Genomic DNA, 107,627 nt, shown 5'->3' on the forward strand with positions numbered 1-107,627 from the left:
CCAAGAACATTCTCTGTAATAAATACTATCATAAATACATAGACTCGTGGACTAAGGCTCATTAACGCCCCAACCACGTAAAAATCTCTCTCTTAATTCCTTAAAGCTTTCTTAATTATTATTATTATATTAGTTGCCGAAAACCTCGGTCAACACATGTGGCAAACAAATTAATGATATGATTGTTAAGCCAGTTGCCGCGTTAGTGCCATGTTAATACTACGTGTGTAATTAATTTGAAAAAAATAATTTATGTTTTTTAAATTTAGTTTTATGTAATTTTATTAAACATTGATTGATTTTTAATTTAATGATTCTTTTAAAAATGCATTATTTTTATCTTTTTAATGTTAAATTATACACGTGGTGTTGATGTAACAATTAGCTAAACAGCTATGTCATGAACAATTTATTTATCATGTTTAACAAAACTTGACAGATTAACCAATATACAATACTGTGAATAATTTAAGGACTATTTATAACGGCTGAAAAGTTCAAAGGCAGAATAATGCATATATCATAGTTTGAGTGACAAAAATCCTAATTAAATAGCCATTATATATAATGTGTAATAAACAAATTAAGGCTAATCAAGATAAGGGTAGATTAAAAGATATAGGGTAAGTCTTTCGGTTAACCCATTGTCTCTTTTGGTATTTAAAAGAGTCTTTTAGTTTTTTTTTTATGATCGTGTATGTTATAACTATTTAGGATCATTTGTAAATTTTTAAAAAATTATAAGTAGTTTACAATGTCGAAAACTCGTAAGTATTATACGTGTAGTAAGTAACTTTATAAATTTTATATTCGGCACTGTAAATTATATATTCAGAATTTTTTAAAAATTTATAAATATTTTAAATAACTAATGTGATAATAAAAGGGAAATTTGATTTTCTATACTTAGAAAATCAAAACATTTGATTTCTAAACCAATAATTTAAACCCTAAAAAAACTATACCTTTTTTTTCAAAACCCCAAAAATACCCCCTCACAATATTCTCTCTCTCTGCATCATCTCTCTCTCCCTCTATCTCACCCCAACCGCCCACCCTCACCCACCCACGTCAACCCCAACGCCGATCACCACCCTCACCCCCGTCGACCACGACCCCAACCCCTCCGACCCCAACCCCAACCCGAAAGAGCAACCCCAGTCCGACCCCAACCCGTCCGACCCTCTGAAACTTTTTTTTTCCTGCGATTTGAGAGAGGGAAGAAGACAGAGGTCCGATGGGTCCGACCAATCGGACCCATCGGACCCCAAGGTCCGACCGTCTTTTAATTTTTTTTTTCTGCGATTTGAGAGAGAGAGGAAGAAATAGGTCCGATGGTCGGACCTTCCATCGGACCCCAAGGTCCGACCGTCTGTGAAATTTTTTTTTTCTTTTCCTGCGATTTGAGAGAGAGAGGGGAAGAGAGAGGTCCGATGGTCGGACCCCATGGTCCGACCATCGGACCTGGGGTGTGGGATTCTTGGGACCGGCCGAGATAGAGAGAGAGAGAGATGTTTGGGGGTATTTTTGGGGTTTTGAAAAAAAAGGTATAGTTTTTTTAGGGTTTAAATTATTGGTTTAGAAATCAAATTTTTTGATTTTCTAAGTATAGAAAATCAAATTTCCCTAATAAAAAAAAAAAGTAAATTGATTTTTTTAAATGCAAATATAAATATTTTTTTTTTACTTAAAAAGAACTTTTAAAGCGGTCTACCTACATAAATTTCCAAAGATATACATGTATATATACAATTAATTAATTACACCCTCACACTTAATTAATTTATGTTTATATATATATATTAGGTTATTGTTATGTATACTTAGTTATATTTTTAATTTTAATTTTTGTTAGGTGTATTTTTAAAATTTTATAAATTAACATAATTTAAAAAGAATAAATATAAAGTTGAAAAATATTAAAATTAAATATACTCCTCATATTAAATAACCACATTTTAGATATAAAAATATATATATTTTTTTGAAATAAAAACGTTTATATCATAGATTCAAATAGGATTAGACCTCATGGTCGTTACAAAATATATTGTCAGGTAAATAGGAAATCGGGATAGACCCAAACACATGATGAGCAAACGCCCATCTAGCCACATTATGAGCGGCGAAATTACAAGTTCTACGAACATAAGAAAAATTACAACTAATAAAAGAGGGAGAAGACTTAGTACAAAATGAGACATAGTTTTCAAGGCTCCAACGAGACTCCATCCCATTGAGAGCATTGATAACCACCCTCGAGTCACTCTCCACAATTACAAACTTGGATCCGATTTCTACAGCTACAGAAATAGCTAAACAGCAGGCATCCGCTTCTCCACAAAGAACCTCCGAGAAATCTTCTCAAGCCGTCTGAACTCTAACAACTCTTCCTAAGTGATTCCTTGCAACAACAGCAATACACATACTATTGAATCCCACCTTGACATCACAATTCAGCTTAATCCAATCCGGAGGAGGAGGGGACCAAGCTTCCTTTAGATCTGGAGTGGGACTAGGAAGCAAAGTATCATGACAATCTGCATAAGAAGTACAAATATTATCAATACATTTTTTTATGTCAGGATAACAGTTATTATGGACCTTTTCATTGCGCACCCTCGAGATAGTGTCCACAACAATCGAGGCATATAAGAAAACATCATCAGCTCGGATTCCTCTGTTGTGAAGATCCCAAATGAACTTTACCCAATCCCAAACACGGATGCCACTGTCACTCACAGGGAAAATTCCCCAGGGAGAGCAGCGCCAAAGATGAAAAGCCACATCGCAGGAGAGGAAAAGATGTTCAAAGGATTCCTCCCCCACGCCACATAAGGGGCAACTAGTGTCCTCAATATGGAATCTCTTGCCAATCACCGCTCTAACAGGAAGAGCACTGGAAAGGATACACCACCACAGAACCTTGTGTCGCTCCAAAATTTTACTATTCCATAACTTATTCCAGAGTTTCGGAGCAACCTCACAGTGAGGAGCTCTTTCCATTGCTTGAACCAGAAAAGCCGATCTAGACGAGAAGCAACCCTTGCTTTCTAACGTCCAAATCCATCTATCGGAACCAATCCCGGAAGGATGGCCACCTTTTAGAATGTCCGAGACCGTTTCTCGATCAAAGGTATCTCGGAGTTTTTGGATGTCCCATTGCCCGTTACTTAACATAAGGTCAGCCACACAGTTAAAGTTGGCAGAGGCATCCTCCCTCGGTTTCGGACAGAAGCCTTTACGATGTGGAATCCAGGGATCCTCCCAAATCTTAGTATTCGTACCATTGGCTACCAACTTGCAAGCCCCTTTTTTCAAGATGGAATTTGCTTTGACGACACTTTTCCAAAACCAAGAATCAGAATCTTTGAACCTGCAACTAAGAAAGTCCTTCCCTTTGAGATATTTGGCTATGAGAACTCTACAGCACAGAGATTGGCTTCCATTGAGGATATTCCAACCCCATTTAGCCAGAAAGGCCTGATTCATCTCTTTTGTTTTCCGGAAACCAAGACCACCCAGAGATTTAGGAAGACAAAGTTTATCCCAAGCCTTTAGATGAATCCCATGATTTCCTTTCTCAAACCCCCACCAAAAATCTCTGACCAAGCCATCAATCTTATTTACCATACGGGTAGAGAGTTTCGTGGTTTGCATAGCATACATAGGCATAGCCAAGCCTACTGACTTAATGAGAGTGGCTCGACCCGCTTTAGATAAGGTTTTTGCTTTCCATCCCTGAAGTTTTGTCGTGAGGTTATCAAGAATGAAGTTAAAATCAGCATCTTTCTACGTAGATCTAAAGAGGGGCAGCCCCAGATATTTAATGCATCCTTCAGGGTAATCAATTCCCAACGCCTCCTTGATTTCACCCCGTAAGCTTAGCGGGGTGTTTTTACTAAAGAAAATAGACGTTTTGAGCTTATTCACCTGTTGGCCAGACCACGAACAAAAATTCTCTAAACATCTCCAGAACCCATTCACCTTTAATAAATTAGCTCGACCAACCAGAATTAGGTCGTCCGCAAAGAAAATATGAGAGAGAACCGGACCGCCCCTACTGAGTTTAATTCCCTGAATAACCCCCTGGTCAAGGGCATCATGAAATAATCTTGAAAGCACTTCTGCAGCCCAAATAAATAGATAAGGGGAGAGGGGGTCGCCTTGCCGAAGCCCACAAGAAGGGTTAATTCTCCCAACCTGCCCCCCATTGAGACAGATGTTTAGGGTGGTAGTTGAGATACACTGCAAGATCCAAAGGCGAAATTTCTGTGGGGTTCCAGAGCATTCCAAAACATGATCAATAAACCTCTAGCTTAACTTATCATAAGCTTTAACCAGGTCAATTTTTATCGCGAAAAAACCCTCCTTGCCTCTCTTTCTATTGAACGAGTGGATAATTTCTTGAACAATAACATTATTATCATGGATATTCCTACCAGGGACAAAGGCCGCTTGAGTTGGACAAATGAGGGAAGGAAGTAAAGGCTTTATCCTGTTCGCAATGATCTTGGAGATTACTTTGTACACCACATTACACAGAGAGATGGGTCTAAAATGGTTGGTTCGAGTTGGGTTTTGGACCTTAGGGATAAGAACAACATTCGTGGCATTAATGCCTCTATGCATATTCCCTGAAATAAAGAAATCAGAGACCGCATCACAGAAATCAGCTCCAACAGACTCCCAGTAGTGTTTATAAAATAGCACAGACATTCCATCAGGGCCCGGGGCCTTATGGTTAGGCATTGCAAATAGAGCTCTTTTAATTTCCTCAGAACTAGGGCACCTAACAAGGGCGTCCGAATCTTCCTGAGAGATTTTCTGTTTAAACAAGTGAGCAAAGTTGAAATCCACACCAAGATCAGATCCAGCGAAGATACCCTTGAAATATTCAGTGAATTCATGGCCAATTGCCCCTCGTCCAGAAATCCAGACATTATCTTTATTCAGGATACTCTCTATAGCATTTCTTTTACCTTTAATCGCCGCCGAGAGAAAGAAGAACTTAGAGCACTTATCCCCGTCTTTGAGCCAAGACACTCTGGCTCTTTGTTTCCAGTAGATCGCTTTTCTTTCTCGAAATTCGTTCAAAGCACGACGAATGTCACATTCTTGGTTCCAGTCCCGTGAACCAGCTGGGAGGCTCTGAATACAATTGAGCTTCTGCTCAAGCTCTTTTATGACCACATCCAACTTTCTGAACTGGGAGCGATTTCAGTTAATTAGAGCCACCCTGGTAGCACCAACCTTTTTGAAAATACGAGCAGGGGCCCAAACATGATTAACCGATTTCCAGGCATGGTCTACTACGAGCTTACTTCGAACATCACGGGTCCAAACTTCTTCAAATTTGCATACATGCATAAATATAATGTATTAGATGGAGATTTATTAGTAAATTAATTATATATGTAGGTAAGTAATAAACTCATTTTTCATTCTTTAGTTAATAATTTATATGTTCTTGTCCAAAAACCAAAAGAAGTAACTGATGAAACCTCTTTCATCCTTTGAGCTATGAAAGCTTTTTATCTGATTAGGTAATAATAAGCTTACTCTATCACATTACATTACAACTTTTTTGATCAATTGTCTTTATTGAAAACATCAGCATATAATCATCAATTAACATCCAACAAAGAAACCCTAATTAATGATATCAAAAAATCTCTACATTTATTTATACAAATATTTGTTATGGGAGTTTTGTTTGATTTGATCCAAAACAAGTTAAATAATAATAATGGTGATGAGATAAGGGCTTTGATCATATTATGAACATATCTCTCTCACTCTTAGAATTTATTATCTTATTGCTAAAACCATTGGGCTGGGAAAATGTTGAATTTATTAAATATCATAACTTTAGATTTTTTTTATAGGTAGCGTTTTACGATTGGTTATCGATATTTTTTAAAAACTATTTTCTTAAGTTATATGATACTTGATACTTAATTGCACCAATAATAATATGATACCGAAAAAAGTGCTAGCTAATAACTTTTAACATTTCTTATTAGGTGTTGTGTATTAGAAAGCAATAAATGAATAAATGAAACTAAACTAACTAGTTACAAACCAAAGGAGTAATGAATTTTATTTGTTTTATTTTTTAATTTATTTAAGGCAACTACTTTTTAATCTTTCTTTTATGCTCTTTTTACCATATCTATCCTTGGCTTACAAATTGCTTTTCTGAAAGTGCTCTTATTATCGTTGCTTCAACATGTTATTGCTATTGTTATGTATATACATACATATAATAAATACAATCATAACAACCTCAATTCCTTTGGTTTTATTTAGCTATGTATGTACTAATTAAGCTTCTTCAAATCATTGACATAACATAATAATGTATTATTCCTTTTATGTATGCATATATGTTCCAATCAATATATTGCTAATATAACTCAAATATCAATATCTGATTTGAATCATTCTTGTAATTTTTATATGCAAACTACTCATCCTCACTACAAAAGATTCAAAACAAAAATAAAGTCTTTGTAAAAGATGATCATAAATAATTGGGTTATTAGAAATTAATTAGAGAGAAGACCAATGACCATACACACACATATATATAGATATAGATATATATATTTGTGTATCTCTAACTAGAGTTAATATATATAAGTAGAGGTGAAGTTGTAAAATTGGACAGTAAAAAAAATAAAATAAAAAAAGACAGAATGAAGGTGATCACATGGGGGTAAAACAATTTTGAATCTGATATATATAAATATATGTATATAATTATGGCATTATGTATATATTAAACTATAATTCAAGCCTATTATGATGTGGTTTTTTGATTATATCAAGAACTGTATTTTTTTATAAAGCTATTCAAGAATATATATTATATATATATATCTTAGTGAAATTAATTATATTGTTTAATAATCTTAATAATCCAATCTGATCATCACTAAACAAAGATAACATGCAATTTCATTAATCATTTTGATTTAACAGTAACATTGAAAACCCTAAAATCCCTAAAATGGAAACCTAAAATCCGAAGAAGAGAGCGATGAAGATCAGAGCAGAGAGAAATGAGGGTGGTGAGATGGTCGAAGCAGCAGAGGCAAGAGGAGCAAGAGCAGCACTACTATGGCGCCGTTTGGCTGCTTCTTCTGCAACGCGGGGCACGGTCACCAGGTTCAGGTAAAGAGCCATCATTAACATTACCACAAGATAAACCAAAATTGACTTTGGTGGATACTGTGAGTCCTCTGATGACTCCTCATCCATTGGAATAACTTTGGAGTCTGATGATGATGACTTCGCCATTGGAGAATATGCTTAAGCTTTCTTTCTTTCTTTCTTTCGTTTCTTTAGGGTTTTCAGAGATTATTTTTTTCTTTTGGAGAAAAAGTAAAGCCACTCTCTATTATATATATAGGAGAGAGAGTATAAGCTTATCCTACTATTGTTGTAGTGAAGGTCACGTTTGTAATTGGATTTATTTCTCATATTTGTCTGTGTAATTATACTCTAATTTGTTTTTCATACAATAAATGTCAATATATATATATATGATTTTGAATCATTCTTGTAATTTTTTATATGCAAATTAACATGCAAATAAGTTAATTACAATTGTTATTTTATATTCGTGATATGATGGATGAATAGTACTAGCTGAGTAAATATATGTATATATACTAGGTATGAATTACGTGCCGAGGCACGTAAATATTAGTTTTAGGTGAAGTTTAAGTTTTTTTTTTTATTTTTTCTTATTTAGATTGTGTATGAAGGTATGATCATACGAATGATTTGTTTTATTAAAGTAATATTTGTGCTATTATAATTGGTTATTCAAATAAATTTGGGTATATATATGTCATAACTATATAATACTTATTATTTACTTATAGAAAATTTGGAGGAACAAGTCATAAGTTTTGCAGATTTTAAAGCAAACATTATGTAATAAAAATTAAAGTGAATGTGCGATCTTAAAATAGAAGGAAAAAAGTATTAAAAAAAGTCTTAATATATGGAATATTATTAGAAAAACTAAAACGAGTATAGTGAAACTTCTGACTAATCTTCCATTAGTTCAGCTGCTTGAATGGTGAACTGGTTGTACTTTGAACTCTTTGTTCGTGTTACATCTACATACAACTGAATTCTCTATTTTTTGGCTGATAATCGCTCCGTAGTTTTTTGGACAAACAACTTATGTTTATGTAAAAATAATTAGTAATAAGTTTTAATATATTTCTATTTATGAAAATGTATAAATTTTACATATTTATTTTTTAAAAAATAAAAAATTAACTTTTAAATAAAAAAAAAATTAACAAAATTAATATAGATATACCATAATGTTTAAATAATTTGCTTCAAAAATAAAAAAAAAAATTAATAATTTTGAAATGAGAACATTTACTAACATAGTCTTATGATTTAGGGTTATTTACTATATTTTTTTAAAATGAGGACATAAACTAACATAGTCCTATAATTCGGGGCATATTTTATCGTATGATATCACAATCAAGCAAATCAATTATTCTGTAATAAATAAGTGGCCAATACATCTCCCTACACAATTCATAGCACAGTTCTGTGATGAATTTATGTATAATTTTGAGCACAGCTCTTAATCACGGTTATAAATGCCCAAGTAATTCAAATTATTCAATTATCAATATTCTGGGTTCTGGCAAACTACAACCAATCGACGAACAGATCAAGGGATCTTTGCCTTTTGGAATTTCGACCCATTACTTTCCATTGTACCTAGAAAACATAAACAATTCACAAGTAAACAAAACCTTATGTTTCTACCTAATTCCCGTGCAAATCTAACTTTTTGTAAGAGAACTAATTTTGAGAAGATGAGATTTGAATCACTATAACCCCATTAAGAGTTTCGAATTGGTATTATATAAATAGAGATTATTAAAGAAAACCCAAATCCATGATTATTGTACAAATAAGCTTTGGATTCCCAAATAGAAAAAGAAGCCAATGCTCTATCAAAGGTTATACAGGTAAAAAATTATGTACAGTAAGGAAAAAGCAATTGAAACAAATAAAGAAAATTGAAGAAAAGTCATATTGACTATTAACAGCAGAAAATGTATCAACGTATATCTCCTTTACTTCCTACCAGAGTCAAAGATCAGATGCCATCACGACATCTAATATGACTTTAGAAATTGAATTGTAATATAACTGTTTATTGGGAGCATATTCCCAGAAAAAAAGAAGAAAATATGTCGTTCTCCTTTAGTTAATTGGGAGCATCTTAGAGTTTTCACTACATGTAAAGTAGAGAGGGAATCAGACTTGAGAGATGCTCTACTGTGGATTTCTCCTTCTTTAAAGAGACTATCTATAATGGAAAAGGTATAACATTTTAAACCATGGTTTTGTGTAGTGATACTGTCTTTTATTAGTTTTCTTTGCTAATGTATACATTTGGACTGATGAATTGGCATGTCTACTTTGAGTTTAGTGTTTGAGATGTTGTACTTCTTAGCTGTATAATATTATATTTTAATGAGTATATATTATAAAAATCAATGGTTACTCAGTGGTATTCTTTACTTAAAAAAATTGTAATATAACTGTTTATTATTACTACTATTATTATTATTTCAATTTACACAAATTAACTTTTTTTTTTGAAAAAAAAAAAAAGAAACAATCAATATAAAATTAATCAGGAGACGGAAAATAAAAACATTGAACAAGACCCATATGAGATTCCTACTAATCAAAGAAGAAAGATGGTCACCTATGAGAAAGATTGAACTTTCCCATTTTGTAAGGCGTCATAAGAAGATTTATTTGAATTGGAGCAGAAGATTAATCTTACACCGCATCTACATAGTTTTGAAACACTAACTGCATCCTTCTTGACAGGGCGACCCTCGTGCATCCATGTTGATCCACCTGTCTGTTATTAAAGAGTGAAAGAAGTAAAATCATCAGAAAGCCAAATGGGAGAGAGTAATACCATTTGATGGATGAGGATAACAGTCTATATCATCCTTAACTGGCATAAAAATTCCATCCTAGATAGATAATGGATTGCCTGCACAACAAAAATCAAAAGGTGTCTCTTAACTTATTAATGAATTTAGCCAACCAAATCTTTGGCGAGACATTGAAAAAAGAAAAATAAAATTGAGCCATGACAAAAGTTTTTACTAATTGCTTTAGGCATAGGTTACTATAATTGGATTTTGTTTCCCTTTTAAGATTTGTCTATACACCTCTGTTGGTAAAAATCCTTGGCCTCAATCAAATCAAATATGACTCAAAATGTTTTTCGGGAGATGCAACTGAAGTAGAGACAGAAATTTTTCAAGCAAAAATAATATGATCCAAAATACCTTCCTCAAATCTTTTTGTCAATGCTGCAGCTTGCTTCCTGACTTCCTCTACATCAAATGAAATCAACATAGGAATTGCTGGTTTCTTGCTGCTAAACTCCTCAAGAACCGAGATTACATGCATGTAACCTAAAAGCATGTGATATTGGAATTCAGTAGCAATATAAATAATGATACATTCTTTTAGCGAAGTAACACCAACTCACTGTAGATGGTGTTCTAATCCTTGAGCGATAAGCATGAGCATAGTCACGTATCTTCCAATAGCGGAAAGTTTGATTTGTATCCCCATTCCAATATTTAGCAGGACCATACTGTGGAAGGCATTCCAAGGTTAACGAAACTCTCTCTTCAGGTTTCCCATCTTCATAAAAAATGACAACACCCGGTTCTGATTCTAAAGTCATCATCATAATTGTGTCATATTTATGGATAATAATTTGTTAGTTTCTCAACCACAGGAATAAGCATCCATTTACACATTCTATATTTGATCTTTACCAAACACTTTCACTATTTGAAATTATGTCACACAATTTTTTTAAATAGAACACATTCAAATGACAAACCAACATTCGACACATGCAACATGAACATAAGTAATGATGAGACATACATTTAACTCGAAAGTGACACATGATACATTTAAGTAAAAAGGTAGTGTCATGTCAGCACGATACAAGCATAACTCACTTTAAACATTTTAAATAGCGATTAAAAAGCACACTTAAGCATTTATTAAATGGATTTACATGTGTCATGGTGAGTCACATGTTTATGTTTGGATTCTTGACATAATAATAATCATCCCAAACAAGCTACTGCAGTAACTAACATTGCAGATGCAGGAGGTGCCATATCAAAACCGCTAATCATTTTGCTGCAAGAATTAAATGTTAAGGAACCAAAACCATAACCATATATTTGAATTGTGTATTAAATAAAAATAACAATACAAACTATATCACCTATTCAAATTGTTCATATTCTGACTATCAAGTGTGTATAAAACACTCCATAAACAAGACAATTCAGACAAGGACATTCAACAATCAACAACTAATGTAAGTATGTAATATTTATATATATATATTATTAAAGGCATTCCAAAGCTACACAGTATCCCATTAGTCCAATCACCAAGCAGAATTTAAATTCTTATCGGGCACAAGCCTAGAGCATTAAGCCACACATTATAAATAATATAAAAGAGATGCAAGAAAAAGAATTTGCTATAAAGTCTTCCCTCGATAAAATTCTAGGTACTGATATCTTCTCCATTCCAAGCCCAAATAAACCATTGGGAGCTGCCTGTATGTTTGTATGTCTCTTAAAGAAAAACTTGAAATTGAAATTGATTCAATAAATAATCATATGCAGTTGGTCTCTCCAGCTGTTGGAATTGTAGGTTGAACCAGGTTCAGAAAAAGTGCAATACAAGTAATAATCACTTAACATCAAATAAAAAAAATAATATTCACTTACATTACCACTGCACAAGAAATATGAATGGTGGACTTCTTCAGTGTGTCACTCAAGCCAAAGGTTCTCTGCACATCAAAACCATCCAAGATCTTTGTTTTATAACAGCTGCCTAAAATAAAAAATAGATAAGAGAATAAATAAAAAAAAAAGTAATATTTGGCAATATTAAAAACATTGACAGATGGAATCATAGAAGTCTTAAAAATGAGAGGGAGATTTACTACTTGTCTGGTTCAGTTGAAATTGGAAATTGGAAATTCAATGAATAGGTGCATAATATCACAGGTTAACACGGTGAACTGGGTTGGGTCTGAAATCCATATTTTGGGCGTGGAGATACTAACCGATTCTCATGTCGAATATACCAATGAAGAAATCTGGAGTCAGATCTACGACCCTTGGGGCTAGTAGTGGCGGCGTCCGACTGAACTCCCAATTTTCGATTGGAAAGTAGCGATTAAGAACCCAAAACGTTCTTTATGCCTTCAATCGTCGACTCCAACCGAGGGATTAAAATCGAATGACCTCCGATTGGGATTGGGAAAGTGAAATGGAGGAGTCGGTGATTTGGAAGAGTCGTTCAGTATAGCGATTTAAAATGGAGGAGTTTTCTTATAACCTTTTTTCCGATTGACCTCCGATTGGGATTGGGCCTCTGACCAAGCTCTCACCATAAAGTCGACTCCAACCGAGGAAAAAAAGGGAAAAATTCTTATGACCTCCGAACTCACCTTAGAGTCGTAGATTGGGATTGGGAGAGTGAAGTCGATTGGTTTGAAATGGAAGGATCGATTGGTTTTTTAAATTTGTTAATAGCTTAACGGCGTTAGAAAACATCCGTTTAAAAAATAAAAAAAATAGTCTTTGTCGTTAAAAAAAAAAAATAGAATCGTTAAACCAAGAATTGCCGTTAGATAGGCACTTTTAATATATAAAGATACTAAATACATCTTTACGTGTCAAATGACGTATATTAATTTTATTTTAGTTTTTAGTTTTTTTAATATCATAATTTTAAAATTAATAATATTCAATGTAGTGATAATCATTAAAATTTGAAAACAGATTTAAATAAAAACAAAATTTACTATTATACTTTGTAATAGTTTTTTAAAAAAAATTATTATCCGTCCTAAATTAATTAATGAAAATGCTCGTATGCTTAAACTATCAAAACATTCAAATTTAATTTAAAATAATATTTAAAATTTAACTAATTCTAAATATCAAAACAAAAACAAAATATATTCAAAAAAAAATTCTAAATATCAAAATATAAAAATAATTTTTAATAAAAAAATAAACAATAGGAACAAATTTATTATTAATTGCAACACTTTAGGTGGATTAATTATATTTAAATTTAACTAACGATGCTGACATTTAATAATTTTTTATTTATTTTTATTTTTTAAAAAAAAAAACACTTTAGGTGGATTTTGGTGTAAAAATTTGCTTGCTGGGTTATGTACCGTTGAGGTTATTTTTATTAAACGATCTGTTAATATAGTGGCCCATAGCTTTGCTAGATCAGTTATTTTGTATCCTGTACCTTCAATATGGAGTCTGTTCCTAGTGATTTGTTACCTTGTTTGGTAACTGAATTTGTTAGTTAATAAAGTTAATACTTTCTAGTAAAAAAAAAAAATTCTATTATATAGCCATATTTTATATAGAATAGATATTTGTATATCTCTAACTAGTATTAATATATGGTACCTAGGTATAGGTGAAGTTGTAAAATTGGACAGTAAAATTTGAAGTGACAAAAAAAAAAGCAGAGGTAAAGATGATCACATATATAAATGTGTACTAAGAGCCTTATATAGCTCATAATCCAAATAATGTGTAGCTAGCTAGTTATTCGTATATATATAGCCCATTTAATAAAAAAAAAATTATATAGTATTATACATAATGCAAGTGTATTATACAATCACTACTAAAATATATTTATAAATTACTTAGATTATTTAGAATTTCCTCTAGAAACTATTTTGTTAATTTTTTTTTTCAATGATGTGACTTTTTAATTAAATGACTATAAAATTTAAAGACACAAATTACAAATCATAATTTAAAGAGTAAATATTCTAAATAACTAATTAATTAATATACAATAATATAGACTTTCATGATAGGATAACTAATTAACCAGAGTAGTAGAGATGAAGAGGTTTTCAAACTCTATTTAATTTGTGTTTCTTTTTTATGACACTACTTATATCACTCCAACCACACCACAAATAACTCTTTCTATATTATCACTAACACCAACTGCGATCACCTTAACTCCTCCCACCAATCTTATTACTGCTACAACGATAGAGAATGAACTAACAACAACAATAATAGAGGGTAAACTCGTAAAATATATATTTTCTATAATCACTTTATTATTTTTATTTTTATTTTTTAAAAAGTACATTTTATTAACTCTTATATTAATTTATTGTGATAGGTTATTAATGAGTTACTAAAACTAGAAGATGTTGAATTTACTAAAATGAAGGAGTGTGAAACTCAATTCGCGAAAATCTTCAAAATCGTCATGATTATTGAAGAATTTCTATTTACTCTTCTTAATTTTAAACCATTCTCAATAGAATGTAGATATGGTCTTGTTAATGTCATTATTCAATACATTATATTATAGTAATATCTATATTTGAGTGTTTTAGTGTTGTTAGAGAAATTGGAATACTCTTCGTATTAAAATTAAGCAATTATTTTGTGATCTTACTGTTGTAATCATTATTGTTGAAGTTATGCTCATCCAATGTGCGTAAGATGCGTAATATTAAGAAAAAATATTTTAAATTTGTTTATAGAAGAATTTTTTTTTTACCTTCATTATTTTTGGAGGAATTATTGTAGCAATAATTTAATGGAAAATTGAGAATTTTATTCAATATATATGAAAAAGTATAAATTTATTATATAGTATTACAATAATATAAACTCTTATATATATTTAACGTATATATTTTTTAACTTTTGAAGAGGAGAAATTCATTCGCTTGGGGTAATTTTGATACAAGTTTTTTTGTTTATTTTGTGTGTTTTTTAATGGGATGTACTTACCCTTGGCTTGGCTTGTTTTGTAAGAACTTATTAATTTTTTTAATTATTATTTTAATTTATTTAATTAAGAACTTATTAATTGTTTTTCTTACAAAATCATTAATAAATTCTTTATTAAATAAACTAAAATAATAATTAAGAAAAATAATTAATAAAGAGTAATTTGCGGCATAAATACCTAAGTTTTATGCCGAGTAGCAGATAAATACCTAAGTCGTATTTTTGGCGGTAAAAATACCTTCCGTCACTAGTGTGGAACTTCCGTAGGTACCTGGCCGTTATGTGTCAGGTTAATGTCCACGTGTTATTCTTTGATTAGTCCACGTCATTTAATTTATATATTTTATTTAAAAAATTAATTTAAATATTTAAAAAGTATTTTAAAATTAAAAATATCATTAAAAAAAAGTAAAAATTATATTACAATTAAACATAATTTATTTTTTAAAAAAAAAACTAAATGACATACTTAAAATAAAATTAAATACATTTAATATATTCATTCATGTTCATCCATTGCTCCCGAACCCAGATAATTTTTAATTCCAATTCAAATTCATCCATTGTTCTTCCCCAATTTTTTTTTTTACTCAGATACCATTTAAACCTATAGCAACATCAAATGTTGTCGAAAACCTCATCACTCACCAACATCTATCTAGCAAAATCAAATTGACAACAAAAATCGGACCACCAAGAAAACCCAGAAAAACTTGAATAATAATAAAAAAAAACCCAGAAAAAATAATACAAACATTCCTAAAAAATCCTTAATGATGAACAAAGAAACCTGTAATACATCCAGTAAAAAAAATCAAACCATAATGGTCACGTCGATGACCAGATCTCCGCCAAGCCAAGTATTCTGTCGAACTCACCCATATCTCCCTCACACTTCGCATAGAGTAAAACAGAGAGAAGGATACCGCAGGGAGAGAGAAAAGAGCGTGGGAGATACAGATCTAATAGTTTTCAAGATGGTGAAGTCCGTTGGAGCCATAGACGGCCGGAGTTGCTCCGTCCGACTCTGAGCAGGGAGAACCATAGTCGAACTTTCACGCGTGTATTGAGGCTGCAAAATGGAACTGCCCCCAACTCGAACACTCTCCTCAGTTTTAGAGGCTAACATCTTTTTCCTCTACAAAAGTTCCTGTTAAAAAAAAAAACACTCCTTTCAAGGGACTGTAAAATCAAAGCCAAACTCTCATCAAAACCACAACTTTTTAGATTAAAAACATCACATTCTTTCAAAACAGAATAAGAAGAAGGAGAAGAAGAAGACCTGAAGCAAAATGGGGAAAATAAATTAGGGTTTTTGATAGAGAAATGGGATAGAGATGTAGGGGAATGACCTTTCAATTTTCTCTATGCAAAGAAGACGATGAACCCCATGATCAAGGGAGAACGTACCCCCTTTACCCAAACAAATATAATATCATTAAACAACTCTTCACATAGAAGAAGAAGGGCAGGAAGAAGAAGAGGACTATGAAAGGGAATGATTCAATTTTTTTTGTGTTTATTTGTTAGTTTTAGGTTTTGGGTTTTAATTAATGATTTATTTATTTTAATTTAATTAAAATATATATATATTAAATATTTATTACTTTATTTTGATTTTAAACTATTTTTATTTTATTTTTAATTTTTAAATTGATTTACAAATAAAACTTAAAAATTAAATGATCTGGACTAATCACATAGTGACACGTGGACACTAACATGGCACATAACGGCCAGGTACCTACGGAAGTTCCACACTAGTGACGGAAGGTATTTTTACCGCCAAAAATACGACTTAAGTATTTATCTGCTACTCGGCATAAAACTTAGGTATTTATGCCGCAAATTACTCATTAATAAATTCTTACAAAACAATAAACCAAACAGATAAGTAACTCCCAACCAAAAGAACACACAAAAAAAAAAAAAAAAAAAAACAGAATAAAAAAACAAACTTGTATCAAAGTCAACCAAGTAAATGAGTCACTTTCTCCTATGCAAAAAAGGAAAAAAATTATGTTAGATATGTACATAAGAGTTTATATTATTCAAATAACATAATAATAAATTTGTACATTCTCACAAACATAAAATAAAATCCTCAAACTTTGGTAAGTGAATAATTCCTCCAAAAATGAAGAATATAATAAGACAATAAATTCTTCCATAAACAAATTTAAAATATCTTTTGGTAGTAACATTATGCATCTTATACACTTAAGTGAGCATAAGTTCATACATAATGATTATAATAGTTGAGTCACAAAATAATTGCTCAATTTTAGTATAAAGAGTATTCCAAACAATACTCTCATACCAAATTTTTCTAACAATATTAAAAACACTCAATATAAATATTACTAATATATATAATGCATTGAATTATAACATTAACAAGTTCATATCTACATTTCATTGAAAATAGTTTAAAATTAAAAAAGTAAATAGAAACCACTCAACAATGATGACTATATTGAAGATTTTCACGAATATTAATTGAGTTTCACACTCAATCATTTTAGTAAGTTCAACATCTTTTAGTTCTAGCAACTCATTAATCTATTACAATAAATTGATATAAGAGTTAGAAAAATATATTTTTTAAAAAAATAAAAATAAAAAAATAAAGTAATTATAGAAAAAAATATATTTTACAGGTTACCGTCCATTGTTGCTGTTGTTGTTAGTTTAACGTCCATTGTTGTAGCAGTAATAAGATTGGTAGGAGGAGTAAGAGTGATAACAGTTAGTATTAATGATCATATAAAAAGATGAGTTGTTTGTAGTGTAGTTAAAGGGATAAGTGGTGTAATAAGTACCACACTACACCAAAAATCAGGTTTAGTGACATTTTTATGATATTTTAATGACATTTGTTAAAAAATGTAACTATAATGAGAATAAATGACATTTTAATTAATGACATTTTTTTTAAAGTGTAACTATTGATATATTTTAGTGACATTTTGTAAAAAGTGTCATTAATTGTCAATATTTAAATTTAGTGTAACATTTTAAAAAATGTAACAAGAATAAATTAATAGTGGCATTTATAAAAATGACACCAAATATTAGATTTAGTGACATTTTGAAGTGCCATCTAATTAAGTACTTTTAGTGACATTTCAAAAGTGTTACTAGTAAAAAAAATTAGTGGAATTTTTAATTTTAATTTATTTTTTGAAATTATATTATTATACTAATTTATAAAGAAAAAAGTTTAAATTTAATTAATTTTGTAGACGTAGATGAAAAATAACTTAATAAATATAAATATTGTATCATAATAAAAGTTTTTAAATAAATAAAATTGATCTCCATAACACGGATGTATCAACAGTTATATCTGGCATATCTTTCCTAACCAAACTAATATCTTCACTGTCAACATCGAGAGATGTACCGCAAACTTCAGTTTGCGAATAAGACTCCACATTCTCGTTATGTGATTGCACGCTCATATTATAATAATCTCTAGGATTTATTTTTAAAGCAACATGCCATCCTTCGTGTTTGAGATCTTCCACATACATTACTTGTTCTGCTTGAGAAGCTAGTATAAATGGCTCATCTTCACGCATCAATTTTGTAAGGTTGACTCTTGTGCAATCTTTCTCTTTTTTAATACCACTACTCGAAATCCAATCACACTTAAATAACACAACACGATTCCCTGAACAATAATCTAGTTCGATAATATCTGTTAATATCCCAAAAAATGTAACATCTCCAAAAATAGGATTCGGATCCCTACTACTTGAAAAACTTTGAGTCTTGGCAGTCACAATAACTCCACTATTTTGAGTTTTTAATTTCTCTTCGATTTTTTTATATGAAACCGAAAACCATTTATTAAATATCTTTTAAATCGATTGAAAATATTGTTTGGTCCTTTAGCCAGATAATATAGATTTTCAGAAAGTCGATTATCTTGATTATCATATAATTCTTCTGCCTAATTTGACAAAAAAAAAAAATTGTAATAAATAAATTACTACACTCAATATGTTTGTGAACTCCTTAAGTTAATACAAAAAATTAAGAATTGAAAATAACCTTACCTTTTGTGCAAACCAGGAAGGAAATATCTCACTATGAATCCGATCTAAGGTCATTACTCTTTGACGAGGATTTTGTTGTGCAATGATATTGCGATGATCCCTACAAAATTAATAAGCATTAGACATGCTTACTTAATGCTTCAATATTTTTTATTATTAGAGATATAATAAATAATACTTACTCAATAAATGAGTCTACGACATTACAATTAAATAATACATATCGATGTGCCTTAGTTTTGGTATCCTCGTCTAAAGTCTCAGAAACTATTTTTTCCAAATTTCGACCCGTCGTTTGGAAAATAGGCAGCCCTTCTCTATCTGGATTTGGATTACTATAATTTCTAGGCTTACAGATTTGTTGACAAATAATAATGGTAAAAAGAATGGTAGAAGTCCAACACAAATGCGTGACATTTGGGGTAATCATAATGGTACAAAGATGCAAATCACATGTAATGAATTTGGACAACCACATGATAAAAACGCAAGTAAGCTTACAAATTTTATTGGGACATTAGTACGAGATGGAAAAAATGCTCCAATTAACTACAAAAGTTGGCATAAGGTACCTGACAAAGATAGAATGTGGAAAATCATACAGGTAAAAAATTATTGTTTTTTCAAATGATTTTTTTAGCATTTTAGATCAGTAGTTAAATTAATTTTGAAATTTCTATTTAGTATATTTAAGATTGCTAATGCATGCTTTAAAATTTCTAGGAAAAATTTAATATTCCTCCTCTGGCAGAAAATTGGACTATGCGGTCTTGTGGTAAGGAACTTAAAAATTGGAAAGCTTATCTTAAGAGAACTTATTATTCGGAAACTTTATCTTTTGAGGAGCAAAAAAAATATAAGGACAAAAGAGTATATGCTGGGCAATGGGAGGAATTAATAAAATATTGGGCAACATACGATGCCAAGGTATTTTTTCTTTTAATATTTAATTGAGTATATTATTTTTTTTTTCATATTTCACTAATTTAATATTTATTAAATGCAATTTTATATTTTGTTTTAGAAAATAAGTGCTACAAACAAAGCTAGTCGTGGTCAAAAGAAATACAGCCATACAACTGGCACAAAAAGTTTTGCACAAATTAGAGAGCAGCGCAGGTAAACTACAAAATTATTTGAGCATATAGATTGAACATTGCTTCGTAAGTATGCATACTTTGATTAATATTTAATTACAACTAAATATTCATTTGTAGAAAGAGAATGGTGGAAGTACACCAACACGTGCTGCTATATTTAACGTCTGCTATACAAAAAAAGATAAGAGTGTAACTGATACAACGAAAGAAGTAATGGTATGATCGAATATTTTTTAATTTATGCCTAGCTTGTTGTTTTATTACTTCTTAATTTATATTAATGATAGGTACAATTACAAGAGAAACAAGAGTTGAATGAAGATGTATCAAAGGAAAAGGGTATGAATGACACTTTCTCTGAAGTAATGGGTAAAGAAAAATACGGATCAGTCCGTATGTACGGTTTTGGTGTTTGCCCATCTGACGTATGGGAAAACAAATCCACCAAGAAAGGAAACCAAAAGAAGTATATACAAACTCTAGAAGCTGAATTGAAAGAATTAAGATCTCAAGTTCAAGCCAACAAGCAAAATTACAATGCAAATGACACATCTATTATACCTGACATGGTTAGAGCTTTAATCTCTCTCTTTTTTTTTTTAATAAAATCTCTTTAGTTTTTATTATTATTCCATATTTTTCAATACTTAAAACTGAACAGATTATGTGCAGGCTCTTAATTACAATGACAATGCCACTTCTTCACAACTGGTTACGTTTTAATTTTTCAAATGATTCAAAAAAATTATTAACCAATAAATTATGTTACTCATATGTTGTTATATATGTAGGCCAAAAAGCCTTGTATGTCACATAACAAGAAATCTCGACGTCAGTTGTGGTTTTCATCTTCAGCATATGATATTCCAATTGTTGAGGTAAATATTATTATTATAATATAGTTTAGTTATTACTTAAATATTAATTTTTTTTATTAATGAATTTATTAATTTTTGTGTATTTTTATGTCATAATTTATTGTGTAGGTTGGTGAAATGGTTAATCTTAAGAGTATTACTGCTGATCCTGAAACAATTGCTATTGGTCTAGTTGTTAGTAAAGATTCATCAAAAGAAGTTGGAGGAAAAGAGCTCAGAGATCATTATTCTGAAGTTGTTGTTCAAGTTTGTATCAACCCCGACGAGAAATTAATTAGACCATATGGACAATGCAAGACAATTGGTGAAGTTGTTGGAGCATCTATTGCATGGCCAACAACATTTCTGGTAACAATTAAATACATATTTAAAGTTTTCATTATATATGTATATGGATGATTATTTATTTGTTATTTATTGTGCTAAAAATTATGCAGGTTTCACGAAAATCTGATAAATAACTTCATGATTCAATGATGTGACTTTACTAACATAGAAAAATAGACTCAATTGTAAATATTTTTTTATTTTTATTAATGTTGTATAGATAGTTTGTATACAATTTTTATTATTATTGTTCATGTTTGTTGTAAGAATACAAAATTATTATGTATTATATTTTTATATTGTTGAAATATTTATGTAACAAACTTATTTTAGTTTAAGAATGTTAATATAAAATTATATTTATTACCCTTTTATTTTATGTTTAGAGTTTTTTTATATATTATTGACTTTTATGTTTAGAGTTTTTTTTTTAATACATATATAAATTAAATAAAGAATAAAAAGATGAGTAAAAATTAGAAAATTACGATGATTTATATATATAAAAAAATTCTATTATTTTAATTAAAAATAAATAATACATTATTATATATAATTTTTAGTGCCTTTTAGAAAAATGTCACTAGTATAATTTTTTACATTTTCAAAATGTCACTATATTATTTTTTAAACATTAAATATATAAATAATAAATATTATGGTGACATTTGAAATTGCCACAATTCATATTTAGGTGACATTTTCAAATGTGACTAGAAAACTAATTAGTGACATTTGAATTTTTAGTCACATTAGCATAGCTTACATTTTATAAAGATGCCACTAAAATATAAAATGTCACTAAATATTAGTAATAGTGACATTTTAAAAATGCCACTAATTAGAGTTTTTGGTGTAGTGCCACTTTATGCTCCATTGTTGTTGTTGTGGTTTTCATTAGAAGAGTGTTTAAGAGTTTGTATAGTGAGATATATATGGTTACGATGAAGAAGAAGCAAAGAAAAATATTCATATATGTTAGAGAAGAGATTGTGGAAATCTATATGATGCGTGTGTGTATATATATATATATAATATAGTGAGTCAATTCAATACAGATCAGTAGTAAAACAATAGTAAGAGACAAAACTAAGCCAATTAATGCATTGAAGAGTCATTATATGAAAATGGTATGCAATTAGGGTTAAGAAGAAAGATAACAATGACTTACCCTAAATTAGAAATTTGCTCTTTTCTATCTTCATGCAGAGTAAGATTATTAGACAAAAAAGAAAACTAGGTAAAGAACAATAAAAACTTACTTGAAATAATAAAAATGGGTTGTAAAATGAGCATTAATGTCATACAAAACCCTAATTAATTAGATAAGAAATTCAAATAGCCTTTCTCCATCTTCAATTAGGCCGTAGACCATTAATGTCATCATACCTGTCATTTTCATTTCTTTCAAATTTTAAATAAAATAATAAGAAAAGCTATATTTTATTTGAGTCATATTTAATCAATTAATTTAAAATTACCCACACAAAGTTTTAGTATAAAAAAAATAAAAAGAGTTAATTTAAAATAACAAGTTAGGACTTATTAGAACAGAAAACACAATAATTATTTATTGTGTATAGTTCTTCTCTTCTAACCAAACATTTGGTTCTATACGTACATATCTATACCACTTAATTTAAAATTGAATAATTATTAATTAAGACCAAAAATCAAATCAATTGATACACAATAAATAAAGATAAATAATAAATGAATAGTCTAGTTTGATCAAGACTAAAAATTTGGTACTTATTAGTTTGGTGGTTTTGATGAAGAAAACAGAGTTAATTTGTCTTTGTCTACAAAAATAGATAAGAGCAATATCAGTAACTTTGTCCTAAAAGAGTTAAGTGATGAACCTCTTTCTTCATTTCAGAGAAAAACAGTTTTTTTTTTTTGAGTCTTTATTACTTTCTCAGGATCACTTTATTACTGTCTTTATTTTTTTCCTGTTGCATTCAAGTCACTCATAATAATAATAATAATAATAATAATAATAATTATAATAATAATAATTTCATAAACATAAACATGATCACGATCAGATTATTTATATAAGGTTACTTCTTGCATCACCCTTTTGTGTTAGTGGAGAGTGATTTAGAGGTTGTTATCAATAACCTAAAAAGGGATGACTTTATTTGGGGGATTGAGAACTATATGCGTCAATGCAAGCTCATCTCTACTTTTATGACTAATTGTAATTTTTCTAGTATAGCTAGAAACTGTAACTACGCGGCTCATAATGTGGCCAAATGGGCGTTTGCCAACAATGTTACGGGCATGGTAGAGATATCTACTATACCCTGTTAATATCTTTTGTAATGACCATGAGATCTAACTTCATTTTTATTTATAAACGCATTTTTTTTAAAAAAAAAAAAAACTTCTTCTTCATCTTTCTTGTCCTTGTATTTAAATAGTCTTCCTTATTATTACTTAATTTTTCCTTTTTTGTGGGTTCTTCTCTTATTTATTGTGTGTGCGCAAATAAATATTGGGTCTCATATATAATTTAATATGATAAATTTTAAGTAATATCGCTAACTAATTGCAAGGCGCTACCTTTAATTCACTACAAAAATTGTTATTTTTAGTGATAATTTTTTAATCACAACATAATTTTTTTATGATTAAATGTGATTTTTAGTCACAACAAAATGTTACTTGTGATTAAAATATAGTATTTAGTTATAAGTTATCACTAATTTAGTTTTAGTCTAACAAGTATTGTGACTAAAAATACATTTAGTCACAACAAATTATAATTTTTGTGACTAATACTTTTAGCCACAGACCTTTTAATCACAACATAAGAATAATAATTTATAATTAGTCACAATTTTTTCACTTTTAGTAACAAGTTTTGTTGTGACTAAAAGTAAAAAATTTTGTAGTAATTGGTACCCAATAGCAATGCTGATACTGATTAGTATCAATTGTTATTAGTATCATATTGCTATATAATTAAGTATTGAGTCTCGTAATAAGTTAATAAGTTAAGGGTACTTATTAATTAAGACACGAGACAAACACAATTGTTTGTTATTAATTAAGGCCTCAGCCAGAAGCCATGCATTCATAAATGAACTAGGTCTTACACAAAATAAAATTGTGTTAAAAAATATAATAAAATTATAAACGATATAAGGTACGGTTCACTGTGAAAATTAAAGTGAAAAAAAGATAGGTGTGGTAATAAATTAATTAATGATATGGTAGTACTTTTAATACATATTGCTTAACCTGAATAAACCGCCCAAATCAAACTGAATAAAGCGACAAAAAATACAACCCGAATAACTTTACGAAAAATTCAAACTGGCCAATGAATAAATATTCAACCCGCCCAAATAACCTGACTAAACCAAGGTACCGTTTGGTAACACTTTTGTTTTCTAATTTTTTAATCACAAAATGAAAGTAAAATTTTTGTTTTTAAAAATTTTTCTTTTGAAAAACAAAAATGCGTTCTGTAACCACTTTTGTTTTTCAATTTTAAAAACAGAAAACAAAAGTGTGTTCTGTAAAGTTCATTTTCATTTTCATTTTTTTTATTTTATTTACGTCTAGGTTCGGGGTCGGATTTGGGTTCAAGTCAGAGGTCGGGTTCAGCGCCAGGACCGTGGGGGGATTTGGGTCCGGGTCATGATCGAAGTCCAAGATATTGATTAAGAAAAAAAAAACTGTTTAAAAAAATATTGAAATTGATTTTTTTTGTTTTTAAAATTTTGATTCTCAATTAAAAAATTGAAAAGTAAAAACAGTTTTATAGAACATGTTTTTGAAAAATATTTTTACTTTTTCAATTTTAAAAACAGAAAACTGATTAAAAAAGTGTTACCAAACGGCACCCAAATAAACCGATTTACATACTTTTTACTAAAATTATTTATAACATAATATATAAATTACGTTCAATATTTGAACTATTTTACATTTAAATTTTGTATTTTATAGTGTTTAATTTGAAATTTAGAATTTATAGTTGATATTTTTTATTGTATTTGAATATTGAAATTAAAATTTAAAATTTACATATGAGTATGATTTTTTTTATTTTATTTTTGAATTTATTCAATTTATATTTATTTTTTAACATTAGTTTTTTTTTTTTAAATTAAATACTTCATTCATAGAAACATTTTTTAACATTAGTTTAAACTATAACTATTTTAATCTTAAAAGGCATATACTATACATTTATTTTTTCAAATCAATTATTTGAACACCAAAAACTAACAACAATGAAAAAAATAAAAAATAAAGATCGGTTTAAAGAGGTTAACCCGATCAAACCGACGAAAATCATTGGACGGGTTACAATTAGATATTTGCAACCCGGCATTTATATTGGGTTGGTAAAAATACTTTATAACCCGACCAAATCGACCGATGTACACCCCTATTGGACTGTCGCGTCCCCGCTTTAAGTCTCCATTAGGTCCTTACACCCACGGAATGATAGCTCTTATACACGAGTACGTCACTCTGGCTTCTTCCTGGAATGACTACTGATCCTACAAACCAACACGAGTGATTCTAGTGTGCTTTGTCCTTACGCAGGCTTCTTAGGAAAACTTTTCAGGAAGTCACCCATTTTGAAATTATCCTAGATCAAGGACACATAACTATGGATTTCTTTCATTGAAGGCTTCACGGTTTTGCGTGAGGGGTGTGTGGATTCGGCTATGGCCGAATTGGTAGGAGTTAAGGAGGTTTTGAGTTGGATAAAGAGGAAACAATGGGGATCGGTTGTGCTTGAAACCGATTCCTTGGTTGTTGTTCAGGCAATCCAAAGTATGGTGAACATTCCTTCTCCTTTTGGTCTTCAAGTGGCGGCTTGTCGTTCTCTTATGGCCGATTTGTCGTTAGTCACAATTAATTTTGTTAAACGTTCTGTAAACAAAGCTGCACATTGTCTTGCTCGTAGCTCTTGTTTGTATTCAGATCGTATTTTTAGCGAGGATAATGTTCCTGCTGATTTTTTTTCTATTGTAATGGTTGAATCTTCTTATTAATAAAGTTACCATTTTTCCTAAAAAAAAAAAAAAAAAAAAAACTATGAATTTCTTTCATGATGGGCTACCAAAAAAGAAGATGCATCTTGTTGATATAGATAGTACTAATCAATTTATTTAAGCTCTCTTCAACTGTGTAGTCCCATACCTACACAGCCTCGGAATCATCATACTTGACCTTCTCCAGGCGAGTGGGATTGTACAACTTACCCAGTATTTTTCCTTACGGATAACGGGACTACTGACTATCACATGGACTCGAGTCTGAACCCCAAATACGAACCTTGATCGTATCTCAAACCATGGATCTAGTCCCGAACCCGGCTTCGAACTCGAACCCGAACCCAGGACCTCGGGCTCATACCCAACCCTAGACTAGCAGCCAACTTAAAAATTAAAGATAAAAATGAAATTTAAAAAACACACTTTTTTTTTATGTTTTAAATTAAAATTGTTACCAAATCTCATCTTATTTTTTAAAATAACAATCTTTTTGAATTGAGAATTTTATTATGATATTATTTGCATTGACACAAAACAAAACATTATTAATAGTTACATAGTTACATTACAACTTTTTTGATCAATTGTTTTTACATATTAACTACACCTACATTAAATGCTTCATCAATGAACTAACGACCAAATATAATAATTAATTAGTCATCCAAAAAGAAATTCAAGTAAATTATATTGGTTTCAGAAATCTCTATACATTTGATAATTTGTGTTTGGACAGTTGTGTCTGTTTGTTTGTTTGTTACAAAACAAGTTTAATTGATGAAGCTCTTTCTTGGTCTCAGAGGAAGAACAGAGCTTATTTTGAGGTTTGATATAATCAGTAACATAATATCTCTATCTTTTGTTGACAATGACATCATTATCTTTGAATTCATTAATGCATCATCAATTAACACTCTTTGAATTTATTGTCTTATTGCTTGTAATTAACTGAGTTAATTAGTTTGTTTTCTGAAACCATTGGACTGGGATTATAACTTTAGATTTTGTGAGAGTAAATTAAATTGGACATTGTGATTGTATGGTGGTATAATGTATGATTTGTATAATTCTATCACCAAGTAAACCAAATTTAGTTTATTGGTAATTGATAGGGCCATTAATTTAAGACATATCTCTAATAACCAATTATTCTTTTGTTTTATAAATGTGTTTTTTAAATTACATTTTTAAGCTAAATTTCTGTTGAGAAATATAAAGTTCATCTTAGTAATGAAAGGAGTAGTCTATACATCTTATGTATAATATTTAGTTTCCACATATTATCAGTGTGAGACTCTCTCAAGATGGTAGTTATTTTTTGCTCTCTAATCTAAAACAGCTTGATCACAAGTGACTCTTTTGGCTCACTATCCCTGAATCACGAGCAACTCTTTTTAGCTCGTCTTTTTGGACTAATTTTTAGATTTAGATCAAATATTCGTTAAAGTTTAATTTGGCTTTTGATACCATGTTGAGAAATATATGGTTCAGATCTCAAAATCTATTGGTAATGAAAGAAATAATTAATTTATACATTTTATGTATGGTATTTAATTTTTACATATTATTAATACGGGACTTTTTAACATACACACTCCAATATTCTTCAATTGAGCTAGCCCCAAGGAGTTCTAATAACCAATGAATCAAACTAATTAGTTACAAACAAAGGAGTAGTGTGACTATTTGTTCTGATATTATTGCATTGAAAATGTCCTTTTTATTTGTGGTGTTTGTCTTGTGTGAAAGGGTACTGTTTTTTCATGTCTTTTTTATTTAAGGGAAGTACTTTTTAATCTTTCTTTTCTGCTCTTTGATCAGATCCTTTACTTGGTTTACCAATTACTTTTTTTTTGAAAGTGTTCTTTATTGTTGCTTGAAGAATATGTTATGTAATTTATAGTAAAAAATGTGTTAAGTTGTTTTATTTAGCTATGTTGGTATATATATGTACACCTAACCTTACCAACTGGCAGATTATTCCCTTTGACCAAATCCTTAATCCATAATTAGACTTAACAAACACAACACTATGAAAAAATATACTACTAATATATTATTTCATGAAGAAAATTCGTAAGAATTAGTTATATAAATATATATAATTTTAGGCTAATTAGTAATTTTTCTCTCCGAACTTTGACATGTACTAAATCGTGTTTCTTAAACTTTTTTGGCTGTTAAAAATTCTCCCTAAACTATTAAAATTGTTAGATTTAAGGACTTTTGTCTAATTTTAGTAAAAAAATTCTAACATCGATGAAAGTTTAGAGGGCATGATTTAGTACATATCAAAGTTTGAGCGGCATGATTTGGTAGATATCAAAGTCTGGGGAGCATGATTTAGTACATAAACAATCACTAAAACAGTAAAATTGAATGAAATTAGACAAAAGTCTTTAAATCTAACAATCTCAATAGCTCAAACGAATTGTTAACGGCCCAAAAAATTCAAAGAACATGATTTGGTATATGTCAAAGTGGGAAAATAGTTAATTAACCATAATTTTATAACTTTATGCTCATGCAACCATGGTACTCCAAAACCCTAATTGATTAATAAAACCCTAACTAGAATAGGAGTAGACAATAAACAAATCAGGGTAAAGAGCATCAAGAAGTTAGCTTAAATAAAAAAAGAAAAAGCTGTAATTTCATTATCAAATTAATGCCCCAAAAGCAAAATTCAGAGAGAGAAAAAAGGTGAAAAAGTACTTAACCTTAAATAGAGAAAAGAAGACAAAACCAATTAATGAATAAGCAAATGGATGTGAAACCAAGAAACTGGATCTGTAGTACTGTGGAGTTGTATATATATACATAAACGCACATATAATTTTCCACATCTCTTCTCTAACATACATCAATATTCTTCTTCTGCTTCATCACCATATCTTCAAAGCTCTCAAACACTCTCATCTAATGATAACTATAACAGAAACAACAGCTACAATAATGGATGGTGAACAGGTAGTTTTCTTTTCTTTTTTTTTTTTATATGATTACTCTGTTATTTTTAATATTTTGAAAAATGTATTATTCTAACTCTTGTATTTTTATTTTATTGTGATAGATCAATAAGTTAATGAAACTAGAAGAGAATGAAGTTGATAGAACAAAGGAGTGTGAAATTCAATTCGCAAAAATCTTCAATCTTCAAGATGGTCAAAATTTGTTTGACGTGATGTTGTGGCGCATTGTATGTAGATTCGGTCTTATGAACGTCATCATACAATGCACCACAACAACACGTCAAACAAATCTTGATCATTCTATATCATCATCATCAATACCAATTGTTTATTGATGGTAAAGAGGTAATATACATATATATAATAAGTGGTATTGGATAAAAATTTGTTGTGTATTTTCTTAATAAGACTATCAATTAGTTATTATCTTTATTATAAATTTTTGTGATTTTTGAAAATAGTAGTTTTGACGTAACTTTTTCATATAAATTAATAAATACATATATATTTATATAATTATATCATTTTATTATTTTTATATTTATGTTTTTTCTAACTTTCATGTTACTAATTTATTATGATAGATCAAAGACTCAATGAAACTAGAGGATGATGAAGTTAAAAGATTGAAGAAGTCTGAATCTCAATGTGCTGAAATGTTTAAAATCGTGATGATAGTTGAAGGGTTTCTATTTACCCTTATGAATTTCAAGTCGTTTACAATAGAGTGTAGATACGAGCTTGTAAACGTAATAATACAATACACCATAATCTGTTTATCTTTAGTGAATATCATTGGTATTCTTGGAGAAATTCGGTCGGCAAGTATTGTATGATATTCTCTCCATACTGATATTGCGAAAAAATTCAATAGTAAGAACTACTATCATTATGGATGAAACTATATGCTCCAACACATCTTAAGAATGTGCATAGTGGTAAGAAATATTATAGATATATTTATGGAAGGATTTATTGTGTTGTTGTGCTTTGGAGAAGTTATTGTAGCACTGAGTTACAAAAATGTGAGGGTTTTTATATCATGTGTGTCACTTTAATTCTGTTTTAGAATTTAGGGTTTAGGGTTTTATATTTTTTTTTTTTTTTCTGAGAGTGGCATTGGCCTAGTTTGTATTGTAAGAACTTATTAATGATTTTTCTTAATTATCTACATTGAGAATGATTGATTAATCTTGTGTTGTTTGATTTTGTTTATAAGATTATTTACTTCCTCATATTTAAGAGTACTTTGTACATTTTTCTTATATATGACAAGCTCAACTCAGGTGAAGATTAATAATATGATTTTTAGAAAGGAAAAGAAAAAGGCAAAGTTCTCATTCATTTGTTTTTTTGTTTGTAAAAATTGTACTTAAGAAACTAAAATTTGTAGATGAAATAAGAATAATAATCACTATTTTGAATTTAGCTTGTTTCATTTGCAAATTCAAAGTGTTGAAGCATATTAATTAAGTAATAAATAATAATAATTTTTTATCGGTTAAATCCAAAGAAAAGAGAGTTATTTTCTTTTACAAGATCAAGGCTTTCAAACTGGTCACATATTAATATAGCCTAGCCTATAGGTGTCAAAAAAGAAAAATCTAATGTATCTATATGCTATGTATTATATGAGTTTTTGATTTTCTTTTTTTTAAAAAAAAAAAACTGAAAATTATTTCACAAAACCTCACCATGGTTTATTTCTTTGTTGTTGAGTCACTAATAATAATAATAATGATAATAGAATCTCAAATCTTTTGGGAACAAATGTGACAAATAGTCTTTTATTGTGTTTATGATAAGAATAGTGTACCTGAAACACAAGATAAAATAATAATCATTTTAACAATAATAAACTATATATTAAGAGTTGAAATATTAATTTTAACAAACTGAAAACATATCATAGTAATATAGTTAATGAATTAATGTACCTCAATTATTATATGAAGCCTTTCTTACAAGTTTTCTTCATGAAGTTCCTTAATCTCTCCCAATAACTAACATCACTCTTACACTGATTATGCCTGATAATAAGTTACATAAAATTATTCAATAATAATAATTTTATTGCATAAGCTTCTACACTTTCTTAGATACCTAAAAGGATATAAGAATTATGATAAAACTAGGAAACAAAAGCCGCGCGTTGCGCGGTCTTAAAAAAATCATAAGCTATAATTATTATTGAAAAAAGTTTATTTTTTAAATGTGAATTTTTACAAAGTTATATCATAGAAAAAACTGAAGTTTCTAAAAAATAATAAAAATGCATTGAAAAAATATGATTTATCTTATCATTCTTTTTTTTTTTTTTGAATGGATATCTTATCATTCTTAGTCTTACATATATGAATTTTTTTAATTATTAACAATTAATTTATTAAAATATCTTTTGAGAAAAGCTTTTAAGGTGTATTTTTTCTTAAAAATCGACGATCACTATATTTTAAAAAAAAATTAATAGTCACTAATAACACACATATTTTTTCACTGATAAATTAATAAAAAATATATAAAACATTATTTAAACTTTCAATAATAAGTTACAATTATTAATATTAATTATTACTTATTTTTTTTTAATAATAGACATACAACAACTTAATTAATTAATTAGCTTATTCATAATTTGTAATAAATATTAAAATTACTACAAAAATAGAGAGATTAGCAAAAGAAGAATATACTGCCACCTCTTTAATTAGTTTTTTTTGTTGTGGGAAAATTATTATCATATTATTGTTGCATTTATTTTTAAATAAATATTATAAGTTGAATGATCATGTAACTTTACTTTTTACTTAATTAAATTATTATTATTATTATTTTAAGACAAATCAATTATTTAATTATATTATTTATGTGAAATTAAAAATTGAAATTATCAAAAATTATGAAAAATAAGATATTTAAAAAATAAAGTATCATCTCACCTCTCTATATTATCATTGTTTTTTTTTTTTCACTTTTGAGAGTATTTTTTGTTTTTAACAATCCTATTAGAGATGAATTATTATTGTTCAATTAATTTTTTTAATGCTAAAAATGAGTATCATGATCACATAATCATTATTAAAATAATGTCAAGACATTTATTTTATTACAAATATAGAACCATTAGCATTTATTAACACAAAATATATTTTAAATAAATAAATTAAAAATAATATTTTCCATCATGTACTTGTTGTAGTTGCCTCTATTTTTAGGTATGATCATTATTATTTTGCATCATCTACACTATTGAGAGTGGTATAACATTCTCTATGCATTAATAAATCATCTCAATATTTAATGAGAAAAAATGTATTGTAAGACTAAAAAATTATACAAATAGTAGGAAAGAGAAAAAATGAGAAAATATCTAATATTACACTATATATATATGTAATATCTATACATGTGTATAAAAAATGGAGTAAAAAATGATAAAAAAAAAACACAAATATATTGTTAAAATATTTACATAGAGAAGTGAAAGGTATGAATACTTGACATTATAAAATGATGATGAAAATAATAAAAAAAAATTGAATAAATATAAAAAAAAAATAGAGAAAATAAATAATTAGAAAGAAACCTCATATAAAATGCTATTTTTTTAGCATATATGATCATCCATGGCAATTTGTTCCAATCTTTTTAATCTTCTTCTTAAAATTCTTTTCCCTTCCCATCTTCATATATGTGTCAAAGTGTTTGTATTTTTATATCTTCAACTCATCTATATATATTATATGGAATATGAGGAGGTATAACCAAAGGTCTCTTAAAATAAATTTTGTAATTATAACATGAATTTATTGAATAGTTTTTTTTCTTTTGAAGAATGCCAAAAGCTTTATTTATCATAAAATCAATGCAAATATTAATGTAAATATGAATTAACATATAATTAATTAAAATAATTAGAAAATGAATAAAAATTTGAGAAAAAAAATGAGAGAATAGAAAAATTAGCTCTTTGAAAAGTTAAAGGATTACATTATCTATCCTAACATTAGAATTGTATAATTATATATATAAATATATAGATAGATATATAAATATAGCTATATGTATATACTTTTTTGCAATATAAATATGTATGCATATATTTTAAATTGTTAAAGATTAATCAATTATATAGGTTTACGAAATTACTATACATATATCATATTTTTTGGGTGTAATAAAATATCTATATATATATAGATGAGAATACTAATAGTTTAAAAGAATACTAATAGATTATAAAAAATTAAGAATGGGGAGGTTACATTATTTTTTTTCTTATTATTCAATAGAAAAAATTAGAAAACATAAGAAAATAGAGAAAATAGAGAAATGGAAGGAAAAGATGCCACATGAATGCTCTTATGCTTTCCTTTATTTATATATATAGATTGTATAACACCAAAAACTAAAATAAGATTTACATTTAGGGAGTAAAAATATATTGTATAATAATAATTTTATGTTTATTTTTTTTCACAAGGTATTAATTATAAATTTCTCCATTAAATATCAACTGAATTATTATTAAATTAGCTTTGAGGTTATACTATCACATATACATAAATATATATATCATAATCAGTCAATCAATATTTAACAATGATATTTAATTTAATTTTACAAATAAAAGTAAAGAATTTTACTACTAAAAAAAATAAAGTGATTAATATATAAAAATTAAAACATATCAATTACTCAAATAATAATATAATGATAATGAATTGGTTTACCTCATTTTTGTGATCTTGTTGTTGACATTGCTCTTCCTATTATTGGAGAAAAACACCATTAAAAAAAAGTTAATGAATAAGAAGAGAAATATAATTAAATTATAATATTAAAATATATAGTATAGTAGTTAATTATTACCATTTGATGTTATTATTAAAATTGAGAAAGAGCTTTCCACCATTATGAGATTGAATTACTAAATGGGATCCACGTGGAATAAATCCAGAAAACAAATAAGTTTTACCAAAGTGAAAAGTGAGATATTTATATTTGTGATGAGAAGAAATATATTTGGAAGCATTAGGACTTATTTCTTCAATAATTTTAAATCTCCTAGTGATATTATCTATCAACACTGAAATCTGAATATAATACTCAGATTTATTCTCAATTAACACTTGTATATCTTCCTTCTTTCCCATCTTCATTAATATTTATCTACACATTACAAACAACAGTTACGACAATTATTTAATAATAACATAAAATTTTTATAACTAAATATGGCTTTTGGTCACAACAAAAAACTACTTGTGACTAAAACATAGTATTTAGATACAAATTGTCACTAATTTATTTTTAGTCACAACAAGTAATATGATTAAAATTACATTTAGTCACAACAAATTGTAATTTTTGTGGCCAATACATTTAGCCACGGACCTTTTAGTCACAACATAAGAATAGTAATTAATAATTAGTCACAACTTTTTTACTTTTAGTTACAAGTTTTGTTGTGACTAAATAAAAGTAAAAAAATTTTGTAGTAACACACAAAAATAAATTAAATTAATTCAATATTCTAATAATTAAAATTAATAATTAAGTAACCAAAGCTACCTAATAAAACATACCTTTGTTAATTATAAAAAATTAGTATTGATTGATTATAATGAAGTAGTATTTATAATATACATTTTTAAGATTCCTATTCCGATTATGATTTTATAAATGATTTTGTATTTGAAATAATAACCGTAACTAATTATTTTGAAATTTAAAATATTAAAATTATATCCTTTTAGATAAAGAAATATCTAAAAAGTGTGAATATCTTTTTTTTTAATAAATAAATAAAAAAAAGATATATTAATTTGCTATTAGTGAAAAAGAATGTGATTATAAATATCTTAAAATATCATATTATAATAATAATAATAATAATAATAATAATAATAATAATAATAGGAATAGGAATCTTAAAAGTATATATTAGTTATTAATTTGGGCCGTGGATGGTTTAAACGCGAAAGAGTGTGATAAATATCATTTTGTTCAAGAAAATAAAAAATTATAAATATTATATATATATATATATATATATATATATATCATCATCATTATATTACCAAGTTCTCTTTGTGATCATCGCATCATCAACAACAACAAAAAAAGGTACGTATGATTATACAATTTAATTAACAATTTTATATACATATTTGTATTAATTATTATGTTATTAGGGTAATTTGAATTTTTAACCACCTCAAATTTTAATTTATGAGCATAATTGGTTACATGTTAAAAGTTTAGAGGTATAATTTAGTTTATAAACATTCGCCACATTAAAAAAATTGAATGAAATTTCAGTAGGAGTTTTTAACAACCTAAGTATAGGAATATTATTTAATATATGTCAAAATTTAAGGACAAAAATTTTAATTAATCTATTATTTTAAAATATTGCATTTACTCAATCTATTTGCTAATTTATCATATGCAGAGAAAAATTATCATAAGAAGAAGAATGAAAGAAGAGGGAAGAATGATACGAATTTCTAATTATTTGCAAAATAAGAAAGAATATATTATTGTGTTCCTTACTATTGTGAAAGGTAGCCACCATAATATTGAAGATCTGTACAAGAATGTTAATAATTTGAAGTATGAAAAGTTTGAAAATATTCAAAAGCTTGGAACTATATATCCAGGTCAATCTATAGATGTACCATATAGTAAACTTATTATGAATCGTTTTCCAAATTATATGACGGTCATACAATTTCATGTGAGAACTGTACCAATCTCTACTCAGTGTAAAAAATCTTTTAATTTTCCCAATTCTTTTTCTAAAATTTACTTAACTAGTACACGATCATCATCATCATCGAAATCTAACAATTCCAAATACAATTACTATAGTCATTCTTTAATAGAAGATGAATTTAAAGGTTGTAAAGAAATCACAATCTTCGGTCATGATGGAGTTATTGTTGCTCATTCTACTTTAGGATCTTTGTATCTCCAAAAACCACCGTAAGTTTTTATGTTTATTAATTTTTAAATGAAACTTTATTCTCAATACTATTTATTAATATTGTTTTTTTTTTTGTTAATTTGTTTCGTGTTGTTAAGCTTAAAATTAATACATTATTTGAAGAAGAAAGTACAAGAATTATCACCTGATTACAGAACCATAAATAATTTTCTAAAGAAGTTGCAACACGAAGATTCATTCAGGTAAATTTTATTATCTATTATTTTAGCTTTTAATTTATATATTTATTTATTTATATATGAATATAACTATATATTTTATGATTTACTTTTTCAGGAGCAAAACTAAACTGGAGTAGATTTGAGCATATGAGAAAATTTCAAGTTCTATTACCTAAATTTTATTTTTAGTGTATATTTCTAGGGTATCAATAGTTAAACTTTTATTATTGGTTTATCATTTATTTTCTATTGAATTATTAATTTTTTTTTTTCTATAATATGAGAATACTCTTTTAGTATTTGTTATTCTTCAACTTGAACACTTTAAAAATCAAGTTTATTTATTTTGCATGTGTTATGTTATTTCAAAACATATTTATTCTAATTTCATTACGAATGAGATTATTTTTTGTCTTTCTTATCATTCTAAAAGTCATATTATGAGTCCGAAATAGACGTGCTAGACCTGTGCCAAAAAGAAAATTTCTCCTTTTAAAATTACACAATTTTCTTTTACTAATTTTGAAAAATACAATAATTTTTTCTAAATAGAAGTCGGAAAATATGTTTTTTTTTTGCTATAACTCACTAAATTTTAGAACCGACCCTGCCCTGCCCTGATTATAATCTATGCTTGAGTTGAGTTTGTCACAAGAAAAATCTACAAAGTAATCCAAAATGTGAGGAACTAACATTCATGCAAGCTCTTAACACAATAAGTTCCTAAGAAAAACCAACCCAAAAGAAGTAAAGAAAATAAAGAAAGTCCAATCAAGAATGGCCAACCAACCATGACAACACCAAATATTATAACCACCATGAAAGGGAAGAATGACCTTAAGATTGATAACCCATCAACCCATTTCCCCTTTAAGAATATCAGTCCCGCCACGTTTATCATGTTCCAATTCATCGATCCCTCGTAACAAAGTCGATTCAAACAGTTGGCTACAAAAGAGTGGCAATTGCAAGTGAAAAGATTGTAACTTTTGTGCTCAAAGTATCGCATACTTGACTCTAGGGCGTCATCCCAAGTTATCGAGCTTCCGAATTCTGTGTGTTTGTAACCGTGCATGCATGTGTGCCTCGAGATGTTCGGGGGAAAGCAACACTGTATTATTGACATTTCAGATATCAGAAAAACAGTTTTTAGAAATAGTAAACATGATTTTAGATGCTCTTAAAGAAAATAGCTTAACTAGATAATAATTTTTGGTGTCATTTTTTCCCCCTAAGAACTTAAATGGCTTAAATAGAAGTATGTTATGTATGACAGGTTGTATTACTCGAAATATCGAAAAAGCATCATAAACCCGATGCGATAATTTTGTTATCATCACAGGGTGGACCTTCTTCCAGTATGTGTTAAATTCTGTTATGTGAAACATGCAAATTGTCAGAAGGCCTTGTTCACAAACTAATAAAATCAACCCAAATCTGTTATATCTGAAACATGCAAATAGAATCATACAATCATATTGGCAAGCACTAGGGAACTCATTAAAGCCCACAAAATAATGAAACAAACTTATAAATTTCATGTTTTGATTTGGTTTGGTGTACTGATCCAAGATCATTAGTCAAATTCATCGAGTACTTCGAATTTCGAAACCAAACCAAGCCAACCAAAATATTATCTACTTTATATGTCACATACAGAAATAGTTTTAAGCAATGATTATAAGCCTTCATTCTAACTTAATTCGGATTGAGTTCGAGTTTCTGTTTGTAAAATTTTAAAACTAAGAAAACACCAACACACTCCTACTTGCTACTTTTAGAAACAGATTATGCCTTCATAAACCATTTAATACCAAAAAAGCTAAATTTAAACGACACAATGTTCGTGAGTGCAAAACAAAGCCATTTCATAAGACGAATGTACCTGTTCTCGGTCAAGTTGAAGATATCTGGCTGCAGAACCAAATGCAAAATTATCAACATTCACAAAATTGGAACCTGAAAAGTCTAAAACAGTTCCATCTTCTCTGCAAATGCCAGTGTGTCCAATGAAAGGGGCCAACCAAGAGACAACCGGGAGAGGAGTCCACACCAAGCAACAAGGAAACTTCGCCTTCTTCGAATCAATCGGACTTAGGGGCCAAAACTCGTGCTGAATTGTTCGTGTAGATCCCATATGTTCAATATCATAAGCTGTTTTTAACTCCATTGTAGAAACTCTTCCACTCAAAATTCTCAAACTTTCTGTTCCAAACAAAATAAGACAAACAAAAGCTTCAAACTTTCTTCTTTCTTTGTTGCTTACAATATCGAGTTTGATCTTACATAAGTCAACCTAGAAATTTGTTTCACTTTTAACTTAAACTTCAAATTCTTGTTTCCAATTGTGAAAAATTTCAACACATCTAACTAACTAGTAACCTTTATTATAAGTATATACAACAAAATAAGATGTACGTGATAAGAACCGAGTAATCCAAGCTCAATAAAACCAATAAAACCAGCAATAGTAACAGTAGAATAATAGCCAAACAATGGAAAATTATATTGAATATCTGAGAAAAGCCAATTACAAACCGATGGGAGCGCTTAGATCCCTTCGACGAAAATATAGTTTTAGTCAATTCATTGCATACCCTCCTATTCTCTTACTCACCTATACATACAGTAATTTCTCGCTCGAAACTACCCTCGCAACAAAGACTCATTTACCCATTTTATTTACTATATACAGTAATCCTAGAGCCTAACACTAAGTTACCAACTCACCACTAATACAACAAAAGCTTCAAACTTCCTTTCTTTCTTGGCCATGGTTTTACATAAGTCAACCTAGAAAATTTGTTCACTTTAACCTAAAATCCAAATTTTTGTTTCCAATTGTGAAAAACTTAAAGACATATTACTAAATAATAACTTTCATAAGAACTCTTCTCCATACATACAGTGCCAATTTTGATCACATTACATAAACTTCATTGCCATAATATCATTTTATAGAGAAATAAACAATCTTTAAAATACAATTGACAGAGAAATTAAAGAACAAGTTTGAATAATTTCACATTCAACAACCAATAATTATAAATTTTCCCAAAACCCAACAAAACCCAGATGCTCAATTTGATCACTTTACATAAACTTCATTGCCACAATATCATTTTAAACACAAAGAAACAATCTTCAAAATACAATTGACAGAGAAATTAAAGAACAAGTTGGAATAATTTCACATTCAACAACCAATAATCATAAATTTCCCCAAAACTCAGATGCTCAATTTCAATATAAACAACTCATATCACATTACAAACAAAATCAACAAGATCTAAAACAAACCCATTTTGAATAGAGTAATGATGAAAAATCGCTACTAACCTTGTTAAAGCACTGACCTTTAAACACTTAACAACTCAGCAGCGAGTGCAGAAAGGGCTGTTCAAGCAAGAAAATTGGGGTTAAAAAAAAAAAATTGAAAGAGAAAATGAGATTATTATTAATAGAGCAGTTGTGGTTGTTGGTGTGCACCGCCATTGAAAGCAAAATGAGGTTTTTTTTCCTTTGGTGGCTGTTTTTGGGTACCAAAAATGGGAAGATGCATGAACTTTCCCAAATCTCACTCTCACACTCAACTAAACTAATAAATAATTAAGCGGTAAAACTTTTTTATATTTTAATTTTTATACACTTAAATTTTTTTAACAAAATCACTTTAAATTTATTTTTTCTACAAATTTGACGTGTCATTAATTGGATGATCACTGTATATACATAAAAATAAAATCAATTGATATTTAACAATAATATTCAATTATTATCTTAAATTTACAAAAAAAAAAAATATATAAGAGTATTTTGCCCAAAAAAAAGAATTAAGAGGATTAAGTATAAAAATTCAAAACATAAAATAATTTTGGCGCAAATAATCCAATAATAAATAATAAATTAAGATAGGATCTTTCTCTTTAAAAAATAATAAATCTAGTGGCTATAAATTCTAATTGAATATTTTAATATGGACTAAATTTTGAGTTATCTTATATTATATTTAATAGTAATGGATGATTTTTTTCCCACCAATTATATTTGAAAAATTCAACAATATATATTTAAAAGAAATTTATTGATGCACCCTCTATTTGTTTTGCCATCTAAGAAAATTTTTTGATTTAATTATTTTTATAGTCGTCTAAGTTGTAGTTATTTAAAACATTCTCCACTCTTTTAAAAAGTTCAAAAAAATTTAATATGTTGAAAATAAAATTCAAATATTTTATTTCACACACGTATAAAATAAAAGAACCTAATTCTTTATTAGCTTTCCAACCGCACCCTAAAAGCTTACACCACAATTTTTTGTTCTTCTTTCTTTCAAATTAATTTGGCATGACACTAATAAAAGAGTCATTTGACAATGAGATCAAAAACCACCATTATGATCACAAAACAATCATAGACCATCATAATTGCATAAAGTAAATCAAGTGAAGTTATTTCACAAAATTTAATATTTCACATTATTAATTTAGCAAATTTCACTTTATGCCAAGTTGTGTCAAGTTGGAATATGAAACATAATTTGCCAATGAAATAATTAAAATATATTATGAAATATAAATATGAGTGGCATTATTTATTTAGCCACCATTAAGATAAAGGAATACTTTTATTATATTGAGCATTACTAATGTTTGATTTGGCCAAAAGAAAACAAGATTGAAAATCACTTTGAATAACATTAACTCCCATATGTGACATGATGAGATGAGAGTTAGCTTTCTTGGCTTCATTATTGCCTTAATTACAAGACTTATTATTATGCTCCATACTTGGGAGCTTTCCACAGCTTGAAGGCTACCTCATGCACAAACCTATCCGCCGGTATTACCAGATTTCCGCCGTTCTGCAAACAAAATTGACCATACTTGTTAATCTTGACAACCAAGAAACTATAGCAATCCTCCCCCAAATTCGTAGGAGCAAACACAATTACATGTCTAGCCATTTGAGCTTTACTTACTAACTATTCTTAAGTTCAGCTAACAGCCCTTTATAATCGTATTGAATTGAGTAATATTTTGGGTTGTGTAGTGATAATCTCATGAGTCATGACATACCTCTTTGAAATCTTTAAAGGAAAATGTCTTTGCCATATCTTTGCGAGTCACAGCATATTGCCATTGAGCCATAAGCATAGGAGAATGGTGTCTGTTCAACAAAAAATATTAGCTCAAGATAATTTCTGTTGTGAGAAAATAACAGAAAACTATTAAGCATTTAACTCACCTAACATTCTTTCGTTGATTTTCGCCTTTCATGGTGTAACTTTGACGAGGAAATAGCACTGAAAGATCAGATTTTTCCTCGTCTTTCTTAACCGAAATTGAGAGATTTGAAGAATCATCAACATCTGAAACACTACCATAGCTCAACACAACGGAAAAATGGAGCCGGGAACCAATTTCGGATCCAAGTTGAGCTACATTCATTATGCCTCCGACCAAGGAATTGATGAACTCCAAATCATAGGAAGCTGCCTTGTCCTTGTTGTCACCAGCACCGATATGCAAGAAAACTAAATCGAATTCGCTCATATCAACCGTCTTTCCTTCTTGAAATCCAAGCAATTCGAGCAGTTTAGAGTGATTGTTGTTTTTGTTACTAAAGTCCTTCAATTGCAACACTGTGAAACCGAGTTTGGAACCGAAAGATTCCAAACTAGAATTGCTAGTGATTAAGGCAGCTTTCATTCCCATGAACCTAAAGTTTAATGATGATAAATATCAAGTACTGAATATTGAATGGAACAAAGCTGAAATGATTGAAAACCAAAGAGATTAAAAACCTTTCTGATATGGTTGGAATCAAGGGCTGGCTAATATCTTCATTCTGAAAAATCAAGTATCTTAACTATTAAAAAGAAGATTAAAAAAACTATGACACATGTAGAATTTCGCCCCGAATTACTTCTTTGTAAGAAAATTCCCATTGAACTAGGGAAATAATTGATGTGACCACAAACCACGATTATAATTATAGTATGAATGTTTATTTAGCTAATTTAAGCTAGCTAGAACTAAGTATATGGCCTTAAATATTTAAGCATAACTCTAAAATTACGGATATACAATCCTAAATTTTATCGTTAAAGTACTATCTATGCATAAACTCTCAAATTACAATAGATTAGTCCTGAATCACTCTTACATCGAAAACTTGTTCGCAAAAATGAAAAAAAGCAACTAAAAAAACATATTTACAATCATTCCATAGTTCAAGGTAATTTTTTTACAAAAAGAAAAATAAATAATGATAATTCAAGAGCAAAATCCTTTAAGTGTCATTGGGAAAGATGCTATATATTCAATAATAAAACTAGAATAATAATCAAAAGAGTTATAATTAAATGATTATTGATCTCACCAAATTGAGATGAGCTTCATATGATGCATCAACCAATATTCCAAATTCCCTAACTATTCTGTCATCCTGGTTTTCTGCAAATCTAAATCCAAGTAAAAATCCCAGAAAGTATAAACAATATCAGCAAAAACAAACACATACCCATTTGCACTAACTTCACTATTTCTTCATTCAAAGGATAAAAATCAAAACTTTCATACTTAATTTATGAGCCCTAATTAAATAGACCCATTTGTCATAAAACTCAAAAAAGGGTATTATTAATGAAAGTTGATAACTTTAGCCATGGAAGAAGTATATAAACATATATATGGGTATATACAAATATTGATTGTGAATATCTTAAGAATTGAGAAATTAGAAAGAGAGATAAGAACCTGAAGAAGGAGCATTAGGGAGGCTTAAGAAGCCACATGAAGCTATGGAGGCAAGAGAATGGAGATGGGTATGTGATGAGTGGATGAGAGGAGCGAAGCCATCTCCGTAGAGTACAAGAGCTCGGCTTGGTTTGTCCGCCATTGTTGTTCTGTTTCTTCTTCTTTTTTTTTCTCTGTTTACACAAATCAAAACTGTGGGTAGTGAGTGAGATTGAGAGTGACAATAAAATATTGGTTTGTAAAAAGTATTTAATTTCTTTATTTTTTTAATGATATTTTTTTTAAGACATTGTTTCTTTATTTTTAGAGGAATCTAATTTGGTGAGAAAAAAATGTTTTTGTTTAAATATAATTATAATGGATTTATTTTTTATACATATAAAAAACAAAAATATTCATTAACAAATAGAATAAAATTTATTACATAAATATATAGCTCAATGGTAAAATTATCTAAAATAAGCTTTTCAAGTTGTTTATAATAAAATGAAAGAAAATCCTAACATGGAGTTCACTCTGGCTGCTTTTCAGCTTGGTCAAGGCTCTAATACTATTTTGTTACGTCTCTGCTTAAACTTTTATTGGGTCTTCGCTCACAAATTTATGGCTTTTATATACAAGTATGTTATTCTGACTGCCCTATAAATCAACAACATGAGTATTTACATAGTGCTTTGTAATTATGAAATGAAAAACTATTACATCATATTTTTAATAATTTTTTTTGTTTCTTTGTAAGGTCACAATTTTATGGCACACTAGCTTTTGAGAGCTCGCAATAATTGTTTCATAAGTTAATAAGATTAAAAATATTTCATGAGTTTCTATGCCTTATTTCTCCAAAATTCCATTTTTTGGTATAAAAACTTATCTTCTCTTTATGTGGTACTTTCAAAATTAAAATGGAATTAATTATTTAACAAAAATGAAATAGAAGTATTTTTGTTTATTTTTAATGAGAATCAAATGTGAAAATGACATCTTCTTTAAACAATTGCCTACATTTGTCACTATGGTCAAAGCCTTCCCTAAATAATGCCAATTAATTATTACTCAAAACATATATTTAAATTCAATAATTGTGTTTAAGGATAATTATTATATAAACTAATCAACCATATTATTAAATTCAAAAAAGCAATGACAAGACAAAACCAAAACCTTAAGCAAAAGACTGAAATAACTAATCATAGGATTATAAGATAATGACACTTACATTAAAAAAAATGACTAATCTTTTCTTAAATTTACTAAAGATTGTCTTTAGAATCATAATAGAACAATCACCATACCTAATAGTAAAATTTACAAATATCAAACAAAATTACCTTAGGTAAATTAGCAAGTTCTTTTTCACAAAATCAAGAGAAAAAGAAAGAAAAATTACATGTTGTACAATCTAAGAATATGACATGAATTCATATACAAAATTTGATTAAATAGACCTGATAAGGCAACACAATGCAGCCTCAGTTACAGGGAAGAATGGCAAGGTTTCTCCGATTTAAACTAGTGGTTTCAACCGAGCGAAATCCCGGTAAAAAAAAATGATCAGTCTTCAACCTCAGTGTTGAAGATGAAGCTTGGAAATGCTGTGGTGATGTCCCTGCATAATAAGAAAATCGAGTTTCGGTAAGGCTTGTAGAGAAACATGGGGGTAGCTAGCTAATTAGCTGTGGCTGCATTTGCATATACTTACTTCAAGTAAGGAAGAGTCATGTTCTTCAAAAGGGCGGGATTTCGAACAGCGAATGCTTTCCATTCTTCTTTGTTGATTTTACCATCCTTATCTGCATCAGCATCAGCAAATGTCTGCAATAACATGTTGAGAAAAACTTGTTACTAACTAACTAACTAATGAGTTGTTAAGAAGATGAGAACAAGTGAATGTGATTGAATTGAGACACTTTGCCTTATCAATAATGGCTTCAAGAAGATCATCTGATAATTTCATATCACATTCCATCATTATTGCAACTACCATTTGCTTAACCTGGAAGAGGAATCAAAGAGAGGCCATTCTTATAAAAGAAATGTTAAAAGGCACCAGTAAAGTGTCGCATTGATATAATTTGATGCAATAATTTTTGAGAATATCGCTAACCAATCTTATAATTAGTTAAAAAGACGAACACATACATTTACTAACTATTATTGCATAAGAATATGCTTACTTCTTCTCTCTCAATGAATCCAGTTTGTCTCAGATCGTATAGCCGGAATGCAACTGCCAAGAGAACAAAAGTACCCGAAAATCGGGTTAGTGTGTGTAAATCTGTTTTGCATTTCATTTTAAGGTTAGAAATTCTTCTTTTTTAACACACTTACAATCAATTTTTTCATCTATAGGTGCACAGGGATGAAAGACACTGAGTGCATGTACAAATTCTTCAAAGTCAATAACACCATTTCTCTTTTCATCAAAAAGATCAAAAACCTATATACCAACACAAAAGAAAAACAGTTCAAAACTTAGGTATGAATTAAGCTAGTTTGATTTTCTTGACTTAATGTTCAAAATATCAACAAATTCTTTTACCCGGTCTAGGAAAAGATTTTCACCATATGGGGTTTGGAACAGTGCCAATTGAAGCTCTTCCTACAAAGATAACAAAGGCTTGTAAAACTCATAACCAATCTCACTCATCATAAGACTTTCAACTCAAAATCAATGATATACTATTCAAGTATGTAAACAGTAATAAACAAGAAGAAACATTTGAATAATTCTACAGTACACCTCCTGAAAAAGTCATTCAAATACACTTATCGTTTCGACATTCAGAAGAGCTTTTAGTCTAATTGTTTGAACCTCATTTTCAACACTGTAAATTAAAAATTCTCCAAGATGACAAAACAGATTTACAGAATAGTTCTTTTCGGAGCTAACTATAGATTTTTTTTCCTCAAATTATCAAAGAAAGTTTAGCAAAAATGAGATTGAAAATGAAAATAGTGTAATTTGGTATACCTTGTGAATAGAACCATCATCAATGATTGAACTACTCAGCTTCTTAAAGAGTTCATACAAAGCCTCAACTTCATTCACAGAAACTGCAATAAAAACCCCCAAATCAATTATGACCCAAAATTAGGGATTTTACAGAACTGAAAAATGCAAAATCAAATCAAACAAACATACATCTGGTCTCATCAGCAAGACGAGTTAGATCTTCAAAATGGTAAATAAATTTCTTATTGGGAATAGACCTGCGACAATCGAAGCAATCGACTATGGCTAATATGAAAACCTCAACAATGGCAACGAATGGTAAAAAAGCCGCACAGATCCGTTCTCCCGCTGTTAAAGAGCTCGATCTCTGTTTTTTTTTCATTCATTCATACAAAATAATCAAAACCCAGAAATTAAATTGGGAAAAAGAAGAAGAAGAAGAATGAGTACCGTGAAATCCATGGTGGAGTTTGGAGAGAAGACAAGAAGACATGAGAAGGTGATAAAGGCGTCAACTTTAGTTTCATTCAAATGGGTTTTTCTTCTTTTTGTAGTGATTTAATGGATAAGGATGAAGATGATGATGATGAAGTGAGAAGTTTCGTTTCTGGGTTGGATTTGATTGAGAGAGAAAGAAGAGAGAGAGAGAGAAGGAATGAAGAAGAAGGAGAAGAAGAAGAAGAAGAAGAAAGAGACCATTCATTCAAAGATTGAAGCTTTTTTGTTTTGTTGGTTAGTTAGTTACTTCTAATAACGACTTTAACTATTCTTTTTACTACAATTTTAAGCTAATACTATTTTGTATTAACTATTAATCACTATTTATTAGGCTAAACTAAACACATAAAATATGTTTTTTTTTCTTTTTTTTCTTTTATGTTTTTTAATTATTAGCTTATAAAATGGAAGGAGTTTTTTGTTGTTGTAATTTTTTTTTTGTGTGTGTGGATTAATTAAAATACACTAATTACTCACTTAAAAATTAAACTGGTTTTATTTATAAAGAGTAATTTAAAAAGGTATTATGTATTTTAATTGTTCCAATTCAATTCAGAAAGGGGAGGACTTAAAAGGTTTTAGCTTATGTTTACTAACAACTAATAAGAATCAATAATAAGGTAGTTATTTTTTATATTTGTTTACTACTTTGTTAAATATGGAATAAAAGAAATACTTTCACTATCATTTTTTTTAAGAATATCATTAAGGTAATGAATTTTATTTTATTTTTTAATATTAAATATACAATAACAACTTTATTTTTTAAAATATATTTTACAAAATAACTATTATATATTATAGTTTAACTATAAATGATAATTTAGTCAATTTAATTATTGTAATTATGTTTCTTGATAAAGCAAACAAGATAAATTATTTAATTTCTAAACAATTTTAATAAATTAACATATTACAAATATTGATTATAATTATTCTTCATTGATTCTGTTGTATTTTTCTATTAATTTATTATGATTCTGAATATTATAGTAAACGTGTCATCATAATTTTATTTTGGTATAAGAATAAATTAGATATAGTGGTTATGTTCTCAACAATAGAGATTTTATAGATATAATAATTAGGGGTGTTTATTGGATTACATCTAATATTTTTAGGTCTATTCAGATCTGATCTAATTATATATTGGATGTTTGATTTTACCATCCGATCTGATCCAATTAATTTCAGTCATCCAATCGATCCAACATCCATTGGATGTTAGATTGGATCGATTCTATCCGTTAGATGTATTATATATATATTTATTGATTTAATTTGGGTTTATTCAATATTTCAGACTTAGTATTTTTTTTGAATCGAATTGGATCTATCCAAACTAAGAAAAAAAGAGTACAATTTTAATATTAATTTTTATATATAAATATATTTATCGTGTACAATATAAAATCTAATTACTCATCCAAATTAAATGAAAATACTAATTAGTTCGATTGGATGTTGGATGTATTGGATTTTTAGACACCCCATCCAACATTCGATTCGATCAAATTGGATATTCAAAAATAACATCCAATCCGATCCGATTACAATTGGATATCTAATGTTTGGCGGTCGGTTATAATTGGATCAGTCGATTGTCATTGGATTAGATGATTTACGCACACCCCAATATAATTATTACATTATAATTGATATTTTTATATTTTTGTTATTTACTTAATTTGATATTGATCTACATTTTTTATAGATATGCTGTGGGGCAGAATCACATCTCAGAGATTTCTTTTTTGATACTAAAGTTTTACTGTATAGCTTTTCGTAAACAACTCTTTTTTATGTGAATTGCAACATTAATGCAACATTAATGTTGCGACCCATAGTCTGGTTTAGCATGTCCTTAGGATAAATAGTAAGTTTTTTTGAATGCAGGAATTCTTTTTATTTTTGTCTTTTGATATTGTTTTCTTTAATTTATAACAATTACCCTTAAAAAAAATAGCAAGAAAACGAGTGACCTATATTCTTAGTTAGCTATTTATAATACTAGGTGATATTTTCATGGTGGATAGTAATAAATTTAGAATATTGTTATTGGACACAAGTAGTGTCTCGTATTTTTTAAAGATTATGTCCTACGATTAGTTAGTATAGTGATATTCTCTTAAAGCTATCACATTAAATTATATAAAATTTAATACTTGATTGCATTAATAATAACATAATATTTAGAAAAGTTATTTCTCATAAATTTATGGTTTAAAGTTCTTAAAAAAATAAAACAATAAAAAAAATAATTGAGTGGTGTGTCAAAACAAAAATGAACATATATCTTATTTGACACATCAAATAATGACTTTTTTTATGTAATTTTTTTACTTTAATAAAATTAACTAAACTAACTCCAATCTATACTCAGCCAGCAATATTAATTTAATTTTATCATATATGACTAAATCTTAAATTGTGATGATTTCATACACTAATTAAGTTTGTTTATAGGACTCAATCTTATCTCCTTTATTAATATTTTATTTATTTTGAATAACACCATAATCCATATTCTATGTTCTTTGTCATGAGATTTATTAATAATATTTTTTTTCTTTTTGCTAAGAAAGAGACTTATTAATAATTAGTAGATGAATAAAACATTACTCCTCCATATTTATTTTATCACATATAATAAATCAATAACAATTGAGAAAACCTAGTATAAACCTAATTTTATTCATAAGATGTGAGTTGACACATCATAAAACATCAAATTGAACTATTATTAATTTTTAATTATATAGAAAAAGTAATAATCATCATCATAACACATCATGATCCTTAAACAATTAATTAATTTTGGGTGCAATTAATTTCTTTAAATAATCAATAGGCATATCATAAACAATAATGCATATAAACAAATACAACTCTTGCTAATTAATGTGTTGGTATGGCATAAAAGGTTACTTCATTGGTCAATAACTAATTAGGTCATGTTGTAAAGGTATAAACTTTATTATTAAATATTATTTACATAGGATAACATATATTATTGTAAGTTTGTTGGTTTAATACATACTTTGCAATGCATGAATAATATAATATATAATTAATTAAATTAATCCTTTTGTCTAATAAGTTTGATTATATATATTAATTTGGTTGTTTTCCTTTAACAAAGTTTCTGAACAATTATTATTGGTTGAATAAGTGTGTGGCAAAGAGTCATTATAAGACTATGTTTGGTATGTGTGAGTCCAAATAAGAATGATTAAGAATTAAGATTGTAGGTTTCATAGAAACTATGAATAATTAAGATAATATTTAATACGTGTTATATTTTTTAAAACTATAATATTTGATTTTTTTTAATATATAGAATGATATAATATTTGATTTCTATATATCTTTTTTCCAAAGTGTGAAAAATTTATTTTTTTTAGCTTTTTTTTTTTATATATATATATATAAATGCACACCAAATATAAAATTTATTTAATTACCAAAAATCATACTATAAATTTTTATATTTTTTTTTAACATTTTGTGAGGTTGGATTGTTATAAATTTCTATACTTTTTAATATTTTTTTATCCACCTTAAAATCTTGCATACTAATCATAGTGTAAGCATTTGTTTCTTAGTATTTCATTTGATTAAACAAAATAAAATTTTATGGTGCACCTTCTAAAATATAATCGTGTGTATTCATGTACTATTTTTGTATTTTTGATATCAACATAGTTTTAATTATAATATATTTTGATATGTCAATATATATTATAGTTATATAAGAACAACTGAAATTAAAATTTTGAGAAATTCAAAACAATTTTACATGTCAAAAATAAAGTTCAAGCAGTCTATACATTCATAAATTTTTACTTTTATATGCATGCGAAATAATTTATTTGAATTACTTTCCCACATTGTAAATATTATTCTGAATTTTAAAAAAATCATAGGATGTTTTAAATAACTACAATATATTTATATAGAGTACTTCTACAATGTATCCCACTAAAATGGATGCACCAGTGCAACCCTTAACTGTTTCGGCATCTAGAAGATTTTTTTAGTCTAACTTTTTTTTTTATTATAGTTGTGTATGCTATAATTATTTATGACATATGTAAAATTTTGAGAAATTTAAAATTTACAATATAGAATTCAATGTTCAAGCTATTTATTTTACATGCGTATAAAATAAAAAAGTTACGTATGCAATAGATTCTTTGAACACTATTTTTGGCGTGTTAATTTTTTTGGATTTCTCAAAATTTTACAGGATGTCTTAAATAACTACAACGTATATATAGTCATAAAAAAATCGAACTAAATTTTTTTCTAGATACCGAAATAAATGAAGGTGCATCGACGCACCCCTTTTCAAGAGGTGCATTTTAAAATTTCCTTATACTGTTTTATAAAAAAAAATTGAAATTATAACTATTTAAGTATCAAAAATACGATGGGATACATCAATATATCCATTTTTAGAGGGTGAACTATAAAAACATCCTTAAACACAAATATAAATTAAGTTAGCTATTTATGTTTGTGTTAATTTGTTGTACTTTTTTTTTAATTACAACACATTAGTAATTGGACTAAGAGTTATATAATCACAAATTTGTTTTTACTTGTTAATGACATCTCTTTCTCATTTTGACTATTATATTAATATTAATTATCACATGTGGATAATGTTGATCATAAGGTTAGACAATAATTAAACATTATGGATGGAAGAAATTCTTCCAATTCTTTTATGATTTGATTTCAATTATTAGTCTCAATAGTGATTGTGATGATCACTAAATGATAAAGATTAAACTAGGTTTTGTTGGTTTTAATCAATGAAAAAGGTCAATTCATCATAATTAATTCATATGAATACTTCCACTATTAATTGTACCAATTACACTATCCCTTGAATTTAAGGTCTCACCATATAGAATAGTCCACTATTATATTTAATTATTGTACTTTTGTTTTTCTTGTAATTATAACCTTATTCTATTCATTTAATTATTATGAGTACTTATGTTTCATATGTATACGAAAATTGTTGCCCAATGAAAATTTGTTAACCAATTGTAAAATGTTAGGTACATAATGATATAATGATAGTATAAGACACTACTTATCTTATAGTAGTGTTCTATAAAAAAAAAAAAGAAGCTTGATAAGGTACACATGAAATGAGTTGGCTAATTAGTGTAGAACTGAAAATTTTCTTTTAATTTTAGAATGCACTTATATTTTAAAATTATTATCAAATACATATATCATAATGTAATTGTATGGAAAATGAATATTTAATTAGTGGATCCTAATCAGACCCAAGAATATATATAAATATATATATATATATATACTAGTGTAGCTTTACGTGCTCCGCACGTAAATAGCATATAAGATGTAATATTGACATTATAATAATTTACTTCATAATAATTTAAGGTTGCAAAATTTTTTAATGTTGCAACATGATTCATTTCAAGTTGTAATGGAACTCAAAAGATTGTTAAAGTGTTCCTAAGTTGTGGCCTATTTATTTACATATTCATTCCATCCAGTAGTGATGGAGCTTTCAAAAGTGGAAGCCTATGATATAGTGTTCCAACAAGTGGCCTATTTACATATGTATTCCATCATGGAACTTTCAAAATAATTTTCAAAAGAGTAACAAAAGAGCAATTCTATCACACCCAAACTTTTTACTGCATCTGATCTTCATTAGAAGCCTTGTGGTTGTTTCCGTCTTCGTTAGTAGTTTCATGTTTCTTCTCCTCATCGTCAGCTGTAACTTTGTGTTTCTTTTCAGGAAGAATCACAAGTGGAGTTGGATTAGGATGGGAAGTTGAAGCATTAGAGATTAATTTTTCATTTGAGAGTGGAGTTGTATTAAGAAACGAAGTGATGTTGAATTTCCATCCTTCAGTGGAGTCCTGTTTGACTGCCTTAATGTAAGCTAGTATCTCTTTGTTGTCATGTAGTTCGGGAAGTTCGTTAGGAATGCTATCACTTGCCTATAAAATAACAATTTAATTTATTAGTAAGAGAATGTTTAAAAGAATAAGCTGATTATTTTATCTCAAGTAAAAAGATATTTGTGGATTGAGTGAGAAAACCTTAATTTTGGTATTCATCAGGGTTGTTGCATTACATGAGAACAATGTTTCTGCAATTTCCCCAAATACAGTTGCTGTAATCCAAGCTGATGAATCAGTAAGTTCAACATCTATTCTGCATCTGCAAGACATGAGTGTTAGTAAAAATATAATTTGAAAAGGAAAAAAAACTTGAGAAAATGCCTAAGTCATCTAATTACCTAGGGACTGCTTTGAGATCATTGTTTTTGCAATATAGACAGTGAAAAGTTTCCCCATATTCAGATCTAGTAATTCTGTTACAAAGGGGACATGCCATATACCAAAATGGTTGGCCATAATTTGTGACTTTAGCAATTGCTTTGACCTAGAAAGTTGTTTGCTGAAATGGGAGATTACATTGTAATGTTATCTAATTGAGAAAATAATAAAAGAACAAAATAAAAATGATAAAAAAGGAGAAGTTAAAAGGAGTTTACCATGTTTAACATGTCATTTATCTTGCTTATATCAGTAATTTGATTAGAAGAAGGAGGTGAAAGATTTGTTGCAGGAAGAAGATATGCTTTTTGAGTGATCCTCTCATTGAGGATGCAGTTGTTTCGAGTTATCCTAATTTTTGAAACATTAAAAAACATACATTAGTAAGGTAATAGTGATTATATGAAAGCATTAGGAAGCATATGATAGATTTATATCTTACCAGGCACGAAGATCTTTAGCAACTTCCAACTGAGGTTCAATTAAAAAGCAGCTTGAGTTTTTTGTGGATATTGACATGCCTACAAGATTAAATTTGTTTTAGAATAATTTGGTATGAATTTTTTTTTAAAAAAAGTAATAATTATTTGATTACCATTGTAGCAAACCACTTTGAGTCGTGTTCCAATCATAATTGGTTTCTTATGAATGATGTTTGAGATTGCAGCACATTCGTTGTCAACAAAATTATTCTACATTGTAAGTGTAGCTATGTTAAACCTACAAAGTAAATAATAAAATTTAATAAAGTAATATATTAATATTATATAATAAAAAGAAATCTGAAATAACTTACTCATTATCCACAAGAACAAGTTCTTGGATTGTAGCTTCTCCATGACGATTGTGTATTTGACGTTTAAGACGAATGTCTATGACAGCAGCAATCAAATCTAAGAAGAACCAAAATTATAATTAGTAGAAGTATGTAATATTGTGAAAAAGGGAGCTAAGTGTGGAAACTTACTAATTTCTTTAGATGGAAGATCAATATACTGTTGTATATTACTAAGAGGCACAAAGTTGTAAGTAGACATCAACAGATCATCATAATTTTCTTGGAGCTCTTTAATTTTAGTTTTTCCAGTTATGACCCATTGGAGATCTCCATATTTTTTGTAATCCAATTTGCAATCTTTGACATTAGCATTAGAAATTGCGTATGCTTTTGTCATGTGCAATGTCTGATGCAAGGCTTGAATATCAGCTTGATAAATAGTTGCTTCGATATGGTTTCCCTACAAACATTATATATAATATAGGTCAATATTAATAGGCAGTAAGTAAAATGAAAATATATTAATTGGTTTTTACCTGTGGATCAATTAGAAGCAAATTCTGATATTTGACAGAGTTTCTGGATTGGCGTGGAGGAGTTTTTTCAACTACAATTACTTTGGCTGTCCAATTAGTTTGACCTCTTGTGATATGAGGTATTAGTTGGTATTTCAAGTCATTGCTCTGTGGCCTAAATTTTCAAAAGAGTTAAAATATTATATAATTAAAATAATTATTATGAGATGAGAACAAAAAAACATGCAGAGCAAATATAGTTGTACAAATTCTTAAAACTATTATGACATGGCAAAAAAATGCATGCAAAATAAATGTGGGTGTAAAATTTACTTGTCTAAAGTTATTAGCGTGTGAACCTTGTCGTAAAGGTGTTCTATACACTACAAATGGAGGAAAGATCAGATGCATACAAAGTAAGAAATTAAAATATAATACTAAAAGAGATATATAAGATATGAATGAAATAATAATAATAATAAAAGTTATTACTTAGCAACCTGTGAGAAATTTTTAAAAGTGAATATAATTTTTGTAATTTTTATATCTTGTTAAAAGTGATAAACTAAATAAGAAAAAAGAAAATACCCCCAAATAATCAAGGTTGGAATCTATGAACTAAAACAGACAAGTATTGTAAATATTTAAATGGTGAAACTAAACAAAGATGAAAGATTAGGTCTTTAAGTGTTCAAGCATCAATTCATCAATAAAAATAGAAAAATACTCAAAACCACAATAAAGTAAACTATACCATCTTTATTGCCTTGCCTTTCATTCATAATTCATCTCATTTAAAATACTATATGAATGGATTAGTAAAGAATTTAACTTACATTGTCGTCATCTTGAAGTAGCTTAGATGAAAGTTTGTTGATTTTAATAGTGTCCAGAAGTGTGGAGTTCTTTTTTTTTTCTTTTTACCTAAGCAAATGAGAAATTTGGATTAAGCAGTAGTATTTATATGTATATGTGTTATTTAAAAACAAAAAAAAAACCATATTATTTGTCATTTGAATATACTATAAGTACATGCATGTTGCCAAGTTTTAGTTTATAATAGTTTTGTAATTACATGCTGGCTGACAAGTGTATATTTTGTAATACATGTAAATTGCCAAATGTCAATTTAAGAAAGAGAGAGAGAGAGAGAGAGATAAAGTGTAGTGAGCATTTAATTTTTTCATTAATTTAATTAGATATTATGTGTAAAGAAATTGATCTTTAAGAATAGTACAAAAATGATCACTCACTTGTCTTGGAATGTAGTCATTTAGGATGATGGGAAGCCCCCTAATCAAGGCCTCAGCAATTGTACCAGGTCCAACCTATGAAAAACAATAATAAAATGATCAGAAATGTTCATGACAATATATTTATCTACATATATATATTACCCTATGCAGAGTGTCTTTCTAAGTAGGTCACCTTTGTTATTATGCAATCACAAGCTCCCATGCATTTCTCCATTTGGTTTTCGAAACCTCTAATCTAAAAAAGGGTGACAAAGAAATATTACTGTTTTGGAGTTTAATCTCAGTTATGGTAAGAAAAAATAAAAAGCTAAGTACAGTCAACTACTCACCTTGACTGAAATCTTTCATTCTTCAGATTCAAGTCTGGATAGAAGTGTTTTATTTCGGCCACATATGATAATTAACTGTCCAATTGGTTTGCCAGCTTCTTTGTGATAAAGTGATTCACGAAGAGCCATTGCAGTCTTCTTTACAGGTCCCATTCCTTCACCACCTCCCATTACCAAAACAGCAGGCAAGTCAGGATCCATTTCGAGTTCTTGTCTCAATTGATCCTGGACCAAAAGGAACAAAACTTTTAGATAAGAACATTCATAACAGAAAGCTAGAGACATAAAAAAGTGAAATTTTAGCCATCCACCTTGGAAAGAACTGCTCTAGCAAAAGATGGCCGGATTGGCATCAAATAAAGTTGTTCCAACTCGAATTTGGGTAACATTGATATTGTATGTTGGACTGCCAGAAAGAAAATGAGAATATTACAAAAATAACAATGCAATGGAAATCTTCTACTATGCCAAAATTTAATATTCCAACTTAAATAGTTATCACCATCAAGTACAAGAGAATTTACCACTTACTGTGATGGGTTCAAATTAAATGGGGTCTCTTGCTGATCGAGACTGCCCTTGTCACCAAAACTAATTCTTCCAACCCCATCTTGTCCAAAACACATGGAAAAAGAATTTGCTATAAACCCTTCCCTCGATAAAATGCTAGGTACTGATATCTTCTCCATTCCAAGCCCAAATAAACCATTGGGAGCTGCAACATCAAGGAATGAACCGCTTTGAACCTCTCCACAACTGCATATAATTCATGATACATAATCATCTACAGACGTTTAAATTGTGAAATGAACAATACCAATCAAGTTTAACAAAAATTTCATTTATAACAAATAAACAAGATGAAATGGAACTCACCCGAAAGTGATGTATGCCTCAACAAGTTCCTGATATTTATCTTCCCTTTTCAAGTGCAGGACATCCTCTATCAATACTCCAGAAGTAGATGTTTCTCCTGAGACATAAGAGACCATGTAAGGGCAACTGCCTAATTCAAGGCAACGATTCCGACGGCCACATATAGTATTGTTGCAAGTAACCTTTTTGCTTGTTGAAGAGCCATGGCGCTCTGCATCAACTCGGCCTCCAATCCGTCTGCAAATGAAGAAAGCAATTAAAGGAAAAAACAAACAAAAGTTATAGAATGAAGAAAGCAATTAAAGGAAAAAACAAACAAAAGTTATAGAATGAAGAAAATCCCTCAAATAAATGGTATATTTGGGGCGAAGAGTGAAAGATTAAAATCGATTGGAATTCGTTAAAGCTTTTTATTTCAATATTTTATATTGTGTTTAGAAGGACAAACCTGTTGATCCGATCGGGAGTAGTGTTTCTCTACCCTATTTCTTGATGTGGGTGGCGATGGTGGTGGTCGTGTAAACAGTACCCCCTAAACTCCCCATCGTTGGCGGTGTGGAAGCACTGATCGTGGTCTTTTTGGGAAGAAGAGGGTTTTGGAGGAGTGGAAATCCAATCTAGGGCATATAATTAAGGGAGAAGAAAATTAATACAATAAAACAATATTATTCCCTTGAAAGGAAAAAAATAAATAAAAAATTATAATAAGAAAGCTAATAAAGTTTTATAGAAATTATCACACCTGTTACCTTAGTTATAGCTCAATGAGGGTTATATTTGTAAATTAACTATCAAAAGCCCAAAGAATTATTCTCTTTTTTATAAAGGTTTATAGATATATATTTTAGGAAAATTCTTCAATAGACACTTCGGCTCACCAGTGTGTCCAATATCACAAAATATAATTGGTGACAGCTATTAAATGAAAGATTTTTGTGATAAGGCTTGTTGTAGAGAATCAAACCTTAGTAAAATTGGGGTCCACCTATACAACCTTTAAATTATTATTTGATTGGCCATATAACTCTAATGCACAGTAAATAATATCCCTAAAAATAACAATCCATCTCTCTCTCTTCATCTTCTTCACTCTCTTCATCTTCTTCACTCCAAGTTGTCGCCGACGGTTCCTCCCTCCTCCCTCAGTTCCGGCACCCTCTCTCCTTCTCCCTCAGTTCCGGCACCACCGACGACTCCCTTTCCCTCAACCCCACAGTCCAACGGGAGATTCCCTCTCCAACCCTCAGTCCCTCTAATAAAAGTATACATTCAAAGATGGAAATTCAATCTTGAATCAAGATTTCAACAAAGAAAGACCACTGCTGCCATTTGACTCTCTTTTAATTCTATGAATCTACTTATAATTAAAACTCTTTATTTAATAAATTATATAAGTTATGGTTGGTGGAAGAAACCATTAAAATATAAATATATATATTTTTTCCGAATCAAATATATAAGTGTTAGACTCTGTTGCACCTCATAGAATTCATTTCATCATCCATAGCATTGTACCACAATTTTGATTCTCTACTGTTCATAGCTTGTAAAAACGTTTCTGGATCATTTCCAATTCCAATATCAGATTCTAATAAATACACAACATAGTCTTTGTAAATCTTTGGTTTGATAGGTCTAGTAGATCTTCTTAAGACTTCACCAACAGGCTCTTGGGGAGCAGCAGCTGGTTCAGCAGGTTCAACAGGTTGTTCAACAGTTGCAGGCAACTCTTGAACATCTTGATCTACTGGATTATCATTACCAACTTGTGGACCTTCAGTGATTGGTAATGGTTGTTCAACATTCGTTTGAACTACAGGAGTGTTAACCATTATCAATCTTGCTTTTGAAGTGGAAGGTTCTGAAGGATCTTTCTCAGGACCTAAGTCCTTTGATTGATCACTCCCACTGATCAAGGCATTCTCAAGAAATTTTGCATTCCTTGATTCCACAATTCTTGTGCTATGAGATGGACAATAAAACTTGTAACCTTTAGACTTTTCAGCGTACCCTATAAAGAATTCGCTTATGGTCCTTGGGTCCAATTTCTTCTCTTGTGGATTATATATTCTGACTTCAGATGGACATCCCCAAATGCGTACATGATTCAAACTTGGTTTCCAACCTTTCCATAATTCAAAAGGAGTTTTTGAGACTGCCTTTGTTGGAACTCGGTTTAATATGTACACAGATGTCTTTAATGCTTCAGTCCACAAGGATTTAGGAAGGTTAGAGTTGCTACTAAGCATACTCCGCACCATGTCCATTAATGTTCGGTTTCTTCTTTCTGCAACACCGTTTTGCTCGGGTGTACCGGGCAAGGTGTAATGGGCAACAATCCCATTTTCTTCAAGAAACTTCGCAAATGCACCAGGTGCTTGTCCATCTTCTGTGTATCTACCATAATACTCACCTCCTCTATCTGATCTTACTATCTTAATTTGCTTGTTGCATTGTTTCTCTACTTCAGCTTTAAATATCTTAAAGACATCTAATGCTTCACTTTTATTATGAAGTAAGTAGATATACATGTAGCGTGAGTAATCATCTATGAATGAGATGAAGTATTTCTGACCATGTGACTCCATATCTGGACTACATATATCAGTATGTATGATTTCTAATATTTCGTAACTCCTATGGACACCGGTTTTGACGGACTTGAAGGTTTGCTTTCCCTTAATGCAATCCACACAAGTATCAAAGTCTAGAAATCTAAGGTATTGAGTACCCCATCTTTTACCAACCTTTTAATTCTATCAATGGAGATATGTCCCAATCTCCGGTGCCACAATGTACAGGAATCCTCTTTCATAACACATCTTTTAGTGCCAGCGTGAACATGCATAACATTATTAGTGGTATTATTTTGTAAATTAAGGCAGTAAAGACCATCAGACAAAGTACCATTTCCAACACATTCAGATTTATAATATAAATTGAAATATTTGTCTGAAAATGTAAAGGAAAAACCAAAGGGTATAAGTCTTGAAACTGAAATCAAGTTTCTAGAGAAACTTGGTACATAAAAGGTCTTTTCTAACTTTAAAACAAAACCATTACTTAAAACTAAATTGCATGTTCCAATAGCTTCCACATGTGAGCCCATCTTGTTTCCAGATAAGATGCTTTGCTCACTTGCCACTGGCTTCCTTAGATTATGAATATCCTGCAAGGAATTTGTTATGTGAATTGTTGAACCAGAATCAATCCACCATGTGTTAAGATTAACATTAGCCATATTAGATTCATAACATACTAAGGAAATTGGATTACCTTTGTCATCCATCCATTTCTTGAACTGGCTGCACTCCCTTTTCGCATGTCCCTTTTGTTTACAAAAGAAACATTTGATGGAATCTTTCTTTATGGCAGCCTTGGGAGTCATGGGCTTTTTCCCTTTGTTCTTCTTGAATGGCTTGCGTTTCTTAGGTTGAGTGGTCAGGTGAACACTTTCTCCTTGCTCCTGTAGGAGCCTGGCTTCCTCTTGAACACACATGGTCATCAATTCATTGATAGTCCATTTTTCTTTATGTGTGTTGTAGGAAATTTTGAAAGGCCCATACTGTGGAGGAAGATTGTGAAGGATGTAATGAACCAGGAAGGTATCAGGAATGATAACGTCGAGTTTCTTCAAATGAGCAGTGATGTCCCTCATTTTAGAAATGTGTTCTCGAACTCGATCCTTTAACACAGGTGAGTTTTGTGGACGAGAACTCTTGGATGAGGTTGATGAACAAAGATTTATCTGAAGTGTCAAACTGCTCATCCATAACTTTGATAAAGTCTTTCACCTTCTCAGGTGGCTCCACCGATCCACGCATTCCCATAGGAATTCTGGACATAATGAACATGATGCAAAGACGATTAGATTGCTCCCACTTTTCACGTAGTGCAATCTCAGCAGCAGTGTTAGTATCAGTGATAGCAGCTGGTTCATCTTTTCTTATTGCATAATCCATGTCAGTGCAAGCTAGGTGGAGAAGAACTCGTTCCTTCCAGATTTTGAAGTTGTCACTCCTAAGCTCAGGGATTTCACTAGTGATTTCAGTGTATTTAGAGGTGGATGAAATAGCTGCAAGAATAGGATTACAAAAAATTTAGATGTTAAAAGAATTGAGGCTTTAATGAATTCATGTTTTACCAATGTAGAAACATGATGAAGATGAAAATTTTATTAAATCTAAAATTGCCTGTGGGCTAAATTTTAAATCTAATAAAATTAGATGAACTTTATGATAGATTTATTGAAGTATTTAATTTAGAAATAATGGAGGAATGAAATCTATCTTTAATTAAAATTTGTGATAACACTATTAATTCAAATCCTCATAACTCCCTGTGGGGTAAATTAAGAGAATTTAACTTAATATATTATCCTAATTAATTATAAAAATATAATAAAATCCCTGTGGGGTAAAATTATTATATCTAAATAATTAATTACAAATTTTGTCCATTAAGGTGAATTTTAATTAATATATAATTTTATATAATTAAAGATGCTGTGGCTACTCCCTAATTATAAAAAATTATATTTTCACTTTAGACATTAGGTATTGGGCTCTACCTAAAAGTAATTTCGTTATTAACATAATAGACAATCACTGAGATTAGTGCTCCTAGTGTGGTCGTCCGAAGATCATTAAAAACCGTTCTAGATATGAGCATTTGTCCCAGGTTCATGTTTTCTTATGTCAAACCACAAAACTACTTACGTTTCATTCATATTTTATTCATTTTATTAAGTTTTATGAATATTTTATGAATAATTTTATAAAGTTTTTTGAAACTTAATTGCTAAATAAAATATTCAACCTATCTTAATGTTTGAATATTTCTAAATATATCTAGCACTATAAAAGGAATTTATGTATAGCATTTAAATCATACAAATCAAAATTAATTGCATTAAACATAAATTTGTCAAATAAATACAAAATAATACAATTAATGTATGATCATTAATTAAATGCAAATTCCTTAATATGAAATTAATGACAGATTTTTCAAAATTAATTTAGACAATAAATTGCAGAAATTTGGTAATATATAATTAAATACACAAATTAACACAATTTTTACATGCCTAAATAAATCATGTAATAAATTACCAAATTTAAACAAATTTCCATTTTCAATTTATACTATATATATGTATTAAACAAAAATGGAAAATTAACTAAATGCAATTTATTGACTAAGTTAACACAAAAAAATAGGAAAATAATTAATATTCCAAATAAATAAAAATTTATAAAAAATTCGGAATTTTTCCTTTTTTTTTTTTTTGAAAAAACCACTGCCTGTAAACGACATGTCGTTTTTGCAAAAGGCAAAAACGACACGTCGTTTTTATCAATCTAAAGGGTGCAGAACACACATAAAAACGACACGTCGTTTTCCCCAAGGGAAAAACGACACGTCGTTTCATTCACCAAAGGGCTGCCACAGAATAGGAAAAACGACATGTCGTTTTTCACAGTGTGAAAAATGACTTGTCGTTTACTACAAACGACAGCTGAAATGAAGGCCTTCAAACGACACGTCGTTTTTGTCAAACGACACGTCGTTTTTGACAAACGACTTGTCATGTCGTTTGCGTCGTCTTCTCCAGCCAAACCAGGTCGAGTTTGACCCGTTTTTCTGCACGCGGGTCCGTCGAACCCGACCCAAACCCGATCGAAAATTGCGTTTCCGACGACCAAATTGCGTGTTTTCAAATCTAAAATGTTCTAAATCAAATAATAAAGAGATCCACATAGATTTTATGCACGAAAACACGAAAAAATATATACTTTAATATCACGAAATTAATCGGGTCCGAAAAAGTTTTAACCGAAAAAAAATTTCCATCCTCAAGTTTTTTCAATAGATTTTCAATGCTTAGATCGATCTATAATACTATACTAATATAGTAATATATTTAGAATTCGAAATGAACACTGAAAAAATGAAAAATAGAAAAAACAAAACCATGGACCGATCGTGATTATATATATATGCACGTATATATATATATATGCATGTATATATCACATAAAGAAAATGAATATTATGAATGTATTATGCGATAAAACATATATATAATATACAATATATATACATAAAAATATATATATACACGTAAATATACCAAAAAAAAATGAAAAATGTATGTTTACTGTATATACGTGTATGTATTATATATATATAAATGAACGGTAGGAATAAAACTGTATATATATGCGTATGAAAATATATATATATATATAAACGGGATTGTATGAATATGAGTATATACACCAACAACGAACCAAAATAAATATATATATATGAACAGTGTATAGTGTATATATGTATATATATGAAACTCAACCAAAATCAAGGCAGAGATAAATCCGCTCTGATACCAACTGTTAGACTATATATATAGTGTATGTAATATAGCATATACAAATGATATGAAATGCGGAAAATAAACTGTAATCATATCAATAATATATGCAATGAAAGGATCGATGTACCTCCAGCCATTGATCTTTGAGCTTCAATCCCTGCGATAGCTTCGGTATTGGAGTTCGGGCTTCCTCGCTCTCTCAACTCTCTTTAGATGGAATTTGCTGAATGAATTCAGAATGAGTGAGGAGCTCGGGGACCGAGACCCTATATTTATAGGTGAGATACTCCAACAGTATCGGCGCCACATTAATTGTCAGAATATTTTGACAATTAATTCAGGAAATCAAATCAGGTAATGAATATAGAAATCTGACCATATATAGAATATTACATAATTGATTTTGTCCAGATTCAATGAATATAAAATATTCATTTATCAGAAAATTAATTATTTATTTATTTCCTTAAATAGAAAATCATTTTCTTAATTAGAAAATAATTTCCATATATAAAATATTCTAATAATAAGTTCTTACCTTCTTTAATATTATTACTATTATTTTCTTTTTATGTCTTTTTATTTGTTTTCTTTTTCGGTATTATATAGGTAGTCAAAGTATTATATATCCAATTGAATATCATGAAACATTTACATTGTCGGAAGAAAAAATAAAATAAAAAAGAAATACAGGAAACAATTCAGAAAATTATATGTCAAAAAATTAATAATTCAATTTTTTTAATAAATATTCATATATATTTTGTAAATAAATAAACAAATAATTAAAAAAAAATAAATGAATAAATATTCTATGTTCGACAATCCACTAAAATAGCATGTGTCTCAATATTATAACCAACCACTATTCAAGATTTGAAGGGTGCATGGTTGTGACCAATATTAGAGTGTCCATTGTAGAACTACCCTATATTTTATTGAGAAATTTACACTAAATATTAATTTTTATTTTAAATTTTACATTTATACATTGATAATAGAAATTTTTTATATTTATACTTTTTTTATTTAATTTTTTTTTTTATTTTAAACTGTATTTTACTATTTTACTTATTAAAGCTTAAACAAACTTTTTTTTTTCTTTTAGCTTTTGCTGATTTTTTTAGGGACTTATCTGTATCAAAATAAATTTTTTAGGGACTTATGCCATAATAATATCAACACGTGACATTTTAGGGAAGAATTAACGAATGTGTTAAAAAGAGGACCAACCGACTTATAAGAATCTCAATCTTGGAGACTATTACTGCTGTTTTTTAAAATTGGGAACTTATTTGCATCAAAATAAATTTTTTAAGGGCTTTTACTGTAATTTTCCCGTCTATTTAATCAAATTATTTTCTAATTTATAATGTTATATATTGTAAAAGAACCCATAAAATTTGTATTTTTCTCGTACAAAAATTGAAGGAGCTCTTCAAAAGTAGGTACTGGGCCCTTAATACAATAGAGGAAAATTTACACAAAATATTATTTTTGGTCAATTTTATACACTTTTATAGTCAAATATTTATTTATATAATTTACATTTTCAAAATGTTCTATAAAAAATAACACAAAAATAATAAAAAACTCACATGAAAGTAACAAGAAAATAACTTTCAAATAATATCAAAACATCATACAAATAACAAAAAATCAACAAGAGTATAATATTTAAAAATATAAAAATATTAAATCACTGTACTTTCGGTAAATAAAATCATAAAAACCGTAAAAATACATGAAATTTAGTACAACCTTATTTTTATAATTTTTTTATTCTTGTATTTCTAAAATAATCCGTACAATATAAGAGAGGAAATCATTGTAATGGGCTGGGCTGGGCTGGGCTTTCTTAGTTTTATCAAATTTCAAAATTGCTATAATTTTCATTTGCTTCGTTTTTTAGACACTAATCAAACTGTAAAAGAGTGTTTCTTTGAACTCGGTAGTGAGTAGAGTACCGAGTCAACTCAATTCGAGTTCTGAGTCGAAGAAGATGAAAGATGAACTACTGCCGAGTCAAGTACGACCGAGTTTGGCCGAGTCAACTCGGAATCGCAGTTAAATCAACAGTTCTTTTGCTCATCACCTTCCTTACATTCAAACTATCTCAAATTCTCAATCGAAATTCTACTATGTCTTCTTCTTCGTCTCCAAACGACGCCGTACAGCGTATTCTCTCTAGCAAGCTCTATTTCGATGTTCCAATCTCCAAGGTATTCCAATTTGAGTCTCTGTTCAATAAATTGAGCTGTTTTATGCTGAATTTGTTTTTGAAATTGAATCAGGTACCGTTGATTTACTCTTCGAAGTATGACATCTCATTTCTTGGCATTGAAAAGCTGTAAGATTAGGGTTTTGTGTGAAAATTTCCAGCATTGTTTGCTCAAAAGAAAAGAAAAAGGACAAATATATGATTTTGTGATTGAATTTCAGGCACCCATTTGATTCTGCTAAGTGGGGTAGAATATGTGGGTTTTTAATCAAGGATGGTGTTCTTGACAAAAATGGTATTGTTGAGCCATTGGAAGCTTCAAAGAATGATCTCCTTGTGGTATTTTAGATTGTTAAGCATTTTATTTTTGAGAAATTGTGTAAATGTTTGAGGTGAAGGAAGTGGGTGTTTGTTGATTTGAACAGGTTCATTCAGAGTCATACTTGAATAGCTTAAAGTATAGTGCAAATGTTGCCATGATAATTGAGGTAATAATGCATTTTGATTTTCTGTATTGAATACTCATATTTGTTTTTGTAAGTGTTATGATTACTCACATATTATGTTACACTATCAAATAGTGTGATGCTTATTAGTAATTTGTAAATAGTGTGAAAATCTATATATTTATATATATATATATATATATGTAATTGTGTAGCTATTATTGGATATGGAATGAGAAAATAGATTTTTGGTTCAATTGGGAGAAGTGTATTTTGGAAATTTTTCCTATCTTGAAGAGGACTTGTTACCTATCATATTAGCTAAATGACTATGCAACCTACTCTGCATTTTAGTTATTTACTCGGCTTGGTGTCTCAAAAAACAGTTTTGTTAGTTATTATTCTGTTACTTAGTCTTATCAATACAAATGTTTTTCTGAGTTTTTAGTCTAGAGAACAAAAGTAGGAAGGAGGGTTGTATAAGGAGTTCACATGTGTCTGAGGTTTCATGTGAGGAGCTTGACTCCATTGTTTTTGTTCTCAGATTTTTCATTCTTTCAATAAAGAGATTAAGTCTCATTGTTCATTCCCTGCTCTTCGATCTTTTGTACCATTTCTTTGTTTTATACTTTGTTGTTACTGGTCAAATTGTTCTGGTGTTTAGATTATGTTATTGACATAGGTGATATCATTCCCTTCATAACAATTATTTTGATCATGTTTCAAGGATTGTTTACATATTTTAAGTACTATCACATAGGTACCTCCTGTGGCATTATTTCCCAATTGTATTGTGCAGCAGAAAGTTCTTCATCCATTCAGAAACCAGGTAATAATATTGTGTCATTCAGCCTTGATTTTTTCTTCAGACCTGTTTTTGCTATTGAATTGTTTTCTTCCATTCTTTCCGAAAGGATAATAGAGAAGATTGTCTAGTCATGTTTTAACTGCAGGTTGGAGGTACTATTGTGGCTGCAAAGCTTGCAAAAGAGCGGGGATGGGCCATCAATGTTGGGGGAGGGTTTCATCATTGTTGTGGAGGGAGAGGAGGGGGATTTTGTGTTTATGCTGACATTACCCTTTGCATTCATTTTGCCTTTGTTCGATTAAACGTATCTAGGTAGTAACAGATGCCTCACTTAAGAGTTATATTATTTTTTAAGTATGGGCTTGGTCTTAGTCTCCAAATTTTTCAGGGTGATGATTATTGATCTTGATGCACATCAAGGAAATGGCCATGAAACAGATTTTGCCAATGACAGTATGTTTACTTTTACTCTCATCCTTCCCTTAATAGCTTTATATGATTCTCTTTGGATCCGAAATAACTTCATTTTTTCTAACAGGTCGAGTCTATATTCTGGATATGTTCAACCCTGGAATATATCCATTGGTAAGTCACCTGCTTTTTATTCTCCTTCTATGGATTCTTTCAGAAATGATTTAAATGTAATGAGAGCTGGGGTTAGGGAGTGATTTTGGGTACCGAAAAAACGCCTTCTCGATTGAATCCTTTTGAAGCCTTTATAAAATTACAATATTCTTTAACATTGTTCTCCCTTCCTAATTTCTTTATAAGGATTATGAGGCTAGGAGATATATTGATCAGAAGGTCGAAGTAGTGGTAAGTGATTAATATCTCATCTTCTCAAGAAAATTGTAATTGTATCTTCCTTGCACCACAATAAATTGATGCTTTTCATGAATTTTGACCAGAGTGGCACTAGAACACACGAGTACTTGCAAAAATTAGACGAAGCACTTGAGGTAAAAAGCTTTTAAACTTTTATTCTCTTCTGATTCATGCAAATATTGTGCTACAATTCCTGTTTTATGCTTATGTATTTGTATCCCCCTCCTTGTGTAACTTAACATTGTTTCTTGAATTCTGTTGATTTTCACACTCAGTACTCTCGTTGTTATTCTGCTTCCTGTAATGAGTGTGAAATCATTGTTTTTGTTCTTGTTATTTTTAATACAACAAACAAGCAGTCACTTTTGAAGCTGAATGAAAATGATTTTAACATGTAAAGCAACATTAGTTGCTATTATTCTACTTGAAGAAACAAATGACCAGTCATTTTATTTTCTAAACGATGTATCTTTTTCATTCAAAACTTGTAAACGGGATGGTTCGTTTTGTTTAATTATTTTTGGTTTTATATTTTTAGGTGGTAAGTGAAAGCAAAGTTCAATATGTTAGGCCTACAAAGCAGCAAAGTAACAAGAAAGGATGTGTTTTAGAGCATATAAGATGTTATCTTTAAGAGATATAATCACATAATCTTAAATTGTCTTTTTATCTTTATTTGACTACTGAAAGTCATTATAATAATGCTTTGTCACATGTATGAAAGTGGTTTCTTTGGTACTAGTTATCATATCTGGAAATGAGGGATTTCTTCTATGTCCACCACATTAGGTTGCTGCACACGCATTTGATCCAGAGCTTATAATCTATAATGCTGGAACAGATATATTAGATGGAGATCCACTGGGGAGGCTGAAGGTAATCTTGTCATAGGATCCGATTCATTGTTTAGCTTCACTCTTCATCTTGATATATATATATATATATATATATATATATATATATATATATATATATATAATAGGCGTTATGGGATAACCAGTAAAGATGAAAAGGTTTTCAATTCTGTTTTGTATTTCTTTTCTATAACACTTGTGCAGATTAGTCCTGATGGGATTTCTAGTAGAGACGAAAAGGTTTTTAGGTTTGCTCGCGAGAGGAACATTCCTATTGTCATGCTCACATCAGGTGCGCCTTCTCTATCTTTCTCTCTTTGTTTGCAAGAAAAGCTATAGCCACCTGAGACAAACTTAGTAGTATTACTTGTTAGTAACTTCTCTTGGCTATTCAGGTGGTTATATGAAGTCTAGTGCTAGAGTTATAGCAGATTCGATAACAAATCTCTCCACGAAACGTTTGATCGATACACATGTAACGGGGACATGACTTTGTGCCAAAGAGGATGCAAAAGGGCACAAATTTCTTGAGTTCTTGAGTTCCACTTATGTTGGAACTCATGGTAAATGATTATCTTTAAAGTAGATAAGTGAGTTTTTATTTTGATTTTAGTGCTCATTGACACTACTTTGAAAGAGTATGTAAAAATATGTATATTTTTAGTTTTAATATTGAAAGAAATGTTCTTTGAGGTGTATATTCAAATGTCATTCATGACAATTTTACATGAAAACAGTTGAGATTAGCATACATAATTAATTACTAATGTTTGTTTACTAATCTAATGACACTAAATCCTAACCATTTTTTTTTTTTTTTGCAGAATAGCTTTATTTTGATATTATTTTGCAAAATAATAATTAATTTGCCAAGGAAATATATTAGTTGATTACTTGTAAAATTAAAAGGGTAATAATGTAATGTAGTGCAGGCCATGTGATTCAATCCTGAGTTGTCTTGGTTGTGGCAGATGGATGTTGTTTAATTTTGAAATGAGATTCAACTTAAAATAATTAATTAATTAATACTAGAATTTGGTTTAGGTAAAATGAGAGCATGTCACCTTGTGCATCATCAATGCTATTGTTAAGATTGTATACCAAATAATTTAATATAAGTGTTGATATTTCAACAACACCATTTTGATTTTGTTGTTATTAATAAAAAAAAATAAGACATCTTAAAATACTTATTTTAAATTGTGTCATTTTGTCCTAAAAAAAAATGACATTAGTTGTTAAAAAATCAATATGTTTGAAGTATTGTTACTGTAAAATTATGCATCCGGAACTATTATTGAATTGTGTTTTTCAAACTATTACTACTATTAAGTCGTGTCTTTAAAATTTTGAGTAGAGAAGTATAAAAAATTGTAATAAATAAAAAATATTAAGAATGACTAATTAGGCATGGTTATGAAAAACAACCACTAGTATCACATATGGTTAGGACCTTTTTAGGGTAACAAATATATTAGGGTTCGACCACGAAATGCCACAATTTACATATTTCATGTTTCTCTTTGTGTGGTGGTATCTAGCTCACTTTCAAAGTTATTTTCGAATAAAGTATAAGCAATTACAAATTCATAAATATTATTGTTCTTATAAAATAAGAAAATTATTGGAAGAAAAAGAAAAGTAATAGGATAATAGATTCACTCAAACATATTAATAAAAAGATTGATACTCTCCATCCTTATTTGTTCGGAATAACGAAATCGCCTTTTAAAAAATTATTAAAAAATTACTTGAAAAATAATTTAATAATTTCGTAGATGAATATTGATTTATCATTCCATTTCTTTATATTTTTCATCTTCTCTTAACTATTCATCTTCTATATTCTCCTTCCATCTTACCAAACATATTCTTAGATTTGTATTTTTCACTCTACAATTTTTATTTTCTTTTTTGTTAATACAGTAGAACCTCTATTTAAGAATACTCTATTCAAGAATAACCTCTAATTTGTTATAAAAAAATTAAGTCCCAATTTGGGCTAGTTATAAATAAGAATAACATCTAAATTGTAATTAGTTATACTTTTTCAAAGTCCCATATTAATAAAGTATACCTCTATATAAGAATAATTACATCTTTTTAAAATATATACATATATTTTGTAAATTTATTTACATAAAATTAATAATTTTATTTCAAATTGTAATATATGTATCAACATTATATTTACTTTAAAACAATTCTATTATAATATAGTATTAATAATTATTTATTGTTATTATTGTTACATTGATATTTTTTGGTATTTTAATTTTTTTTTCTAGTGTAACTCTATTTAATTATAACCTCTCAATTAAAATATAATTTGCTTAATCCCAGGTGTATTCTTGAATAGAGGTTCTACTTTATAAGTAATTCTAATAAAATGTCTATTTATCAAACAAAAAGACATTCATAAATTCAAATTCACACAAAGACAAAATTGGAAAAGGTTGGAAAACCTAGTCATCTTATATATGAATTGAGTACACTAAAAAAACATGACTTTATGCAAAAAATTTGGATGTATTTCCAAAATTTGACATTTTCTTATAAAAATTAAAAAACTTTTGTTCTTTCTTTTATTTTATTTTAATTAAAATTAAAAAAAAACCGTTTTTAATTTTTTTCCCAAAAATAAAACTAACCAAAAGATGATTTTGTCGGATCAGCCACCATTAAAATGAGGTGAAGTAAATTACAAAATTACCCTCAATAGCCTTTATAGTCTGTAGTTTCAGGTATATAATAGAGTTGGTACCCTTATTATTACCATAGTCAAGTCAAAAAGTCAAACTAACTTCCATTTCACTCACTCTCTCTCTCTCCTCGCCTGAAAATTCACCGGCGATTATATCAGAGATCATTATATATATACATATATATATGATTTGTGTGTATTTATGTATGTATTGTTGGTTTTAACTAAATCCAGATTGATTGTGATTAAGACCACAACAACTTGATTAAACACTCTTCTTCTCACTCTAGATATATAATATATATATATATATGTATGTATATCTGCCATTGTTGAATTGGAGTTGAAGCTTAGCTCAGTTCAGCTCAGTTGGTGTTATTTCTTAATTTATCGGCAATGTTGTTGAGAAGATCTTCTTCTTCGTATTCGGTTAGAGGTTTCTTCTCGATCTTGGCTCCGATTCTGGTTCTTCTTCTATGTTCGGATTTGCTTCCTGTTTCTACGAGCCAGAGCGAGAGTGAGAGTGAGAGGGAGAGGTTGGTTGGAGATGAATCGGATCTGCTACTTGGGACTAATTTCACTCAGTTCAATGTGTCGAGTTCTAAACCTAAAGAAGGTAGCTTCGCTGATATGATTGATAAAGCTTTGGAGAATGAGTTCAAGGAGAATGACCAAAATGAAGGTGTGTAGATCCGAATCCGAATCCGAATCCGAATTCAGCCTTTCTTTCTCTTTGTAACTCTTTTTTTTTTTTTTTTTGTTAGGGTTTAATGTTGATGTTGCTTCGTTTGCATTTCTAGTAAATTGGAGTTTACTGAAGATTCTTATGAGATTCTGTTTTGTTGGATTGAAATGATTTGCTTGGTTTTGAAGAATTTGGTTTGATTAGTCAATAACGTAGAAATACATCAAATTGTGTAATGAAAGAACAACACTTCATATCTTAATCCTTACCATATAATATATATATATATATGTAAATTACTGATTTGTGGTATAATAAATAAGAGAATAATCGATCTGAACGCCTTTTCTTACTTGTGGTACTTGTTGCATTGCAGCTAATGATGCTGGGAGCTTTAACAACAGTGTTTCAGAGCAACAGGTTGGTGCTACTTACTGCATCTCAAATATTAATCTCTTACGTTTATGTGATCAAAATTAGAAGAATCCAATTCAAATAAGATTTGGGAAAGAATCAAACTTTATGGTGAAAGAAATGTTTTCAATGGAAAAGGGAAACAGTTACCATCTTTCCAAAATTTGTTAATGACCATGAGAAGTATGAAAATATAATTGTTTTTAGCTAAATGTGTATTTTATGCTCATCAGGCAGTTCTGGAGACTGTTGCAAGAGTCAGGTCGAAAAAAAATGAGACGAAAGAGGAGAAGTATGTGCTCTTATCTGAAATGAATATATTTATTACTTTATGAGCACCTGTTCCATATTGGTTTTGCTTTCATCAATTGAACTTGCTTTTGCATTACTCAATTGTGGTATTATTAGGTCGTTTCAGTTTCAAGATGTCTTCAATCTGGATAATGAAAACAGAGCAGAAGATACTCCAACCTTGATAGATCGGAAGGTAAGGTTGCTTCTTTAGAAAAAGAATGTATACATTTATATTAATGCCATGGGTTTTTGTTCTCTTGCCAATAAAATGCTATATCACTTTTTTCTCTATCCGATCGACTCCTCTCAGGACAATGTCTTCATTATATCAAACTTTAAGTCAAAGTATCCTATGCTGCAGCTAGACTTGAGGTTGACTTACTGTTTCTCGTTTTGTTAAGTTTGTTCTTCATACTTTATGAGATAGTCTGAACTCTGAACTCTTCAATTTGTTGGATTGCAGATTAATATCAGATTTGGTAGTTGTTATTGTGTCTGCAACCTGTGGGGGGATCGCCTTTGCTTGTGCTGGACAGCCGGTCTGGCTACCTTTTTCTATGAATCATATTGATTAATTACAACTTAAAATCCTATGTTTATTTCTTCTGATTCCGTTATATTATTTTATGCATGGTGAAGGTTATTACTGGATATTTGCTAGCGGGATCTTTGATTGGCCCTGGAGGATTGAACTTCATCAGTGAAATGGTGCAAGTATGTTTCTTCTTGCAAGGTTTTTACTTTTTATCCAGCTTTCTGTTATGAAGACAATAAAACACTTCTGGTAAATAATTCATATGTTAAAGCACCCATCGTTCATCTCTTGCCATTTAACTAGTTCGATTTTCAAAACAATTTTTAATCCATAACATAGGCAATGTTAAGTTCATATGTGAGTATAAATATATAATTTTTTTCCTCATAGATAAATGTATTTTATAAGACAGTTACAAGGACTTGAACTCTTCTGCATCACTCACACACCCAAAGCTTGAGGCATTTTGGGCATGTTAAGTTCTATAAGTATTCATCTTAATTGATTTCATCCTAATTAGTTAGGCCCAGTATAGTATATGAAAGTTTGGGCCTCATCCTCAGATAGGTACATATAGTTTTTACTTCATACCCCTGTACATAAAATTAGGTGTAAAGGATAACTGTTTTTTAAGAGTAGTTATAGCGTATGATACTATGCTTCCCCTTTAAATGATGGTCTATTTGTAGGTTGAAACAGTGGCTCAGTTTGGTGTAATATTTCTCCTTTTTGCTTTGGGCTTAGACTTCTCCACAACAAAGGTTGGCCATTTTCTTGCTCTTTCACTTCTTCTCCCTCCCTTCGCATTGTTTTTTTTGAGTGGTCATAACTTATAATGCTATTTAAACTATCACTTTGTGATTATAGTTGAAAGTTGTTCGAGCTGTTGCTATTCTAGGAGGTCTGCTCCAAATTTTACTATTCATGTGCCTCTGTGGGATTACAGTATCGGTATGTGTTGGGCATTCTTACTTCAGCTATATTTGTACTTCCCATACACTTTTATCAGGTGTTGGTTCCTCGCTAAAGTACTGATTAGATGTTTCTTTTTGCAGTTGTGTGGTGGTAAAACTTCAGAGGGAGTATTTGTTGGAGCATTTCTTTCAATGTCTTCGACGGCAGTGGTAACCTAAAAATTGTTTCATGCATGCATGTGTGCACCTTATTATTCATTTCTCTGTTTGTGATTTTTCAGCTCATAAATATTGCCTGGATGTGTATTATGATTACTGAAAAGTTGCATTCTTGTGTCCTAAGGTATTGAAGTTTTTGATGGAGAAAAACACCACAAATTCTCTTCACGGCCAAGTCACCATAGGCACCCTTATCCTCCAGGTGTGTAGGATTTAACACTTTACTCTTCTTACTTCTTATGGACTTCAAATTATTTAAAAATATTTTACAATCTCTCTTTCTGGAAATATCTTGAGAAATGTTTGTTTTCCAGGACTGTGCTGTGGGATTGCTTTTTGCTTTGCTTCCAGTTCTTGGTGGGACTTCTGGTGTTCTTGAAGGATTTCTGTCAATGGCCAAATTGTAAGTTTTGTCATTTGGATCCAGTGGATAGTGTTGATTACACACTTTTTTCCTTGAACATTGTGCTTATAGTAATCTCATTCCTGTACTTCAATACTTGATATAAGGATAAGCTGATCATCTACTTTTAACCAGGCTGGTGATCTTGATTGCATTTCTAGCTGTTTTGTCAATAGTATCTCGCACTGCTCTCCCTTGGTTACTAAAATTGATGATTAGCTTATCGTCTCAGGTATTATTTTGCTTTTGAATGAAACAAGTTAGTTGAGTGTGCAATTAACTTACATTGTCTACTTTGTATGGTCTGTAACAATTAGTTTCATATTGCAGACCAATGAACTCTATCAATTGGCATCAGTGGCATTCTGCTTACTCGTAGCCTGGGTTTGTTTTCTTGCTTCCTGTACCATCTATTTGCGGCCTTGGTTAATGCTTCAGAAAATTTCTATTTGTTATGCATATAGTTAGCAGAATGACTGGTGGTTCCCATTAATATTTTAATTGTGCATACTTATGGACAGAGGGAGAAACCTAATTTGCAGTAACAATGTTATTTTGGCAAGCTGCAATTTTTTCTTTTCTGTGTGACCTTCTTCAGTATATCAAAATATACTGTTATAACCATAGATTGCATGTTGGATTCATTATAGAATGTTTGTATTACTGCAGTGTAGTGATAAGTTGGGACTAAGTCTAGAGCTGGGTTCGTTTGCTGCTGGTGTGATGATATCCACAACCGATCTTGCACCACATACTCTTGAACAAGTAAGATTAATAAATTATTCTCTTTTCAGTCAAATGGATGCTGTGGAGATGTATGGAGAGCAATTGATTTCGCGTAACTGTAAATATTGTATTCAAGTATATGCTATTATACATCTTAAATTATGGGTTAGATGAATGAGGTATAAGTGGAAGCTAGCCTCGTTTTGTTCTTCATAGTAGTGTGCCTGCAATGGTTACCTATCGAGGTAGATTAGAGGTGACGGGTGTTGTTGAAATTCACATCCTTACATAAAAAAATTCCTTGTTTCAGATTTGTGGAATAATACCTGCTCCAGTAATGCAAAATGTGAAATGGATCATAAACATCCATTTTTGTCTGTACACAACAACTGGGAAGATAAGAGAAAGAAAACTGAGTTTGGAGTAGGCAGACATGTTGCCTTGCTCTGTTAATTTTGTTTAACACCGATTTTTTGGCGAAATTTGATTTTTGGACTTGGCAGATATGTAGGTGTTATATCTTCCCAAGAGAAGTAAGCCTTTTGAAAAGTTTTGTGCCAAACCATTCAAAATAATTTCTATGCGGTCTTCCTAGTTTTACAGTTTGCCTTTTTCTTCTCTTCAAGCCATAACAGCCATAAAATTATTGAACCTGTATAGTCAGCACAACCGCCGTAAACGTATGTGTGAAATATACAATGTATGATAGTCTGTCTTTGCAATTTTGAATCATTTGAGATTTAAATAATTCCATTTACAGAGTGAATCTTTTCCTTTATGCAGATTGAGCCCATTCGAAATCTCTTCGCTGCTCTTTTCCTTGCCAGCATTGGGATGTTGATCCATGTTCAGTTTCTATGGAATCACGTAGACATATTGCTTGCATCCGTTATATTGGTCATCATCGTAAAAACAGCTATCATTGCATCAGTCGTCAAAGGATTTCGCTACAACAACAAAACTTCAATCCTTGTAAGTTTTCGCTACCACAATTTACTGTCTTATTAATTATTTTTCACTTCTTCTGCAAGTGATCAATGTGTGGTTATTGTTCATTGTACAAAGGTGGCATTGTCTTTGGCACAAATAGGGGAATTCGCTTTCGTTCTCCTTAGTCGCGCCTCAAACCTTCATCTAGTCGAGGTTTGTTCTGTAACTTAAGTTGAAATATATACTATAATCTGTTTACAACCATTACCAATTCTTCTCTATCTTATGTAACCAGGGAAAATTGTATCTATTGCTTCTTGGGACCACAGCACTAAGCCTGGTATGAGTTCATTTTAATGACATTCGAGTATAAAATCATGTCGGGTTCTCTTCTAGTATTTTACTCAGCTAATCTACCGTGAAAAACCGATGCAGGTAACAACTCCAATGCTCTTCAAACTCATTCCTGCCGTCGTGCATCTTGGCGTGCTCTTACGGTGGTTTCCCCCCGACATTTCTCTAGAGGTAATCAATCGCCTAATCTCGAATCCAACTCCAACCAATTCCAAGTTCCATTTTCAACTTAACACGTTCGACTCTCTTTCTCTTTCTCTTTCACAGATGGGATTAAAAGGAGAGAATCTCCGAAGCGACAGTGGGAAGCAACGTGTTGTTGTGTTGGTTCAAGGTTCTCATGATTCCTAAAACTTCCAACTAAGTAGGAATTACTTTCTCTTATCAGTCCAATCAACAAACATTCAGAATGAAACCGAACAGGACCGATAAGGTTTATCGATCTAACGACTACTGAACTAACTTAACTAACAACCCAAGCCTTACTCCCTTATTATTAATTTTTTTTCCTCCCACTTTGTGATATCATTCTTTCTCTGTATAATATAGTCTCTTTTTTTGTTTCTATGTTGTAATTTTTAGTTTGACAGTATTTGATTTCTCCAAGTGGTCAGTTTTGAATGTATCAAGTCTTTTGATTATTGGTTAGATTTCCTCTTCTCTTTTTCACAGTTTCAACATTATTAGTAGTGTTTATTTTGATTGGGAATCTTCTTGCATTCATAATTATTGAATTAATTCACTTATTATTGTGTTTAGAGTTTAGATTTGAGACAGAAAAGAAAATGGGAATTTTGTTTTATATTTATTCCATAAAATTGAGTTCCAAACAAGCAACTATGGCATAACAATAAATAACAAAGTCCAATTATTATTTATTTATTTTTTTTTTGAAAAAATTAATCATCTTTATTAATTGCAATCTATAGTGATTACATGATTAAAATTTGAAATAACATCACTACTCCTGATTACACGATCAACAATTAAATAGGATGTTCGAGCTAAGAAATGAGCAACACTATTTGCAAAACGTCTAATGAAATTAACATAAACATCTTGCAAGTCATTTAACGTCTTACAATTAGAAATAATACTCCAAAAGTATGAAACCATAGGAATAGAGTTACATTATGCTTGCACCACAGTAAGACTATCAGTTTCAATGACAACCTTCAATCTTTCCGTTTAACCCAACTCAGTGCCTCTTTAACACCCAAAGCTTCCACCATTTCGGGTTGCAACAACCCTGACCGACAGCAGGTAAAAGCTTCCACCAATGCGCCAATTTCATCCCTAATCACCCTTGCTGTAATACCCAGAATTAAGAAAAGGATTAGCAAAACCCTAATTAGATAATTATGAGTTAATTGAGGAATTATATTATTATATAGTTCAATATATGTGAAATTATATGAAAATTAAAATATTAAAGACCCCGCTGGTGAGCCAGGGGCATTTTGGTATTATGACCCGAGAAGGGTAAATTGTTGAGATTAATTTAATTACGTGCTTAATAGAACTATATTATTATATAGTATGCCTGTGTTGTCTTTTCAGGTGTGTTCTGACAGGTTAGCGCGATATAGTCACACCTGGGAATTTCAGACCGAACCGGGTTCGGGCCCGAAATGTAAATTGGATTGATTTAATTGGCATTTTATTTGATGAGTGATAATCTGAAATTTAATGGTGAATTATTTATGCATGAATGACTAAATTACCCTTGTGAGGGTGTATGTGTGAATTTAAGCCCTAGGGGGGGCAAAATGGTCATTTGACCATATTTGAATTACATTTGATTAAAGCTGATTTTTTTGAGAAAAAACAAAAAGAAAACTCTGGGTTTTCCTCTTTCTCACTCGAACCCTCTCCCTCTCTTACCCTCTTAGTTTTCAAAGTGTGATTTGTGAGATTTAGCTTGAATTAAGAGTGTTGGTTGGAGAATTGGTTGTGTTGGAGATTGGGTTAAAGCTTGTGCAAGAAATCAAGGTAGTTTCTTGCTGAATTAATTGAAATTAAATATTGAATTCTTGCTGAAATTGTAGAGTAAAAAGCATGTGTTTGAGTTTGGATTTTCTTCTTGCATGTGTGATGAAAAGGATGCTAATCTTATGGAATTGAGTTTCTATTTCTTATGTGTTTTGTGGTTGAACTTGGGCAGTGATTACATGGTGTTTTTAGATTGGAATTTCATGTTTAAATTGATGTTATGCTGCTAAAATTTAAAATGTTTGAAGTGGGTTAAGTTCATGCCCTTGAGCATGAAGTTTTGATGAGTTTAGGCATGATTTTTGCTATGTTTCTCAATCTGATTTTTGGTGATATTATGAGGATTTAGATGCATGTAATGTGTTAATTGAGTGTCTATGATATGCTAGTAATCCCAGTTGTTAATTTGTATGCTTGGTTGAGAATTTGGAGTGAAAGATTGAGTTTGGAAGCTGAAAATTCGAAGAAGGGCTGCTGGTTTTCTGGGTTCTGCACCCAGATGTCGCGGCATGCTCTGAGCATGCCGCGGCCCACCCCTTGTTGGTGGAACCTGGGTTTTGTCCCAGGTGCCGCGGCATGGTCTGGGCATGCCGCGGCCCGCCCTCGTGTTTTTGGGCAGTTTCGAGTTGAATTTTCGAAAGTTCGTAACTTTTGATTCCGAACTCCGATTTGGGAATTCTTTATATCGTTGGAAAGCTCGTTCCGAGCTCTGTATGATTATCTGAGTTGTAAAAGCCATGCTTGAATTTTTATGAGTTGAAAATAAGGGGTTAATCCTAAGTGTAAATTATCCCAGATTTGTGTGACTAGGATTACCGGCACCTGATCAGGAGCACCCGGGGATTCGGAATCTCTTTCTATTGCTGGACAACAGGTAAGAAAGTAGTTTGCATGTAGAGTATGCGCAGTGGCGCTTATGTGAATTTGATATATGCGAGTTATTGTAACCAGAATTTGGGTAATTACCCTAATAGGAACAGTTTGTTAGCCTAGGGTTATTACTCTAGTGGAATATGTGTATAAATACCATGCCATGCTAAATGAAATGAAATTTAAGGATTATGTGCTTAAGGCATAATCAGGTTGGACTCGGTACACATAACCGAGATGAACCACTTCTAAGGCCTTAATGTATTTAGACGTGTGAGAGCAACACGTGGGTCTACGTCACGTAGATTTAATTAGATGTGTGAGCGCAACACATAGGTCTACGCCACGTAGACATACATGGGCATGTTGATATAGTGATCAGGTCTGTGCTATACAGACATATATGTGAATGAGCATATTATATTTGTTATGATTTATACTGTCTTGCTGGGCTTGGCTCACGGGTGCTCTACTGTGCAGGAAAGGGTAAGGCATTAGCTGATCAGCCATGAGTTTCTGGAGCAGACGAAAAATGTACATGTTCACGCCACTTCAGACCAAGCGGGTTATGGGTCTAACAGTGTTGACTTTTGTATTCCGTTTTGCCGCTTAGGTCAGCTAGTAAGAAAGAACTTGTAATAAGTTGTAAATATTTTTTTTGGGATCCCAACTATTTTGAAAAGTTTAAATATATTACAAGTTTATTTTTCAGTCTGTTTAATATAAAAGTTTAAATTCTGCGCTATTTTAATTAGTAATCCGGATTAGGGGATTAGGGTTTCATAAGCATTTTTTGGGTAGCGTGTCTAATTATTTAGGGCGTTACAATTTGGTATCAGAGCGCTAAGGTTTTTAAACTTCCTGTAGACCGGCCGAACATGTACATTCGTTGTCAGAGATAAGCTTGACTCATGGTGCAGTAAGTATTGAGAGTAAATACTTGACTGTATGTGTGATCATCTGTTTACCGCTTTCCATTTTAGGCAGTATGCAAGCATCTAGAGTATGTATGTGTTATGTGATGCCATGCTTTAAATGTTAATTGTTTATGTAAATATGTATGAGGTAAATAGATGAGTTAGGGTTTAAGGCATTAAGTGCGTAAGTGTGGTATCGGTGCTTAACTCGTTGGGGTTGTTGATTTCAGGGTACCTAGTAATGGACCCTCCACAATCATCCAAACCACAGGGCGAGCAAGTAGAGCCCGGGGCTACCCGAACTGATCCACCAGCACCGCCTCCACCTCCGCAAAATCCGGGGGATAATGCGGAGGCTGTTAATGCTAATCCTCCTGCTGATTGGCAGCAAATGTTTCATGAAATGCGGAGTGTTATACTTCGTCAAGAAGAAGAGTTGCAACGTTTGAGGCAACAAGGTGTCCCAGCTAATCAAGGGTTACCACCAGCTCCTGTGCCAGTGGTGGGTAACCAAGGGTTTGTTATGCCGCATCGGGACTCTGTGTTCGAGAGTTTTATTAAGCTACAACCTCCGGTTTTTCTAGGAGGTATCTACATTATTAAGGCCGATCAGTGGATGAGCACTGTTACCCGGATCCTCAATAATATGGGGGTGACGGGAACTGAGAGGGTAAATTGTGCAGCCTTTATGTTTCAAGATCATGCCCGCGTCTGGTGGGATATAGTGAATCAAACCCGGGATGTCAGTGTGATGACATGGGATGAGTTTAAGAAACTTTATGAGGAAAAGTTCTATAATGTGGTTGTACGGACTTCACACCAGGAAGACTTTGTGAAGTTGACTTAAGGGAAGATGTTGGTGGCTAAATATACTCTGGAATTTGACAGGTTATCTAAATTTGCTGGTGATTTGGTGTCTACCGACTTTACCAGCAAACAAAAGTATGTTCGAGGACTGAATGCTACAATCAGTCGAGACTTGAAAATTACCACATCCCATGACACTCTGTATAAGAGGGTGGTAGACTTGGCCTTAATTGCTGAAGAGGCCGAGCAGCAAGTGATGAAAGAGCAGGCTGTAAAGGATGCCGCCATGGCATCAAACCCTCCTGCTGGTGGTAATGTCAGTAAGGGGATCGACAGTAGCAACCCTGAGCACAAGTGGAAGGCTGAGGCTTCCGGAATTTCAGGTTGAAATAGAAAGTTTCAGGGAAACAGAGGTGGCCGTCAAGGCCGCGGGTCCTCATTTCGGTCATACCCCGAGTGCCCTAAATGTAAGAAGCATCATCCTGGTGAGTGCCGAGCCAAGGCATGTTTCCAGTGTGGCGTGGTGGGCCACTTTATCAGAGACTGTCCCCAAGCTAAGAGAGAAGAGCCTAAGAAGAATGTTGCTCAGAACTCGGGGCGACTTTTCACTATAACTCAGGCAGATGCTGATGCTAGTCCATCAGTTGTGACAGGTCAGTTATCTATTAATGGTTGTGCTTATACTGTGTTATTTGATTCGGGAGCTACTCATTCATATGTATCGAGTAGAGTGATAGAAAGTTTACATAAGCCATGTGATATTTATGCTTTGGGGTTTGGAACCCTGTTACCCTCGGGAGACCTGATAGTATCCACAAGGTGGTTTCGGTCCTTGTCTTTTTGGATTGACGGTTGTGAATTGACCGCCAATCTAATTGAACTGCAATTATCTGATTTTGACATAATCCTAGGAATGGATTTTCTGTCTAAGTATGGAGCAATGATTAATTGTAAATGGAAGATGGTGGTGTTTGAGCCCGAGAGTGCTAACCCAGCGGTGTTCGTGGGTAAAGTTCAGGGGGCACGCATACCGAGAATATCGTTGTTGAAAGCTAAAGACCTGATGGGTAGAGGTTGTCTAGGGTTCATAGTCACTCAAGTGGACACTAGCCAACCTGTGACATCAGGGCCTGAGAATATGAAATTGGTATGTGAGTTCCTTGATGTCTTTCCAGAAGATTTGCCGGGATTGCCACATGTTCGGGAAATTGAATTTGTTATTGAACTGGCTCCGGGAGTGGATCCAGTGTCTAAGGCACCGTACCGAATGGCTCCAGCCGAGTTGAAGGAATTGAAGATACAGTTGCAAGAGTTATTGAATCTGGGATTCATTAGACCGAGCTACTCACCTTGGGGTGCTCCGGTTTTATTTGTGAAGAAGAAAGATGGAACCCTGCGAATGTGTATTGACTACCGAGAGTTGAACAAGCTTACCATTAAGAACAAGTATCCTTTACCTCGAATTGATGATCTGTTTGATCAACTGAAAGGGAAGACGGTCTTTTCCAAGATCGATCTTCGCTCAGGCTATCATCAGCTGAGAAATCGAGAGGAAGATATCCCGAAAACTGCATTCCGTACTCGGTATGGACACTATGAATTTCTTGTGATGTCTTTTGGACTCACTAATGCCCCGGCGACATTCATGGATTTGATGAACCAGGTGTTCAAGGATTATCTGGATAGGTTCGTGATTGTGTTTATTGATGACATTTTAGTGTACTCTGAGACGGAAGAAGAGCATGAATTACATCTCAGAGCGGTTTTACAAAGGTTACGGGATCACAAGCTTTATGCCAAGTTTAAAAAGTGTGAGTTTTGGTTATCTCGTGTCTCATTTTTGGGGCACATAGTGGATAAAGATGGGATCATGGTGGATCCGGCCAAGATTGAAGCTGTTCGGGATTGGCCAGCATCGAAATCAGCTACAGAGGTTAGAAGTTTTCTGGGATTGGCTGGTTATTATCGTCGGTTCGTTGAGGGTTTTCAAAGATTGTTGTGCCCTTAACGGAGCTGACCCAGAAGAATCAGAAATTTGTTTGGACTGATCGGTGGTACTAACTCTTCCTTCAGATAAGAAAAAGTTTGTGGTATATTGTGATGCCTCGAGACAGGGTCTCGGCTGTGTGCTTATGCAGGCTGGGAGGGTAATAGCTTATGCTTCTCGGCAGTTAAAGGAGTACGAGTAGAGGTACCCTACTCACGATTTAGAACTCGCAACAGTGGTATTTGCGCTAAAGATTTGGCGGCATTACCTTTATGGCGAGAAATGTGAGATATACACTGATCACAAAAGTCTAAATATTTCTTTACCCAGAAAGACTTGAATACGTGACAGAGGCGTTGGCTAGAATTGGTGAAAGATTATGATTGTGAGATTCTTTATCACCCTGGTAAAGCCAACGTGGTTGCAGATGCCCTGAGTAGAAAAGGTCAGAGTCAGCTGAGTTCTATGAAGCAAATCTCCCAACAGCTGGTAAATGAAATGACTCGAGCTCAAATTGAGTTGATTGTAGGGCAATTGGCTAATATTACCCTGCAATCCACTCTTCTTGAGAGAATTAAAGAAGCGCAAAATCAGGATTCGGAATTGATAAAAACCCGAGCTAGGGTTTCGGCCGGGAAAGCTAGTGATTTTTCAGTGAATGAAACGGGAATGTTGAGATTTGGGAGTCGAATTTGTGTGCCTATGGATGAGAACATCAAGAAAGAGATCATGGATGAGTCTCACACGACTCCTTATTCAGTTCATCCAGGGTCGACAAAGATGTACCAAGACCTGAAAGTCATGTTTTGGTGGCCAGGCATGAAGAATGATATCGCTGAGTATGTTGCAAAGTGCCTTACGTGTCAGCAAGTAAAAGCTGAACACCAGCGACCTGCAGGGTTGCTGCAACCGCTGAAAATACCAAAATGGAAATGGGAAGATATAGCTATGGACTTCGTGGTAGATATGCCTAGAACCACGGGACAGTTTGACTCTATGTGGGTCATAGTGGACAGGTTTACAAAGTCTGCTAACTTTTTACCTATTCGGACGAATTTCTCCATTGATCAGTATGCTGAGTTATATGTTAGAGAAATTGTTCGTCTACATGGTGTCCCAAAGTCCATTGTGTCGGATAGAGATCTGAAGTTTACATCAAGATTCTGGGAAAGTCTGCATCGAGCTATGGGAACTCAGTTAAAATTCAGCACAGCTTTTTATCCTCAGACGGATGGACAATCCGAGAGGACCATTCAGATTTTAGAAGACATGCTACAGGCATGTGTGCTTGACTTTGAAGGATCATGGGTAAAGTACCTTCCCCTGATCGAGTTTTCTTATAATAACAGCTATCACGCAACAATCGGGATGGCTCCTTATGAACTTTTGTATGGAAGGAAATGTAGATCGCCCATTCATTGGGATGAAGTGGGTGAAAGAAAGTTCTTGGGTCCCGAAGCTGTTCAGAAAACAAGTGAGGCAGTTGACAAAATTAGAGCGCGAATGCTCGCGGCTCAGAGTAGGCAGAAGAGTTATGCCGATCCAAAGCGTCGAGATATTGATTTCCAGGTCGGGGACATGGTATTTCTCCGAATATCTCCGATGAAAGGCATAAAACGCTTTGGGAAGAAGGGAAAGCTTAGCTCGAGATTTATTGGACCTTTTGAAATCCTAGAAAGGATAGGGCAAGTGGCGTACAGGTTGGCTATGCCCCCAGCGTTGGCAGCTGTACATAATGTGTTTCATGTTTCAATGCTACGGAAGTATGTCTCAGACTCATCCCATGTTCTGAGTTATGAAGCGTTGGAACTTCAACCAGACTTATCATACGAGGAACAACCAGTGCAGATACTTGACAGAAGAGAAAAAGTCTTGAGAAGCAAGACTGTGGCATTGGTGAAAGTACTGTGGAGGAACAGTAAAGTAGAAGAGGCAACCTGGGAGCTCGAGACGGATATGCAGCAGAAATATCCGGAGTTGTTCAGGTAAATTTCAGGACGAAATTTCTATAAGGAGGGGGTAATTGTAATACCCGGAATTAAGAAAAGGATTAGCAAAACCCTAATTAGATAATTATGAATTAATTGAGGAATTATATTATTATATAGTTCAATATATGTGAAATTATATGAAAATTAAAATATTAAAGACCCCGTTGGTGAGCCAGGGGCATTTTGGTAATTATGACCCGAGAAGGGAAAATTGTTGAGATTAATTTAATTACGTGCTTAATAGAACTATATATTATTATATAATATGCCTGTGTTGTCTTTTCAGGTGTGTTCTGACACGTTAGCGCGGTATAGTCACACACGGGAATTTCGGGCCGAACCGGGTTCGGGCCCAAAATATAAATTGGATTGATTTAATTGGCATTTTATTTGATGAGTGATAATCTGAAATTTAATGGTGAATTATTTATGCATGAATGACTAAATTACCCTTGTGAGGGTGTATGTGTGAATTTAAGCCCTAGGGGGGCAAAATGGTCATTTGACCATATTTGAATTACATTTGATTAAAGCTGATTTTTTTGAGAAAAAACAAAAAGAAAATTCTGGGTTTTCATCTTTCTCACCCAAACCCTCTCCCTTTCTTACCCTCTTAGTTGTGATTTGTGAGATTTAGCTTGAATTAAGATTGTTGGTTGGAGAATTGGTTGTGTTGGAGATTGGGTTAAAGCTTGTGCAAGAAATCAAGGTAGTTTCTTGCTGAATTAATTGAAATTAAATATTGAATTCTTGCTGAAATTGTAGAGTAAAAAGCATGTGTTTGAGTTTAGATTTTCTTCTTGCATGTGTGATGAAAAGGATGCTAATCTTATGGAATTGAGTTTCTATTTCTTATGTGTTTTGTGGTTGAGCTTGAGCAGTGATTACATGGTGTTTTTAGATTGAAATTTCATGTTTAAATTGATGCTATGCTGCTGAAATTTAAAAGGTTTGAAGTGGGTTAAGTTCATGCCCTTGAGCATGAAGTTTTGATGAGTTTAGGCATGATTTTTGCTATGTTTCTCAATCTGATTTTTGGTGATCTTATGAGGATTTAGATGCATGTAATGTGTTAATTGAGTGTCTATGATATGCTAGTAATCCCAGTTGTTAATTTGTATGCTTGGTTGAGAATTTGGAGTGAAAGATTGAGTTTGGAAGCTGAAAATTCGAAGAAGGGCTGCTGGTTTTCTGGGTTCTGCACCCAGATGCCGCGGCATGCTTTGAGCATGCCGCGGCCCACCCCTTGTTGGTGGAACCTGGGTTTTGTCCCAGGTGCCGCGGCATGGTCTGGGCATGCCGCGGCCAGCCCTCGTGTTTTTGGGCAGTTTCGAGTTGAATTTTCGAAAGTTCGCAACTTTTGATTCTGAACTCCGATTTGGGAATTCTTTATATCGTTGGAAAGCCCGTTCCGAGCTCTGTATGATTATCTGAGTTGTAAATGCCATGCTTGAATTTTTATGAGTTGAAAATCAGGGGTTAACCCTAAGTGTGAATTATCCCAGATTTGTGTGACTAGGATTACCGGCACCTGATCAGGAGCACCCGGGGATTCGGAATCTCCTTCTATTGCTGGACAACAGGTAAGACAGTAGTTTGCATGTAGAGTATGCGCAGTGGCTCTTATGTGAATTTGATATATGCGAGTTATTGTAACCAGAATTAGGGTTATTACCCTAATAGGAACGGTCTGTTAGCCTAGGGTTATTACTTTAGTGGAATATGTGTATAAATGCCATGTCATGCTAAATGAAATGAAATTTAAGGATTATGCGCTTAAGGCATAATCAGGTTGGACTCGGTACACATAACCGAGATGAACCACTTCTAAGGCCTTAATGTATTTAGACGTGTGAGAGCAACACGTGGGTCTACGTCACATAGATTTAATTAGATGTGTGAGCGCAACACATAGGTCTACGCCACGTAGACATACATGGGCATGTTGATATAGTGATCAGGTCTGTGCTATACAGACATATATGTGAATGAGCATATTATATTTGTTATGATTTATACTGTCTTGCTGGGCTTGGCTCACGGGTGCTCTACTGTGCAGGAAAGGATAAGGCATTAGCTAATCAGCCATGAGTTTCTGGAGCAGACGAAAAATGTACATGTTCACGCCACTTCAGACCAAGCGGGTTATGGGTCTAACATTGTTGACTTTTGTATTCCGTTTTGCCGCTTAGGTCGGCTAGTAAGAAAGAACTTGTAATAAGTTGTAAATATTTTTTTTGGGATCCCAACTATTTTGAAAAGTTTAAATATATTACAAGTTTATTTTTCAGTCTGTTTAATATAAAAGTTTAAATTCTGCGCTATTTAAATTAGTAATCCCGATTAGGGGATTAGGGTTTCATAAGCATTTTTTTGGGTAGCGTGCCTAATTATTTAGGGCGTTACACTTGCAAAGTTATAAGTTGCAGATCCTGAAATAATGGCAGCATCTACATTAATCTTCAAGGTGGTTTCAGCTGGTTTGGCCCAAGTTTTAGCACCATCGACATCAGTAAGGAATGCAGTCGTAGGATTAAATGTTGAATCTTGAGCCCGAGTCCAATCTGCAAGTAAAGCTTGAGCTAAGTGAGCAATACTCGCAACAGTAGGGGACTTATCAGACCATACTAGCTCATTTCGATATTTTCAAATTGCCCAACATGTCATTGCGATCAACCTCATTTTCTCTCCATCTGCCTGCTGTAGAACCGTAGCAAACCAGTTGGCAAAAGAACCAACTGCCGTCAAATTAACACTAGCAGCCAACTATTGCCAACACGCTTTGGCAAAAGAGCAATCCACCAAGTAATGGTAGATGGTTTCATCAGTTACTTTGCACACAGGGCAGATGGTATCAACAGGCACATGTCTAGAACGAAGTCTGGATTTCGTAGGCAGACAGTTAGTAGCAGCACGCCATAACAAGTCTTTCACTTTTGGAGGAACACTTAGCTTCCAAAGAGTATTCCAAAAGACGGAATTATCATCCTGTGCACCCAACTCTTTGCTCAATTGTAAGAACTTATAAACTGATTTTACTGAGAAATGGCCCGAGCTCTCCCAACCCAAATACCAAACATCACATAAATGACTTGAAGACAAGGAAATACTAAGAATCAAGTTAGCATCCCTTTCATTAAACATATCATGCACCAAGCCAACATCCTAAGCCAACGTATCAGTTTCCATAAGTGCTTTAACATTTTGATCAATAAGAGCAGGATTATTCGAAGTTACTCTTGGATTATCTTCATTCGACAGCCACAGATCCAACACTATATTAATTCGAGAACCATCACCAACTCTGCATCTCGCCCCTTTTCGAACGATCTCTTGAGTTTCATAAATATTTCGCCACACGAAACTTGGATTGCTCCCCAACTCAGCATTTAAAAAGGCACCATTACGGTAGTACCTAGCTTTAAAAATCTTGCTGACAAGTGAGTCCGGACAACTAAACAATCTCCATCCTTGTTTACAAAGCAAACTCAAGTTAAATTCATGTAAGTTGCGAAATCCCATACCACCTTTAGACTTATGTATCGTCAATCTATCCCACTTTTTCCAATGAATTCCTTTGTTGTTCTTCAACGAACTCCACCAAAACTTACACATCAATTGCTCCATCTCATTGCAAGTTTCCACAGGTAGCAAGAATACATTCATTGCATAACTAGGAAGAGATTGAGCCACAGTTTTTATTTACAACTCCTTCCCTGCTCTAGAAAGCAATCTTCCTTCCCAACCTTGAATCCCTTTACGCATTTTATCCTTCAAGAACCCAAGTAAGGTCGTTTTATTACGACCCACAATATTTGGCAAACCCAAATATGTGCTATCATCACCTGCCTCATTCACTCCCAACATAGAACACAGATGTTGTCTCACCTCATTGATAATATTAGCGCTGAAAAATATAGAGGACTTCTGCATATTGACTTGTTGTCCTGAGGCCTTCTGAAAGATATTTAACATTTCTATCATGTTAATATCAATATCCTCTGAGGCTTTACAAAACACATAACAGTCATCAGCAAAAAACATGTGAGATAACACAGGAGCCCCTCGAGCAACCTTGCACCCCCGAATCTTCCCCAACCGTTCATAGTCTCTTATCAAAGCCGAGAATCCTTCTGCACATAGAAGGAAAAGATAGGGTGAAAGGGGATCACCCTGTCGAAGACCTCTTGTAGGAATTATAGGCCCAATTTCATGACCCCCCCCCCCGATGTGATTGTGTAGGAGACAGAACTAACACACTGCATTAACAACTTCACCACATGCTCATCAAATCCCAATCTCCTCAACATAGCCTGTAAAAATTCCCACTCCACCCGATCATAAGCCTTACTCATGTCCAACTTAAGTGCCACAAACCCCTCCCTCCCCATTTGCTTCCTTTTCAAATAATGCATCGCCTCGAAAGAGATTAAGATATTATCAGTTATCAGTCTTCTGGGTAAGAAGACGCTTTGAGTTTCAGAAATAACACTAGGAAGAATAACTTTCAACCGATTGGCCAGCACCTTAGAAACAATTTTATAAGCCACATTACACAAAGCAATTGGTCTTAAATCACTCATGCTTTCGGGTTTAGACTTTTTCGGAATAAGCACAATATTTGTTTCTTTTAAATGATCAGGAAATTCACCAAAAGTAAAGAAGTGTTGAACTAACGGAATGATATCCTTACTAACGATATCCCAGAACTTATGATAAAACTCAGGATTAAAGCCATCAGGACCAGGAGATTTATCAGGATGCATTTGAAAGAGTGTTTTCTGAACCTCCTCAGCGTCAACCGGAATAGTAAGAGACTCATTCATAGCAGTCAATACCCGATTATGCACACAAGCCGTGACCCTACCCCAATCAATCTCTGAAGCTGTGAACAACTCTCTAAAATAGTCTTCAACGACACCCGGTAAGCCATTTTCCCAATCCACCCAAATCCCACTTCTATTTTTTAAAGACAAAATCTGATTATTTTTCCGCTTAGTACTCGCACAAGTATGAAAGTACTTAGTGTTTTGGTCACCAAATTGCAACCACAATTGTTTGGATCTCTACTTCCAGAAGACCTCCTTCTGGGCGAGGACTTCGAATAAACGATTTCGAGCCTCCTTGTACCTGTTAACCGAATCAACGTCCCTTCTATTTTTCAAAAGCTTCAGAATTTTATAACAACTGTTTATTTGCTGCTTGAAATTACCAGTGATATCCTTCCCCCATTTGGCTAAAGCAGTACTACAATATTTGATTTTTGAGCTCAAAGAATTCGACTCATGAACATTGAAAAACCGTGTTTTTGCAAATGTCAGTTGTATATAAGAAAATATAAAAACTGTAAGCGTTTGCAGCAGCAGAAAGTAATTCTGCTACAAAGAAAACCGAACAGCGTAATATAAAATATTTGCAGAAAAATAAATAACTTGACACAAGAGATTTATACGTGGTATCAGTGTTCTCCCGAACACTCCTAGTCCACGGGGCCACGCCCAGAGAATGAAATCAATTAATAAAGTATCAAAATTACAAAGACAATTGACTTAAACAAGTTTAGACTCCCTCTAAAGAATTGCCGCAATCCTTTGTAATCCACTTTATGAATCTGACTTCTTGAAACACCTTCAAGCCCGAACTCCCTTCGTCTTTGAAGTGTGAGTGCTTACTTCCTCCCGAAGTAAGGCTTCAACAAGTCTTCTCCCGAAGACCAAGTGCTTACTTCCTCCCGAAGTAAGGCTTTATCAAGTCTTCTCCCGAAGACCAATTGCTTACTTCCTCCCGAAGTAAGGCTTTATCAAGTCTTCTCCCGAAGACCAATCTCTTGTTCAGTCAAGTAGTTCTTCACAACCTCTAGGATAGAGTAAGAACAGAAATAGAACAACTAGAACCTAGATGAACAACTAGGCTCTCACAAAACAAAGAAAGACTCTCTTCTCTCAAAAGATAAATGTAGAAAATGAATAATGGAAGAGGTAATTCGAATGGTTGCTCTCTAGGCTCTATTTATAGATCATAGAAACCAAAGAGGCAACCACAAGTTCGAATTAGCAGCTGTACAAAAACTTTCCAAAAGAAACACGATCTGCTACATCAGATTCGGATGCTGACGAAGCAGACCGCCTGTAAACGGAAACTTACTAAAATCGGGTCCGATTTTCTTTCAATGCTTGATTCCTGCCAAAAACAGATTAGATATTCTGATTGTATCAAGATACAATCGAAATCAATAAGGAAAAGGCAATAAACAAAGTTTCCCTAAAAAAGACAACTTTCCAAAAGAGAATTCCTTCTCTTTTGAGAAGTTTTCAACAAAGGAAAGTTCAGCTGAAAGTGCAACTTTCCAAACAAGGAAAAGGGCAACTACAATCCGAATTTATAAGGTAAGAAATCGAATATGAATGCACACCAATCTTACCATAAATGGAAAAATTATTTTGTCAACTAACTTGCCAAAAAAGGACTTTACAATCTCCCCATTTGGCACTTTAGATGAACAAAATAATTTTTAACACAAAGTACCTGCAAGTTAAAGTTAGTCATAACAAATAACTACTCCCCCTGAGTAACACAATCGAAAACCAACAATAACTAAAGAAACATGCTAACTTTTAAACCAAATAGTTCACAGGTACTAACCAACCACAACTCCCCCTGGAAAAAGGGTCTAGAGTTGATAAAAACAAATTGAATGCTCAATAAAATGCACATTAATTAAAAAATATTTTGACAACTAAATTGCCAAAAAAGGACCTAACAATCTCCCCCTTTGGCACTTTAGATAATCAAAATATTATTAATTAACAAACACCTACAAAACAAAGTTAGCAAAACAAACATAAAAACTCCCCCTGAGAAGCAGAACAATAAACCAAAATAAAAAGCTAACTTTGACCAAGGATGAACACAAACACAAACACAAACCTCAACTCCCCCTAGACAGTTGAGTATACAATTACTCCCCCTTTTTGTTTATCTATAAGGGCCAAAGACAAAAAGAAATGAAAATATAGAAATATGTCCAACAAAAACAAAAAGAAAGAAAACTTATGCCCCATAAAGCTTGATCAATGAGGACAACTGCTTGAACAACTCTTGCTGAACCTCCTCCATGGCAGCAAGACGATTGGAGCAGCAAGAAGAGCATTTGAGGGGGCTTGTTTGGATTCCACCATTTTGATCTGAAAGAGACAATGAACAGCAAACAAGCAAGAGAGACAAAGAAATAGAATCGGGTAGGTGGTGAGAGTGAATGACAAAAATTGGTTGAAATAAACATGGGAGAGTTTAGCAAAAAGGAAACCAATTTCAACATATTTGAGAAACCACCAGCCCACGATTACAAAAGGAAATTGCCCACTCCTTGCAACTTCTTTCCTCCTTTTTTTTAAAAAAAATAAAAGGAAACTAGAATTACCAACAATATTTCCAAAAATAAGTCAATCTTTCAAGATTAAAGACACATTACTATATAAAAGATCAATCTTTAAATGGAAACATATCAAAAATAAATCAAAGAAGAATGAATGTTGATACTTACCATTTAGACACAAGGTTTCCTTAACCCATGACGCAAGTCACACGCCTCCCTCCCTTTTTTTTATTTTTTTTTTTTAAATTAACACCGAAAATAAAATACAATGTGTACAATAAATATATGTGATTCGAATCAAGCAAAGAAATCAAATATCATTGACAATTGACAAAATAAAATACATGTTATGCTTTTAAGGAAAATAACTAATTAGTATCTCATGAAATAATCATACTTAATTGATGTTGAGGAAAAAGATATGCATGTTACTAAAAATTGTGAACCAGGATTATCAATTTAATTTTAATAGAGGAGACTTACAGATTTGAACACACTTGTCAGACATAAGTGTGTGCAGTGAAAATAGGATCATTGTCCTTGGCAAGATTTTTCATTTTCGCCTTTTTCAATTTGATCCCGCAACTGGATGCTTTCACACCATACTGAAGGTAGCCCTTTTCTATGGTAGTGCATCCTCATCATAGTTGCTAATTACAATGTTCCAGCTTACTCATCAGATGGCTTTCACACCTCAGTATGGGTAGCTCTATTCCAGCAAGGGGCCTAACAAGACTGAAACAAAAATTGCTCAACTCTGTATAAGAACATTATTTAATCCTGGACACACATAAAGAGTAACATGAACCTTTTAACACAACATCACAAAGTATGATCAGACTGAGATCCTAACTAATTATAATCCAAAAGCATAAACATGATTTGTCAAAATACAATGATAGAAGATTAAGAGCTAGAGATGAATCACATAACACAATTGTACAAAAATTATGAACATGATAAAATTAAACAATGCAAACTCCCAAAGACTTTCTGAGGGAGTCAAAGCGACTTGCATCTAGGGCCTTTGTGAAAATATCAGCTAATTGTTTTTCAGTATCAACATATTCTAATTGCAATGATTTATTTTCAACAAGTTCCCTGATAAAGTGATGTCTTATATCAATGTGCTTTGTTCTAGAATGTTGAACAGGATTTTTGGAAATATTTATGGCACTAGTATTATCACAAAAAATAGTCAAAACACCTGATTCAAACCCATAATCAATCAACATTTGTTTCAACCACAATAGTTGAGTACAACAACTGCCAGCAGCTATGTACTCAGCTTTGGCAGTGGACAAGGAGATGGAATTCTGTTTCTTGCTATGCCAAGATACTAGATTATTCCCAAGAAAGAAACACCCTCCACTTGTGCTCTTTCGATCATCAGCATTTCCTGCCCAATCTGCATCACTAAAACAAGCAAGATTTGAATTGGTATCTTTCGAGTACCAAATTCCATAATCAGGAGTGCTATTAACATATCTAATAATCCTTTTTACAGCTGATACATGAGATTCCATAGGATTACTTTGATATCTAGCACACACTCCCACACTGTAACAGATATCAGGACGACTAGCAGTTAAATACAAAAGACTTCCAATCATGCTACGATAGAGTGTAGTGTCTACCTTTACTCCATTCTCATCTTTTGTTAATTTCAGTGTGGTGCTCATAGGAGTACTTACCTGCTTAGCCGATTCAAGGCCAAATTTCTTGACAAGGTTCTTAGCATACTTGCTTTGAGATACAAATGTACCTCCTTCCATTTGTCTCTCTTGAAGACCCAGAAAGAAATTAAGCTCATCCACCATGCTCATTTCAAATTCACTTTTCATTTGATCAACAAATACCTGCACTTCATGGTTAGATGTAGAACCAAAAACTATATCATCAACATAAATTTGAGCTATGATAAAATCAAATTTTATATGTTTGATGAAAAGAGTTTTATCCACACTACCTCTGTGATAGCCATGAGAAAGTAAAAATTGAGTCAACCTTTCATACCAAGCTCGAGGAGCTTGTTTCAGACCATACAAAGCTTTTTCAAGTTTGTATACATGGTCTGGAAATTGAGGATCTTCGAATCCTTTTGGTTGCTCAACATAAACTTCTTCATTCAAAATACCATTTAGGAAGGCAGATTTCACATCCATTTGAAACAATTTAATATTCAGAATACAAGCAATACACAAAAGTAAACGAATTGATTCTAATCTTGCAACAGGAGCAAAAGTTTCATCAAAATCAATACCTTCTACCTGTGTGTACCCTTGAGCCACCAAACGAGCCTTGTTTCTCACAATTGTACCGAACTCATCACTTTTATTTTTAAACAACCACTTTGTTCCAATAACATTTATACCTTTTGGTCTTCGGACCAAAATCCATACCTTGTTGCGAACAAATTGGTTGAGTTCCTCTTGCATTGCATTGAGCCATTCCTCAAAGGTCATGGCTTCCTTCACATTTTTCGGTTCATATTGAGAAACAAAGCAAAGAAAGCTGATTAAATTAATATACCTTCTTCGAGTTACCATGCTTTCTTCAGGATTTCCAAGGATGAGATATTTTGGATGATTCAGTTTGACTCTGGTGCTTGGTTCTTTCTGAATAGAGTTAGTGATGATGTTTGGTTGAGTCAAGATAGACGGTTCTGGTTCTCCAATTTCAGTTGCAGCAGCAGATTCGTCATTTGCAGCATCAGCAATGGGTTCTGCTGCATCAGGATCTGCTGTTACAACTTCTGGAGGAGTATCCATGAGACTATCTATCTTGGCTTCTGTGGAAAACTCTGAAAAATCTCTAAAATCATCAACAACCACATTAGCTGATTCCAAAACAGTTTGAGTTCTCATGTTATAAACACGATAAGCTCTACTGTTTAAGGAATATCCAATAAACACTCCAACATCACTTTTAGCATCAAATTTGCCAATATGCTCACGATCTCTATAGACATAACACACACATCCAAAAACATGAAAATGACTTACATTAGGGCGCTTACCTTTCCAGATTTCATAAGATGTTTTTGAGGTACCTGGACGAATAAACACTCTGTTTATTATGTAGCAAGCTGTGTTAATAGCTTCAGCCCATAAGCGCTTTGTCAACTTCTTGCTATTTAACATCACTCTTGCCATTTCCTGCAATGTTCGATTCTTCCTCTCAACCACTCCATTTTGTTGAGGAGTTTTGGGAGTTGAAAATTCATGAGTTATACCTATAGACTTGCAAAAATCATCATACACAGAATTTTCAAACTCCTTACCATGATCACTTCGAATTCGAACAATTTTCCCAATATTACAACCTTTCTCAACTCTTAATCTCAGACAAAGAGTTTTAAAGGCCTCAAAAGTGTCAGATTTTTCTCTTAAAAAATCTACCCAAGAAAAACGAGAGAAATCATCAACACACACAAAGATATATCGTTTACCATTCAAACTTTCAACTTGGATTGGACCCATAAGATCCATGTGAAGCAATTCCAATACCTTTGAGGTATTGATATCAGACACAGGCTTGTGAGTGATTTTTAATTGCTTCCCAAGTTGACACGGTTCACACTTACCTTCACTTTCCTTACCAAGCTTGGGAAGACCTCGAACAATACCTGCATTTGACAATTTTTTCAGGTTTTTAAAATTAATATGCCCAAGCTTGGCATGCCTGTTGCGATATTTTTGCACACGCAAGTGTACGTATCGTTTAAAGTAGTAGACTCACTAGGAGTGAGGTCGATCCCACAGGGAGTGTAGTTAAGTACGTTAAAATTAAACTTTTACTTCTATTTGGTTAAATAAAAAATAAAGAAAGAATTAAGAATAAGAAACTAGTAAGAAAAAATTATACAAGAAAATTTAAAGTTAATAAAAACTAGGGTGTCGATTTCAATTGTTTCTATTGAATATGGTCTAATATGATTATTTCCCTAATATTAATTTTAATGCAATAGCAGGTTTACTAAGGTAATTTATAGTCTTCTCAGATATTTAAACCTCAATTACATGCAAACTTTCTACTCTCGTGATAAATTTAACATGCAACAGGCATTAAACACAGAAACCCTATAAGCTATCTAAACCATATAGGTACTCTCGTCCTATATCGAAATTCAGTTCTATTCTACTATAGCATATTTGACACTCACTTCTCAGATCTCGCATCAAAATCATAGACAGTTAATTGGTGATCAGGCAATTAAAAGTAATTAAGCACAAATAAAATAGAATACATAGAAATTAGGGGGAAAATTAATCATATTAAAACCATAAACAATGTTAAACAATATCCATCTAACCCTAATTAAAGTGTTTAGCTACACATGTTCATGAGAGCACAATCACACATATTAACTTTAAGAAAAGAGATAAAAATAGATAAGAGAAGAATGCTGAAAATCCTCTGAAGAATGCCTCCAATATTGCAGTTGATCTCTCCACTTTCCATCTGTATTCTCTCTGTTTTTCTCTCTAAAATTGCTTGATGAAATCAACTCCCTTCTTCCCTTTATATAGGCATTGAAGGCCTAAAAATATGGAAAAAACGCAATATTTAAATTCCCACTCGAATTTAAATTTTTGGGAAACCTCAAACGAGATATTTTTTTTCTGCTGCGTTGACTGATAGTATTTTGGCCATATCTCTCTCAATATTGCTCGGAATCGGACGATTCAAGATGTTCCAGAAAGATAAAAGAGAGATCTAGAACTTTCATGTTTCAACTTTTTCCAAAATCTAATCAGAACACCGTCGAATTCAGGCTTGAAGTTTCGGCTTCCACAATTTTCTCTATTTTAAATATCATGATATTTTTTTTTATCTTTTTCCCATCTTTTTCTCTGATATTTTTCTAATCTTCTTCTATTTTAAATCTGTAAAAATAAAAGATAACAAGCGTAAAAATGCTCCAAACACGATTAAAACTTAATTAAAAATATACTAAACTTAATCTAAAATTACTACTAAAAATAACCTAACAAATTCCCCCAAACTAAGCTTTTACTCGTCCTCGAGTAAGACACTAAATAAACATTAAACAAGTCAATCTTCAAAACATGAGTAATTTTCAAGTAGGTTCAATAATATGATTATGAAAAAATTCACTTATGCATATAATCCAGAATTTTAGTTCAATTACACCCTTGACAGATTTCAATTTATTTTCATTTAGCTCATGAAACCATAGAATGCAATTAACTAACAATTAAACCACTTTATGCATGCCAATTAAAATCGACAATCCACTAACCCAAAATTCCATATGCTTTTAATACTTACTATTCTCCACTAATACAGATTAATGCACAACCAAGAATCAGAAGGTCTTTCTAGGCTTGTATTGTTAGGCTTAGGTAAGGTAGTTGAAATGGTCATTTAGGCTTTCCTATACCATAAGGTTCTCCAATCATGTCACCCACAATACTTTTCACACAATCCCAATACCCTTTTTTCTAATTACATGAGAGATATATTCTTCAACAAGGGTGCAACAACTTTATATTTATCCACTACTACAATGTTAGCCTTTAGAGGCAGTTTTTTCAACCCCATTTATAAAAAGGGAAGCTAAAGGGTGTGAAAATACCCGGTATGTTCGAAATTGACATTTAGAGGCGGTTTTTTGATAAAAACCGTAGGTATAAAATTGCATTATACCATTTAGAGGCGGTTGGAAATTAATTTTTATTTTTTTTTTCTGAAATACCCTATGCCGCTTCTGCCTTTCCATAGAACCGACTCGCATAGATACACGAAAACCTGACACGTGTACCCTATGCCGTCGGTTCCTATGAAGGAACCGACGCCATAGGGTCGATCAGAGTATATCCCTTTGCTCGACCTTCCTTCTTCCTCCCCACTTCACTCAGCAACCCAGAAAAACCAGAGACCCATTTTCTCAGCCAAAACCCTCGCCTCCACCACCTTCTCCCCACCCTATCTCCCTCATTTCTCAACCATTTCAGCCCATTTTTTTTTTAAAATCCTCCATTTTCGATACTTAATAACATACACCTAAAAAGTTCTGATTTTTTAGCCTCTAAAAGTGTCATCCGAACCCAAATAGTAAATTTTGGGTGTGAAATCCGGCCACCCATTTTTGTTGAGAAATTGTTCAATCTCAACCTCGTTTAAGGTATAAATATTGCTTCTATTCTTATTGTATTATGTATATTGTTTTATTTTTTGTTTTTGTAAATTATTATTTGAGTTTTTTTATTTTATTAGTAATATTATTGTGTTTTATGTGTATAGTGTCGGGATTTTTTACGGTGGTCGTCGGATTGCGGTTATTAGGTAATAATTTATACCTAGTATATATATGTATTTGTATATTTTATTGAATATTTGTATATAATGTGTGTATATATTGTGTGTGTGTGTGTATATAGTGTGTGTATATTTTTTATGAAAATAAATTTTGTAATTGTATTTTATATATTTTTTGCAATATATATTTATTGTGAATAAAATGACATTGGAGGGATTTCATTAGTTTAGAAATAAAAATTTTAAAATGGAATTAGTGTGTGATATAATTTTATTTTTTTGAGATAATAGTGTGAGATATAATTGATTATATATATGTATGTATAATTTAGTAACTAAGTAACTTGTTACAATTTTTTATAACTAGTTATAAGTTATGAAATAATTAATTTTGTAATTTCGTTGTATTTCTTTATATTATAGGGGTTCGGCATAATTTTGTGTGTAGCGTATTTGGGCTTGCAATTATAGGTATATACTTTTACTAACTTTTTCTTAATATATAATTAATTATCAATGCATGTTAGTTGAGTTTGAATATCTTAAATATTCATCCGTAGTGAAGTAGGTTCTGGGAATACATGTACTGCGGTCGGATGGGTGGATTAATTTTGTATTGTTTATCTGTTTTGTTTGTTATTTTAGGCACTTGTAAAATTTTTGGGAACGTCCAATTACAGCCGTTATGCTGCCGAAATTTCGGTAGAATTATGATAAATCTTACTAAAACCATTCATAATATAGTTAATTATAACATAGTAATAAGAAGTTAGGTCACATAAAAAATAATAATATTCACATTTATGAAAACTTTTTAATTTTACCAACATTATAATCAACTAAACAACCTAATAACATGAACTAATGTAAAACGAAAATTTGAGTAATTTTTAGATTAATATGAATAAATTGTGTGAGAGACTTAGTTAGTTACATTGTGTAATTAGTAACTAGATATAATTAGTTACTAAATAAATTAACAAAATAAACATATAAAATCCTTCTTTTTTTATTTTTTTTTCTTTCATTTGAGAGGTTCAATGTGGATTTTTATTTTTCAAAGAAAATAAAGAGCAAAAGTTAATTAAAAGGGGAAAATATTAGTTAATACCTTTATTGCTTTACCAAAAAATTTTCCCCTCAATTTTATTTATTAAAAATATTTAACATTTTAATAACATTCTAATCAACAAAACAACCTAATAATATGAACTAATCTAAAACGAGAATTTAAGTAATTTATAAATTAATATGAATAAATTGTGAGAAACTTAGTTAGTTACATTGTGTAATTAGTAACTAGCTATAAGTAGTTACTAAATACTGAATTTTTTTGGATAGGATTTTTGTTATGGATAAATCATGGATGCGTGAGGAGAGAGACACATTGCGATTTCAAGTAGGGTTCGATGCATTTTTAGAGTTTGCCTTAAAGAATTCTACAAATCACGATCGTATTCATTGTCCGTGTGTAGATTGTTGTAATGTATCTAAAGGGAATATTACAATGATTAAGGACCATGTGTATTTACGAGGTTTCAATAGAAGTTATACTAATTGGTATTACCATGGCGAACATTTACCTAATGATCCATATCCATTAGGAAAGCGGGGGTAGATGATATCGAGGGTAATGAGTTCGATGATTATCCATTGGACTTGCTTAACGAAGCACGGAGGAATTTCTTAATGATCCCGAGAAATTCGATAATTTTCTTAGTGATGCCGATAAACCTCTCGTTCGATGGTTGTAAAAAACTAAGATTACCAACAATGGTAAAGTTTTACAACATAAAAGCGAGAAAATGGAGTGAGCGATAAATGTTTTACTCAATTTTTAGCCGCTTTTAAAGATATCTTACCATTTGCCAACCGCTTTCCGGAATCTACTTATGAAGTGAAAAAAACGTTAAATTCTATAGGATTGAAGTATGAAAAAATTCATGCATGTCCGAACGATTGCATTTTATATCGTAAGGAATATGCATACATGAATTATTGCACGACTTGCGGTTTATCCCGCCATAAAGTAAACAAGAGTAAGGAGAATAGGAAACTTATCCCCCAAAAAGTGATGTGGTACATGCCTTTGATTCCGCGACTGAAACGATTATATCGTAGTGCGAGAACATTCGAAAATTTGATTTGGCATGAGACCAAGAGAGTGAAAGATGGAAAACTTAGACATCCCGCATTCCCAAGCTTGGAAAAAAGTGAACTACATAAACCCCGAATTCAAATGCGAACCAAGACACATTCGTCTCGGTACGTACGCGGATGGAGTAAATCCACATAGATCTCTAAGTAGTCGTCATAGTTCATGGCCTCGTCTTCCTAGTTATGTACACTCGTCCTCCCTGGTTAGTGATGAAGAGGAAATTTAACATGCTTTCTTTAATGATATCGTGCCCGCAACAACCCGGACATAATATCGATGTATATTTGGAACCATTGATTGACGATTTAATAGAATTGTATGAGAACGGGGTTCGTGTCTATGATGGTTTTAAAAAGAATTTTTTTAATCCGAAAGCTGTGTTGTTGTGGACTGTCAGTGATTTCCCTGCTTATAGTAATTTATCAGGCTTAAGCACAAAAGGTTACGAAGGGTGTCCGATTTGTTGCACTAACACATCGGCTCGTCGCTTGGCACATGGACACAAGATGTGTTATATGGGTCACAGACGGTACTTGCTTGCAAATCATCCTGCTAGACGGAAGAAGAAAGCATTCGATGGTACTGAAGAGGGTGATATGGCTCCTTTGCCACCGTCGGGGAACAAATTCTCCAACAAGTTCAACTTGTAGATTTTAAGTATGGAAAGACGCAAAAAAATAAAAAAACTAATGGTTGTTTTCAAAGAAAGTCAATCTTCTTTCGTCTTCCATATTGGAAAAGTCTACTAGTTCGACATTGTTTGGATGTCATGCATATTGAAAAAAATGTGTGTGAGAGTATTATTGGTACCTTACTTGATATTCCCGGCAAAACTAAGGACGGTCTAAATAGTCGTTTAGATCTCGTTGAAATGGGTATACGACAATCTCTGGCACCTGAGAAGAAAGGTGAACGTTTATATTTGCCTCTTGCTTGTTTCACTTTTTCCAAAAAAGAGAAACAAACAGTTTGCAAATCACTTGCAAATATGAAAGTACCCGATGGTTACTCGTCTAACATCAAAAACTTGGTGAATGACCGAATTGAAACTAATGGGTCTGAAATCACATGATTGTCATGCGTTAATGCAACATCTACTTCCAATTGCCATTAGATCAGTCTTGCCAAAAAATGTTCGAGAGTGTTTGACACATGTTTGCATTTTCTTTAATAGGTTGTGCGGGAAGGAATTAGAATTGGATAAGTTAGATGCATTACATGAACATGTAGTCAAAACATTGTGCAACCTGGAAAAGTTTTTTCCGCCATCTTTTTTCGACATCATGATCCATTTAATGGTTCATCTAGTGAGAGAAGCAAGGCTGTGTGGGCCGGTGTGGGCGAGATGGATGTATCCATTTGAAAGAAATATGAAGGTACTTAAAAGTTATGTGCGTAACCACTATCGGCCAGAAGCATGTATGGTTGAGTGCTACATATCTGAAGAGGCTGTGGAATTTTGTTCAGAGTACATGGCTGGAGTTGAGGCAATAGGAATTAGCAAACCAAGAACTCGACCCGAGATGATGTTGATAGAGGATTAAGGGGCAAAGGGACAATGGTCACAGTGTCCAAGCTTGAACTAGATCAAGCTCAATTAGTCGTGATGAACAATAACGCAGAGGTTCAACCATATATAACGTAAGTACCTTTTGTTTGATTAACATTACTTAAGTCACGATGAACAACAACTTGATTTATCTTACTTGTTTTACAGTGACCATATGGAGCTGTTACAATCAATGGTTCCAAGAAATCAAAAAAATAAACAAAAATGGGTTGCAGACCAACATCGTCAAACTTTCATTGGGTGGTTAAGGAATACCATTATAGCAAAGTTGAACGAACCGAATCATGGAGTATCTGATGTGTTGAGTCGTATTGCCCTTGGACCAACTTTTGCGGTTGCAAAGCATGAAGCGTACATTGTAAGGGGTAAACGTTTTCATACAAAGTCAAGAGATGATGCTCGAGAGGTTCAAAATAGTGGTATACGTATCGTCGCGAAACTATGCACTTTGCAAGTGCAAAAGATAGAAACCCTGTTTTAGGTACTATGACGTATTACGGGGTCATTGAAGAAATATGGGAGCTCAATTATTTTGCGTTCCGAATTCCACTTTTTAAGTGTTCTTGGGTTGACAACAACGTTGGAGTAAAAACTGACGAGCTTGGTTTTACTTTGGTTGATTTAAGTAAGAGAGGAAGCAAGAATGATCCATTCATCATGGCTAGCCAAGCAGCTCAAGTTTTTTACATTTCTGATCCGGCTAATGATAAATGGTCTATTGTTTTATCGACACCAGAGAGGAGGTTCTTAGAGACTGAAGAGGATGAGGAGAATGCTGACTTATGTTACGATGACTTCATTGTTGGACAACCAATTCATGAGCAACTCATGGGAATTGATCGTAACATTGAGGAAGACGACGCTGAATACATTAGAAACGATATCAATGAGGGAATATGGGTCAATTGTGATTCAGGCAAACATAAACAAAAAAAGAAAAGAAAACGTGTCTAATTGGTAACTTGATATATAGCTTACTTTATATTGTGGTTGTGAATGGTCCTGAATACTTAACAATTTGTTTATGCTTTTAATATTTCATATACACTACTTGTTATATATGTAGCTAACTTTGAAGTTTGTTTGTTAATGGTGTAGACATGGCGAACTCAGATCAGGATCTGATTCGGGAGCGTAAAATGAGTGTCCAACCACAATACCTACACGAGGGCCGACGCAAATGAATGAAATATCCAAACTAATGGATCAGGGCAAAAGAGTGGCCCTCGAAGTTAATGATAAAGGTCAATACGTGGAAAAAGCTACGCGAAGCTCGTATCCACTACGGGAGTCGGATGTCGGCGGACAATAGGGTTGGCTTATAAAAATTGGAAAGAAGTCAACCAGACTCTGAAAAATAAAGTTTGGAAAGACATTCAGGTAAGCTATTATTTGTTAGAATTTTGATTTGTTTTTCTATTACTCCAAATGTTGACTCTAACCGTGTTTGTTTTCCTTCAAAATAGACGGGGTTCATTGTGCGGACACCTTCAAACATGATTGTCTCATCCTAGCCGGGAAGTTAATGAAAGACTTCAAGAATAGGATGACAAAAGACATCATAATGCCCGCATTGAAAGAGAATGATCCGGGACGACCGGCACAAGTCACCGAAAAGCACCGGAGATCGACGCCGCCGATTGGTGCAAATTTGTTGAAAGTAGACTAACTCCCGAATTTACGGTACGCTAATTATATTAACACTAAGATAAACTCTTAAATACAAGTACATGTATCTAATGTATTTTTTTGGCATTGTAGGAATTGAGTAAGGTGCAACGTGAACGTTCCTCAAAAATTCAATCCAGACATCGAAGTGGTCGGAGTGGAATGGTGAACGTACGGGAAGCCGTGGTAAGTAATACTAAAAATTTAATGTGCTATAATGTGCTATACAATTTAATTGGTACTCATTTCATTGTTATAACGTTATGTAGAAAAAGGACCTCGAAGTTGCGAGATCCTCCCGCCACCGTGTTTGGATTAAATCTCGCACCAAGAGTAGAAAACTTGTCACTGATTACGACAAGGAAATTGCCGAGAAGATAGTAAGTATATATTAATCCTTAATTGAGTTCTACTCATGAGTTAGTGTATATAATTCATATACTAATTGCTTGAATATATGCGTGCATTAGGCTCAATTAGAGGAGAAGCTTAGTCAGGGACAAATTCAGGTCCAGGGCTAAAACGATATCCTCACGCAGGCGCTCGGGACACCGCAGCATCCCGGACGTGTCGTGGCCGCCGGGTATGCTATTACTTCAAATGTTATTTATTTAGTTACACAAATGAAATCGTTGCTAATTTGCATTTTATGATTTGTAGGTTCACCGACCGGGACATCTCAACTGTTCGGCAGGAAGAAAAGGGAAGTGTCTGATGTTGTGGCTCGGCAAGCGAAGGAGATTGAACAATTAAAAGCCGAAGTCCAATCCCTTAAGCAGCAGAGGAACGCTGCCGAACAAGAGGAAGAAGGAGAGGTGGCTGGTGAGGCGTATGTTCCACAACCATACGCTCCTCAGGATGAGGTACAACCACAAATTTATGCTGAGGAGTTCATTTCCCTCAACGACCAAGGTATCCTATACAATTTTGATGACCATGCGGCCCTTAATCAGCACGTACATCTCTGCTCTGACAACATCGACAATATTGTGGCCCGAGGGTATTTGTACGAGCATGTGGGTAAGATCAAAGTTCACTGCCAGGATTACGATGATTCACATGCTCGGATCATGGTTTCGGAAATCCTGCAAGAGGACGCTGAAATCCCAGTCCCACTTGAAGAGTTCAGATATGTTAGGGACGTGTACCAGATGTTCCTTCCTTGGCCTAAACACTTAATTTTAACAACCCAGGTAACTTCTCAACTGAAATTAATTATTAATGATTAGTGGAGTTTGAATATCTTCAATATTCATCCGTAGTGAAGTAGTATCTGCGAATATATGTGTTGCGGTGGGATGGATGAACAAACTACTGTTATATATGTGTTATTTGTCGTTATACAGCCATGTTCAAAATTTTTGGGGTCATTCAATTACAACCGTTATGCTGCCGAAATTTCGGTAGAATTTAGATAAAATTTGATATATATATATATTATGTTCTGTTTTGTTTAGGGTCCACTCGCTCAACCGCCCTCAAGACGTGATGCGTCAAAGGGGAAAGCTCCGATGCTTTCTCCACAAAGCCGTGGTGCACGGGAAGATGAGTTGTTCACGGAAGAGAAGATGGCGTTGATCCCTAATTCGCTAAAATGGATGATTCATGAATTCCTAAGGCTAAAAGATAAACGTGATATAATCACAATTTCTGTCCCCCGAGGATTCATTGCACCGCGTACCCAGATCATTTTATCTGGAGAGGATTTGCAGCAGGTTGCTACGTGTAACTACATCGGCAACCAGGGAATGCTGTTTGGAATGATGTATACTCTTCTTTAATCTAATTAACCTTATATCAAATTATAGTTAAATTATTATAAGGCACTAACACTTTTTTTGGCAGGCACATATGGGAGAGCATCAACGGTCTGAGAAAAATTTTCAAGTTTTACGACCCAGAGCTTCTCACAATGCATGGGATCGCCGATGAAGAACGTAGTCGATCTTTTGACGATGCGGCAAGACGATTGGCTAATTGGTTATCATTAATGAACAGCAACCACCAAATGTTCTTTATTCCTTGGAATATCGGGTAAACTTTATTAAATTCTTTAGTGCTAATTGTTCATTTCTATATTATGTCTTCAAATTATTTTTATACTATCTTACTTATATTCCAATATAATTTTCTAGGATGCATTGGACGCTAGTGGTGGTTGCGCCAAGGAAAATTATCCATTTAAACCCTGTAAAAGGCCGCCCAATTCCCGAAGAAATAGAACAAATGATCGGAATGTAATTATTTAATGACTTCTTATGTAACGAATTTAAATTAACTAACGAATTGAAATGCTAATATAATTTTCCCAAACAGGGCATTCATGTATATAGGGGACGCACATCAGTATCTTGGCCCGTGGCAAGGAATTTCACAAGCAAACTGTCCAAGACAACCTAAAAGCCAAGAATGCGGTTTTTATGTTTTGAAATATATCACTGACATCGTCGCACGTGCCAACCCCAACCGTTACATAGAAGATCAAAAAGCTGTAAGTTTTAATTATTGATCATAGTATATAAATTTTATAATAACAAATATATAATATACATATACATAAACTAATATAAATTTTTAATTTTTTTAACAGTTTGGGGGTAAGAAGCAATACGATCCAAAAACAGAATTGTTACCACTACAGCGAAAGTGGATCGAACAATTGATGGCGGTGATTCACGGTGACGATTGAGGTTCAAAGGTCGAAGAATTTTTCTTCATTATGTAATTTTTATAGATTAACTTGTAATTAGATTTATTAACTTATTAATATTTTTAACTAATTTTACATGTTTGTGTAATATTTAATTATTTTTATGAAATCAAATTATATTTTTACCCAAATTTAATTACTATTTAATTTAAAATGTAATTAATATATAATTAAATTAAATAAATATGTAATTTAAATTAAATATAATAATATATAAATTAATAAATATAAAATTAAAATTATATAATTAAATTAAAAAAAATGAAAAAAACTGAAATCTGCTCACTTTTGGCGTCGGTTCCTACAACCCCTATGGCGTCGGTTATTGGCTAGGAACCGACGCCATATATACCCCTATGGCGTCGGTTCCTAGCTAATAACCGACGCCATAGGGGTATATATGGCGTCGGTTCATATAAACCCTTTAGCGTCGCCCTGATAGGCGTCGGTAGCGAATTTCGCGAAAACCGACGCCTAAAGGGCTAAAAAACCGCCTCTAAAGGGTATTTTTGTAGTAGTGATCTTTTTTTTTTTTTCTAGATTTGACACTAGTTGTCAGATTTTTCTTTCTTTTCTCCTTTTTTTTTCAAGTTGTTGTCAATCAATTTTTTTTTTTTTTTTTTTTTTTTTTTTATATTCTCTCAATTTTCACACTTTTTCCACACACATACAACAAACTTCCCATCCAAATTCCCCCAAACTAAAGATCTACTTATGGTATGATTAGGTTTGAAATTTTGGATATTCATGGGGTTTATCTTTTTAGGCTTAATATGTGTAGAACAAAGAATAGATTAAGGCT

At 31.7% G+C, this 107,627-nt stretch overlaps 8 protein-coding genes and 1 long non-coding RNA gene across 20 annotated transcripts; 4 read left to right on the top strand and 5 right to left on the bottom strand.

Annotated features, from left to right (window-relative positions):
* Positions 1-19,409: 19,409 nt before the first annotated feature.
* Positions 19,410-21,442, top strand: LOC133031973 (uncharacterized). Its single transcript, XM_061105781.1, has 7 exons — positions 19,410-19,607; positions 19,727-19,930; positions 20,221-20,319; positions 20,391-20,672; positions 20,895-20,981; positions 21,090-21,329; positions 21,419-21,442. Exons 1-7 carry the CDS (start codon positions 19,410-19,412, stop codon positions 21,440-21,442), a joined length of 1,134 nt encoding a protein of 377 aa, XP_060961764.1.
* Positions 21,443-28,877: 7,435 nt separating this feature from the next.
* On the top strand, positions 28,878-30,498 carry LOC133031848 (uncharacterized). Its single transcript, XR_009684913.1, has 3 exons — positions 28,878-29,305; positions 29,409-29,652; positions 29,892-30,498. It is a non-coding gene; the product is annotated as an uncharacterized LOC133031848 (long non-coding RNA).
* Positions 30,499-37,073: 6,575 nt separating this feature from the next.
* Positions 37,074-40,077, bottom strand: LOC115707134 (protein REVERSION-TO-ETHYLENE SENSITIVITY1). Of its 2 annotated transcripts, none has more exons than XM_061106625.1 (3): positions 39,820-40,077; positions 38,366-38,685; positions 37,074-37,591 (listed from the first exon to the last, which is right to left on the bottom strand). In XM_061106625.1, the coding sequence occupies exons 2-3, from the start codon at positions 38,648-38,650 to the stop codon at positions 37,169-37,171; spliced, it is 708 nt and encodes a 235-aa protein (XP_060962608.1). In that variant the 5' UTR covers positions 38,651-38,685; positions 39,820-40,077; the 3' UTR covers positions 37,074-37,168. The 2 variants fall into 2 exon arrangements, with proteins under 2 accessions (XP_060962608.1, XP_030490865.2); XM_030635005.2 differs by having other exon boundaries at positions 39,837-40,064.
* A 1,011-nt stretch (positions 40,078-41,088) lies between these two features.
* LOC115707147 (uncharacterized) lies at positions 41,089-43,503 on the bottom strand. Its single transcript, XM_030635016.2, has 6 exons — positions 43,242-43,503; positions 42,865-42,938; positions 42,287-42,330; positions 41,728-42,201; positions 41,559-41,649; positions 41,089-41,344 (listed from the first exon to the last, which is right to left on the bottom strand). The coding sequence occupies exons 1-6, from the start codon at positions 43,381-43,383 to the stop codon at positions 41,258-41,260; spliced, it is 912 nt and encodes a 303-aa protein (XP_030490876.2). The 5' UTR covers positions 43,384-43,503; the 3' UTR covers positions 41,089-41,257.
* A 958-nt stretch (positions 43,504-44,461) lies between these two features.
* Positions 44,462-46,969, bottom strand: LOC115707156 (calcineurin B-like protein 10). Of its 3 annotated transcripts, XM_030635025.2 has the most exons (9): positions 46,645-46,969; positions 46,384-46,561; positions 46,213-46,295; positions 45,781-45,840; positions 45,570-45,678; positions 45,416-45,468; positions 45,154-45,234; positions 44,941-45,053; positions 44,462-44,847 (listed from the first exon to the last, which is right to left on the bottom strand). In XM_030635025.2, exons 1-9 carry the CDS (start codon positions 46,654-46,656, stop codon positions 44,793-44,795), a joined length of 744 nt encoding a protein of 247 aa, XP_030490885.1. In that variant the 5' UTR covers positions 46,657-46,969; the 3' UTR covers positions 44,462-44,792. The 3 variants fall into 3 exon arrangements, 2 of the variants coding, with proteins under 2 accessions (XP_030490885.1, XP_060962607.1); XM_061106624.1 differs by having other exon boundaries at positions 46,384-46,933; XR_009685205.1 differs by lacking the exon at positions 44,462-44,847 and having other exon boundaries at positions 44,996-45,053; positions 45,381-45,468; positions 46,384-46,938.
* Positions 46,970-52,074: 5,105 nt separating this feature from the next.
* LOC133031725 (uncharacterized) lies at positions 52,075-58,063 on the bottom strand. Of its 9 annotated transcripts, XR_009684816.1 has the most exons (18): positions 57,233-58,057; positions 56,967-57,021; positions 56,785-56,881; positions 56,433-56,664; positions 56,220-56,314; positions 55,909-56,133; positions 55,752-55,814; positions 55,577-55,651; positions 55,160-55,247; positions 54,345-54,498; positions 53,998-54,268; positions 53,827-53,923; positions 53,626-53,750; positions 53,473-53,551; positions 53,249-53,381; positions 52,991-53,151; positions 52,791-52,911; positions 52,077-52,688 (listed from the first exon to the last, which is right to left on the bottom strand). XR_009684816.1 is itself a non-coding variant. In XM_061105319.1 (3 exons), the coding sequence occupies exons 1-3, from the start codon at positions 53,086-53,088 to the stop codon at positions 52,377-52,379; spliced, it is 531 nt and encodes a 176-aa protein (XP_060961302.1). In that variant the 5' UTR covers positions 53,089-53,222; the 3' UTR covers positions 52,076-52,376. The 9 variants fall into 9 exon arrangements, 1 of the variants encoding a protein (XP_060961302.1); XR_009684813.1 differs by having other exon boundaries at positions 52,076-52,688; positions 56,785-57,021; positions 57,233-58,058; XR_009684815.1 differs by having other exon boundaries at positions 56,967-58,057.
* A 7,038-nt stretch (positions 58,064-65,101) lies between these two features.
* LOC115707169 (histone deacetylase 2) lies at positions 65,102-69,015 on the top strand. Its single transcript, XM_030635038.2, is given in 14 exon segments — positions 65,102-65,225; positions 65,227-65,385; positions 65,458-65,513; positions 65,606-65,723; positions 65,810-65,872; positions 66,591-66,659; positions 66,784-66,950; positions 67,027-67,091; positions 67,177-67,223; positions 67,410-67,454; positions 67,547-67,597; positions 68,253-68,339; positions 68,522-68,609; positions 68,713-69,015. Coding segments are annotated over 14 exon segments (1,170 nt in total). The 5' UTR covers positions 65,102-65,165; the 3' UTR covers positions 68,808-69,015.
* A 2,061-nt stretch (positions 69,016-71,076) lies between these two features.
* On the top strand, positions 71,077-77,136 carry LOC115707176 (K(+) efflux antiporter 6). Its single transcript, XM_030635053.2, has 20 exons — positions 71,077-71,703; positions 72,083-72,126; positions 72,354-72,412; positions 72,529-72,607; positions 72,725-72,786; positions 72,878-72,953; positions 73,054-73,128; positions 73,639-73,710; positions 73,817-73,900; positions 74,005-74,073; positions 74,207-74,284; positions 74,397-74,485; positions 74,621-74,717; positions 74,816-74,869; positions 75,155-75,250; positions 75,995-76,183; positions 76,277-76,354; positions 76,437-76,481; positions 76,577-76,666; positions 76,763-77,136. Exons 1-20 carry the CDS (start codon positions 71,418-71,420, stop codon positions 76,844-76,846), a joined length of 1,806 nt encoding a protein of 601 aa, XP_030490913.2. The 5' UTR covers positions 71,077-71,417; the 3' UTR covers positions 76,847-77,136.
* Positions 77,137-88,224: 11,088 nt separating this feature from the next.
* LOC133031974 (uncharacterized mitochondrial protein AtMg00310-like) lies at positions 88,225-88,725 on the bottom strand. The gene has a single exon (XM_061105782.1). It carries the CDS (start codon positions 88,723-88,725, stop codon positions 88,225-88,227), a length of 501 nt encoding a protein of 166 aa, XP_060961765.1.
* Between the last annotated feature and the right edge of the window lie 18,902 nt (positions 88,726-107,627).

The sequence above is a fragment of the Cannabis sativa genome, chromosome X, assembly GCF_029168945.1.
Source record: "Cannabis sativa cultivar Pink pepper isolate KNU-18-1 chromosome X, ASM2916894v1, whole genome shotgun sequence".
In the NCBI taxonomy this organism is placed as follows: domain Eukaryota; kingdom Viridiplantae; phylum Streptophyta; class Magnoliopsida; order Rosales; family Cannabaceae; genus Cannabis; species Cannabis sativa.

What these genes read in the sequence shown, in the direction of transcription:
- LOC133031973 (XM_061105781.1), top strand. Translation starts at nt 19,410, where the DNA reads ATGCGTGACATTTGGGGTAATCATAATGGTACAAAGATGCAAATCACA. An exon ending in GGGCAACATACGATGCCAAG is followed by an intron (nt 19,931 to 20,220) that starts GTATTTTTTCTT and finishes ATTCATTTGTAG; the next exon opens with AAAGAGAATGGTGGAAGTAC. An exon ending in ATGATATTCCAATTGTTGAG is followed by an intron (nt 20,982 to 21,089) that starts GTAAATATTATT and finishes TTTATTGTGTAG; the next exon opens with GTTGGTGAAATGGTTAATCT.
- LOC115707176 (XM_030635053.2), top strand. Translation starts at nt 71,418, where the DNA reads ATGTTGTTGAGAAGATCTTCTTCTTCGTATTCGGTTAGAGGTTTCTTC. An exon ending in TTGCTTGTGCTGGACAGCCG is followed by an intron (nt 72,954 to 73,053) that starts GTCTGGCTACCT and finishes TGCATGGTGAAG; the next exon opens with GTTATTACTGGATATTTGCT. An exon ending in TCTGTGGGATTACAGTATCG is followed by an intron (nt 73,901 to 74,004) that starts GTATGTGTTGGG and finishes TTCTTTTTGCAG; the next exon opens with TTGTGTGGTGGTAAAACTTC.
- LOC133031974 (XM_061105782.1), bottom strand. Translation starts at nt 88,725, where the DNA reads ATGAATGTATTCTTGCTACCTGTGGAAACTTGCAATGAGATGGAGCAA.
- LOC115707156 (XM_061106624.1), bottom strand. Translation starts at nt 46,576, where the DNA reads ATGAAAAAAAAACAGAGATCGAGCTCTTTAACAGCGGGAGAACGGATC. An exon ending in ATGATGGTTCTATTCACAAG is followed by an intron (nt 45,841 to 46,212) that starts GTATACCAAATT and finishes TTATCTTTGTAG; the next exon opens with GAAGAGCTTCAATTGGCACT. An exon ending in GATTCATTGAGAGAGAAGAA is followed by an intron (nt 45,235 to 45,415) that starts GTAAGCATATTC and finishes TTCCTCTTCCAG; the next exon opens with GTTAAGCAAATGGTAGTTGC.
- LOC115707147 (XM_030635016.2), bottom strand. Translation starts at nt 43,383, where the DNA reads ATGGCGGACAAACCAAGCCGAGCTCTTGTACTCTACGGAGATGGCTTC. An exon ending in ATTCCAACCATATCAGAAAG is followed by an intron (nt 42,202 to 42,286) that starts GTTTTTAATCTC and finishes ATTAAACTTTAG; the next exon opens with GTTCATGGGAATGAAAGCTG. An exon ending in AATCAACGAAAGAATGTTAG is followed by an intron (nt 41,650 to 41,727) that starts GTGAGTTAAATG and finishes TTTGTTGAACAG; the next exon opens with ACACCATTCTCCTATGCTTA.
- LOC133031725 (XM_061105319.1), bottom strand. Translation starts at nt 53,088, where the DNA reads ATGGCATGTCCCCTTTGTAACAGAATTACTAGATCTGAATATGGGGAA. An exon ending in GATCTCAAAGCAGTCCCTAG is followed by an intron (nt 52,912 to 52,990) that starts GTAATTAGATGA and finishes CATGTCTTGCAG; the next exon opens with ATGCAGAATAGATGTTGAAC. An exon ending in TGATGAATACCAAAATTAAG is followed by an intron (nt 52,689 to 52,790) that starts GTTTTCTCACTC and finishes GTTATTTTATAG; the next exon opens with GCAAGTGATAGCATTCCTAA.
- LOC115707134 (XM_061106625.1), bottom strand. Translation starts at nt 38,650, where the DNA reads ATGGAGTTAAAAACAGCTTATGATATTGAACATATGGGATCTACACGA. An exon ending in TTCAACTTGACCGAGAACAG is followed by an intron (nt 37,592 to 38,365) that starts GTACATTCGTCT and finishes TCAATAATACAG; the next exon opens with TGTTGCTTTCCCCCGAACAT.